The 144,179-nt window shown below is 38.6% G+C and overlaps 1 protein-coding gene across 1 annotated transcript; it reads right to left on the bottom strand.

Annotated features, from left to right (window-relative positions):
- Nucleotides 1-37,168: 37,168 nt before the first annotated feature.
- LOC128132915 (uncharacterized) lies at nucleotides 37,169-39,484 on the bottom strand. The gene is made up of 3 exons (XM_052769917.1): nucleotides 38,663-39,484; nucleotides 38,125-38,591; nucleotides 37,169-38,054 (listed from the first exon to the last, which is right to left on the bottom strand). Exons 1-3 carry the CDS (start codon nucleotides 39,482-39,484, stop codon nucleotides 37,169-37,171), a joined length of 2,175 nt encoding a protein of 724 aa, XP_052625877.1.
- Nucleotides 39,485-144,179: the final 104,695 nt, after the last annotated feature.

The raw sequence follows: 144,179 nt of genomic DNA on the forward strand, positions 1-144,179 counted from the left end.
AATATGCCGCATGCACCTTTGAAGGAAAAGCCCTGACGTGGTGGAACGGCCATGTTAAGGCACTAACTCTCGTGGTGGCGAATGACATGGGTTGGGAATCCATGAAGGACCTCATGATAGAGGACTACTGCCCGAGGGGCGAAATCTAGAAATTGGAGCATGAGCTGTGGAGCCTAACCATGAAGGGCTCTGACATAGTCTCATATACCGCCATATTCAGCGAAATGGTGGCCCTCTGCCCCAATATGGTTCCCACTGAAGGGAAGAAGATCGAGAGGTAGATATGGGGGCTAGTGCCTCCGTATCAGGGGAATGTCCTATCATCAAACCCTGCTACTTTCGACAGTGCCAAGCGACTGGCACAGCGAATCATTGATCATGGAGTCAAAACCACTGCAGCAACAACAACCCTAACCATCTCGGAACCCTCCAAACCCGCTGACATTAAGCGGAAGTTCTGGGAGGAGAAGAAGAAGAAATAGCGAGCTGCCAAAAAGCAGCAAATTGTGGCTGTGCATGCCGCAATAACCCCTGCTGCTGCTACTACTCCGATGGGGCAGTATGCTAGAAGTTTGCCTAAGTGCAAAAAATGCAACTACCACCACAACGGCCGCTGCCATGAAATGCAGTGCTCTAACTGCAACAGGAAAGGACACACATTCCGTTTCTTTAAATCTCCGGCGAGGCCAATCACCCAAGTCCCCGGCTCTGGCATGAGCCCGACCTGCTTTGGATGTGGTGAAGCAGGCCACTATAAGAGGGACTGCCCCAAAGCGAATAATGTTGGCGGAGCAGGGAGGGTACTAGCAATAGGCCATGGGGAAGCAGTTGCTAACCCGACGGTGGTGACTGGTACATTCCTCCTCGATAACTCCTACGCATGCATTCTGTTCAATAGTGGAGCGGAGCGAAGCTTCGTGAACCACAAATTTGCACACATGCTTAAACAACAACCTCACACACTTAAAGAACAATTCACAATAGAAATGGCTAATGGAAAAGTTGAAAGCACGAATAGCATATACCTATGATGTACCCTAACTGTAGATAACCATTCATTCCCAATCGACCTTATGCCGGTCTCAATTAAAAGCTTCGACGTTATCATCGACATGGATTGGTTGAGTCTTCATCGCGCCAACATCATGTGCTATGAGAGAGCAGTCTGTCTAAACCTCCAATCTAATGAAACTCTTATCGTCTACGGCGACAAACTCGGTGCGAGTCTTCGTATTATATCAAGTATTCAAGCATAGAAGTATCTACGTAAACAATACCATGCATTCCTTGCTCACGTTGTCGATACAAGCGTCGAAAGGAGGGAACTAAAGAACATTCCAGTAGTGAGCGAATTTCCCGACATCTTCCCAGAAGAGCTACCAGGATTACCTCCGCAACGACATGTCAAGTTCAGAATCGACTTACTCCTAGGAGCTACCCCAGTAGCCAAGTCGCCCTACCGATTAGCACCAGCAGAGATGCAGGAACTATCTGGTTAACTTAACAAACTGCTCACTTTATAAGACCAAGTTTCTCGCCTTGGGGAGCACCGGTCTTGTTCGTTAAGAAGAAATACGGATCATTCTGTATGTGCATCGACTACAGAGAACTCAACAAACTGACAGTCAAGAATCGTTACCCTCTGCCTCGCATAGACGATCTATTTGACCAACTACAAGGGGCGAACTACTTTTCCAAAACTGATCTAAGATCTGGATATCACCAGTTACGAGTGCTAGAGGAGGATGTTCCGAAGACAACCTTCCGAACTCGTTACGGACACTACGAGTTCGTGGTGATGCCATTCGGATTAACCAATGCGCCCACAGTTTTCATGGATTTGATGAATAGAGTATGCCGACCTTACTTGGATTAGTTTGTCATTATCTTCATCGATGACATCCTGATCTACTCCCGAAGTCAGGAAGAGCATGGCGATCACCTGCGACAAGTTCTAGGAACTTTACGAACGGAGAAGCTCTATGCGAAGTTCTCTAAATTTGAATTTTGGATCCGAAGAGTCGAATTCTTAGGACACGTGGTAAGCGAAGAAGGAATCCATGTGGACCCATTCAAAATTAAGGCCATTGAGAACTGGTCAGCACCGAAGACTCCTACTGATATTCATCAATTTCTAGGTCTCGCTGGTTACTACCGCAGGTTCATACAGAACTTCTCCCAAATTGCAAAACCTCTTACAACACTGACCCAGAAAGGCGTGGCCTTTGACTGGGAAGAGAAACAGGAGAGAGCATTCCTACCGCTCAAACGAGCTTTGTGCACCGCACCAATACTATCCCTCCCCGAAGGGATAGAAGATTTCGTAGTCTATTGCGATGCATCGATTCAAGGGCTCAGGTGTGTTTTGATGCAGTGAGGTAAGGTCATCGCCTACGCCTCGAGACAGCTGAAAACACACGAAGTTAACTACACGACCCACGATCTTGAGCTAGGAGCAGTTGTGTTTGCTCTGAAGATCTGGAGACATTACTTGTACGGAACGAAAAGCACTATCTTTACTGACCACAAGAGTTTACAACACATATTCGATCAGAAAGAGCTCAGCATGAGACAACAACGGTGGGTCGAGCTACTCAGTTACTACGAATGTGAAATTCGTTATCATCCGGGTAAAGCCAATGTACTAGCAGACGCCCTAAGTCGGAAGGAATATTCTGGTCGAAGAGTCAAGTCGTTGACAATGACTATCCATTTAGGCGGCCCAGCTTGAAGCCATGAAACCTGAAAACATGATGAGTGAATCCCTTAGAGGAATAAATAAAAATTTAGAAGCCAAGGGTGGTGGAGCCTTATTTTTCATGAACCAGATCTGGACACCGAGGCACGGTGGTTTCCGAGACTTGGTCATGACCGAGGCGCACAACACTCAGTATTCCGTCACCCAGGTTCAGATAAGATGTATCTGGATCTTAAAAAGTTATACTGGTTGCCTAATATGAAAGTAGAGATTGCTACCTTCGTAAGTAAATGCCTTACTTGCGTAAAGGTTAAGGTCGAGTACTAGAAGCCCTCCGGTTTACTACAACAACCAGAGATTCCAGAATGGAAGTGGGAGCGGATCACTATGGATTTCATAACCAAGTTGCCCAAGACAACAGGTGGACTTGATACCATATGGGTCATCGTCGATAGATTGACCAACTCTGCACACTTCCTGCCTATCAAAGAAACTGACAAGATGGAGAAGCTTACGAGAATATACATAAGGGAAGTTGTACGACTACATGGCGTACCTATATCCATCATCTCCGATAGAGATAGTAGGTTCACCTCAAGATTCTGGCAATCGCTACAACATTCCCTAGGAACAAGGCTGGACATGAGCACAGCCTACCATCCACAAACTGACAGACAAAGTGAGAGGACCAACCAAACACTGGAAGATATGTTGAGAGCCTGTGTGATTGACTTTGGAAAGGCATGGGATACTCATTTACCCCTTTTCAAATTCTCCTACAATAACAGTTATCACACGAGCATCAAGGCTGCTCCATTTGAAGCCCTCTATGGCCGAAAGTGCAGATCCCCTCTGTGTTGGGCTGAAGTGGGTGATACCTAGTTAACTAGGGGGTAAGTTTTTGACAGTACTCTCACAGGCCCGAAAATCATTCAAGAAACGAAAAAGAAGATCGTTCAGATCCGTGAACGATTGAAGGCCTTTAGAGACCGACAGAAGAGCTACGCTGATAAGCGAAGGAAACCTTTGGAATTCCAGGTGGGAGACCGAGTCCTCCTTAAAGTCTCACCCTGGAAGGGCTTGATACGCTTCAGTAAGCGTGGGAATCTTAATCCGAGATATATAGGACCCTTCGAGATTCTCGCAAGAATCGGCCCTGTAGCTTACAAACTTAATCTACCCGACGAACTTCGTAACGTACATTCTACATTCCATGTATCTAACTTGAAAAAGTGTATGTTCGACGAGACTCTTGTAATCCCACTCGACAAGATCAAGATCAACGAGAGCCTCAACTTCGTGGAAGAACCAGTAGAGATCATGGACCGAGAAGTCAAGCAGACGAAGCAAAGCCGTATCCCGATTGTGAAGGTTCGCTGGAACGCCAAGCGAGGACCGAAATTCACTTGGGAGCCTGAGGATCAGATGAAACTGAAATACCCTCATCTTTTTGCTTAGTTATTTGTAACTACTTTAATTGTTTAGACTTTAATTTTGGGACGAAATTCCCTTTAACAGGGGGATGATGTGACAACCCCAAATTTCCATTCGGTCAAACCCTAAAAGTCAACCACTTCGTATCATAAGTTAATGTCATTATTTCTTATTTTTAAGAAATATAAAGTTCTTTTGATTATTTTAATATTATTTTTAAACGAAAGGGTGAAAGAAAGTGCCGTCTTGGGTTTTGAATTTTAAAAACCGCAAACACCTCGAGTCTTAAAAATTCCCGACCAAACTTTTATGTTTGGGTAGTAAAATCACCCAAAAACTGTGAACTCATACCTATGTATGAGTTTACTCCCCAAAAGTCTAGCCATTTGTGTTTACTCCCCAAATACCCAAAAGAGTAAACTCCAAAAACTCTTTCAAGTATCATCCTAGATTTGATTCCAAATCTTCAAAGTTGTAAGTGTTCTAACCATTTTAAGTTAGTAAAACACTTAATCTAGTTTTTGTACATCTATTCATCCATTCATTTATGTATTTTGTCTAGATTTCCAAAACACCAAGAACACACACTAAGTGTTCTTGGCCTTTTAGCTCAAATCAAGCCTCCTAATAGTAAGTACTTCCATCCTTGAGTGTTATTAAGCTAGTATTACATTTAAACATCAAGAAATTATGCCAAGAACACAAGGTTAGAGGTGTTCACGGTCCAAGGAGATTCTTGGGCCGTAAACACCATAAATGGCACCAAAGTGTGCCTAAGTCCCTTGTTTAGCCCTAGCTTGATGTTTAAGACTTACCTTGACATGTTTGAACCTTCCATTGATGTTTTTAAGCCTGGAAAAACACCAAATATCAACATTTATAGGTGTTTACGGTTTGGGGATCTCCCAAAACCGTAAACACCCTAAAGTGTGTTTAAATGGGTCATTTTCCGATCTTAGTCCTAAAAACTAGCTTACACAATTACCTAGTTGTGTTAAGGGCTTGAAAACATGGCAATACCCTTCTCCATAGGGTTTACTGTAGTAAACCCAAAAGGAAATGTCCTTGAGGCCGTAAACTCCTCCACGGAGTGTTTTTGTTGCCCTAGTCCATTCCAAAGGCCAAACCACTTAGTAGAAATGCTTCAAAAGGCTTGTTAAACCACAAAACGACACATGATCATTAGGACTAGAGTTTACAATTGTAAACTCTAGAGTTTACTGCCGTAAACTCCTTTGTTCATGACCATCAAAAACGTAAACTCAAAGGGAGTTTACCCTTCAACCCCAAACACCCTAGCTTTGCCCTACCAACACTTGGATGCAATCCTTGTGATCTTTACACTTGAAACAAAGTGTTTTCATGTTCTAGAGTGTCCCAACTTATTTTATTAGTGTAATTTGGCTAATTAGTTATATATATGTTCATTATATGATAACTAGGCTCGTGCGTGTGTACAAGTCTTCATTTGTCACCTAGCACCGTACCCAACACTTCAATCCAATCCACTCACCACAAGTGAGTTCATACCCCTTAACTAACCTTTGAAATACTTTTAAATGCTTTAATGGGGGGGGGGGAATACAAGTTGAATACTTATAGTTATTACATCAATCATATGTGATTAATAACTCCAAAACCAATGATTTTATTACTATTCAAACTGTTTATCAAATTGTTTTACTTCAAACTGCTTTACAACTCTTTTACTTGTCAATTACTTTTACTTAAACTTTGTTATACTTATTATAAATTGCATGCCCGTATATGTATAGTTATATAAGCAATGTTTAAAAGGCTTAGGAAGGCCGTCCGCCCTATTTCCTTTTCGCGCTTGAGATGTGGTCTGGTGGGATATCGGGTAGCCGTCCGAGGGTCGTTTCAATATTAATTATATATCATGTGTACATATATAGTCATAAAAGTTCTTCCATATTCATGCGTACTAGTTACATCGTTAGTAAGTTACCATCGGGGTAGCACAGGATCATAGTTATACTATTGCTAGATCAATGAGTGAGTTCATTCATGAGTTAGTACTTATTAGTATGAGAACATATACATTACATTACTATTAGAACATATACAACTATACTAGAAGAAGAACGTATACAACTATACTAGGAAGAGAATATATACAACGATACTAGAACGAGTAACAATACATTACATATACATGAATACGTTGACAAAATTGTGATCCACTGTATCGAAGCATGCCTTAAATGTCATGGACCTAGTTGTAGCCAGAGTCTCTTGGAGGGAGAGCATGAGTTTGCGTATAGATCTATACTGGATTGACTATCCTACACCTTGCTGCTAGCTACAGCCGGACCTGCAGGTGTGCGGGTGCCAAACGTTATACCTTTTTACGACCTACATTTGTCGTTGTTACCTAGTCGATAGTATGGTACAATTAATCACATGATACCTTAATATAAATCTGTTTAAGGTAGTTAGTACAACAGTAGTTCCCATAATACAACACTACAATACTACAATAATTTACCCTTTATATACATTTCGTGATCATTTCACTTAAACATTAATGTACAAACTATATTTTGTTAATGATAGTTACACTTGGGAAAATTACACACTTTTACGATAAACAAACATACAAAACAGTTACGCCTTGGTAGAAGGCTACTTTTAATAGAAAATATAGGTTTTTCTGAGAGATTCAAACTTTTACAAACACTTACAAACATTCACATACTTTTATCACCAATGTTTACAAACTCATGTTTAAAACCTTGTTCAAACGTTCTGATACAAACACCGACACTAAATTACTTATGAACTCACCATCTTAATGCTGATAAACTCTTTCAAAATAACTTGTATTCTCAGGTCATCAGTAGACAGGTACCGAGGCCAGCTTTTGAGAAGATGGAGCGCATCCAAGACTCATCTTATTATTTTGATTTAATTTTTGGTGTCTATAACTGTATGGAACACTCTTGTATTAAAATTGTATATTTAATGCAATGGATGATCTTGTTTGCTTATTTACTGTTATACTGTGTTGTGATACTTTACATGACGTCCCCCGCCCCAGAACGTTTCTGCCGTTCTTGGTTTTGCGGTGTGACATGAAAGTTGGTAGAAGAGTTATACCGACAGGCGCCAGTCAGACTTAGAGTTTATGGTGGGAGATATTTCTACCGATGGTGTCACCTTGGAAAGGGGTCATCCGGTTCAGAAAGTGGGGTAAGTTGGGCCCCATGTATATTGGTCCCTTCAGGGTTTTCGCTCGGGTGGGCCAGGTTGCGTATCGTTTAGATCTTTCAGCCGAGCTCAGGCAGATTCATAGCGCATTCCACATCTCTTAACTATGGAAGTGTTTAGTGGATGATTCTGTGGTGGTACCATTGGTGGATATTCAGGTGGGTGACCGTCTGAACTATATTGTGAGGCCGATGGTGATTCTCGATCGAAAGACGAAAACCTTGAGGAACAAGGTTGTTGAGCTAGTGAAGGTGCAGTGGCAGCACCGCAAGGGATCAAAGTGGAATTTGGAGCCCGAGGACAAAGTCTAATTCAAGTGGGGGAGATTTGTAACACTCGGTTCCAGGTATGATTTAATTCCAAAATATCCTCATAATTCTATTTGAGCACAACATGGTGAAGCCTCACCACGGTGTTTCGGTAGGCCTTTGGGCCGCAAACTTTATTGGACCAACACAATGTGTTTGTGTCATTACACGGCGTGTTGGTGGCTGGTGGAGAAACCCTAATTTTTAGGGTGTTGCACCCTATTTAAAGGCCTTAAATCATCATGGTTGGCCTCATTACCGGCCTTCATTGCCACTAAAACCCTAAAATCGATGCTTAAGTCCATTGGTGGTGTTCTTGAGCTAGTAGGAAGTTCTTGGTGCTCATTTTTATCCTTTGTGAAGGAAGAAGAGAGCTTGAAGTTGAGTTGCTTGGTGTGAAGGCTTTGGATCCAGAATCATCTCCTCTTGTGCAAGCTTTCTAAGGTATCAAGTTTCAACCTTGAATTATAGATGTCTAGATCACTTCATTTTGTGTTTTGTTATGCTTTTGGCCCCTTTTTGGGTTGATAAGAGAGTGAAAACGTTTTAAGGGCTTATTATTCCAAATTTGAGTTTGTTTTGGACTCCATGAGCATAAAGGTGCAAATTTTATGAGTTAATTGGTCACATGCATGCTTTAAGTCACTTATTAAGTCCCTTTTTAGCTTAAGAGCTTCATTTAGACATGCACAACGTATATTTTGCAACTTTACGTGGTTTTCCAGCTCAAGGAAGTCAGATCAATATTTTGGGGCTATGTCTTCAAGGATTAAGTGCTTATTGGTTAAGTCATTGCTCTATCAAGTCTTGAGTTTGCGTTTTGGACCGTTTTTGGTAGTCCTTATGGGTGAAGTTGGAAACTTTACCCTTCTAAATCTTACTTTGGTTTAGATCTGAGCTTTGGAACTCTTGGAGTCGAAGAAGGCATCTTAATGTGTTGAGCTGTTGGAACTCAGGAAAGCACGGCGTGTTTACAAGTCAACACGACGTGTTGGCTGGGGTTTTCCCTGACTATTTGGGTAATGGAGAAACACAACATGTTTGCAAGACAACACGACATGTTGGGCCAACATATACTGTTGACCTTGACCTTGACTTCTGTCTTTGACCAAGTTTAACCGAACGGGGTCGCTGAGGTATTTTGAGTGATATCTAAGAATTGGTTACTTTTTAGATATCTGGTTGAGCTGATATTCATAGTCTGGATCTATTTCAACTATCTCTTAGATTTAGAGGTGAGTTTCCTCACTGGGTTTAGCGGGTAAAAGACACCAATGTCGGCCCATGTTTATGTTGTATTAGTATGCTAGCTGTCTGTGTGACTTTTACATGTGTTATATGCTTGTGTGCTTACCGTGCGGGGCCCGCTAATCATTTTGTATGCTATTTATATTTGTGATTATTTCATGTGTATGTGTTTACTTAATATATGTTAAATGTATGATGGGGGTGGGGGTGGAGATGTCGAGCGGGGTCCGGTGTTGGGCGGGGCCTATTATGTGTTATTATGTATGGTGTGTGGTATTTTGGGAAACTCGCTAAGCTCTATGCTTGAGGTTTTCAGTTTATGTTTCAGGTACTTCCGGTTCCAAGGGGAAGAGCTCGGGTTGACTGCCTCGCACACACCACATAGATTCCTCTTTTGATATATCACCCAGATTGTTATGATGTTGAGATAATTATTTTCAATTGAGTTGTATGGATAATGTTTTTGGAATATTGTTTTATTTAAATTAAAAATGAAAGTTTTGCATCATATTTTTGGGACGTTACATGGTTCTTTTTTGGTTGGTTTGTGGGCTAAGGTCGTTTTTGGAGCTTATCCTTGTAGATCTAGGCATATTAAGGGCTTCTTAAGTATAAAGGTGCAAATTTTATGGTGGTTTTGGTCTCATGCATGTGTTAAGTCATATATTAAGCCCTTTTTGAGCTACAAATCCCCATTAAGTCATGCATGCACATAAAGATGGAAACTTTACGTGATAAACCACCTTAGGGAAGTCAGATCTAGGTTTTGGGTCAAAGTCTTAACCGAATAAGTGTTGAGTAAGGAAGGTTGGCAAAGCTAAGGAGTACGTTTGAGTACAAGTTGGTATGTTGTACGTACAATCCTCCAAGCGAGTATGCTTAGCGTACGAGTTGAGTACGCCCCACATACTCAACATTTGGGCTTAGGAAGGTTTGGGCTCACGTTGTTGGGCCATGATTGGACTATAGATGATTGGGGCCTTGTTGTGCCATCATAATGCTATTTTGGGCTAAGGATGTTTTAGTGGATCTTGGTTGAATGCCCATAAAGGGGGGTTTTGGCCCAATTTGGAAAATTGGGCCATAATTAGGCGTTGGGTGATTATTGTGGTATTTGGGCTTTTTAGACATTTGTATTAGGCTTTGGCCTTAGGCCAAATTAGGGAAGGGTAAAAAGGCCTTTTACCCTAGTTTGGATTTTTAGTGTGAGTTGGGATCCAATTATTAATTGGATGTTATTTTGTGATTGTTAGCATGGGGATTTTAGTGGGCCAACAGCCAGGGATTCTTTCTGTGAGATTTGACAGTGTGAGGTTTCCTCACCATGCTAGCGGGTCTAAGGCACCAATGCCGGCCCATGATAAGTGATGCTAGGATATAGATGTCTGTGTAACTCTTGTATGTGTATGTGCTTATATGATTTGTATGTTGGGAGGACCCATTATGTAAGTTTGGGCAAGGCCAATTATACTCAGTGGGTGGGGCCTGATATGCGAGTTTGGGTGGGGCCCGTTATGCGAGTGTGGGCGGAGCCCGATACACTCATTGGGCAGGGCTCGTTATGTGTTTATTTATGTATGGTATGTGGTATGTTGGGAAATTGTCACACTCCCAAACTAGAACGGCGGAAACGTTCGGGGGCGGAGGACGTCATATTCAGTATCATAACAGTTCATAGAAAGGAAAGCACACACCACCATACATATATAAAGGTTTCAAAAATGTTTACATCATTGTATTCATTACATGCTCAAAAGATAAATGCATAAACATCTTTCAAAAGAAATAATTAACGCCAGCGCGTTAATCCCCAAAAGTTGATTTCCAAACGTGCTTAACGGTTCCCTGAGAATACAAGTTATTTCAAAGAGAAAGTGTCAACAATTAAGTTGGTGAGTTCATAAGTGATTTAGAAACATTGAATGCCATTCCAAAATGAGTGTATATTTTCCAAGAAAATCCCTTATTTTCTTATAAAAGTATGAAATACATGAGAGTATTTGTGTTGAAAAATGTAGCTAGTTGAACCAAGAAAATCCCTTATTTTCCTAATAGTTGTTTGGTTTGTATACAGGAAAAACCCTTATTTTCCTAACATAACTGGCAGCCTCTAAGACCGAAAATCACAAGCAACCGACGTGCTTAAAAGTTGTGGCATAGTTTTATATAATAAGGCTATACGAAGATCGCACTTGTTAGATGAAGAATAGTTTTGAAAGCTACTCATTCAAAAAAGCATAATACCATAATAATTGTATATCCGGTGAGTTTTATAACCATACTAAACATAATATGCCTGTAGCGAAGTTCTTCAGGCGTCATAGCGTTATGACAAAATGTCACCCCAAAGGACGGACTGTAGCTAATAGTCAGGGCGCGGGATCATGACTTCCCGTATAGATCTCTACACATTTGACACGTTCTCCGAATGGGAGACTCTGGTTATAGACAGGACTTGTAGCGATACCTTCTAACAAAAAGGCAGTATTTGAAGATGTACATGTCTCATGGATTCTCAACTAAGTCTATATTAAAGTAATAGTTTTGTATGCAAAGTTTATCCTTTTCACAATGTTTGACAAAACATAAATCATAAGTTTTCTTAGAATGTATAAAACGGTTTAGCAATGAAGGATACTTTGGAATTACTAAATACTTTGTTTAAATCTAGTGCATGCAAAGTATGACAAGAGTTTTCACATAGTAGTACTACCAAATCACAAGTGATTCATTTGATAAAAACGAGTAAGTGAAATTTTATGAAATACACGATAATAACAGTATGTTTACTTGTATTCCCCCCCTAAAAAAGTATAAAAGCATTTAAAATATATTTAAAGTGTGTTTGAAGGGGGTATGAACTCACTTGGAAGTTTGAAGATAGCGAGATGGAAAACCGGGCAGAGTTTCGTCTCGGGAAACGGATTTTTCTCGGGATTCTCAGGAATCTCGGGAGTAAAATCGACCTTCGGGATTTGAGCAAAAAGACCAGGGCTTCGGGTTTGAACGGGCACGGAAAACGAGGCAAAACGCAAGAGAAATGAGAAGAAATGAGCAAATTTTCCAGAGACCCTCGCATCCCTTTTATAGGGGCTGAGAGGCCTCGGTACGCGGGGCGTACGGGCGTACGCAGCGCGTACCCGTGCGTCATGCATGAGCGAGTCCTTGACTGCCCCGGAGCTCGGATGGGACGGATCGCATAGGGGCAATGTGGACGGACCGAGACCAAGACCCTCGCATACGCGGGGCGTACGAGGCTACGCAGCGCGTAACCCGGATGAGGATGCTGACTCCTCCTTCGGATACTACTAGAATTTTGATTTAAATTTAATTATAATTTATTTAATAAACTTCAAAAAGTCATATCTTCTTCATACGAACTCCGTTTTCGATGGTCTTTATATCCACGCGAAGGTGAGACTATGCTCTACAACTTTCGTTTAGACCCCGTTGGCAAATTATGAAATTATTTTTATTATTTATTTATTAAAATGACGTGATTAATGAATTTCTTTAAAAATTCATAACTTCTTTATCTGACGTCGGTTTTTGCCAGACTTTTACCGCTGAAGTGCCATTGTCGAGACCTTCGATTCTCGTTTAGGTCATTCCAGCCAAAAGTCGCTCGATCTCCGATTCGAGTTTTTAGCTGTATGCTGCTAAGCCGAACTTGGAAAAATCTAATCTTCAATATACGAAGCCGGATTTGGGCATTGTTTTTACGTACGATCCCGGTTTAATGATATTAAACATAATAGGAATTTAAATAGATACTTTTTGGGCATTTTATTATTAAAGTTAATTTTATTAACTCCAAGATGGTTACAATACTTGACTTTTTAGGTCATTACAAAGAGTTGAAATATCGGGTTGTTACATCATCCCCCCGTTAGAGGGAATTTTGTCCCGAAATTTTAATACAAAAGAGAAGCCTTAGGGGCTAAGGAAGAGATGCAGATACTTCTGTTGCATTTGGTCCTCCCGTTACCATGTGAACTCGGGTCCTCTCTTAGCATTCCATTGAACCTTTACTATTGGAATGCGACTCTGTTTAGTTCGTTTAACTTCCCTATCCATGATCTCGACGGGTTCTTCCACAAAGTTAAGATTTTCATTTAGTTCGATTTCATCGAGTGGAATTACAAGTGTTTCGTCGGACAAACACTTTTTCAGGTTCGATACGTGGAATACTGGATGTACTTTGTTAAGCTCGATTGGAAGTCGGAGTTTGTAGGCCACTAGACCAACTCTTGAAATGATTTCGAAGGGTCCAATGTACATAGGATTTAGCTTTCCATGCTTTCCAAAACGTATCATGCCCTTCCAGGGTGAGACCTTCAGTAGTGCACGGTCGCCAATATGGAATTCCAAGGGTTTACGTCTTTTGTCGGCATAGCTCTTTTGCCTATCCCTTGAGGACTTCAGTCGTTCTCGTATTTGTACGATCTTTTCAGTCATTTCTCTGATGACCTCCGGACCGGTGAGGGTGCTATTAGGGACTAGACCTTTTGCCAATTGCGTGCCACCCACTTCCATCCAGCACAGAGGTGATCTGCACTTACGGCCGTAAAGGGCTTCAAATGGAGCAGCCTTGATACTAGTATGATAACTATTGTTATAAGAGAATTTGACCTAAGGTAAGTGAACATCCCATGCCTTACCAAAGTCGATTACACATGCTCGCAACATGTCTTCCAAGGTTTGGATAGTCCTCTCACTCTGTCCGTCAGTTTGTGGGTGGTATGTTGTACTCATATCCAACCTTGTTCCCATGGATTTTTGCAATGATTGCCAGAATCTGGAAGCGAATCTGTTGTCTCTATCTGAGATGATGGACATCGATACTCCATGAAGTCGTACGATCTCCCGGATGTAGGTTCTTGATAGTTTTTCCATTCTATCAGTTTCCTTAATCGGTAAGAAATGAGCGGATTTGGTTAATCTGTTGACGATCAACCAAATAGTATCTTGGCCACCCTGAGTTTTGGGCAGTTTTGTTTTAAAGTCCATAGAAATCTGCTCCCATTTCCACTCAGGTATTTCAGGTTGTTGGAGTAGACCTGAGGGTTTCTGGTGTTCTATTTTTATTTTGGCGCAAGTCAAACACTTGCTCACATAGGTAGCAATCTCCGCTTTCATGTTTGGCCACCAGTAGAGTTGCTTGAGATCTAGATACATCTTGTCTGACCCTGGGTGTACGGAGTATGGGGTCCTGTGTGCCTCGCTCATAACTACCTCTCTGAATCCACCAAACTTGGGTGTCCAGATCCGGTTCATGAGGTAGCGTGCTCCATCACTCTTGATTTCTAAGTTCTTGTCCATTCCCCTAAGGGCCTCACCTGTCATGTTTTCGGGTTTCAAGGCCTCTATTTGAGCTTCCTTGACTTGCGCTGACAGGTGCGAATGGATCGACATGGCTAATGACTTCACTCATCGGACAGAGTACTCCTTTCGTTCGGAAGGCCATCTTGGGAACATCACTCTCCAGGACTCGTAGCTGGTGATATCCCGACCTCAGATCGATCTTGGAGAAGTAGTTGGCTCCTTGGAGTTGATCGAATAAGTCGTCGATTCGGGGTAGGGGGTATCGGTTCTTGATGGTAAGTTTGTTGAGTTCTCGGTAGTCGATGCACATTCTGAACGATCCATCCTTCTTTTTCACGAACAACACGGGTGCTCCCCATGGCGAGAAGCTCGGCCTGATGAATCCTTTTCTAAGTAGTTCATTCAGTTGGCTGGATAGCTCCTGCATCTCTGCCGGGGCTAATCGATAGGGTGCTTTGGCTACTGGGGTAGCTCCGGGAACCAGATCGATTCTGAACTCGACTTGTCTTGCGGGTGGTATTCCTGGAAGTTCCTCGGGAAAAACGTCGGGAAAATCGCATACGTCGGGCACATCCTTGACGTCCTGGACTTCGCGCTTCACATCTACAACATGTGCCAAAAACGTGTGACACTCCTTGCGTAGGTACTTCTGGGCTTGGATACTTGAGATGATACTAAGAGTGGTACTAGGCTTGTCGCCCAAGACAAGGAAAGTTTCGCCGGTTGGCAGATTAAGGCGAATGGCCTTATCGTAACATAAAATGTCCGCACGATGTGAACTAAGCCAATCCATGCCAATGATGACATCAAAACTCTTAATCGAGACTGGCATGAGGTTGATTGGAAAGGGATTATCATTTAGATTCAGGGTGCAGTTTAAATATATCTCCTTAGTGCCTTCGGTTTTCCCGTTGTCCATTTCTACTATGAATGGTTCACTTAATGATTGTGGTATTGGTTTTAGCATGCCTTTAAAGTCGTGACTCACAAAACTCCTTTCCGCTCCACTATCAAACAAAATGCATGCATACGAGTTATCGAGACCGCAACGGCTTCACCTTGTCCCATTGCGAAAACTCGGCCTCTTCCGCCGGTATTCCTATTGTTTGCCTTTTGGCAGTCCCTGCGGTAGTGCCCCGTGTCTCCGCACTCAAAGCAGGCGCGGCTTACTCGGTATTAGTAGTGGGGGCGGCTTGTTGGGTTGGATCTTTGCAATAGCGAGCTGTATGACCCTTCTTATTGCACCTGGTGCATTGAAGGTCACGACAGAGACCGTGGTGGTGGAAGTTGCACTGGTTACATTTTGGGAGTTTCCCATTGTATGAGCTTGTGGGGTCAGAGTTGGTAGGTACAGTAATCGTGTGGGTCGCTACTACTTGTTGTTTCTTGGGGTTCTCCTGGAGGGTTTGTCCCCTCCTCTTGTTCCAAGGCTTACTCTGGCCCTAAGCCTCCTTAGGTGGATTTGCGGTTGCTGCTAGGGTACCTTGTTTTACTCCGTGGTCGATAAGTCGTTGAGCCAGGTGTTTAGCGCTGTTGTAGGTAATAGGGTTGGAAGCTAGGACATGCCCTTGAATCTGGGGTGATAACCCCCAAATGTACCTTTCGACCTTCTTTGATTCTGGGTTGACCATGGTAGGGCACAAAGCAGCGAGGTCGTTGAACCTAGCTGTGTAGGCGACTAGATCAGACCTAGTCATTTTCAGATTCCAGAGTTCTTGCTCAAGCTTTTGCACTTCGCCTCTTGGGTAGTATTCTTCCAGTAGTAGAACCTTCAGATCTTCCCAACTCATGGCGTTAGCGACAGTGAGCGTCACTGAATTCACATGGCTTTTCCACCAAGTCAGGGCTCGATCTATGAAGGTGCAAGCAGCGAACTTAACCTTGCTTGTTTCTTGGCACGAGCAGATCTCGAAGACTATTTCGGTCTTTTCGAACCATTGCATTAGTGCAATGACTCCTCCACTGCCATTAAAAGTCTTTGGCTTTGAGTTGGAGAACTCCTTGTAAGTACATTCCCTCACATGACCCTGACCTGTGCCACGATTGTGATGATTCGTGCTGCTTCCTGTACCTCCATTTGCATTGGAGTTTATTTGTGAGAGAGCTGTAGTTACTGCTGCTGTGACAGCAGCCGGGACCATGGTCGGATCATATGTTAGTGGTGGAGGTGGTGGTGGGGTTGCGTTTGTACGTGCTGATCTACGAGGAGGCATTGCGCTGCCAAAAGAAAAATGAGAGATTATAAGTTTTGGTGGTTGCGAGTTGGATGATATTGAGTTAACTTCCTTTAATAGTTTAAGAATTTGGTTTAGCCAACATAGGGTTTTGAGCTTGATTCATAAATAACGTTTGAATAGATGTACTTATGAATTGAACGGACTACACATAATTAAAACAAGAAAGAGATATGCCCTATATATATATTAAACATATAGTTGTGTTACATCCGAGTTTAGACAAAACTTTTTGACCTTTCTAAAGGCCTCCGATTACAGAAAGTTTTAAAGAAAATTATATTCTTATCCGAAGTCCTAATTTATAACAAAATTTGAAATCCTGGCAAGCACTATTTGCGACGTAGGTTGCGCTTGGAGCTTGAGTCCGCATCTGATTGCTTCGATTCCATTAGACGCCTATCAAAAGCGGCTTGTTGCTCCCTTATCTCGTCTAGGGCTGCAATCATTTGTGCCTGAAATGCCTCAGCATGGAGTTGGGCATGGTCCTGAATCCCATCCAGCCTACGGATGTCAGAAGTGTGAACCTCTACTTCTACGTTGATCTCGCGGATCCGGTTGGCTTGAACTCCGGATTGATAGCATTGGTTGGCTAGTTTGCCAACCATGACCAGAAGTGCTCGGTCTGCCGATCCCCCGCCTTTGACATCATAAAAGTATCGGCACATGCCGTAGGGAGGGCGTAAGCTTTGTTGTCGGCTCCAATGGTGGAGGTGACTTCCCCACACAGGAGTGGGTCCTTGGAAGTTCCTCACATGGACAGGAGGTTGTGGGGCCGGTGGATTGATAACCTCTGGCTCTGAATCTGTACCAGAGTCATCTCCATCATCCAATTCTATCGGCTCTTCGTCTTCTTCGAGATCTTCTTCGATCCATCCTCCGTTACCTTGGTTGGGGTAGTAGGGGTCATTGGGGTGGTGGAATCCAGCCATTGAGTCTGTACGAGAATAAGGTTAAGAATTTACTACAAGCTAGAGTACATGAAATTTACCCTTAAGTTTAATGGTTGATGACAACACAAAAACTCCCTTAGTATTATGTAATGATGTGCTTTTGGTAAGTTTTAAAATTGTTGTCCACTGCAGACACTCCTTGGCATATGTTAGTCAGCTCTCGGACAAATATAGTTGATCAGGCTATATTCTTCCCAGTTCCGACTACATGTCCCAAGGCGTACCTGTACTGCACAACTTATTTATAATACTTCTAAAATTATCCGATATGAAACTTGATGAGTTAAAAACTAACTTGAAGATCGATTAGATCTTTGAAACAGGTAAAATAATAAATGAGTAAACAGCAAGAACACAATAATGGATCAAAGTGTGTCGAATGATTAATCAACAATCCTCAGCAGAGCTCGATAAAGAACTTCTACTGTAGAGGATTTAGGGTTTACAAGAACGATGAAGAAATAATCTGTGATCTATCGTAATCGCTATCAATCATTTTTCTAATATTCATGCAAGCATATATATTTATATTAAACCCTATCAGCTCACGGTTGGACAGGCCCAAACCGGAGTAACAAAACTTGGACTAATAACCGAGCCCAATGACGCAATACATCAAAAAGCTATGCTACCCAACAATCTCCCCCTTTGCGTCAAATTGGAGCGAGATCACTACTTCTTACTTGGGCCAGCAGCGGGAACCTTCTTCTTTACAGTTTCAAACAGACGTGAGATAAGTGCGAGGATCGTATGTCTGAACCGGATGTACCATTGAATCATATCGTCAAAATACTTGATATCATCCGCTGTATTTTCCTTGTATCTGTGGATGATCCCCAACACATGCTTTAGTTACAGTTTCAAACAGACGTGAGATAAGCGCGAGGATCGTCTGTCTGAACTGGATGTACCATTGAATCATATCGTCAAAATACTTGATATCATCCGCTGTATTTTCCTTGCATCTGTGGATGATCCCCAACACATGCTCCAGACAAGCAGTGGTATAAAGATGTTTATTAGCTAAGGCAAAGAGACATTTTTGTCCTTCACTCCTAGTGAACATGACTAAGTTTTGCCGTGGGTCAATTTTTCCCATCTTCATCTGGTTTAGATCACTGGCCGAGCCAACAGGAGATATCTTCGGTTTCTTCTTGAAGACGTTTGCAATCTCCTGATCCATCAGTGCGACCTCCATGATATAGCACACCAAAATCCTCTTGAGATGGTCAATGATCGGACCATATTCAGCTTCATTGGTCAAAAGGATGTTGTGCAGAACAATCCAATCATGGGGATTGAGGTTCGGTAGATCTGCTAAAGAGATAGCATGTTCGGTTTTTGCAGATCCCCTGAGCACCTTGAACCGAACGTTGATAAACCTCCCTTCGGTGTACGGTTTCAAGACCCGAACGTTGATGATCTTCGGAGCGCTCCAGGTTTGATATTGGGGTTGAGCAGCCTTCAGATAGAATTCAATCAATTCCCGATCAACCTCCGGATGAGGATGAGGGAACTCAGCAACGTTGGCGAAGGCGTGAAAGATGAACGCCTTTCGGGTAAGTGGCATGTCGAACTGAGAGTCGACAGAATTATAACAGTCAAATGAGATAACAGGTTCAAGCCACAAGATGCTCGGGGTGTCGATTGCCTCCTTTATTATCCTCTCGAGAGTCCAAGCAGGAAACAGAGTTTTCCTACTCTCGAGAAGGTCGTGGGCTTCCTTCTGTTTGCGTTCAGCTTCTTCATCTTCTCTTGCCACACGAACATTATCATCTTCATCATTGCATCGACTTTTGCGTTTCAGCAAGTCGGCAATGGTTTCATTGTCTTCTTCCTCTTCTTCCTCAGCAATCTACTTGCCTTTATCCTTCACTCCTGAACCAGAGGCTTGGCCTGCAGTAGGAGGTTCGGTTGTGTGAGTTGCCTTTGAGGAATGAGGTGGTTGAGGTGCAGACTCCTTTTCTCCCCCTTGTTTCGGAATGGACACGAAATCGGGTAGCCCTTCAATTTTGCTTAAGAGGTAAAGGCAGGAGCGAGCTTCTCTGCAAGGGTTCGCCTCACAGAATGGTTGAGTATCGGATCATGTGCTTCAAGGATGTTGGATATGGCTGAGTGCACATCCGAAACACACGTCTTGATGACCTCCCGTTCGGACCGAAGAGTGTCAATTTGTTGTTGATAATTGGAGAGTTGAGCACTCTTGACCTTTAGGGCAGTGGTCTTCCTCGCCAAAATATCCATTAGCGAGTTCTCGGCAGCTAGATCTTCCTGAAGCTTTGAGAGATGCTCGTCAATAGAAGCACGGAAGGCTAAGTTGTCATCTGTCAGGGATTGTCGAAGGGAAGCAAAAGACTTCAGCTCAGTAGAGACAAACGTGGCCAACTGTTGAACAATTGGTTCCAACGTAGTCTTCGTGGAGGCATCGATGGCGGCGGTTGCAGAAGCGACAAAGTCTTGCTGAGCCCTTGAGAAAGCGTCAACAATCTTCTGAATAGCAGCTTCAGAGATGGATGATTGAGACATAGATGAAGAGGCAATTAGCAATTCGACCTTGTCATGGAGCTCCTTAAGATGTTTCTTTGTAACCGGAGCATCCTCATCATCGTCACTTTGGACTTGAAACAGACTGTAGTAGACCGAATCAAACGTCATGTTTTCCCCGCCAAGGAAAGGATTATGTCCATCAGAGGCATGACCGGGAGATGGTGGTGGTGGTGAAGCTGGTGGTATAGTGGTGCGGGTAGGTTCGGGTTGGGTTGTTTTGGGTGTAGGTTCAGGTTGTTTTTGGGTAGGGGTAGGTTCGGGTGCTTTTTGGGTTTCGGTTGTGTGTATGGGTTCGGTTGCTGGTGGAGGTTCGGTTGCATCAATATGAACCCCCGTATCAGATACGTTGGTTGTAACCTTTGCAGTGGATGTTGCTATTGCATCGGTGAAGATTGGTGGTGGCATTGGGATTGAAGTGTTTGGTATGTGGGTGAAGGGGTTTATGGTGGGAATGGAAGTAGGAATAGTGTGAGTAGGAGAGGGAATTGGAGAAGTATGGATTTGCATTTCATGGGTAGGTGATCTGGGTGGTGTGTTGCCTCTTGGAGAGCCGTCAGAATCCGAACTCTCACCCTCTGACTCACTTGAAGAGGAAGCGATAATCAGCTTTCTCTTTGGTTGGGTTTTTCGCCTCTTGTGCTGCGGAGACTGAGCAGCTTTAGTGGATTTCCTCTTCCTAGGAGAAGGACCTTTAGCCCCTTTCGCCACCTGTTTTCCTTTGTCTGCCTTCTTGCCTCTAGGTGCAGGCTTGTCGGCGTCGTGAATCGATTTCAGCATCTCCTGCATGAGATCTCTCGGACCAGACCGCTTGAACTCTTTGTAGGTCCGGATGATCCTGCTGTCAGCTGGAACGTCAGCGTACATGGTTTCCGGAATGGAACCATTGAAGAGAAATGTGGATGCATCGGAGACGATGATCTTCGTGGTGTGGAATGTACCAATCGAAGACATCGGTGCGCCGGCGACAATGGGGATGTTGTACTTGTCCATGACCCACTTCGTAACCAGAGTCCAAAACCTTGCATAGGACACCTCTGAATGCCGGGAAGAGGAGGAGAGACTCTGGATGAGTTGTTGCCAAAGAACAAACCCATAATCAACATTGATGCCGTTGTAGACACCGTACAAGATGGACAGGAACAGTCGATTGGAACCATCTGAGCCAGAGCTCCTTTCAGAAAGACCCTTGAATAGCACAGTGAACATTCCGTTCCACTGTGGCGGCAAGCACGACTTCTTGAACTTAGCGATGGAAGTAAGCGCCTCCGTGTACCCCATATTGTAGAACATATTGAAGAGGTGCACCATGGGAATTGTCTCTGGATTAACCCTCGTTGGATCCGCTTCAAACCCTATCAAAGAGCAAAATCGTTGCTTGGAGATAGACACTTTATGATGAGCAACGTCAAAGAAGATCCTATCGACTACTTTGTCGTAATGAGCAGTCGTATAGATCTGCAACAGGAACTCCATGGGCACTGATTCCACCCGTGAAAGTGCAGGAGCAATCGGCGAATACTTCAAGCACTTGATGATGGGGAACATGTAAGAGTCATAGACGTGAGGGGTTAAATCGATAATGAGACACTGTTGAGGGCGAATGGGAAGAATGTGGGAAGTGGCATGCATAGAGGATGAATCTGCCATTGTTGAAGAGATGGAAGAAGATGATGAACAGTTAGGGTTTAGGGAATTCTTGCGCTCTGGGAAATTTGATTGCAGTAAAGAGGTAAATGGTAGATGATGTCGCCTTTTTATACTGGGGTTTAAGGAGAGAGAAAAATCTTCCCAAATCTTCTATCAAGATACCAAGAGTTTTCCGGAGTGTGACTGATGCGTGACAGTTGGGGAACCGATGATCACGCATGAGAGAGAGTGTGAGATTCCGAAGAACACGCCTCCCATCAAGCGCCGTTTCGGATAAACCGTTTCAAATTCACACGCGCCCTTTCTGTGCCAGAGAAGAACCGTTTCAAATTCGCACACGCGTCTGCGACGTCAGTTAGAGATTAGACGTTTCAAATTCGCACGCGTTCCCTTTTCCGCCGGTTGAAATCAAATCAATTAAACTCCCGCATGAGTTAGCAACTCTTCATCTTATCCCTTTAAAGTGTAACGGTATTTTTTGAATAATACGCCCACGTGGATTAAAATTGACCTCAGCTTTTAATCGACCACCAATCCAATTAAAAAAGTCTGTAATGATTATAAGCAGAATTTTGGAAAATCAAAGATTTTCGTGCTAAGGGTGTAAAAAATAAGAAATAAAGCAATTCTTTTTAGGAAAAAATGTGATGTCAATAAAGACACGAAACAAAGGATCCCGTGCACGAATCTCTTCCTTCAAAGTCAAGAGAGACCTTAAAGTGTTAGTGTGGTTTCCCGTTGAATAACTATCAAACACTTATTAAGAAGTGTTGAAAGGATTTTTTTAATTAAGCTATTTAGGGCGGCTTTTGCTTTTGATTCAACAGTCCTAATCTTGAAATAAGATAGAAAGTGAACAAAGTACTTGTGAGACCGGTGTAGTCTGTTGAACAAGTAGGTTTGAAATAATTTTAAAGTGGCTGGTAAATATAAAATCTCAACAAAAATTAAAAAACTGGATCCCAAGGGAAGAAATGTTATGGTTTTTTTTAACAATTTCATAGGAATCACACAAAAGAAAATTTTGAGATTTCATGAAGATACGTCCGTCAATTCATTAGTGAAAACTAGAGCAAATTAATTGTTCACCGTCAATTCAGATTGGGTGTTGAATTTTGGGTTTCACTCAGCTCGTAGTGGCACGAAACTAAGATCATAAACGCAGCTTTTGAATAACCATAAACCTCAGTGGTAATTTCTGAGAGTCTCAAGGGTTACGTTTGTGAAACGAAGTGAATGGAGAAATGGAATAGAGATGGTGTAAGAAATCAAAGTACCTCTGCTGTGAAAAATAGGACCAAGCAGAAAACTCTTATCTCGTATGAGAAGAGAGTTAGGTAGCTCACGATTAGAATAAATATGATAGCCTAATTGGGAAGACAAGGTTTGTGTATACCAAGTCATTAAGGCTATTATTCAGAATCTGTTGAGGCTTTGGGCACATACAGCAGCATGCTTCTAGGGACAATTAACTAATTCGACAATTTCCCCATACACAATCACACAATTAAAGATTAAAGTTAAAAAGAAAATAAAGAACAAAATATTTTTGGAGTTTTTGATATAAAAAAAATAAAAAGAATAATAAAAAAATAAGACTGAGAAAGAAAATAAAAAGAAAAAAACTTTGGAACCGAACCCGAGCGTTCGATTGATTTCGGTTTTGAAAAATTTTGAAAAATCGAACCCGAGCGTTCGGTTGGTTTCGGTTGAGAAAAATTTTGAAAAACCGAACCCGAGCGTTCGGTTGGTTTCGGTTTTGAAAAATTTTGAAAAATTGAACCCGAGCGTTCGGCTGGTTTCGGATTTGAAATTTTTTGGAAAACCAATGAACTTAGACTTTCAAAAAGGAAATACTTTTGACAATAAGATAAACAAGTTTGTTAAACAATTGTACATGAAATTTACAACCAAGAAAACTACCTTTAATTGATGAGCGAAAGGCAGATTATTCAACCGAACCCGAACGTTCGGTCTATTTCCTTCTTACGTTTGAGTTTGAAAGGTAGTTTGTGGTACTGACTCTGATTCCATCATACCTAGCCCTTGTAGAATTTTGTTGAACGACGCTTCAGGAAGGGCTTTGGTGAAGACATCAGCTAGTTGATCAGTGGTTCTAACAAAGTGAATTTCAACGTTTCCATCTTCCACATGATCTTTAATGAAGTGATACCTCAGTGCTATGTGATTTGTCTTGGAGTGTTGCACTGGGTTATGACAGATCCTAATTGCACTTTCAAATCACTTGAGAAGTGCAGGATGCAGCTGCAATATATTCTGCTTCAGTTGTAGACAAGGACACACAGGTTTGTTTCTTTGATTGCCAGCTAACCAACTTCCCGTCAAGGAATTGGCAGCCGGCAGTGGTGCTTTTCCTGTCGAGTCCACAACCTCCAAGGTCTGCATCTGAGTAGGATTGAACAAAGAAGCCTGAGTTGGAAGGATACCACAGACCTAAAGAGGTAGTTCGGTTGAGATATCGTAGAATGTTCTTTACTGCAAGCATGTGAGGTTCGCGTGGGTTTGCCTGAAATCTAGCACAATAACAAACAGAGAACATTATGTCAGGCCTGCTAGCAGTAAGATAGATCAGTGAACCAATCATCTGGCGATAAAGCGTAATATCAACAGCCGGTTTATCCAGGGATGGAGTGAGCTTGGTTCCGAACGCCATTGGAATTTTGACCTTGGAATCTCCCATCATGCCAAATTTTTCAAGGAGAGTCTTCGTGTAAGCTTCCTGATTAATAAAGATGCCTTCGGGTCCCTGTCTAATATTTAAACCAAGGAAAAAATTAATTGGACCCATTGAGCTCATTTCAAATTTAGTCTCCATTAGCTTTCTGAAATCAGCCGTTAAGCTGGGATTCGTAGAGCCAAAGATGATATAATCGACGTAAATTTGAACAATCATAAGGTGGTTACCTTCCTTCTTACGAAAGAAGGCTAGGTCAACCGAACCTTGTTTGAATTTATACATCTTTAAAAACTTTGTCAGTGTTTCATACCAGGCTCTCGGAGCTTGTTTCAGTCCATACACGGCTTTGTCCAAAATATAACAATGATTAGGATACCTTTCATTTATGAATCCAGGAGGTTGCTCCACGTACACTGTTTCTTCGAGTTCACCATTGAGAAATGCACACTTGACGTCCATTTGGTAGACTTCAAAGTTTTTGTGTGCAGCATAGGCGAGAAAGATTCTAACGGATTCCAGCCTAGCTACAGGAGCGAAAGTCTCTTCATAGTCAATTCCTTCCTCCTGACAGTATCCTTTAACTACCAGACGTGCTTTGTTTCGTATCACATTCCCTTCTTTGTCCATTTTGTTCCTAAAGACCCATTTGAGACCAACAACTGAGGCATCTAGAGGAGTTGGAATTAGTCGCCAAACTTTGTTCCTTTCGAATTCATTCAGTTCGTCTTGCATAGCTTGAACCCAATCGGAGTGATCAAGAGCAGTGTTAACTGTCTTTGGTTCAATTTTTGAGACGAAGGAGTTAAACATACAGAATTCTACTTGTGAAAACAAGGAAGTTTGTTTTGCCTTGAGTTGTGATTGGGTCAGAACCTTTTCTGATACATCCCCAACGACTTGAGAGACAGGATGATCTCTGGTCCATTTGACGAGAGGAGGGTAGTTTGGATCAAAGGATGGATCCAATTCAACGTTTATCATCTCTTGTGGTTCGGATGGACTTTCATCGTCATAAATCATATCGGCATGCTCCCCCTCGATAGATAAGCTTTCAGGAATGTCTTGAGTGTCTTGCGCTACAGAGGTTTCTGCTGGTGCTGAGCTTTCGGGTGTTGATGCACCTTCGGGTGGTGAGGCACTTTCGGTTGGTGTGGTACTTTCGGTTGATAAAGTGCGTTCGGGAGCAGTTTGAGAACTGTTCTCCCCCTCAACATGTGAGCTCGGATGTGATGATGATGGCGGATCCTCCCCCTCGACTGAAGCATTGTGTTGTGGAAGCATTGTGTTGTGGAAGGTCATTCATTCTCTTTGTAGCATCATCGACAAGTTGCTTCAGATGATCTACCTTGTTGTCAGCCGCGTTGGCTTCTGAGAGAGTTGCCTTCTCTGGTTCATCAAATAACTTGACGAACTTCTCAAAGAGGTTTGCGATTGAGGTTGTGACTTGGCCAGTTTGGGGAAAGATTTCTCCAGTTGTGTCTTCGTTGGCCTTTAGCTTTTTGATATAGCTATCATCAAAAGTCACGTAATAAGTTTCTTCTATTTTCCTCGAACGCTTGTTTAATACCCTGTACACTTTAGAAGTAAGAGAATAGCCCAGAAATATCCCCTCGTCGGCTTTGACATCAAACTTGTTGCGGTGTTCTTTGGAATTGAAAATGAAACACCGTGAGCCGAACACATTGAAAAACTTGACGTTAGGCTTCCTGTTGTTGATGATCTCATAAGGAGTGAGAGTGAAGCGCTTATTGAGATATGACCTGTTCTGTGTAAAACAAGCAGCAGAAATAGCATCAGCCCAAAAATATAAGGGTAAGGAAGCGAAACTTAGCATGGTTCGGGCTGCTTCACACAAAGATCGGTTTCGTCTTTCGACAATCCCGTTTTGTTGAGGTGTGTAGGGAGCTGAGAAGTTGTGACTAATTCCCTTTTCTGCCAGGAATTCTTCGAATTCTTTATTTTTGAATTCCAGTCCATTGTCGCTCCTGATGTTGCGAATGACTTTCTTCAGCTGTACTTCAATTTGCTTGATGAACACCTTTAGCTTGTGAGTCGCTTCAGATTTAAGCTTCAGAAAGAACACCCATGTAAAATGCGAAAAGTCATCAACAATAAAAAGAATATACTTGCTACCACCGATACTTTCGATAGATGATGGACCACACAAATCAATATGAAGTAATTCTAGTGGTTCAACAACTTTAGTGTTTATTATGGATGGATGACTTTGACGACTCTGCTTCCCCATTTCACATGCAGCACACAAATGTTCTCTGTCGTACTTGAGCAATGGAAGACCTCGAACATGTCCTCCAGTGACAAGTTTGTTGATATCCTTAAAGTTGAGATGAGAGAGCCTTCGGTGCCACAACCAGCTTTCGTCAGATTGTGCTTTGGATAACAGGTAGATAGCTGGGTTCCCTTTGATAGGTTTGATGTTTAGAGGAAACATTTCACCTTTTCGCTCTGATTTGAGAATAACTCTTTTCGTCTTCTTCTCAATTATTTCTGAACCCTCATCATCGAATGAATCTTTGAGACCGGTACCTCCAACAAGCTGAGATACACTGATGAGGTTATGTTGTAGTCCTTCCACATATGCAACCTTCCTAATCGTGAAATCACCGTTTGTAATCATTCCATAGCCTTTTATGGTGCCGAAGGAGTTGTTCCCGAACTTGACATTTCCACCGTTTGAAAGAGACCTGTATTCCCTTAGCTCTTCCTTCCTTCCAGTCATGTGACGTGAGCAGCCACTGTCAATGTACCATTCTTTGTCAAACTGCTCGTCACTGATAACCTGCAAAAATTAAGCAGATTTAGGAACCCAAAGTTTCTTGGGTCCTCGTGAGCCTTTCACAGGAACAGGAATAGTAAGAGAGATGTCAACAAGATATGTTCTTTTTATTAGTGTTGTTTCATCTTTCTTTTTGATGGTGAAAACTTTAATTTTATTGGGATTCATTGTTTTTGGTTTGGACTCTGGTTTAACTGATGAAACCTTCTGTTTTCCTTTTAGTTTAGTTGATAATTGAGATTTTTGAGAGTAAACAGAATGGGATTTAGAATGCGGTTGAGAGGAATTAGAAGAGTTTGAAGAATTAGAAGAGTTAGAATGAGAGAGCTTAGACGGAGATGACTTCTTGACTTGAGGATCTAGGTGACCCTTTTGCTTTTGATCATTGGTGGGACCGACCCTAGAATTTTGATCTCTTTTGTTTTCAAAACCGAACCTTTGCTTTCGGTTGATGTAGTTCTCTGAACCGAACTTCTGCTTTCGGTTGATAGTTTTCTCTGAACCGAACCTCTGCTTTCGGTTGTTATTGCTCTCTTGTAATTCAACAGGACTTTTCTCTGACTTTAAGTTCTTGTCACGATATGAGAAATAGGCATTTTGAGATTGCCAAAACTATTTTCTTTCAGAGAGATTCTTCTTGTATCTCTGATTCCTTTGCTGTTTTTGATTTCTCATCTGCTTCGGCTGATGATGGATATTAGCTTTCAGTTTCCGTTTTTCTTTAGCTGGTTCACTCTGAACTGATGAAGTTTCACTTGAAGGAGTGACTTCTTTTACAGGAATTCCTTTTTCTTGAGGAATATCTTTTGTACCACTAGTACTCGGCACATCGAAGCTATCAGGCTTATTCAAAGGTTCTGGCACATATCTGCCTTTGCTTTTCCATGAAGTCCTTTTAGATAGACCAACCGTTTCATTAGCATTGTCGATTGGAGCTGACCAGAAGAACTCGTCGCAGCCATCAACATTGTCTTCGTTTACAATTACTGTGAGTTCAGTGGTCTAATGTTCGGTTACGCCTGTGACCTTATACACCTGATTTGGAGTGGTTCTAACCTTTTGATACACAACTGCCTTTTCTGCAAGGATCGGGGACTTTTGTTGGGACATACGAGCAAACTCCACTGAATTTTCCGAAATGAGATTCTTGTGGTTTTCAGGTTCGCTCTTGACAAATTCTGAACAATCAACTGTGTCCTCTACAGAAATTTCACTCATATTGTCGTCCTCATTAAGCTTAGATGCATTTTCAACATCAATTTTATTTTCTGAGCTCAAGTTGGCGTTCAATGAGTCAAATTTTTGTATGGTTTCGGTTCTCAGTTTCAGTTTATCATTTTCATCCAAAAGGTTTTTAAGCATGTCCTTATGGTCCCTGGACTTAATAAAAGATTCAATTTTGTCCAGTCCATACATATACGTCGGATTAACTTCTTCAGATGAAATAACACTTTCACAATTATACGCTTCAGCATCAATTTCATCCTCCTTAAACTCAAGGAAGGGTAAAATCATGCGATGAATCTTTTGTCCTATTTCACAATTCAAATGAAGCTGAGTGATATTAGTGTAAAGACGTTTAGCAATCAAACAAAAAACATTTCGTTGTTTCAAAAGCTTTAAATTGTCTCTTTGCAAATAAATGTTTTCATCTTTTGTTTTGGTTAACTCCGACTCCGTCAGTTCGATCCACATCCTCCGTTCCTCACTCTTCGAAAACACCCTGCTTAATTGGTCAGTTAGGTTAGAATTGGTGACTCGAGTTTGAGTTAAACTACTGTCTAGATGAGAGATTCTTGAATTAACATTTTTTAATTCCTTTTCGTATGAGCATTATGGGACTTTGAATGAAACAAAAACGGATTGTACCTTCTTGATCAGTTCATCAAGCTCGTTGAACTACACACTGAGTGGTTTTGCAGTGAAGCACAAGTCCTCTCGCTTCTTTGCATCTTCGATCCCACCATCCGTGTTGTATCCCCTCATCTGAGACACGTTTGTCACCATCAAGCATTTTCCACCGCTGCCCTCTTCTTTCGCCACATAAGCCTTTCCATGAGAAGGCTTCCTTACTTCATCATCCTCAGAGTCGGTTGACCAGACCTCCACGCCACCGAACTCATCATCCGCTACCGAACCCTGCACAATTAAAGCATTCATAGAAGGGTTAGCAGTAGATTTCTTCTTCCTGATCTCATCCAGCTTTTTCTGCAACAACACTTCTTCATCTTTTTCCTCGTCCTTTTCTGCCATTTTCTTGAGGACACAATCTTTTGCATAGTGGTTCTTTCCTCCACAGTAATAGCAGCTCACTCCCGAATCTCCTTCAGCTTTCGGTTCCTTCTTTGATTCTTCTGCCTTCGGTTCATCTTTGACCTTTTCAGAGCTATAACTCCCCTGCCAATTTCGGTTCTTGTTTGTGGGGAATCTCTTCTTGATGAACCTCTTGGGGTTTGACACCATCATAGCATAGTCTTCAGAAGTGAGGTCATAGTCCTCCAAGTTGAGGTCTTCTTCTTCCATTACTGCTTTGCTTTTGGACAGGAGGGCCAACGAACCCAGGCTTGAAACCACATTTTTCTCTTGTAACACGATCTTTTCTTGGGATTTCAGGATGCCCACCAGTTTCGCCAAAGAATAGGATTTGAATTGCTCATGCACTTTAACTGTGGACACTACTGCTCTCCACTCAGATCTGAGGCCGTTCAAAAACGTAACCTTCTGCTCAATAAGCTTCCTTTCGATGTCATGTTTAATCATCTTGCTAAGAAGATGATTGAAACGATTGAACGTTTGAGTCACGGTTTCTTCGGCTACCTGCTTGAATTCACCAAACTCGGACAGGAGTAAGGTTTGAATGGAGTGTTCAAGATCTTCGTCTGTAGAGTATAATTCTCGTAGCCTGTCCCATATTTCTTTTGCAGTTGTGCATAAACTCACCAGCCTGAAAGTATCGGATTGAAGAGCGAATCTGATTAATCTCAATGCTTTGATATTGCACTGAAATTTATCTTTTTCGTCTTGAGCAATATCTTTAACGTCTTTCAAAAGATCATTATACTCCTTTTGAGTTTTAATAATCCTTGAAGTTGCTGAATGAGAAAAGGTTCCAAATATGATTGCTTCCCAGATGAGGTATCCATTGTCCTCAGATCCTATAACATAGTCTTCAAAGTGATGTGCCCAGACTTCATAATCATGGGTGTAAAGGATGGGAATCTTCGTGTTGATCCAATGTTGTTCGAAATATTAATGGGATTGGATTGCGACTCGTCCATGCTTGATCAAATAACCTGTTAAAAGATCAGACTTGTAATGTAATAAATTAGGGCAAAACAATAAATATCGAGTTACGTCAATTATGGGATGACGGCTCAATAAATATCAGTAAATGCGGAATAACCCTAATCGAAACCTTTTTCACAGAAAAGAAGTGTATGATTTACATAGCCTCTTGCTCTGATACCAATTGATGAGTTAAAAACTAACTTGAAGATCGATTAGATCTTTGAAACAGGTAAAATAATAAACGAGTAAACAGCAAGAACACAATAATGGATCAAAGTGTGTCGAATGATTAATCAACAATCCTTAGCAGAGCTCGATAAAGAACTTCTACTGTAGAGGATTTAGGGTTTACAAGAATGATGAAGAAATAATCTGTGATCTATCGTAATCGCTATCAATCGTTTTTCTAATATGCACGCAAGCATATATATTTATATTAAACCCTATCAGCTCATGGTTGGACAGGCCCAAACCGGAGTAACAAAACTTGGACTAATAACCGATCCCAATGACGCAATACATCAAAAAGCTATGCTACCCAACAAAACTGTTATTAGTATGAAATGAGTGCATGCCTACTTTAAAAAAACTAATTAAATTTAATTTCAAAAGTATGACTCTTCTCAGAGTGTTTTTACCCAGTTGAGTTTATAGTTGTATACCAAAAAGAAATGGTTTTGATATACTTAATTCCCTATAAACAAAGCTCTGATACCAATCTGTCACACCCCCAAACCAGAACGGCAGAAACGTTCAGGGGCGGAGGACGTCATATTCAGTATCATAACAGTTCATAGAAAGGAAAGTACACACCACCATACATATATAAAGGTTTCAAAAATGTTTACATCATTGTATTCATTACATGCTCAAAAGATAAATGCGTAAACATCTTTCAAAAGAAATAATTAACGCCAGCGCGTTAATCCCCAAAAGTTGATTTCCAAACCTGCTTAACGGTTCCCTGAGAATACAAGTTATTTCAAAGAGAAAGTGTCAACAATTAAGTTGGTGAGTTCATAAGTGATTTAGAAACATTGAATGCCATTCCAAAATGAGTGCATATTTTCCAAGAAAATCCCTTATTTTCTTATAAAAGTATGAAATGCATGAGAGTATTTGTGTTGAAAAATGTAGCTAGTTGAGCCAAGAAAACCCCTTATTTTCCTAATAGTTGTTTGGTTTGTATACAGGAAAAACCCTTATTTTCCTAACATAACTCGCAGCCTCTAAGACCGAAAATCGCAAGCAACCGACGTGCTTAAAAGTTGTGGCATAGTTTTATATAATAAGGCTATACGAAGATCGAACTTGTTAGATGAAGAATAGTTTTAATAGCTACTCATTCATAAAAGCATAATACCATAATAATTGTATATCCGGTGAGTTTTATAACCATACTAAACATAATATGCCTGTAGCAACGTTCTTCAGGCGTCGTAGCGTTATGACAAACTGTCACCCCAAAGAACGGACTATAGCTAACAGTCAGGGCACGGGATCATGACTTCCCGTATAGATCAATACACATTTGAAACATTCTCCGAACAGGTGAATCTGGTTATAGACAGGACTTGTAGCGATACCTTCTAACAAAAAGGCAGTATTTGAAGATGTACATGTCTCACGGATTCTCAACTAAGTATGTATTAAAGTAATAGTTTTGTATGCAAAGATTATCCTTTTCACAATGTTTGACAAAACATAAATCATAAGTTTTCTTAGAATGTATAAAACGGTTTAGCAAGGAAGGATACTTTGGAATTACTAAATACTTTGTTTAAATCTAGTGCATGCAAAGTATGACAAGAGTTTTCACATAGTAGTACTAAATCACAAGTGATTCATTTGATAAAAACGAGTAAGTGAAATTTTATGAAATACACGATAATAACAGTATGTTTACTTGTATTCCCCCCCTAAAAGAGTATAAAAGCATTTAAAATATATTTAAAGTGTGTTTGAAGGGGGTATGAACTCACTTGGAAGTTTGAAGATAGCGAGATGGAAAACCGGGCAGAGTTTCGTCTCGGGAAACGGATTTTTCTCGGGATTCTTGGGAATCTCGGGAGTAAAATCGACCTTCGGGATTTGAGCAAAAAGACCAGGGCTTCGGGTTTGAACGGGAACGGAAAACGAGGCAAAACGCAAGAGAAATGAGAAGAAATGAGCAAATTTTCCGGAGACCCTCGCATCCCTTTTATAGGGGCTGAGAGGCCTCGGTACGCGGGGCGTACGGGCGTACGCAGCACGTACCCGTGCGTCATGCATGAGCGAGTCCTCGACTGCCCCGGAGCTCGGATGGGACGGATCGCATAGGGGCGACATGGACGGACCGAGACCAAGACCCTCGCGTACGAGAGCGTACGAGGCTACGCAGAGCGTAACCCGGATGAGGATGCTAACTCCTCCTTCGGATATTACTAGAATTTTGATTTAAATTTAATTATAATTTATTTAATAAACTTCAAAAAATCATATCTTCTTCATACGAACTCCGTTTTCGATGGTCGCGAAGGTGAGACAATGCTCTACAACTTTCGTTTAGACCCTGTTGGCAAATTATGAAATTATTTTTATTATTTATTTATTAAAATGACGTGATTAAGGAATTTCTTTAAAAATTCATAACTTCTTTATCTGACGTCGGTTTTTGCCAGACTTTTCCCGCTGAAGTGCCATTGTCGAGACTTTCGATTCTCGTTTAGGTCATTCCGGCCAAAAGTCGCTCGATCTCCGATTCAAGTTTTTAGCTGTCTGCTGCTAAGCCGAACTTGGAAAAATCTAATCTTCAATATACGAAGCCGGATTTGGGCATTGTTTTTACTTACGATCCCGGTTTAATGATATTAAACATAATAGCAATTTAAATAGATACTTTTTGGGAATTTTATTATTAAAGTTAATTTTATTAACTCCAAGATGGTTACAATACTTGACTTTTTAGGTCATTACAAAGTGTTGAAATATCGGGTTGTTACAGAAATGCACCAATCTTTGTGTTTACAGTGTTCAATTTATGTTTTAGGTACTTCTAGTTCCAAAGGGAGGAGTCTGTGGTGATTGTAGATGCCACACACCACCTCGTTCCGTATTTTGTGATTTACTCTCATATGATATGACTATTGATACATTTGTTTTATTTGGATTTATATGATAATGTTTTTAATATATTGGTTTTATTAATTTAAAAATTAATTTTTTGGGTCTTATTTTTGGGACGTTACAGGGATGTTACAAATGGTATCAAAGCTAGGGCACGGGTCGATGTGTTCGACAAGGATGTCGAACCCTATAATGGGGGATGAAGGTAGGTTGCACCTAATCACACATCGGCTCGGAAGGAGAACTAAGCATTCCTTATAAGGGATGTTGATACCTTCCCTGTCACAACACGTTTTAAAGCATTAACGGCAGCCAATCCCATAAGAACTTTGTAGTTAAGCATGCCCAGATGAGGGCAATCCATGGATGGGTGACCCCCTGGGAAGTTTTCATGTCGGGAGAACAAAGCGGACAATATTGTGATACGTGCCATATGGAGGATGTTACAATTGGTGCCTTCGACACACAAGTACTGTGAGGAAAACTTACCTCTTAGTCCGAATAATAGTTGAATACGTCTCTACTCTGAATCCTAGTTCTAATCACCACATAATCATCAAATAGTGACCAATCTTAATTACCACTCAAAATACCCAAAATACCTTTAGGCCAACTTGGTTAAAACAAGTCAAAGTCAAAAGTCAAACTTGGTCAAAACAGTTGAGTACGCCCAACGCACTTAGCTTGTAAGCTTGGCATACACTAGTTGACTAGAAAATGGGGTGTTTGACCATGAACACCCAACGCTCCTGGAGAACGCCCAACGTTAGTGTCTAAGTCCTTTCCTTTCTATTAAACACTTAGTCATTAAGCTCTTTTGTCCATAATCCAGATCCAACCCTAAACTGACGTGCTTAACCATAAAGTTTCCAACTTTACGGTCTTGCATGGCCATTAAGTGCCCAAACACAAAAACCCTAACTTCTTAACCCATTAAGACCTTGTAACTCATGCATGGAAGGGAAATAATGATCAAGACCACATTTTTATGCTTCTAAACACAGCCAAATCGTCTGAAATGACAACTTAAATGGATTGAAGTAGCTCATACTCAAAATACCAAACTAATGGGACCAAAAGAACACAAACTTCATGGCTAAACTAGATCTAAGCATAACTTCATCAAGTTAGAATCTTTTTACATCCAAATGATGCCAAATGGTGTTGCTATTCTGGATCCAAAGAATCCCCCTCCTCCAAGATGATCTTCTCTTCTTCCTCCCGCCTTCAAGGTTACGAAAACACACACAAAATGCTCAAGAAGACTCTAAAAGTGGATTAGGGTTTGCTTGGGGACAAAGGTAGCTTGTAGGTTGACGAAAGAAGGTAGGTTTTGGGACTTAAGGATGCTTAAATAGGGTCTAAACCCTAAAAATTATGGTTTGCACTCTAGCAACCTATGCCTAACGTTCCTAGGGAACACCCAACGTACTTACCCAAATCCCATAGTTTATGAAAATGATATTGGTGCAATGTTGCAATTAATTCTCATCCAAAGTCTAAAATTAAATAAATTCTCATAGTTAGGGTTTAAAATGACAATACCTCAACGTGAAGATGTTACACACACATACATACAGATACACACACATATTAATACATCTATGCATATGTATACAAATACACACATTCACATAAAAATTCATATACATACACGTATTGACACACACATAGAGATACACAAATACATACAAATACGAAACATATAAAAATATATACATGCATAATTACATACACCAACACACATAAATACACACACATTCACATATATATATATATATATATATATATAAATACACACACAAACACACACACACACATTCATGTATACATACATACATACAAATACACATACACACAAACGCAAACGCAAACACACGCGCGCGCACACACACAAACACACACACACACACACATATATATATATATATATATATATATATATATATATATATATATATATATATATATATATATATATATATATATATATATATATATATTCACATACACAGATTCATATACAAATACACACACATGTACATATATACATACATATACACCTTTATATACACATACATACATTTATATACTCATGCACATAGATATACACACATACATACACATAGATATTCCATTGGACCTATATTATACATGAATATCTCCACTTTCACCAACTTATAGCTAATACATCAGGTCGTGTGCGTTTTCATAATCTGCTATTTATTTCATGCTTTAACATTACATGTCTATTAATACATGTAATTTTTGATACACCAACACCATATACATATACATAAACATGCATACACATACACATACACATACATTAACATGCATACACATATAGACAAACATACATACATAAAAATTCATAAACATAAACATAAAAATACCCATACATATATACACGGGATAATGACTTAAAAGGATAACATATTATTGGTTTTGTACACATTTAGTCCCTGACTTTTTTTGTCCACATTTTACCCTTGAACTTGTTGTTGTGTATAAATTAAGTCATCATTACCAGTTGCTTCCATATTTGCTGGCATTTCTGCCTATGTGGACACTCATTAAAAGAAAACACTCCTACGTGGATCATCTCTTAGTTCCGTTGATTATAATACCATACCTACCCTAATTTCAGTAAAAAAAAACTTTCGAACCCATACCCAAAATCGAAGAAGAAGATGTCGACTCCCAGTTCATCTGGTTCCATCGCAAAGAAAGAGGAGCCATGTGATTGTCAACTCCCAATTCGAATGTGCACATCGAAGACTAAAGACAACCCTAACAAAAAGTTCAATGTTTGCCCTAATTCTCTGGTATGTCGATCTTGATTTCCCTCTGTACTTTTTATTTTGCTTCTAATAAATAAAGATTTTGAGGTTCTTACAATTTTTTATATTTGATTTCAAAGAAACGAGGTAAGAAGTGTAAGTATTGGTAATGGATTGATGAACCTGTGACTGGGAATCCGGATTTAAAACAAGAACTTGAAGCAGTTAAAGTGGATGTTGCATGTTTGAAGAAAGAAGTTCAAGAGCTGAAGAATAAAGCACATAGTTATAGGGTTGAAATCAACTGTAATATTATATGAAAACAATTTGAATAAAGTTTTGTATGATGTATTGAATTATGGTATTTTGAATGTAGGGATGTAATGGTTTATATGGAATGTACTGAATAGTTTATATTAAATGTATTGAATGGAGTTTGCATACTGAATGAAGTGTTATATAATGAGCATTTGATTGTAATTTACATTGAATTTGGCAGCAATTTCAATAGCCAAAAGACAAGGACAATGATAATTGAATTTGTTTGCAACTTCAACAACCAAAAGACAAAGGACATTGATAGAAACAAATAAGGAATATGATTCCCAGTAGACAATTGACATATGATTCCCATTATGACCTTCTTAATAAACTAATGCATTAATACCAATAAAGATTGAAAAAGACAAAACACAATTGACATAGGATACCATATCCAATTCCATTACTTAAAGACCATAAAAAGTTGCTAGGATACAAGCAAGGGTATTATTGTCAATTACATCAAAAGTTGGCCCAATTAACAAAATAAAGTCACCATACACAGTGTACTATAACATACTTCCAAAGCAAAAGAAAACAAGTAACCCTAATCAGTCTAAATGTAAAGTAACCGTGTTGTCCTTAGTCATTCCTTTGCCATCCTTTCGGAAAACCTGCTTCCTGATTTGTATCTTGTGGATTCTCTCTGAAGGCTTCCTTGCTCTAACACCAAATCTCCTAGGCACTCTAACACCAAGATTCACAGGCACTTGGTTAACAGGTATTGGAATCACAGGATCTTGGTTAATAGGTACTTCATTCACAGGAAATTCATGCACATGATCTTGGTTGACAGGAACTTCATTCACATTCTCTTGATTCATAGGATCTTCATTCACAGGGACATGGTCTTGAGTCAAAGGATCTTGATTGACATGTGTTGGAGCACTTGGAGCTGGAGTGCTTGGACCTGCTTGTGAAGGACAGTTTCTTACATTACTCTTCTTTCTTGCTGTACTTGGACCTGCTTCAGAAGGACCCCTCATTGGACATGTAGCATTGTTGTCTCCAGTTTCATTACAAATTGTACATCTGTGTTGAATACCTACCCTGCTCATAGTATGTCTTGTGTTCCCACTGAGTTTATTTTCTGCTTGGTCTCTTTTTCTTTTCAAACATGGCCTACCAGGTAACCTCCTAGTAGGAGGTAGTATCTGGTGAAAATCAGGCATGTAGGGCCACAAGGTACTATCATTCAGGGGATGTATGCTGTAATCATAGGCCCTAAGAAATGCAGATTTAGTAAACCACTCTGCAACAAATTCCTCTGGATCAAGATTCAAGGAAGATATGGCACATATGGCATGTACACAAGGAATTCCTGTCAATTGGCAACCTTGACATCCACATTCTCTCTTCTCCATGTCAACACCATACCTTTCATTACATTGCATAACTTCAAACTGCTTGTATCCACTAACATATGATGCCCAAAATCTGACAATTTAAAAAGTTAGTTAGCACTAGCATGTACAAAAACTAAGTAAAAGTGTTTGTAACAACTAACCTAATCAACTTCTTTAGTTTACCAAGTTTCCTTCTGATAGTTGGACAAATTGCCAAATCCCAGCCGAATCCTTTCCCTTTCTGCATGTACAATCTCTCCATCATACATACCCTTATGTCCTTCAACGTAGTGATCAATGGCTTCTTTCTAGCTTCTTCAATAGCAGCATTGAAGCTCTCAGACACACCATTTTCCATTTCACCACATCCCATTCCAACCTTAAAAAAAGCCCTTGAGCAACACTTGGGGTCCCTTTGAATGAGATAATCATATGCCCCTACATCAAAACTCTTGATTTCTTCCATTGGAAGTTCAAATTTTGGAATTGTAGTTGCCTTTACAGCCCTCCAATAAGGTTTAATGTAGCACTCACCCTTAATCCTTTTATGGAAGTTAGCAAGGATGTGCCTAGCACACAACCTATGCTCAACTTCTGGACATCTTTCTTTCACAGCCTCCATTATACCCTGCATTGATTTGGAATGTTAGTTTATGTAAAAGGTAATTTTTGTAAAATAAAAGTAGTGTATATATGTACCTTGTGTCCATCTGACATCAATGTGATTCCATTACCATTACCCCCTTCATCTATGTCTTCCATTAGATTGTCCAAGAACCACTTCCAAGTATTCTTGTTCTCAACATTTACTACTGCCCAGGCTATTGGGTAAATGTTATTGTTTCTCTTCCTGCCTACTACTGAGAGGAGCTTTCCTTTACAGATGACCTTCAGAAAACATCCATCTATCCTAATTACCTTCCTACACACATCTAACCATCCATCAACAACTCCTTTAAAACTCACATAAAACCTTTCAAACATCACAGTAGAATTATTTCGGGGCTGCACATACACTTCTATATGAGATCGTGGGTTGGCCCTTTTAATTTCAGCTCCATAATCCCACAGCTTGGAATAATGATCCTTCAAATCACCCTCAATTTCACACAATGCATATCTTTTTGCATTCCTACATTGTCCAACACTAACATTTATGTTGAATAACTTGGATACCATAGCTTTCATCTTCCTCAGACTCATTTTAGGGGACTCCAAAATATCAGTGACAAATTGTTTCCCTATCCACCTGTAGGTAACAATTGACCCAAGTTTGAATGCCCTTGAACAACTATGGTCTTCTCTAAGGGACTTTATTTGAAATGTTTGTTCATCTTTCATCCAGGATGCCCATAGTCTAAAACGGCATTGTGGTCTTTTTCCTTTACAACACTTTATAGGCAACCTATCCTTGTCATTCTTCTCATAATACAAGTCATATCCATGTTCAACTGCATAGTTACTGGGAGATGAATTAAGTTCAGCAGGAGAAGAGAATCTCATACCTAGTTCAGGGTTCATCTTCCTCCATTCTTGAGTAGCATCTGTTGGATATAATGTCTAAGTTCATAACTATATTTGGTATGTACTTGACCCGACTCGGCATGGTCCATTTGGGTTGCACTTCACCCGAACAATTTATGGATAATATTTGAGAATAGTACAAGTTATGATTTATTAATATATTATAAGTTCTAATATATTAATATAAGATCATATTATTTAATTAGTAGTGATCTATAATTAATCTAGGATTAATTTAGTGATCAAAGATATTACTAATTAAATATGGGCTTCTATATTTATATAGTGTGGGCTTATGCTTATTTGGAATGGGCTAGGCTTGGATGGAGAAGTCCATGGATACTCCATGGAGCTTTAACCCATGGATCTCATGGAAATGAAGAGACATGGGTATTAGGGTTTACATGGATGTAACCCTAATCCACCACACTATATAAAGGAGGCTTTGGCTCTTGAAATCAAGCTAGTTGTATCTAGTGAACACTAGTTGACTTATGTTGAGGTGAGGGCCGATTTCAAGAGAAGTGTGACTATTCTCTCAAAGTTCCAAGTTTGTGGTGATTTGTGACTTTCATTTGAGGCATCCACATTATTGGTGCTAGGCTCTAAAACTCCAAGCAATCAACTACAACTACAAGGTAAGTATTTCTACTAGCTTTATTTGATTCATGTTCCCCATGCCATGCTAGTTAGGATATGAACCTTGGAAAAATAAGTATTTGCATGTATCTTAGACAAACATAGATCCAAGGTTTATTAGGGTTGCATGTACACTTAGGAAGTGTTAGAATGCTCAAAACCCATCAGTGGTATCAGAGCCTAGGCTTGTTTGTTTGATACTTGTTGCAATATGCTTGAAAAAGTCGAAATCTTGCTGTCTGACTGATGGACTCGCCGAGTCCATGGGGGGGACTCGCCGAGTCCACTTGTATCTTCAACCTACTCGCCGAGTAGGTTCATGCACTCGACGAGTAGGGTCGACAGAGTGCAGTTTTTCGACTTTAGTTGCTGGAAATGGATTAGAAACATTACCCTAAACTGTTTTGGTACTTGAAAACTTGTTTTAGAAGGTGTAATGTCTTTGCTAACTCATTTACAACAACTAGTTATCAAAATTACAAAGATTAAGTGTGCTTTTGATATATGAAAGTGTTCATGTTCATGATCTTGTTCTTATGATGTTTAGATGATCATAGGAATTATTTGTAACCTATGTGGTAGTTTAATTCTTGATCATAATGTGTTTTAATGGAGTCCATAACTTGTCCTCAAGTTATGGAAAATCAAAAGTCTCTTGAATTAAAAAACCATTAAAAGAACACAAGAGTTAGAAAAATGAAAAGTCCTCATTTTATTACTCTATTAAACTCATAAGTTACAAGATATGAAAAGTTTTGAAAGTTTACAAAACTTGCCCTCAAGTTTGGAACAAGTAAAGTCAAGTTAAAACTTTAGTTCCAATCCTTAGAATTTTAAAAATTAAAATTCAACCTTTATACTTATATTATTATGATTTAATTATATATATGTATAAGAACAAAGTCGTCTTACCGCTAGTACGCCTCATTCAGGAAGCCGGTCTATAAGGTGGGTATAAGGTTGTTGCCTATAAAATGGTGACTTAATGGGTGTCCACTCTCACCCACCGCTTGCTTGACCGGTGGAGGGTCGTTAGCCGAACGGGTAAGACAAGGACTTATAAATTCTCATTCAAAGTATGATGAATATTATAAAGTAACTAAATGTTTTATTAAATTCCCAATCTTAGTTACTTTAGGAAAAATGTGAATAAGGTGCTAATCCATGAAATTACACTTTACACTTTGTTTGAGTGGTTGGTGGAGCGTGTGTGGTTAACCGGCACACTAACTTGGACTTAACAAGGTAGGTAAAGGGTAACTTAAAGGTTTATTATAGTATCGATGGAGCGTGTGTGGTTTACCGGCACATCGATTGAGTGATAAACTTTAAAGGGAACCAAGTGATTTGCATGGTTACTTCACACCTCGTTTTGTGATCCTCGGCATCCCAGTCACAAAACCTGGAGGGCACACTCGAGATTGAAACATGCCTTTAAAAAGTTCATTGAATCTCAAAGAATCTAGGAATTTCTAAGAACCAATCAAAAACCTAATACTTAAATATTGCGGTTTTCGTGGTGGAAATTGGTGAATCGTCATTCACCTACCTTTCAAATATGGTATAGCTTAGATTACGGCATACCTCTTCTAAGTTATATTATATTGTGATTGGATCCTAGCCTTAATATTACATTTGGGTGTTTTATTAAGGACTCTCTTATATCTAAACTAATCTTGTTCTCTACTCTTCAGATGTCTTCCAACAATGCTTCTGGGTCTAATCCTAATGGCTCCTTTACCCTTATGAACTTGTGTGGGAAAGTCACCTTTGATGGATCGAACTTCAATGAATGGATAAGAAACATCAGGATGATTACCCGCTACGAGGACAAAGAATATATCCTTAACAAGGAGCTTAAGGAGATTGATGAGACCACTGCAACTCCTCAGGAGATCGCTGAATTTCGGGCACATGAAAGGGATGCTATGAAAGTGGCTTGCATCATGATGGCCACGATGACAGCGGAACTCCAAAAGTCTTATGAGGATTTCTACCCTTACGAAATGCACCAAGATTTGATGGAAAGATACCATCAAAGTGCAAGACAAGAGAGGTATGAAATCATCTGCTCCATGATAACAACCATGATGAAGGACGGGGAATCCGTCACGAACCACATGCAGAAAATGCAAAGGTATGTGGATCGTTTGCTGAAGCTTAATGTGAACTTCCCTGAGGATCTTGCAATAGATATCATTTTGCACTCCTTACCATCGTGCTATGATCAATTCCGCATGACATATCACGTGAATAAGGAAGAGGTCACACTCAACAAACTTCAGGGACTCCTCAAGACCGCAGAATCAGGTCTTAAGGGGAAGTCGGTTGCTATCACTCCTACTCCAAACTCAACTCCGGTTTTGGCAATTGGGAAAAATCGATGGAGGAAGAGAAAGAGGTCCTCGAAGGGTACCAAGGCTCGGACCCTTGATGGCTCTTCTTCAAGTGGAACCAAGAAAGGTTTCGTCACTCCTTCTTTTGACCCAAAAGAGGCTGAATGCTTCTACTGTCATGAAAAATCTCATTGGAAGCGGAGCTGCCCAAAGTACCAGCAGGATGTGAAGGATGGGAAAGTCAAACCCAACCATGCAGGTACTTACACTATCACTTCTAATAACTCACCCCATTCTAAATCTTGGGTCCTTGATACCGGTTGTGGTATTCATATTTGTTGTGACTTGCAGGGACTAAGAAGAAGTGAGAATGTGGAGCAAGGAAGAATAAACTTGATCATGGGGAATAGGAAAGCTTTACCTGTTACCAAGATTGGAGTTTATACTTTATCGCTAAGTAGTGGGTTTAATTTAGATTTGAATAAGTGTTGTTATTCGCCAGGAATGGCAAGAAATATTATTTCCTTTCATGCTTTGTACAAACAAGGGTTTACCTTTTCATTTAATAATGAAGTTGGTTCTATTGATGCTTTTTATAATAATGTCTTTTATTTTAAAGCATTACCTTGTGATGGTGTGTATGAAGTTGTATCTGTTGTAGATAACTTAGGAAATAATGTTTTGTGTATTGATTCTACTAATAATAATAACCTGGATAAAGCATCATTATGGCATTGTCGTCTTGGACATATAAGCAAGAAACGCATAGGCCAACTCCAAAAGGATGGAGTCTTGGAGTCGTTTGACCTAAAGTCAGATGATAGTTGCGAATCATGCTTACTTGGAAAAATGACAAAGTCACCCTTCACAGGCTCGTGTGAGAGGGGTGAAGGTTTGTTGGACCTTATACACACGGATGTGTGTGGACCATTCAAACATGCCACAAGGGATGCTAATCGTTATTATTTGACTTTTACTGATGATTACAGTAGATATGGATATGTCTACTTAATCAAGCATAAGTTAGAGACTTTCGAGAGATTTAAGGAATTTAAACAGGAAGTCGAGAATCAATTGGGCAGGAACATTAAGATGCTTCGATCCGATCGAGGAGATGAGTATCTTAGTTCAGAGTTCATCGACTATCTTAGGGAATGTGGGATTGTCTCACAATTGACACCTCCCAGGACACCACAGTTGAATGGTGTGGCTGATAGGCGTAATCGAACCTTGTTGGACATGGTTCGTTCCATGATGAGTCGAGCTACGCTACCAATCTCATTCTGGGGGTATGCCTTAGAGACCGCCGCCCATATTCTTAATCTTGTCCCTACAAAGAAAGTTGCCAAAACTCCTCACGAGATGTGGACTGGCAAAGTACCTAAGCTAGACCACATCAAGATTTGGGGTTGCGAGGCTTTCGTGAGACGCGAGACTCATGATAAGCTCGAACCTCGAAGCGAGAGGTGTATTTTCATCGGCTAGCCACAACAATCCTTTGGTTACCTCTTCTACAGACCTACTGACAATGTGGTCTTTGTAGCAAGAAGAGGAGTCTTTCGAGAGAGAGAATTTATAAGCCAAGGAGACAGTGGGAGGCAAATTGATCTTGAAGAAATTCAAGAGTCAAGCGGTGAAGGAACTTCGAACATTAGCCCTCAACTTGAGGAGGAAACTCCTGTTGAGCCAGTTGATGAGCCTGTACCTCTGAGGCGTTCCACGAGAGTTAGGAATGCACCTGAGCATTACTATGGTTTCCATATTACTGCGGAAGGTGAGACACTTATTAGTGATGAGACACTAGTAGGTCTGGATGAACCTAACAGCTACACGGAAGCCATGGCAGGCCCTGAGGCTGCTAAATGGAAAGAGGCCATGGATAGCGAGATACAATCCATGTATGACAATCAAGTTTGGAACTTGGTTGAGAATGTACCTGGTCGTAAGACTGTAGGGTGCAAATGGGTCTTCAAGAAGAAGACCGACATGGATGGTAATGTACACACTTATAAGGCTAGACTGGTTGCAAAGGGCTTCTCTCAAATTCCTGGAGTGGACTATGATGAGACCTTTTCTCCAGTAGCCAAGATTAAGTCTATTCGGGTTCTGTTGGCCATAGCTGCATTTCATGATTATGAAATATGTCAAATGGATGTCAAAACCGCTTTCCTTAATGGAAAGTTGGCTGAAGATGTTTACATGAGTCAGCCAGAGGGTTTTGTCAGCAATGAGTACCCGAATAGAGTGTGTAAGCTCGAGAAGTCCATTTATGGTTTGAAACAGGCACCTCGCAGGTGGAATCTTTGCTTTGATGAGAAAGTCAAGGAATTTGACTTTTCGAGGAGTGAAGATGAATCTTGCGTCTATATCAAGGCTAGTGGGAGCATAGTCAGTTTTTTGGTACTGTATGTGGATGACATACTACTCATAGGAAATGACATTCCAACCCTGCAGGAAGTAAAGTCCTGGCTTGGGAAGTGTTTCGCTATGAAGGACCTTGGTGAAGCTGCCTATATCCTAGGGATAAAGATTTTGAGAAACAGGAGTAAAAGGCTAATTGGACTTAGTCAAAGTACCTACTTGGACAAAGTGTTGAAAAGATTCAACATGCATAACTCCAAGAAAGGTGAGTTACCCATTCTGTGTAACGCCTGATTGAGTAAGACACAAAGCCCTAGTAGTGAGGCTGAGATAGCGGAAATGAGTCGATTTCCTTATGCTTCAGCTGTAGGATCGATCATGTATGCCATGACGTGTACTCGACCTGATGTAGCCTTTGCTTTGAGCATGGTTAGCAGGTATCAGGCGAACCCTGGCAAGGAACACTGGACCGCGGTAAAGAATATCCTCAAGTACCTGCGAAGGACTGAGGACTGGGTCCTTACCTTCGGTGGGAGTGATGACTTGAGAGCTGTAGGGTATAGTGATGCTAGCCTCCAGACTGATAGGGATAATTTCCGCTCTCAGTCAGGCTGGGTCTTTACCCTAAACGGAGGAGCAATTTCTTGGAAGAGTTCCAAGCAGGAGACAGTGGCTGATTCCACTTGTGAATAAGAGTATATAGCAGCGAGCGAGGCAGCAAAGGAGGCGATATGGCTAAAGAACTTCATCGGAGACCTTGGAGTTGTACCAGCTATAAAAGAGCCAATGGAGATTTTCTGTGACAGCAATAGTGTGGTTGCCTTAGCCAAGGAACCAAGGGATCACGGGAGATCCAGGCACATCGACAGAAAATACCATTTTATCAGACATCAAATTGAAGAAGGACTCCTCGTGGCGAAGAGGGTATCATCGGATGAGAACCCGGCAGATCCCCTCACGAAGGGACTGAGTAGGGTTAAGCATCTCCAGCATGCTCGGAGCATAGGGCTGAAGGATGATATAAGTTTTAGTAGTTAGATAACCCGGAAATTTGTAAAGTGTAATTGACATTTGATGATGAATAAAAGGTGTTTTATTTATGAGTAAAGTGTTACTATCTCTTGTCGATCTTTTACTATATTTCTTTTGCATGTTTTGACTTCCAGAATAATTTTGTTTGGTATAACATATTATTCAAACCTCCACAGTCGGTCATATGTCGGAAGTAGGTATGAATCAAGACTGTCATGATGGGTTGTAGAGGTCTAAGGTGTTGGACAAGGCTACAACAATCATGAGTGCTCATAAGTTCTGAGCATTGGACTCAACCCACGCTCACTTGAATCACTTCATGGAATTTTATCTCGAGTGATCGTGAGACGGTAATATCATATAAGTCTTCAAACCTAGAGATATGATTTGTTACTTACGAGTTGGTTATGCATTGATTGTACGTAAACGCATTGGTAACTCGATGTTATAAAACGTGCCCTTGTGTGTAATTCAATGAGTGGTAGAACAAACATATGAGTCGAAGTTTATCCGTTCCTTCTTGGATTACAAGGTGATATCTGGGCCCCTCGATGATTTTGTTTTGACCTATGTACCGGGCCCGGTCAGAACTAAATTGATGTGTTCAGTTAAGTTCTATGTCAAACAAATCGGAAATCGGGAAACAAATGCTGGACAATAAGCAAGACAATGTTCCATGTGTTTGTCCGGCTGATATCTAGAACAGAGGATTATATGATCACTTATCTAAATGGCGCGTTCAAGTTCTACAGAGTTTAAAGAGCTATGAGTGCTGATCGGTTCCTGAAGTTATACTTGAAAATATAGTTACTAGACTTATCCAAGTGGGAGACTGTTGGATATAGTGTCTAAGTTCATAACTATATTTGGTATGTACTTGACCCGACTCGGCATGGTCCATTTGGGTTGCACTTCACCCGAACAATTTATGGATAATATTTGAGAATAGTACAAGTTATGATTTATTAATATATTATAAGTTCTAATATATTAATATAAGATCATATTATTTAATTAGTAGTGATCTATAATTAATCTAGGATTAATTTAGTGATCAAAGATATTACTAATTAAATATGGGCTTCTATATTTATATAGTGTGGGCTTATGCTTATTTGGAATGGGCTAGGCTTGGATGGAGAAGTCCATGGATACTCCATGGAGCTTTAACCCATGGATCTCATGGAAATGAAGAGACATGGGTATTAGGGTTTACATGGATGTAACCCTAATCCACCACACTATATAAAGGAGGCTTTGGCTCTTGAAATCAAGCTAGTTGTATCTAGTGAACACTAGTTGACTTATGTTGAGGTGAGGGCCGATTTCAAGAGAAGTGTGACTATTCTCTCAAAGTTCCAAGTTTGTGGTGATTTGTGACTTTCATTTGAGGCATCCACATTATTGGTGCTAGGCTCTAAAACTCCAAGCAATCAACTACAACTACAAGGTAAGTATTTCTACTAGCTTTATTTGATTCATGTTCCCCATGCCATGCTAGTTAGGATATGAACCTTGGAAAAATAATTATTTGCATGTATCTTAGACAAACATAGATCCAAGGTTTATTAGGGTTGCATGTACACTTAGGAAGTGTTAGAATGCTCAAAACCCATCAGCATCATGCCTAGGGTAGATAGCTGAAAGTTGTTTGTCTTTTTTCATCTTCATCTTCAACAACTACTGGACATAACTTTTTCAAAAACTTATCATTATAGGTTCTTTTAAAGATTCTTTTTCTTGATGTAACAGATTCATCCTCTTCATGTTCACAATTCTCATCATCTGCCAAAACAGAGTCGACATCTTCTTCTGAATACACAAGGTCTTCATCGTCTGGTTCTTCTTTCTGAATCCACTCAAATAGAGGTTCATTATCATGGTCAATATACACATCCACATGTCTGTTATCATTTGCAACCTCAAGAAACTCAGAGTAGTCACACTCATTTTGTAGTGTTTGGAGCCCCTCACTCAATCTCACTTCAGGTATACGATAATACACATGCTTGCACTGAAAATCGATAAGCTTATCAACATATTTGATGAAATCAAAGAAACCTAACTTGTTTGCATCTTCATTCAGACGTAGTACTAGTAGAGCAAAATACACTAACGGATTAGGCACAAAAGTACTATTATAGTGTATATCGACTTTTGGAAAACCTTGATTTTCCTCCATTGAATCAGAATGGTGTTTTGAGAGAAGAGAAGTGTGAGTAATGTGGAACTGATCAAGAACGAATTATGAGAATAAAGACAATATAACCCTAATTGATCTTCGTTGGTAAATGAGGTTTCTTGATAAATGAGCGTGAAAGGGGGTAACTACCACGTAAACCAGTAAAACACAAAATGACTGGCTTAACTGGAAGCAACCGGTAATAATGACTTAATTTATACACAACAACAAGTTCAAGGGTAAAATATGAACAAAAAAAAGTCAGGAACTAAATGTGTACAAAACTAATAATATGTTACCCTTTTAAGTCATTATCCCTATATACACACATACAACTTTCCCTAAAATATAACTAGGTTTAGATGTTTTTAACCAAATCCTACCACCCTAAAAATTTAGCTTTGGTTTAGAATTTTCCCTCCCGATCTCTTAAACAATATTGGTCTCTCATGTCGTCCTTCTGTATCCTCTTCCAAATCTCAGACTTCAGCTCTTCGCCTTCTCCTTCTCCTTCTATCTCCTCTATCACCATCATCAATTCAAGATCCACCACCAATACACCTTGCCCCCACCGCTCCACCAAAGTTTATCCTCGCTGGAAACCCTTATCGATCCACCTTGCCACCTCCACAACCGATTCATACATGTTCAAACATATACTTTTGTTAATAATGAATATTGGTTTTTTAAAGCTTTCTCTTCATTATTATATATATATAGAATAAATTTAGGCCACATTAAATTATTCATTATTCAGGCCGTCACTTTTTAGAAGAATCCGACTCATCAGTTTTGAAGATATGTCTTCCTCCTCTATTCTTCCTCGTCTGGTCACCGCCTCCCCCATCTGATTACCTTATACATCTTCATATGCAAGCTTATATAGGGAAGATATCCTCAGTTCTCCTCCGATATAATCCTTCTCTCTCAAATTCATCTCCCAATTTGAAATCGGCGAGGACTCTTCATCTAATGGCCTCCCACCTCCAATTTCCGTCAGACATTTTTGCCCTGCTCTACCGGTTACCTTGACCAATCCTCGATTTTGGTTCTCCCAAATACAATGCAGTTAACCCTTACTCTGGTTTTATCGTGGTCGTTGAGTTGCGACGCGGTGGAAGTTTGTACTGACTGTCATCGCTCCACCATAGCTCCCTCAAATCGAAGGGTTACATCCTCATCTAAAGAAGAAAGAAATCGATACCTGGTGAAGGCACATTCTGTTTATGGCGCTGGTGAACCCACAAAAATCACCATCTTTTAGAGGCTTCTGCTATTACTCTGATGGCGTCTGATCCTGCGGACAAGGCGAAAAAGGCTTTCGTGGTTGAATTCTATTTTCAACCCATCCTCATCAATCCTAAAATATACTCCCAATTTTAGATGCGTAAGCTTTGAAGGTCGTCTTCTTTTTCTGTTATCTCCCCTTTTTCCCATTAGAATTGACTCGGAAATTGCAAACTTTTGTTATTTTTTGATAATTGATTTCTGAATCCTTTTTTATGCTAAATTGTTCATGAATTTGATTCAAGTTAATTTGGATAGATGTAGACAATTGTTTTTCGGTACTTCCTTAGACCTCAGTTACCATTTCCATGCATTATTCTATCGATTTATGATTATATCATAATAACAATGTTTGGGCTCGAACCAGATGTTGTAATAGTTTGAGTGTTTTATAGTAATAGTAAATTACAGAAATGGTCTCGCTTGAAAATGTTAGAAATATGGTTTAGTGGCATTTGGAAATCTGAGAATCGTGACAATCACTTTCAAATCGAAGTATTTGGGTGGTACTCTCAAATCCTCAATTGGATAAGACTCAGATAAAATCAGAGAGAAATGAAAGAGAGAATGAGATGGTGTAATTTCGTGAGTACCAGAAAAGTGACTAAAATTGGTTATAAACCTTCCTTATCTGAAAACTATCAAAACTGTCATATAACAGTTTTTCTCAATAGTAAAAACTGTTATTAATCCGGGTTTTGTATAAGGATTAATGCAAAGTCAAAACCGGGTCAAATATTCAAAATTTGGATTTTCTGATGAATTTTTAATACAACAATATAACCCCAGCCAGGGGCGCTGTCCCTTGGACCCCGCCAAGGGCTGCCGCCCCTTAGACCCCGCTCCCAGGGGCACTGCCCCCGGACCCCCGTTCATTTAGGGGCTTCGCCCCTAAATGACAGTATACTTTAATACTTGATCAATCTTAAACAAGTGTGTACTCCACACATTCCTTACTTGTTGAATATTTATCAAGATCAGTTTTAGTCAACAAAGTAATCCTATTACACTTAAATAACATTGATGATAACAAATCACCAACATAAATATAAGCATATGATTGATTTCATGGATTATATGTTAGTTGCAGGTGCTTACCATTGATGGAGGAATGGTGATGTAAGAGCACCGAAAGATTATGGAGGCATATATTTTGCATTGACTTGAGAATTGAAAAAACTATGACAAACGTTGTAGGAGGTGGTGCCCAATATCATATTTTGGTTATCATTGTTGATGGCCATTCAAGCCCGTAGAATTCTATTTACTTAATAGTTGAACAGCTATGCAAACAAATCGTCAACCCAAAAGAATTAAATTTGTCGTTCTATATAAAACAAATGAATGGAAGTGCTTTATTTATGTATAATGTGTAAATTGTGCAAGAAGCAAAGCAAATGATGAGGTTCTTCAAATAGCTTGAAAATGGTGGAAAAGTACATTGTTATTTCCATTTACAGGGGCAAAAAATAAAATATATGCCAGAGGGAAAAGCTGCAAAAAAAGGTTTGTTTTGATTTTGATTAAGTAAATGATGAATGATATGCATTATTTGTGTAATTTGATGGGATTAAATTTGTTGGAATTCAAAAACAAAGGCAAAGGAAAAAGGTTTTGGCCAAAGAGGCTGCTTACAACCAGAATTAACCAAAGTGGTAGAAAAAACCCCTACAACTTCTCCAAATCTGTTTAGCAGGTTGATTATCCATATGTATATGCAGTTTTTAAGCATGTTTACATAAGGCCAGAGATAAAAGACAATCCGAAATTAGTTTGGTGTATGTTTAATTAGTTGTTGTATCTGACTTTTTAAAATTTATACCATGCATTACTTAATGCAACATATGTGTGTTATGTAACTTGCCAATGTCAAACAACCACCACCAAAACCAAATAAAAAATATGCAAAACCTCTTACCCGTACGAAGCACGTGGAACTCCCACTAGTGAAAAAATCAGACCTTCGTTGACCTTGATCTCGTCTAATGGAATGATAAGGGTTTCGTCGGATAGGCACTTCTTGAGGTTTGACACGTGAAAGGTGGGATGTATGTTCCTAAGTTATTGTGGCAACCGGAGATTGTAGGCTACAGGACCTATCCTCGCAAGGATTTCAAAAGGTCCTATATATCTTTGAATAAGTTTACCTCGCTTGCCAAATCGTATCATCTCTTTCCATGGAGAGACTTTTAATAGTATTCGATCTCCAACCAAAAACTCCAAGGGTTTGCGTCTCCTGTCAGCGTAGCTCTTTTTCCGATCTCGAGATGTTTCAGTGTTTCCCGTATCTGAACGATCTTCTCCACTCTTTCCCATATAATTTCAGGGCCAGTGAGTGAGCTATTCGTCGCTTGAATCTTAGCCAGTTGGGTATCACCAAATTCAACCAACTTCAACCTAGCATAAGGGTGACCTGTATTTACGTTCGTAAAGAGCCTCGAAGATAGCAACTTTGATGCTGGAGTGGTAGTTGTTGTTGTAAGAGAATTCAATTAAGGGCAGGTGAGCGACACATGCCTTGTCGAAGTCTATCACACAGGCACAAAGCATGTCTTTTAGTGTTTGGATGTTTCACTCACTCTAAATGTCTATTTGGTGATGGTAATTTTGTCTCATGTTGAGTCGGGTTCCTAAGGATCGCTGCAATGATTGCCAAAAGAGCGAAGTGAATCAACTATCCCTATCTAAGATGATGGATATTGGCACACCGTGCAGTCTCACGAAAACCTTGAGATAAGTCCTTGTCAATGTTTCCATTTTGTCAGTCTCATTGATTGGTAGGAAGCGGGCGGACTTGGTTAATCTATCAACAATCACGCAAATGGTGTTGTGTCCACCTGAAGTCCTGTGTAATTTTGTTATGAAGTCCATGGTAATCCGCTCCCACTTCCACTTGGGTATTTCCAGCTGCTGCAACAATCCTGAGGGCTTTTGGTACTCTACCTTGACCTTAGCACATGTCAAACACGTGCCCATATAAGTGTCAATCTCAGCTTTCCTGTTCGGCCACAAATACATCTTTTTCAGGTCCAGGTACATTTTGTCTGGGCCAGGATGAACGAAATATTTAGTCGTGTGTGCTTCTTCCATAATCAGTTCTCTAAGGCCGCCGAACTTTGGCATCCTTATTTGATCCATGAAATACTGAATCCTGTCATCTCTAAGCTCATAGTTCTTATTCATTCCTCACAACGCTTCACTTGCAACGTTTTCTATTTTCTGGGCCTCGAGTTGAGAATTCCTCATTTACACAAAAAGATGTGAGTGTATGGTCACTGTTAATGATCTTACTTAACTCCCTGAGTGTTCCTTTCGTCTCGATGCATCTGCCACTACGTTCTCCTTTCCCGGATAGTGACAAATATCACATTCATCATCGTTTAACAACTCGACCCATCTTCAATGCCTCATGTTAAGATCTTTCTGGTTGAGGATATGCTGAAGGATCTTGTGATTAGTAAATACCATACACTTTGTACCATATAGATAATGCCTCCAAATCTTCAATGCAAATACTACGACCCTAAGCTCAAGATCGTGGGTGGTGTAGTTGACTTCATGGGTTTTGAGTTTCTTGGAAGCGTAGGTGATGACCTTTCCTCTTTGCATGAGCACGAATACCAAACCTTTTTTTCGAAGCGTCACAATACACAACAAAGTCCTTTGTGCCTTCCAGGGGGGATAAGATTGGTGCACTACACAATGCTTGCTTCATTAATTGAAAGGCATCCTCTTGTTTGTCTTCCTAGTCAAAACTCACCCATTTCTAGGTTAACGTTGCGAGGGGTTTAGCTTTTTTGGAGAAGTTCTTGTTGAATCTCCGATAGTAGCTAGAAAGATCCAAGAACTGGCGTATCTTCGTTGGTGTCCTTGATGTTTCATAGTTCTCTATTGCCCTTATTTTGGATGGGCCAACATGTATCCCATCCTTACTGACCATGTGCCCCAGAAAGTCTACCTTTCGTAGCTAGAACTCACACTTAGAAAATTTTGCATACAATTTCTCCGTAACAACTCCAGTATCGATCTCAAGTTTTAACCAAAACTCCAGTATATATTAATATATCATCGATTAATACAATCACAAATTTGTCTAGTTACAGTTTACATATGCGCTTCATGAGGTCCATGAACACCGTTGGAGCGTCGGTTAGTTTGAAAGGCATTACTATAAACTGGTAGTGACCATATTGAGTTCTGAATGATGTATTCGAAACATCTTCTTCCTGAACTCTAACTTGGTGGTACCCCTATCTCAAATCGATCTTGGAGAAGTAGATGGATCCATGTAATTGGTCGAACAGGTCATCAATCTTGGGGAGTGGGTACCGGTTTTTGATGGTTAGCTTGTTCAGTTCCCAGTAGTCAATAAACTTTCTAAAGGTTCTATCTTTCTTCTTTACAAATAGGACTGGTGCTCCCCAAGGTAAAAATCTTAGTCTGATAAACCCTTTATCTAATAATTCATGTAGTTGACTACACAATTCATGGATCTCTGTCGGGGCTTGTATGTATGTGGATTTTGCTATGGAGGCTGCTCATGGGATTATATCGATTCTAAACTTGACTTGTCGAGCAGGTGGTAAGCCCAGGAGGTCTTCTGGAAATACATCAAGAAAGTCACGGAATTCTGGTATGTCCATGATTTCCTTCATCTCTTTCTTTTTGTTTGTAATGTGGGCTAGGAATGCATAATAACTCTTGTGTGAGTACTTTTACACTTTCATGCACGAGATGATTAAGAGGCCCTTGCCTAGTTGGTCACCGTACACAACAAGATTTTTGTAGTTGGGTAGATTCAGTTGGACAACTTTCTCATGACACATGATGTTGGCGCGATGAAGGTCCAACCTATCCATACCAACTATTACATCGAAGCTCCTAGTAGTCATAGGCATGTGGTTGATTTTGAAAATGTGGTCATTTACTGTTAGGGTGCAGTTTAGGTAAATTTCTTTGGTATTCTTGGTTCTACCATTATCCATTTCCACATTATAGATTTCTTCAAGTGGTCAGGGGTTATGTTTAAGTAATTGTTTGAACTTATGAGCAACAAAGCTTCTTTCGGCGCCACTATAAAAGTATGCAGGCATAAGAGTTATTGACAAGGAAGGTATCGGTTACAACGGTAGGCTCATGCATTGCTTCTTTCGCTCCCATGGCCAAGACTCTTCCTTGGCCTCTTCCATTTGAGCTCTTAGCCATTAGACAATCCCAATTGAAATGTCTTGTTTCCCCATATCCGTAACAAGCACGGGTCACCCCTGAGTTGGATGCTTGATTGGTCCCTAGTGTCGAGGTCTTATAGAATTTGGCAGCGTGCCCCTTTTTTTGTAGTTGAAGCAATAAATATCCCTACATACACCAAGAAGATGATAAGTTCACTTGTCGCACCTCGGAAGATTTCCGACATACTGCTTTGGTTAGTGGCTACAGGGGCGGTAGCATCGAGGACTACCACCATTCATTATTTCTTCTGGGGGCCTTGTTGGGGTCTTTCTTTCTTCTTATTCAAGGATTTCCTCTTGTTGTTCCTCTCCTTAGGAGGGTCAGCTTTCTAAACCATGGTCCGTTGACGGATGCCTTGGTCAGTCAACTGATGAGCAATGCACTTCGTGCTGTCGAAGGTGGTTGGTCGGGAGGAAAGACCATTCCTTGAATTTGTGGGGTAAGGCCCCAAATGTACCTCTCTATCTTCTTGTACACAGGAGTAACCATGCTTGGGCACAAGACAGCCAGATCATTAAAGCAATTGGTATAAGATGCTATCTCAGAATCTTTCATGGTAAGATTCCAAACTTCTTGTTCTAGGCCTTGCATTTCACTCCTCGGTCAGTATTGTTCCGTCATCATAACCTTCAACTCCTCCCAACTCATGGAATTTGCAGTAGTGAGGCCCATAGTCTTCACATGGACTTTCCACCATGACAAGGTGAAATCCACTAAGGTGCTTGAAGCAAACTTTACTATGCACTCGTTTGTGCATGAGCTTATCTCGAATACTGATTCAGTCTTTTCAATCCAACGTGTTAGTTTGATTACTCCTACATCGCCATAGAAGTTATTGGGTTTGTAGTTGGAAAAGTCTTTGTAGGATCCAACTCAGGAATTTCCCCTACTATCATTATGGGAACCATTATTAACGTGTCTTGATCCCTCATGCATATCGGTGTGGTAGTTGGCGACAACCAGTGTTCTAGAAGGCACGCCATGGCGGGCGCCAAGGCACGCCATGGCGTGAGGCATGATGTCGCCGTTACGAAAAGCTTCATAACGTTGCTGTTAGGTGTGGCGCGTGGCAAGGCGTGATATCGCGTGCCATGGCGCGTTGTGGCATGTTATGGCGCTTGTTTTTTCATTTGAGACATGTTTTTCTTTTTATACCTTTTCTAATCGGACATACAAGTATTGTGTTTTTTATTAACTTTTTGTTATTAGTTGTTGATATAACACTTCTAAAAGTAGGTATATTTGATATAAATTTATATTTATGCGGTAATATAATTATAAATTAATACAAAATCGCCGCCTTACATCACACCTTGAAAAATACCATGGCTCGCCATAACTCGTTAAGCTTGAGGCTTGGCCTTGCCGCCACGCCACGGCTCACGCCTTTTAGAACCTTGGCGACAACAGTTACTACCCTTTATGAAATCATTTCTTTGATTTTGGTTGCGTCCATAGACGCCGGTATTGAGGTTGGTCCCATATGGATCCTTGAGCTTCGTCTGATTGGAATGACCCTATTCCATGGATCAAGGTGTGAAAAATGTTCGTAAGTGACTCGAGTCGTTAGTAGTCGTATTCCATGAGTATAACATGTTTTTATCGATGTTTTCCAATGTTTTGATCAGCATTATCCTAACATACTTAAGATAACAAGTAGTAACAGTAAGTATTTTATACACCATGCTCAAACGTCATAGTTTTAAATAAAAATATAAAAATCATAACATTTAGTCAATTCAAGTTACAATAGTTTTTGGAAAGAGCATACATAGATTGTCTTACTACTACTAGACATAAGAAAAGAAAACACAATAAGCCCTAAAACAAAATGTGAGTAGTTTAATCACTTACTCAATAGGCTATCCTATCTATCATATGTGAAAATAACGTACAAGGTGTACTGCCATCTCGCTCATCTCACGAGTAGCTTTTTCTGCCCTTTTCTCCAAGGTTGTTACCCTAGTCTCAGCTACTAGAACTCATTGCTCCAAGGTGGCCACCCTCTCTTCTATGGAGTGTACATGGGTCGTAGTGTCTACCTGCCCATTCTGTAGGGATAGTATGGTCTCCCTACGGTGGTCATACTTTTCATCGATGCGTCGAACTCGTATCGTCATTATCTGGGCCTCTCCTTCGACCTCCATTACTTCCTGGATGAGGGCCTGAACCCGGGTGTCCAGGCGGGACACTCGTGGTACCATGATGGGTAGCGCTCGGTCAGTGGGGGTGCTAGGTCCCGAGGCATGGTGTGATGGATGCATGCAAAATACGGATCATATATCGTCCTCTCTCTCTCCCATGAGTTTAGTTGTATCGCCCATCGTAGAGGTGCATCCTGAATCGGAGCAGATGTGACAACTGTCAAAATTCGAGCTGGTTCTAGATTTAATAAACTTAGTTGCACGTGTAGGCACGACACATACTAGACTTAGTAACTAGAAGCTAAGTTATAACCTACTAGAAACTTGGAACCAATTAGAAACAATGGATAATGTACTTAGATTTCACATTGATATGTGAATTCTACAACTACTTAACTATAGTGACTATCCATAATCGAGTCACTCTTTGACTCGAACACCTTTTCATGAATCATATACACACATCATGCATTTGACCTAGTAGTAGAAATTAGGTTCGAGTCTTGTTGGAACCTAAGTCAAAGTTGAAAGCTAGGACTAGTATACTTGATTCCTCAGTTTCACTTAAATCTCGAAACCACTACATAGAATGCCAATAAACTGATAAAATAAGTTACAAACATTATTTATAAAAGAGTTATAATGTAACACCTGCTTCTCGTTATGAATTTAATTTAAAGCAATTCTGTATTTTCTCTAGGACTCGACGAGTTGGTGGCCCAACTCGTCGAGTAGGGTCGCGATCCGCGGGCATTTTAAGTGACCTACTTGACGAGTTGGGAGACTGACTCGGCAAGTAGGTGTTGTTTGAGGGAAACCCTAAATCTCAGGGTTTGCACCCTATTTAAACAACTTAACTCAGCCACCCTCGTCCCTATCTCTCCCAAGAAGCTGTATATCGAAACCCTAACCGTTTTTTGTGATCTAAGGCCATTTTGGTGCTTTTGGGTGGTTGTGAAGCTTGTAAGGAAGGAAGAAGCTTGGGAATTCGAGTTGGGGCTTGTAGATTGCCCCCTGTTTTGGTCTTCCATTTGCTTATTCATCTTTAGGGCTTAGATTTTGGGTGCATTTAGGGTTTCCCAAGACATTTTTAGATTTTTGAAGTGATTCATGGGGTTCTACTTTAAGATCTGAGTCATTGGAGGGTTCTCATGGCATAAAGGTGCCAACAGTACGACCATGAGAGCCCCATGCACATTGTATAGCACCTTTTCTGGATTTTTGTGGATGGACCAGTTGTTTGGGAAGTTTGGAACATTATGTATAAAATGGACATTAGGAGGCCAGATCTATGGTTTTGATGTGTTAAGACCCATTTAAATCGGCTGCATAGTAAGGGTCAAGAAGGGACTCGACGAGTAGTTTTTGGAACTCAGCGAGTCGGTGCGTATTGACCACTAAATCATTTCTGTAGATGGACCAGTTGTTTGGGAAGAAAGTCCCGTAGATGCTTAGACACGTAAAGGGATGTGGGAATCATGGGACTCTACGAGTATATGAACAGACTTGGCGAGTCCAAGGCAATCTCCCAACAGTTGAAGATGGACTCGACGAGTTGTTCATACAACTCGCCGAGTCATAGAATGGACACGTTGTTATGAGGGAGATGAACTCGCCGAGTTGAAGGAAGAACTCGGCGAGTCGGATGAAGATGGTCCCGATGGTTTGAATGAAAGATAACTCGCCGAGTTCTTGATAGACTCGACGAGTGGAGTCGGGGGTTGGATCGGGTTAGTGGAGCATGGACTCGACGAGTTAGTAGACCAACTCGGCGAGTCAGGTCAACTAGGTGTTGACTTTGACTAGTCATGGTATTGACCTTGGTTAGGGTCATATGTTTTGTTTGATGACTTGAGGATTGTCGTGTAGTGATTGAGGAGCCGTGAAGAGACGATCTTCGTGCAGAGGACGATTCAAACTCTACACTACATCGAGGTGAGTTACCTTCCAGTAGGGGTGGGTCTAAGGCCACAATGTCGACCCACCAACAGGGGTATTTAGTAGATAGTTTTCTTTGTGATAATTATCTTGGTTTGGTTATGTGATTGGGTTATGATATATTCCTACATGCATGTTTGTCAAAATCATGATCTTGATCGTAGGATCGTACGATCCTACGATCCTATGTATGAAAAGCGATTCAGATCGTAAAAGGATCGTATTTTGGGTAGAATCATAGGTGGGATCGTAAGATCGTAGGTAGTATCGTAGGATCAAGATCCAATCCGATCCTACCTTTCCTTGATTTTTTTTGCAAATGAATATTTTTTTACCACTTTATGTCTTTTACCCTTTACGAATCTACCATTTATCAAGAAAAATAGTTATTTTATAAACCACTTAATTAAAAATGAAATTTTTGGCCATGATTTTTGGGATGTTACAAGTTCGTATCAGAGCCCTGGTTTGAGGGATTCGGACACACCCTCGGGGGTGTCTGGAATCAAACCGAGGGACTGAAAGATTTTTCAAGAAAAATAGTTCTAAACTTTTAAGTTAAGGAATTTGGAGAAAAGACAAGGCGTGTGATGTGTGCGACCGGCTGAGCTTAAGTAAGTTTCTATCACACCCCCAAACCAAGGATGACGGAAACGTCCGGGAATGGAGGACTTCATGTACAGTATCACAACAACGTGTATAATAGTACTCAAAGTAAATACAACCATCATAAATATAATTGAAAAAAAAGTTACACCAAAGTATATGTTTACATGTTTCAAAATCAATTACATTATGATGACAAAAATAAATTGTTGACGGTTTAACGTCTCATCCTCAAAGCGCTGAAGTTTTCCTGTTTCACTGATTTCCTGAGAATACAAGTAGTTTTGAAAAAGTGTCAACAATTAAGTTGGTGAGTTCATAAGAGTTTTGTTTGAAGTAGAAACCGTTTTCCTTATAAAATCGATATAGTTTGATTTCCAGAAAATCCAATATTTTCTTAGTTAAGTATGAACAAAATATTTCTATATGATGCGTTAATGAACCCTAGAATGACCCGTAGATTTCCCCTATAATCGTCCAGCGTATATAAGTTATATAAGATTTTGGTTAGATAAAATGTTGAATATAGTGGGTCTGCCCTAGGTCCACAACCCAACGAGGAACAGGAGATGAGGCAGGCCTCACCAATTCTAAGCCAATCAATACTAAATTCTTATATGACTCAAGCATATACGCTCAGCGATTATGGTTGAAGTCTAACAATGCGAAATTGAATGTGGACTTAAATCCAAAAACCGGAACCAAACCCTAGTGTAGTGTACGAAATAGTAATAGTGGCTGTCAACATAAACTATACATATCATAGTTCATCGGATAGTGATAGTGACTAGTGAACATGTACTATGCATATTATAGTTTACCAAAAGTGGTGGTCATGGTGAATATAACCTATACATATCATAGTTCATCAAATAGTGATAGTGGTAGTGAACATGAACTATGCATATTATAGCTTATCAAAAGTGGTGGTGATGGTGAATATAACCTATACATATCATAGTTCATCAAATAGTGAGAGTGATAGTGAACATGAACTATGCATATTATAGCTTATCAAACGTGGTGGTAATGGTGAATATAACCTTTCTTGTAATTAAGTTCGTAGTGTAGATGAAACATAAACTATACCTATTATAGTTTATCACTTTGTTTGTAATATATATATATATATATATATATATATATATATATATATATATATATATATATGCCATAACTATACGGATTATAACTAACATGTTCGTTTGTGGGGGTATAATGGGCTTAACTATACTTATTATAGTTTATCATAATTGTTCATAGTGGTAATAACTCTTTTGTATGTGTAATACCTTTAATAATGTGTTTGTCATGTAAAAGAACCCTAAACTATACCTATTATAGTTTATCAAATATTTATTTGGGTAGTGAGCATAAGCCATACTTGTCATAGTTTACCAATGTTTGTATTTTAATGGATATAGCCTTGTAATACCATTTATATATTTACCATACTTATGGAGGTAAGAATCCATTTGTTATCTGATGTATGTCTATATAATAAGACAAGATGACATATATGGTAATAACATATCATCACATGAAGCTACACACCTTGCTCAACAAATTACAAGGTGTATAAGAAATTGAAAATATTTTTCTAGTATTGCCATTTCTATTCTGTTTTTAGAAAATTCATAGAAAAATAAATAAAGGTGCAAATGAGAATCCGTAAATTCTGAGAGTTTAGAAAATGAGTCTAGTTTGTTCATAATTTTTATTATAAATTTTAATGACATCTTACTTGTGTGAAAAAGTCCATAATCATAGACTGGTCCGGATTGATGTTTGAAATGATAGGCAGTTTTGTAAAAATCACCATAAATTATAGAAAAATCGTATGGAGATGTGCAAGTAGTCATTTTAAAGCTAAGAAGTGGAACTACATGCACCTAAAACAGTTTTGAAAACTAAAATGTTTAAGTTATCCAAAACAGTCCGTGAATGGAGTTGAACTTTTCTGATGAAGGCTGTTAGAAAAGTTTAGTTATGTTCTTGGTGTTTTTAACTTGTATTCCCCCCTAAAAACTTGAGAAAACATAAAAATGTAGGGACATGAACTCACCTTGAGTGATTTTAGAAGATGGATGATGGAGAGAAGAAGTGTTCAACTCAAGAACACTTGAAGATTCGAAGATCTAACACAATTATGATGGAGTTTGTGTAAGGTATCCATGATTTGAGTAGAAAGAAGTGAAATAATCATAAGGATAAGGGATTATGCTTACCAAATGTGGAGGAAAAACCCAAGAACGGGCCTTGAATCTCGAATTCTAGAGAGGGAAAATGAGAGAGAAAAGAGTTTGATCTTTTTGGTGAAAAGAGAGAAAATGAGAGAAATGAGGAGAGAGGAGGCTTTTCTAGCCTTTGACCAATTGTGGGGTTGGAAAAAGGTGGGAAAAGTACAATGAAGTGACTAGGTAAGGGCTGATGGGGAATAGTGACATGGAGTGGGTAATGGAGGTTGCTTGTGTCATAAAATAAAGGAAAGTCAACACTCCACTTTTGTACATCACCCACTGTTTTGGATAACGTTTTATCCTTAAAAACGTGATAATTTAATAATTAAGGGTCCTTATATGTTAAAATAAAGTTTTGGGTGAAAATCCCGTGTTAAAACAATTAAAAACGGGCCTAAAACGCAAATTTAGACGAAAACCGGGAGAAAAGAGGCTTCCCAGCGAGACCTCTCGGTCCTAGGCCGAGGTTCGGTCCCTAATTGATGTCGAGCCGGAGCGAGATGGGGCGAACCAGAAGCGAGAAGTGAAGGCGAGGGGCTCGGTCCGAAGCAGTCAGAAGCGAACTAGATCGAGGGCACCATGATCCGAAATGGACCGAAGGTTCGGGTTCGGGTGTGGCATGCGAGGTTCGGGCTCGAGAGGACCTTTCGGGTTCGGTTCAGCAGCCTTCGGCTCAGAAGGGTTCGGTCGCTTAAGAGGACTTTCGGGTCCTAAGAGGGGTTTCGGTTCCTAAGAGGACTTTCGGGTCCTAAGAGGGGTTTCGGGTCCTTAAGTCCGTTTTTCGCGTAGACTTCCGTTTTTGGGCTGTTTTCGCCAAATTCGAGGTTCGGGATCCCCCGAGTGATTATAGAAAGTCGAGAGAGATTTTGAGAGAGATTTGAGAGAGATTCCACATACTTAGAGAGATTTGACATTCTTGGAGAGATTTCACATACAAAGAGATATTTGGGAGAGATTTCACATTCTTGGAGAGATTTGGGAGAGATTTCACATTCTTGGAGAGATTTCACATACAAAGAGATATTTGGGAGAGATTTCACATACAAAGAGATATTTGGGAGAGATTTCACATTCTTGGAGAGATTTGGGAGAGATTTGACATTCTTGGAGAGATTTGGGAGAGATTTGACATTCTTGGAGAGATTTGGGAGAGATTGGACATTCTTGGAGAGATTTCACATTCTTGGAGAGATTTGGGAGAGATTTGACATTCTTGGAGAGATTTCACATACAAAGAGACATTTGGGAGAGATTCTCGATAAAATGGGATAGAGTGAAAACGATTGAGAGCGGTTTCGTGTGTGACCTTTTTGAGTGTCCGGCTTCGCAATGCAAGGTCCGTAAACCTCGTTAAGCCTTGTTTAATGATCTTACACACTCCCGATGAGTATGCAACATTGTTTTATCGGTTTGGCTCATTACTTACCATAGTTTTAGGTTAAGGAGATCTAGATGTACGCACTTTTCGATTTATGATCTATCATTAGAATAGCGAGTTGTTTAGAAATTACATAACGTAAACTCTAGTACCCACGGGCAAATTGAGTTGACCGGTTTGACTTGTTGACTTTGACTTGACCGAAGATTGACGGTTGTCACATCATCCCCCCGTTAGAGGGAATTTCGTCCCGAAATTTGAATTTAGGCAAGGAGTAGGCATGAATAATCGAGCCAAAAAGTGGGGATACTTCCTAATCGATGGATTCTCACGCTCTCAAGTGAATCCAGGTCCTTGGTTGGTATTCTAGCCGTATGATAAAAAATTTCGAAGTCACATGGTAATAAAAGCACTAGATTTGATCATAAAGGCGTTACAGACAAGACACCACTATGCAACTTTTTAACAGAGTTACAGTACTATAGATTTACTACAAGACTATTGCTGCGAACTAGGTATACTACAAAAGACAAGTATACGCAGCACGAGGGTCCCTTTAGTCTCGCAAAAGATAAGACTCTAGTTGCACTAGTTTTAAGCAATTTATGAGTCTGTTACAACGAATGCTTTAGATATTCTTAACGAGGTCCGGAGTAATTTCTCCTGCGGCAGTGATCCTTAGTATCCTCCCATCTGCGCCGGAGTTCTTTATGATTCAACAGTCCTTTCTGAGGTGTCCAATCTCGCCGCATTGGTGACATATTTGGCTTGCACTAGCATTGGTGGTGGAAGTGAGGTGTTTAGTCAGAGTTACGTGGACACGGGTGCCCTCCTCGTTCATCCACTTCGAAACTTTCCTTTTATGGGGGCCGGTTTTACCACCACCTTTGTGTGCAGAGTTTGTCCCGATGCCGAGGACTTGAGAAATTGGTTGTGCCGATGCTGAAGGGGCAGGAGTTGCCACTTGTTGCTGTTGCATGGCAAGTCTTTGGGATTGTTGACGCTCCTTTCGAGCTCGGCGATTTCGTTTCCTCTTCTCGGTTTTACGACTTTGTACGTCCATGACTGTTGCCCTTTGTTGGCTTCCTGGATTGATTCAACAATTGAAATTTTCAATTCCTTTGTCAGTCGTGATTGCGTTGCCAGTGTTGAGGTTTGTAAGGACAGCTACCACAGCAGCTGTTACCGCGGCTTGAAATATAGCGGCGTCGATATGAAGGATAGGGGCTTCATTGTTCGGTTGACTATTTCCGGATGATGACATGATTCTGCAACACGAAAGACAAAGAGGTTGTGAGTGACTAAGGTTGGCTCTGTATTATTTTGATTCTGACTAAGAGATAAGTTATTATACATGAAAACTTAGCTTATACACAGTATGATATAACCAAGACTAGGCGGATAGTAAAATGTGTGATTCTACTTCAGTTTCACATCCCAATGAGGAAAAGAAACTAAGTTGGAAATCTCACATTCTATTGTCTACCAGGTCTTCGTTATATATAACTGGGGAATGTATAAGTGAGGAAATCATAACAAATAACATTCTTAGTAATCCTTCTTAATGAACTAGAGTTCCTAGTCAGGGCTATCATTGAACCTAAATGTATTTCGACTGTTCACTTATAGAGTAGAAGTATGTTCTCGAAGGTTTGACCTACATCCCTATGATGCAGTTCTATTACGGAGTAGAAGTAAGTTCGTAGAATGGTCTCATGACGTTTGTCGTTCAAAATCGGGTTCTATTGGTTGGTAAATAACATGATCCAACCTTGGAAAGAGAATTGGGAATGATCCTAGAGCTAAATTACTCTAGTCCAACAACTTGACTAAAGTGGGTTTCAGATAGACTCCTATGGAAGTATTTGAACAAAGAGTGTCACAGAATTTATCCGATTGACAACGTCATTGATGTTTAAGATGTAACAGGCTTGGGAAAATTGACTTTGTAGAGGGTCTTACATCACATCCAGAGCAGGAGACTTTTGGCCGCCTAAAGGCCTAACTAAAAGTACTTACAGTACAAGATAGTTTCATAGAGAATGCCACATAGGACATAGATAGGAAAAGCGATTTTTTTTTAACAGGGAAAGAAAGTAAGGCACCTACTACTGGCGGCGGTCATCCCTCTAGTGAACCTTCAGTTCAGCTAGTTGGCGCTCCATATCAAGCATGTGCCTTTCGTACACCCTCTGGCGTACTCAGAGTTCTATGACTTCGGTTCGTGTTTCAACCATTGCTTGCAACCGGGTTTCATGGTCCCTCTCAGATTTGTCACAAGTGTGCTCAAGGCGATTGGTACGGATTGTATGCATTCTTGAATTTGCATCAACCTCTGCGACATGATGGAGAGTTGTTCTGCCCTGAATCTCGTTTCGGGCAAATCTACTGACCTGGATTGGAAGACTTCTATCTGTTGAGCTTCCTTTGCTTATGTCGTACAAGCTTCGGTCTCAACTAAACGACATAGGTTGGGCTTGCTCTTCACTCCAGGTTTCCAAGCATTCTACCCAAGGAGGCGTCGGGCCTTGAAAAACCGGACGAGGGATAGGATTCAGAACAAGAGCCATCAGGGTAGGTTCTCCACTTCAGGGTCGGAGTCAGAACCATCAGCAAAGCCTTCAGCTTGGTGACCATCCACAGGGATTGGGTAATCATTCTCTGGCTCCTCTCCGAGCCATTCAGTATTGTTGTGGTTAGGGTAGTACGGGTCGTCGTGGGGATGGAATTCAGCCATGATATCTTCGCGAGAAATAAGGATATAAGAAATAACTAAGTAGACGTACTAATTAGATAATTATAAGATGATCTTTATCAGGTACTTCAATATATTGTTTAGTGCATACTAGTCATATGTATTTGGGACAGGATAGACCTTTGAATAAGCGATCCTAACTCTAAATCCCCAATCCAACGAGAACAGGAAGTAAAGCAAAGATCCACAGATTCTAAGTCTATGACGTCCTGTATACATATAATTTTAATGTATCCACTAGGAAATTATTGACCTACTGATAAAAATCTATTTAGTTCTCAGATAAGTAATTATAATAACACCAAATACCCCTATGGTATTTCATTGTGGTAGTGTTGGTAAGTTTTTAGACTTGTTGCAACACCTACGACCATTCCTGGGCATATGCTAATCACTTCTAGGTGAGACATAGTTGATCTAGCTATGTCATTCCCAAACCTGACTATACATCCCGAAGCCTACTCGTATTGTTCAACAATCACCACTTTTGTCCTATCCCACTATGATACTGACCCTATTGTGTGTGCACATGCTCCTACTTTTACCGAGAAATTATTTGTTTCTAAAAGTATAATTGCTTTGAAAACTTTAAATCAGAGACTTCCAGTCCCAATGTATTTATAGTTTGTATATCTTATGTGGTTCGATATACTGAGTTCACTATAAACAATGCTCTGATACCAATCTGTCACACCCCCAAACCAAGGATGGCAGAAACGTCCGGGGGTGGAGGACTTCGTGTACAGTATCACAACAACGTGTATAATAGTGCTCAAAGTAAATACAACCATCATAAATATAATTGAAAAAAAAGTCACACCAAAGTATATGTTTACATGTTTCAAAATCAATTACATTATGATGACAAAAATAAATTGTTGACGGTTTAACGTCCCATCCTCAAAGCGTTGAAGTTTTCCAGTTTCACTGATTTCTTGAGAATACAAGTAGTTTTGAAAAAGTGTCAACAATTAAGTTGGTGAGTTCATAAGAGTTTTGTTTGAAGTAGAAACCGTTTTCCTTATAAAATCGATATAGTTTGATTTCCAAAAAATCCAATATTTTCTTAGTTAAGTATGAACAAAATATTTCTATATGATGCATTAATGAACCCTAGAATGACCCGTAGATTTCCCCTATAATCGTCCAGCGTATATAAGTTATATAAGATTTAGGTTAAATAAAATGTTGAATATAGTGGGTCTGCCCTAGGTCCACAACCCAACGAGGAACAGGAGATGAGGCAGGCCCCACCAATTCTAAGCCGATCAAGACTAAATTCTTATATGACTCAAGCATATACGCTCAGTGATTATGGTTGAAGTCTAACAATGTGAAATTGAATGTGGACTTAAATCCAAAAACCGGAACCAAACCCTAGTGTAGTGTACGAAATAGTAATAGTGGCTGTGAACATAAACTATACATATCATAGTTCATCGGATAGTGATAGTGACTAGTGAACATGTATTATGCATATCATAGTTTACCAAAAGTGGTGGTCATGGTGAATATAACCTATACATATCATAGTTCATCAAATAGTGATAGTGGTAGTGAACATCAATTATGCATATTATAGCTTATCAAAAGTGGTGGTGATGGTGAATATAACCTATACATATCATAGTTCATCAAATAATGATAGTGATAGTGATCATGAACAATGCATATTATAGCTTATCAAACGTGGTGGTAATGGTGAATATAACCTTTCTTGTAATTAAGTTCGTAGTGTAGATGAAACATAAACTATACCTATTATAGTTTATCACTTTGTTTGTAATATATATATATATATATATATATATATATATATATATATATATATATATATATATGCCATAACTATACCGATTATAACTAACATGTTCATTTGTGGGGGTATAATGGGCTTAACTATACTTATTATAGTTTATCATAATTGTTCATAGTGGTAATAACTCTTTTGTATGTGTAATACCTTTAATAATGTGTTTGTCATGTAAAAGAACCCTAAACTATACCTATTATAGTTTATCAAATATTTGTTTGGGTAGTGAGCATAAGCCATACTTTTCATAGTTTACCAATGTTTGTATTTTAATGGATATAGCCTTGTAATACCATTTATATATTTACCATACTTATGGAGGTAAGAATCCATTTGTTATCTGATGTATGTCTATATAATAAGACAAGATGACATATATGGTAATAACATATCATCACATGAAGGTACTGTTGGATTAATGTCTAAGTCCATAACTATAATTGGTAAGACTTGACCCAACCCGGCATGGTCCATTTGGGTTGCATGGCATCATGCACTTGGATAGACTAAATGAGAGGAATAAGACACTTATGGTTATTAATATATTATAAGTTCTAGTATATTAATAATAAGAATAATAAGATTATTTAATTAGTATTGATCAAGAATTAATCTACGATTAATTAAGTGAACAAAAGAAGACTAATTAAATATATGGGTTGATTGTGCAAATCATCCATACTTATATAGTAGGCTAATGCTCCATGGATTATCTAGTTGGGCTAAAACCCATATGATGCTCCATGGATGCTCCATGGTGTATTTGTACCCATGGATCATGGAAATGAAAGGCCATGACAATTAGGTTTTACATGGTGTAACCCTAACTATATAAGCATCTTATTGTTGACCAAAATCGGCGACTAGTGTGTGAAGAGAAGGGCTAGCCGATTTCATGAAGTGTAGATTTCTCTCAAGTTATTCCAAGTGTATTTGGTGTTGTGTGAACCATTTGAGGTGTCACACTTGGGGCACTAGCCACTCAAGCTTCATGAAGACTTTCTACATCAAAGAGGTATGTATTATATCTTGTTACACTCATTGTTTTGTATGCTAGATTAGGATAATACCTTGGAAGTTCTTATTTGCATGTATAATAGAGAAAACATAGATCCAAGGTATTTAGGGTTGCATGTACACTTAGGAGTGTTAGAATGCTCAAAACCCAACAGTGGTATCAGAGCCTAGGCTTGTTTTCAATTATACTTGATGCAAATTGTTGAAAAATGATGAAAAACTCGATTTTCTGGATTTCTGGGCACTGGACTCGCCGAGTCCACTGATGAACTCGCCGAGTCCATGAGTAAAATCATCCTACTCGCCGAGTAGGTTCATGCACTCGACGAGTAGGATCCCCAGACAGCATATATTCGACTTTTTTTGGCTAGAAATGGACTAGGAACATTACCCTAAGTTGTTTTTGAACTTATAAACTTGTTTTCAATTATATTTGGTATGTACTTGACCCGACCTGGATTGGTCCATTTGGGTTGCACTTCACCCGAACAATTTATGGATAATATTTGAGAATAGTACAAGTTATGATTTATTAATATATTATAAGTTCTAATATATTAATATAAGATCATATTATTTAATTAGTAGTGATCTATAATTAATCTAGGACTAATTTAGTGATCAAAGATATTACTAATTAAATATGGGCTTTTATATCTATATAATGTGGGCTTATGCTTATTTCGAATGGGCTAGGCTTAGATGGAGAAGTCCATGGATACTCCATGGAGCTTTAACCCATGGATCTCATGGAAATGAAGAGACATGCGTATTAGGGTTTACATGGATGTAACCCTAATCCACCACACTATATAAAGGAGGCTTTGGCTCTTGAAATCAATCTAGTTGTATCTAGTGGATACTAGTTGACACATGTTGAGGTGAGGGCCGATTTCAAGAGAAGTGTGACTATTCTCTCAAAGTTCCAAGTTTGTGGTGATTTGTGACTTTCATTTGAGGCATCCACATTATTGGTGCTAGGCTCTAAAACTCCAAGGAATCAACTACAACTACAAGGTAAGTGTTTCTACTAGCTTTATTTGATTCAAGTTCCCCATGCCATGCTAGTTAGGATATAAGCCTTGGAAAAATAATTATTTGCATGTATCTTAGACAAACATAGATCCAAGGTTTATTAGGGTTGCATGTACACTTAGGAAGTGTTAGAATGCTCAAAACCCCTTCAGTGGTATCAGAGCCTAGGCTTGTTTGTTTGATACTTGTTGCAATATGCTTGAAAAAGTCGAAATCTTGCTGTCTGACTGATGGACTCGCCGAGTCCATGGGGGGACTCGCCGAGTCCACTTGTATCTTCAACCTACTCGCCGAGTAGGTTCATGCACTCGACGAGTAGGGTCGACAGAGTGCAGTTTTTCGACTTTAGTTGCTGGAAATGGATTAGAAACATTACCCTAAACTGTTTTGGTACTTGAAAACTTGTTTTAGAAGGTGTAATGTCTTTTCTAACTCATTTACAACAACTAGTTATCAAAATTACAAAGATTAAGTGTGATTTTGATATATGAAAGTGTTCATGTTCATGATCTTGTTCTTATGATGTTTAGATGATTATAGGAATTATTTGTAACCTATGTGGTAGTTTAATTCTTGATCATAATGTGTTTTAATGGAGTCCATAACTTGTCCTCAAGTTATGGAAAACCAAAACTCTCTTGGATTAAAAAACCATTAAAAGAACACAAGAGTTAGAAAAATGAAAAGTCCTTATTTTATTACTCTATTAAACTCATAAGTTACAAGAAATGAAAGGTTTTGAAAGTTTACAAAACTTGCCCTCAAGTTTTGGAACAAGTAAAGTTAAGTTAAAACTTTAGTTCCAACCCTTAGAATTTTAAAAGTTAAAATTCAACCCTTATACTTGTATTATTATGATTTAATAAGTATATATATATATATGTATAAGAACAAAGTCGTCTTACCGCTAGTACGTCTCATTCACGAAGCTGGTCTATAAGGTGGGTATAAGGTTGTTGCCTATAAAATGGTGACTTAATGGGTGTCCACTCTCACCCACCGCTTGCTTGACCGGTGGAGGGTCGTTAGCCGAACGGGTAAGACAAGGACTTACAAATTCTCATTCAAAGTATGATGAATATTATAAAGTAACTAAATGTTTTATTAAATTCCCAATCTTAGTTACTTTAGGAAAAATGTGAATAAGGTGCTAATCCATGAAATTACACTTTACACTTTGATTAAGTCGTTGGTGGAGCGTGTGTGGTTAACCGGCACACTAACTTGGACTTAACAAGGTAGGTAAAGGGTAACTTAAAGGTTTATTATAGTATTGATGGAGCGTGTGTGGTTTACCGGCACATCGATTGAGTGATAAACTTTAAAGGGTACCAAGTGATTTGCATGGTTACTTCACACCTCGTTTTGTGATCCTCGGCATCCCAGTCACAAAACCTGGAGGGCACACTCGAGATTGAAACATGCCTTTGAAAAGTTCATTGAATCTCAAAGAATCTAGGAATTTCTAAGAACCAATCAAAAACCTAATACTTAAATATTGCGGTTTTCGTGGTGGAAATTGGTAAATCGTCGTTCACCTACCTTTCAAATATGGTATATCTTAGATTACGGCATACCTCTTCTAAGTTATATTATATTGTGATTGGATCCTAGCCTTAATATTACATTTGGGTGTTTTATTAAGGACTCTCTTATTGTTGGGTTTTGAGCATTCTAACACTTCCTAAGTGTACATGCAACCCTAAATACCTTGGATCTATGTTTTCTCTATTATACATGCAAATAAGAACATCCAAGGTATTATCCTAATCTAGCATACAAAAACTATGAATGTAACAAGATAGAATACATACCTCTTGATGTAGCTTGATGTCTTCAAGCTTTAATAGCTTAGCCCCAATAGTGTGGAAGCCTCAAGTGGAATCACAAATCACCAAGACACCTTGGAATACTTTAGAGAATATGATTACTTGGTTCTCTCTAGTGAAATTGGCTAGCCCTTCTTTAGTGTATCCACACTAGTGCTAATTTCACCAACCAAAGACATCTTTATATAGTATGGAGGATTAGGGTTAAACCTTAATACCCATGACCTTTCATTTCCTAGGATCCATGGGTTAAACACTCCATGGACTATCCATGAAAGCTTAGCCCAACCTAAATGAACTTGGCCCATTCCATATATATAAGAGTCCATATTTAATTAGTTCCTTTTGATCACTTAATTAAATATAAATTAATTCTTGATCAATACTAATTAAATAATATGATTCCATATTAATATATTAGAACTTATAATATATTAATATTAATCATAAACATACTATTCTCAAAAGATTATCCATATAAATTGTGTCGGTGAAGTGCAACCCAAATGGACCATGCCGGGTCGGGTCAAGTACATACCAAATATAGTTATGGACTTAGACATTAATCCAACAGTCTCCCACTTGGATAAGTCTAAAACTATTATTGCGTATGACTTCAGGAACCAACCGGCAATCGTAGCTCTCAAAAGCTTCTGTCGAACTCTGACCTTGTAGATGAACTCTGACCTTTGTCAGTGACTTGTCCATTAGATAAGGGATCATATATTCCTCCATTCTAGATATCATATGGACTGAGACATGGATTATAATCATTCTCTCTGTCCATTTGTTGTTTCCCGATTTCCGATTTATGACAACTGACTAATTGAACAAATCAAATCAGTCCTGGCCCGGCCGAGCACTTCCATTTGTCATCATCAAATCATCGAGGGGCCCACAGATATCGCTTTTATCCCGAAGGTAAAAGGAACGGATAAACTTCGACTCATATGGCTTGTTCTACTACTTGTTGAATCATACACAAAGGCACGTTTTATAGCACCGAGTTACCAAATGCGTTTTCGTGCTATCAATGTACTATCAACTCATAGTAACAACTCATATCTCTAGGTTTGAAGAATATAAGATATTATCGTCTCATGATCACTCGTGATAAAATCCATGAAGTGATTCCAATGAGCGCGGGTTGAATCCAATACTCAGAACTTATGAGCACTCATGATTGTTGTAGCCTTGTCCAACACCTTAGACCTCTACAACCCATCATGACAGTCTTAATTCATATCTACTTCCAACATATGACCGACTGTGGATGGTTTGAATAACTTAGTCATTCCGGAAGAATAACCTAGTTTATTCGGGAAGTCAAAACATGCAAAGTGAAACACAATAATAATTGAATCTAATATGGTATCAACCCTTTGAACATAAATAAAACACCTTTTATTTATCACCATATGATTACACATTATTCATTGTATACTGTTTCAGCTATCAACTTTATTCTTGAATTTAAAACAATAGTTGTCCCATGCTCCAAGCATGTACACTATGTTTTCTTAAACACTAGTCATGCCACACACCAAGTATGCATACTATGTTTGTCTATGATCTTTACTTTGTGAACTAGATCAATTGAACATTACTTCAAATGATTCTCTTTTCACACTCCCAAATCCTTACTGCAAATGCAAGAATTCCAAATTCATGCCATTTACTGGAATCTGTCAGATTCTAAACTTATATGCATTGATCCTCTTGTAATGATTATGCACAAAGTCATAAAGACTTGACAACAAACATTACAGATCATTCCAAAGGAGATCAACTCCTTGGAACCATCCTTCTTGCATTAAGTTTCCTTAATCTTACACAAAGTGAAAATTCTAACTTTGAAACATTTCCAGATTCCATTTTGACTATCACTTCTGAACAAGAGTTGCCTCCTTACAGATTATGTCAATATGGTCCTTCCAGAATTATCACTATACTTCCAACTGTCCTTGAGCAACCAATCTTTGGTAAACCTTAGATTGTCCTCGACAATTGTTTAATCCTTTTAGTCATATCCAGTTCTAAACCTTTTCCCTTCTTAATGCCCCAGGCATTTGGAAAATTTTAGAACGGATGATTATAGCACATGTAATCGATCCTATATCCGAAGCATATGGGACACGATTCATGATGTCTTACATAAAGACTAAACCAGTCTTTTGCTATAATATTTCCATTTCTATTTGCCAAGTTCTCACAATTCAAATTATGAAAAGGGATGCCGTAATCATAATCGAATTTTAGAACGCAAATAATGGACCCGTATACAGAATTTCCTTATGTTGAGCCATTCCAACATGAAATTCATATATATCCTTGACTAAATGATTAAAACCTCACAATCTAAGCTTATAGATTTGAGATGAAGTATAATTTCCTCTCCCTTAATTAAAGCAAAACAACTTTTTCCCAATTGAGACTTTTGTTTTCTATAATTAACATTGCTAGCTTGCAATACTTAACATAATTATCATTGCTCCCACTAACATGATGATTATTAGCATAACACTTATGCTCCCACTAGCTTTGACATGTTCTCAGAAATCAGCTGGACTTCTAGAAATCAATACTTCATTGACTTTCTTACCAAAGTTCAGATTTCTGATACTAGATTGTTTTGATAAGTCTTTATCAAAATCATACACCTTCCCTTAGATAGCACACTTGTGTATCTAAACAATTATGAAGAGGGATGCCGTAATCATAATGTTTAGACCTTTTTGCCACTTCTCACAAGTCCAAATTAGTGTGCCGGTTAACCACACGCGCTCCACTAACGACTTTGAGAATGCAAATATCACAATTGTTATCTAGCTAAAATCTACTTAGTGAAAGTGTTTCCTCACCATCATTTTCATGAATCGGAGAGAAACCTTATGACACTTAGATTTAATGGTGTATGTGTTCTTATCCATGTGAATTTGTCAAAACCATAATCATAAGACAAAGACAATGACAAATCCAAAACCATATGGATTGAACTCAATCTTAACTTCCTGCCACCTGGCAGCTCAAGGGCCTGCCATTGCTTCCAAGTTGTTGTGCAACAAATTGAGAACTCTAAGAACTCATATGCAAAGCCAACTTTAACTGGAATGGGCACAGATATGTCAACACGATAGGTTATAAACCTCAAGTCGTGTGCTAGCGAAGAACTTCAGGTTTTATTCTTGATTATTTCTTGAGACTTTCAAGACCTTTAAGACTCCCACTGTCCTCTTGACATATAAGACTCCCTTGTCAAATATCCAAGAGATAGTGAGGATTCTAATCAAGACAAACACTTCACACAATTGGCCTAAGCTGGTCTTTGTTTTATCCAAAACATCACAACTTACCAATTTCAAATGTACAAGAGTAGAAAAACTTTTACTCTTACATTTGACAAGTGTTTTAACCTTCTTTTGAGACATGTCACTCAAATTACAATCTTGGAGTATGACTCTAAGACTTGTATTGGAACGAAGTATGACTCATCTTCTTGATTTAACCACTTCAACAATTCAAGATCCCTCTTCTTAGTCATAAGAATGCACTAAGATTTCCTTAGAGAACTAATTTTGATATGGTTTCTTAATCATTAAGATGATCACAAAACTGATACTAAAGTACTCTCCCATCTTTTCAGACTTGAGAAACTTTTATCCTTCTGCCTTATTTGATTCTTCTTATTCGCTCTGTCATACATTGGAACCTTTTTCCAATGTCTCAGAGTTACACTTAAGCTTGTAAGTATAATCATATTTACTGAACTTAAGTAAATCATGACGAATAGTCTTATCAAACTTTTTGTGGTGGACTTGACCAGTGCACAAGAATGTGTACTCGATCCCTTAGTCCTTTACTTGATTCACACATCCATGTGAACAAGTAATTAGTCTTAATTTTCCAAAACTTGAAAGTTCTCATTCATCATGCTATACAACTTGCATGATTCCAAGTTCCGGTCCAATTGAAACTTGGGTGATGAGAATCTTTCCTTATTTGGTAAATCTAGACATTACCACAAATGAAAGACTCAATTTCATATTTCCACTCTTGCTCTTAATGGAATAAGCAACAATTTTTCCTCAAATGCCATTGCAAGGATATTTTAAAATAAATAAAATCAAAAATTTTCCTTTTATTTTAAAACTTTGCGGAAAAACTTATCCTTACAATCCATATGAAAAACTTGTTGTTATCTATTCCTTAAGCAATATCTCATAACTCCTAAGAAGTAGCTCAAGAATCAGATCTTCAAACTATGCGATAGAAATCCATCTACGCCATCAGATTCAGCATATTCTTTCTTTAAGTTTCTTCACTTTTTCTTTGATTCTTAAAACATCACCATGTGACCCAGTCACATCATGTATCAAGAATCTCAGAATAGAAACTTAACAGAGTTAGATAGTGGAATTTACCTGAAGTAGAGTCAAACTTATTGACTTTAACATCCTTAGGTAAATTTGGCAGCTTCGTGACCAATGCCCCTTCCTTTGGCAATATAAACATATGGACCCTTTGATAATGGTACACGGGACTATCACAGACTTAGCTTTTTCTCTTTACCATTTGGTCAACCGAGTTGACTCTGGCCGATCCCTTTCCATTGGGAAGAGAATGCTTTACTGGATATCCAATGTCATCATTGTCAATGTCCATAAAGTTTTAGGAAGTTGATCTTAACAAATAGATAAGATCATTAAGGGTCTTGTCATAGTCTTTTTCATAGGTGTTCCAAAAGAACTCACTATGTGACTTAGAAAGTAGTTGAACCACCAACTTTCTCAAGACTTTGACACCCAACTCTCCCGGCTTGTCAATATGTGACTACATCTCCAAGATGTGACCACACCTAGACCTTGCCTTGCCTAATAGGGCCTGAGTGACCTTAAACTTTTCAAGAACTTGTGGGTTAGGGAGAATAATTTGAAGAGGTGAAGAAGTATGATATCCATGGGACATCATCTTCATTAGGAAACCTTGTTTCAAGAGATTTGGGAAGATCATAGGTGTCTAAACCAGACATCTTTTGGGAGATATTCAAGATAGTTGATTTAAAGTCCTTAATATGACACCCAATATGAAATATTAAGGCTAGGACCCAACAAACTATTTTATAACTTAGAAGAGGTATGCCGTAATCCAAGCTATAAAATATTTGAAGGTAGGTGAATGACGATTCACCAATTTCCACCAAGATAAACGAAATGTATTATTAGGTTTTAATTGGTTTTGAAACTCCTAGATCTTTGAGATTCATTGAACTTTTCAAAGGCATGTTTCAATCTCGAGTGTGCCCTTCAGGTTTTGTGACTGGGATGCCGAGGATCACAAAACAAGGTGTGAAGTAACCATGCAAATCACTTGGTACCCTTAATAAATTACCCCTCAATCGATGTGCCGGTTAACCACACACGCTCCATCGATACTATGATAAATATTAAGTCACCCTTTACCTACCTTGTTAAGTCCAAGTTAGTGTGCCGGTTAACCACACACGCTCCACTAACGACTTAGACAAAGTGTAAAGTGTAATTTCATGGATTAGCACCTTATTCACATTTTTCCTAAGTAACTAAGATTGGGTATTATTAAGAGTTTAGTTACTTAGTATTATCATTAATACTTTTAATGAAGGGAGAATTCTAGTCTTGTCAAACCCGTTCGGCTAACGACCCTCCACCAGTCAAGCAAGCGGTGGGTGAGAGTGGACACCCATTAAGTTGCCATTTTATAGGCAACAACCTTATACCCACCTTATAGACCGGCTTCGTGAATGAGGCGTACTAGCGGTAAGACTGACTTTACTCTTATACATATATATATTATTAACTTATAATATTATAAAGTATAAGGGTTGAATTTTAACTTTTAAAATTCTAAGGGCTAACTTGGAATTAAAGTATTCATAAGTGAAAACTTTACAAATTCCAAAACTTGAGGGCAAGTTTTGAAACTATTCAAAACTAATTAATTTCATAACTTATGTGTTTAAAGTAGTTTTAATCCAAAAACTCTTCAAGTTCCATAACTTGAGGACAAGTTATGGAAGACTTTAAACTAATAAAAGAATTAACTTTTCTTTATTTTATAACTTATGGAATTAATTAAGGTTACACCTTTTTTTTTATTTTATTTTATTTTATTAAATGAAGAGACTCTTGGTCCTCCATAACTTGAGGACAAGTTATGGAGTCATAAAACCATTTAATTAGAACTAGACTCTTCATTTTTGTAACCTTTGCCAATTTTTATGAGTTTTATGATTCTTAAATGTGACTTTTCATATAACTTGAGGACAAGTTACAAAAACACATTTTAGAATCAATTCTTAGATTAATTTGGATTAAAACCAACTATCACATAATTTTATTCATTAATCTAAATTCACTCATAAAACAAGGTAACACAAAAAACTTTTGGTGATCCATAACTTATTCTTAAGTTATTGAATCCTTTAAAACATTAACACCAAATTTTGTAACTCCAAAAAAACTTTGAATCAATTTTTTTTTAAAACCTTTTCATATCCATAACTTATGGAGGTTTCAAAAAATAAAACTCTTTAGATCAAACTTTTAAAACTAATAAAATAATCATATTATTTTATCTTTTATTAAATTTGACCTAATTCAACTCATAAAGCAAATTATTCAAATTTTACAAATAATTAGTTTTTCACAAGAACAAGTAATTATCTTAAAATTTGACAAACTTCATGGTTTTTTTTTTCCAACTTTGAAAATAAAATATTTGCATCAATGTAACAGAAAACAACCCGTGGCTCTGATACCACTGTTGGGTTTTGAGCATTCTAACACTTCCTAAGTGTACATGCAACCCTAAATACCTTGGATCTATGTTTTCTCTATTATACATGCAAATAAGAACATCCAAGGTATTATCCTAATCTAGCATACAAAAACTATGAATGTAACAAGATAGAATACATACCTCTTGATGTAGCTTGATGTCTTCAAGCTTTAATAGCTTAGCCCCAATAGTGTGGAAGCCTCAAGTGGAATCACAAATCACCAAGACACCTTGGAATACTTTAGAGAATATGATTACTTGGTTCTCTCTAGTGAAATTGGCTAGCCCTTCTTTAGTGTATCCACACTAGTGCTAATTTCACCAACCAAAGACATCTTTATATAGTATGGAGGATTAGGGTTAAACCCTAATACCCATGACCTTTCATTTCCTAGGATCCATGGGTTAAACACTCCATGGACTATCCATGAAAGCTTAGCCCAACCTAAATGAACTTGGCCCATTCCATATATATAAGAGTCCATATTTAATTAGTTCCTTTTGATCACTTAATTAAATATAAATTAATTCTTGATCAATACTAATTAAATAATATGATTCCATATTAATATATTAGAACTTATAATATATTAATATTAATCATAAACATACTATTCTCAAAAGATTATCCATATAAATTGTGTCGGTGAAGTGCAACCCAAATGGACCATGCCGGGTCGGGTCAAGTACATACCAAATATAGTTATGGACTTAGACATTAATCCAACACTTATATCTAAACTAATCTTGTTCTTTACTCTTCAGATGTCTTCCAACAATGCTTCTGGCTCTAATCCTAATGGCTCCTTTACCCTTATGAACTTGTGTGGGAAAGTCACCTTTGATGGATCCAACTTCAATGAGTGGATCAGAAACATTAGGATGATTACCCGCTACGAGGACAAAGAATATATCCTTGACAAGGAGCTTAAGGAGATTGATGAGACCACTGCAACTCCTCAGGAGATCGCTGAATTTCGGGCACTTGAAAGGGATGCTACGAAAGTGGCTTGCATCATGATGGCCACGATGACAGCGGAACTCCAAAAGTCTTATGAGGATTTCTACCCTTACGAAATGCACAAGGATTTGATGGAAAGATACCATCAAAGTGCAAGACAAGAGAGGTATGAAATCATTTGCTCCATGATAACAACCATGATGAAGGACGGGGAATCCGTCACGAACCACATGCAGAAAATGCAAAGGTATGTGGATCGTTTGCTGAAGCTTAATGTGAACTTCCCTGAGGATCTTGCAATAGATATCATTTTACACTCCTTACCATCGTGCTATGATCAATTCCGCATGACATATCACGTGAATAAGGAAGAGGTCACACTCAACAAACTTCAGGGACTTCTCAAGACCGCAGAATCAGGTCTTAAGGGGAAGTCGGTTGCTATCACTCCTACTCCAAACTCAACTCCGGTTTTGGCAATTGGGAAAAATCGATGGAGGAAGAGAAAGAGGTCCTCGAAGGGTACCAGGGCTCGGACCCTTCATGGCTCTTCTTCAAGTGGAACCAAGAAAGGTTCCATCACTCCTTCTTCTGACCCAAAAGAGGCTGAATGCTTCTATTGCCATGAAAAAACTCATTGGAAGCGGAACTGCCCAAAATACCAGCAGGATGTGAAGGATGGGAAAGTCAAACCCAACCATGCAGGTATTTACACTATCATTTCTAATAACTCACCCCATTCTAAATCTTGGGTCCTTGATACCGGTTGTGGTATTCATATTTGTTGTGACTTGCAGGGACTAAGAAGAAGTGAGAATGTGGAGCAAGGAAGAATAAACTTGATCATGGGGAATAGGAAAGTTTCACCTGTCACCAAGATTGGAGTTTATACTTTATCGCTAAGTAGTGGGTTTAATTTAGAATTGAATAAATGTTGTTATTCGCCAGAAATGGCAAGAAATATTATTTCCTTTCATGCTTTGTACAAACAAGGGTTTACCTTTTCATTTAATAATGAAGTTGGTTCTATTGATGCTTTCTATAATAATGTCTTTTATTTTAAAGCATTACCTTGTGATGGTGTGTATGAAGTTGTATCTGTTGTAGATAACTTAGGAAATAATGTTTTGTGTATTGATTCTACTAATAATAATAACTTGGATAAAGCATCATTATGGCATTGTCGTCTTGGACATATAAGCAAGAAACGCATAGGCCAACTCCAAAAGGATGGAGTTTTGGAGTCGTTTGACCTAAAGTCAGATGATAGTTGCGAATCATGCTTACTTGGAAAAATGACAAAGTCACCTTTCACAGGCTCGTGTGAGAGGGGTGAAGGTTTGTTGGACCTTATACACACGGATGTGTGTGGACCATTCAAACATGCCACAAGGGATGCTAATCGTTATTATTTGACTTTTACTGATGATTACAGTAGATATGGATATGTCTACTTAATCAAGCATAAGTCAGAGACTTTCGAGAGGCTTAATGAATTTAAACAGGAAGTCGAGAATCAATTGGGCAGGAACATTAAGATGTTGCGATCCGATCGAGGAGGTGAGTATCTTAGTTCAGAGTTCCTCGACTATCTTAGGGAATGTGGGATTGTCTCACAATTGACACCTCCCAGGACACCACAGTTGAATGGTGTGGCTGAGAGGCATAATCGAACCTTGTTGGACATGGTTCGTTCCATGATGAGTCAGCCAGAGGGTTTTTTCAGCAACGAGTACCCTAATAGAGTGTGTAAGCTCGAGAAGTCCATTTATGGATTGAAACAGGCACCTCGCAAGTGGAATCTTTGCTTTGATGGGAAAGTCAAGGAATTTGGCTTTTCGAGGAGTGAAGATGAATCTTGCGTCTATATCAAGGCTAGTGGGAGCATAGTCAGTTTTTTGGTACTGTATGTGGATGACATACTACTCATAGGAAATGACATTCCAACCCTGCAGGAAGTAAAGTTCGGCCTTGGGAAGTGTTTCGCTATGAAGGACCTTGGTGAAGCTGCCTATATCCTAGGGATAAAGATTTTGAGAAACAGGAGTAAAAGGATAATTGGACTTAGCCAAAGTACCTACTTGGACAAAGTGTTGAAAAGATTCAACATGCATAACTCCAAGAAAGGTGAGTTACCCATTCAGTGTAACGCCAGATTGAGTAAGACACAAAGCCCTAGTACTGAGGCTGAGATAGCACAAATGAGTCGATTTCCTTATGCTTCAGCTGTAGGATCGATCATGTATGCTATGACGTGCACTCGACCTGATGTAGCCTTTGCTTTGAGCATGGTTAGCAGGTATCAGGCAAACCCTGGAAAGGAACACTGGACAGCGGTAAAGAATATCCTCAAGTACCTGCGAAGGACTAAGGACTGGGTCCTTACCTTCGGTGGGAGTGATGACTTGAGAGTTGTAGGGTATAGTGATGCTAGCTTCCAGACTGATAGGGATAATTCCGCTCTCAGTCAGGCTGGGTCTTTACCCTAAACGGAGGAGCAATCTCTTGGAAGAGTTCCAAGCAGGAGACAGTGGCTGATTCCACTTGTGAATCAGAGTATATAGCAGCAAGCGAGGCAGCAAAGGAGGCGATATGGCTAAAGAACTTCATCGGAGACCTTGGAGTTGTACCAGCTATAAAAGAGCCAATGGAGATTTTCTGTGACAGCAATAGTGCGGTTGCCTTAGCCAAGGAACCAAGGGATCACGGGAGATCCAGGCACATCGACAGAAAATACCATTTTATCAGACATTGAATTGAAGAAGGACTCCTCGTGGCGAAGAGGGTATCATCGGATGAGAACCCGACAGATCCCCTCACGAAGGGACTGAGTAGGGTTAAGCATCTCCAGCATGCTCGGAGCATAGGGCTGAAGGATGATATAAGTTTTAGTAGTTAGATAACTCGGAAATTTGTAAAGTGTAATTGACATTTGATGATGAATAAAAGGTGTTTTACTTATGAGTAAAGTGTTACTATCTCTTGTCGACCTTTTACTATATTTCTTTTGCATGTTTTGACTTCCAGAATAATTTTGTTTGGTATAACATATTATTCAAACCTCCACAGTCGGTCATATGTCGGAAGTATGTATGAATTAAGACTGTCATGATGGGTTGTAGAGGTCTAAGGTGTTGGACAAGGCTACAACAATCATGAGTGCTCATAAGTTCTGAGCATTGGACTCAACCCACGCTCACTGGAATCACTTCATGGAATTTTATCTCGAGTGATCGTGAGACGGTAATATCATATAAGTCTTCAAACCTAGAGATATGATTTGTTACTTACGAGTTGGTTATGCATTGATTGTACGTAATCGCATTGGTAACTCGATGTTATAAAACGTGCCCTTGTGTGTAATTCAATGAGTGGTAGAACAAACATATGAGTCGAAGTTTATCCGTTCCTTCATGGATTACAAGGTGATATCTGGGCCCCTCGATGATTTTGTTTTGACCTATGTACCGGGCCCGGTCAGAACTAAATTGATGTGTTCAGTTAAGTTCTATGTCAAACAAATCGGAAATTGGGAAACAAATGCTGGACAATAAGCAAGACAATGTTCCATGTGTTTGTCCGGCTGATCTCTAGAACAGAGGATTATATGATCACTTATCTAAATGGCGCGTTCAAGTTCAATAGAGTTTAAAGAGCTACGAGTGCTGATCGGTTCCTGAAGTTATTGTTGCATATATAGTTACTAGACTTATCCAAGTGGGAGACTGTTGGATATCGTGTCTAAGTCCATAACTATATTTGGTATGTACTTGACCTGACCCGGCATGGTCCATTTGGGTTGCACTTCACCCGAACAATTTATGGATAATATTTGAGTATAGTACAAGTTATGATTTATTAATATATTATAAGTTCTAATATATTAATATAAGATCATATTATTTAATTAGTAGTGATCTATAATTAATCTAGGATTAATTTAGTGATCAAAGATATTACTAATTAAATATGGGCTTTTATATTTATATGGTGTGGGCTTATGCTTATTTGGAATGGGCTAGGCTTGGATGGAGAAGTCCATGGATACTCCATGGAGCTTTAACCCATGGATCTCATGGAAATGAAGAGACATGGGTATTAGGGTTTACATGGATGTAACCCTAATCCACCACACTATATAAAGGAGGCTTTGGCTCTTGAAATCAATCTAGTTGTATCTAGTGGATACTAGTTGACAGATGTTGAGGTGAGGGCCGATTTCAAGAGAAGTGTGACTATTCTCTCAAAGTTCCAAGTTTGTGGTGATTTGTGACTTTCATTTGAGGCATCCACATTATTGGTGCTAGGCTCTAAAACTCCAAGGAATCAACTACAACTACAAGGTAAGTGTTTCTACTAGCTTTATTTGATTCAAGTTCCCCATGCCATGCTAGTTAGGATATAAGCCTTGGAAAAATAATTATTTGCATGTATCTTAGACAAACATAGATCCAAGGTTTATTAGGGTTGCATGTACACTTAGGAAGTGTTAGAATGCTCAAAACCCCTTCATCAAGGACTTCCGAGGGAGTGGTGCACCGGATTTCCATGGGGTGAAGGACGCCATTGCTTCCAGGAGATGGATCGCAGACATTGAGTCTGCGTAGTTGATGAGGTTCTGCCCGGAAGGGTCGAAGGTACGTTTTGTTGTAGGATGTTTGAAAGATCGAGCCAGGGATTGGTGGGAGTTAGTTGGTGATTCATTGGGAGCCCCAGCCATCGAGGATATGACTTGGTCAGATTTCGTGACCCGATTTAGGGCTGAGCTTGCGCCAGTTGTGGAGCTTCAACAGTTGGCCATATAGTTTTTGGATATGAGACAGACTACGGAGACCGTGGCTGAGATCACCGCCAAGTTCCAGGAGAGGGCCTTGTTGGTACCCCAGTATGTGGGGGATGAGGAGATGCAGAAGACCCGCTATCATGATATGTTGAAAGCCGGCATTCAGGAGCATGTCAGCTATTCGGCCTGCCCGACCCTAGAGTCCATGATTGCCAGGGCGTGGGAGAGAGAGATTGATTTAGAGAACCTTAGGAAGAGGAAGTAAGAGACTGCGCAGGTTGCAGGGGTTTCGGGGAAGAATCCCAAGGGATTCGACGCAAGGCCGAAGGGCCCACAGGGGCGGGACCACTGTGGGAAGTGCGGTCAGTCACATGAGAGAGTTTGCCGCACTGGGTTGGGTTCCAGTTGCTATAAGTGCGGCCAGATTGGACATTTTGGCAGAGAATGTACTACCCCTGCTCCCACGATTCAGATATCCGACCTGATTTGCTTTCATTGCAATCAGAGGGGCCATAAAAAGGCCAACTGCCCTAGATTGACAGCAAAGCCAGCGGCGGCGCCGACCCCAACGTCGGTACGTGTGACAAATAGCTGGAAGGCCAAGGTAGAGGCTCCAGTGGTGCGGAGCCGAGCATTTCAGTTGATAGCCGAGGAGGCACATGCTGCACCCAATGTGTTGATAGGTATGATTTCTTTCTTATGCTTTTATGATTATGTCATTGAAATTTTGATATGTTATGTATGTGCTTTGCTTAGGATCTTTCCATGTGAGTGGTATCCCAGTTCAAATATTGTTTGATTCGGGTGCTACCCGATCGTTTGTCTCTCTTGTGCTTAGCAAGAAGTTTCCTGAGTCTTCGGTCATGCTAGATTTCCCTTTGAAGGTCGAGATTACGGATGACCGATCAGTGCGAGCATCAGAGGTCTACTGAGATTGTGTTAAGAGGATGTTTGAGTAGCGTTACCTAGTAGATCTGGTTCCTATACCATTGCAGGGGAACAAGGTTATTATTGGTATGAATTGGCTAAGCCCCAACCGGGAAATGATTGACTGCGCGCAACAGTTGGTGCGGATCAAGACCCCAAGTGGGGGAGAGCTAGTTGTTCAGGGCGAGAGGCCATAGCGAGGACCAACTCTATGTTCAGCAGCGAGAGCTAGGTGCTACCTTCAGCAGGGTTGTGCATGATTTGTCGCCTATGTTATTGATACTTGGGAAGCGAGTAAGGCGACGGCGGGCGATGTGCTTGTAGTACGAGAGTTTGCGGATGTATTCCCTAAGGAGTTGCCTGGGATACCTCCGGAGAGGCAGGTAGAGTTCAGGATCGACCTAGTCCCTAGTGCGGCTCCGATAGCCAAGGCACCATATCGGTTGGCTCCTCCTGAGATGCAGGAGTTGTCTACGCAGCTGCAGGAGCTGTTAAACAAGGGATTCATCAGACCGAGCAGTTCACCCTGGGGAGCCCCCGATTCTGTTTGTGAAGAAGAAGAAGGACGGGTCGCATCGAATGTGTATAGACTATCGAGAGTTGAATAAGGTAATGGTGAAGAACCGTTACCCACTCCAGAGGATTGATGACCTCTTTGACCAGCTTTAGGGAGCATCTTGGTTCCCCAAGATTGATCTATGTTCAGGATATCATCAGATGTGGGCCAGAGAGGAGGATGTGCAGAAGACTGCGTTCCGGATGCGCTATAGCCACTATGAGTTTGTGGTGATGTCTTTTAGGCTCAACAATGCTCCTACCGCGTTCATGGATCTCATGAACCACGTGTGTAGACCGATGTTGGATCGGTCTGTGATAGTTTTCATCGATGACATCTTGGTTTATTCCAAGACTCGAGAGCTGCATGAGGAGAACTTGCGATAGGTTTTGGATACTTTGAGGAGGGAGAGCTTGTATGCTAAGTTCTCCAAGTATGAGTTCTGGTTGCGCGAGGTGTAGTTTCTTGGGCACCTTGTCAACCAGGGCGGGATTTCAGTTGATCCAGACAAGGTGGACATCGTGCTGAGGTGGGAGGTTCCGAGGTCTCTATCTGAGACTCGGAGCTTCCTGGGATTGGAAGGCTACTATCAGAGGTTCATTCAGGACTTCTCCAAGATAGTCGTACCCCTGACCCGGTTGACGAGGAAAGTCGTGGTCTTTCGCTGGGGGCCTGAGCAGCAGGCCGTATTTGAGACGTTGAGGTAGAGATTGTGCAGATTTTGCAAGGCACCAATCTTAGCCCTGCCAGAGGGCATGGAGGATTTTGTGGTATACTGCGATGTGTCCATCTCAGGTTTGGGCGCGGTATTGATGTAGAGAGGGCATGTCATAGCTTTCGCTTCGAGGCAGCTGAAGCCTCACGAAGCGAATTACCCAACGCATGATTTGGAGCTGGGGGCTGTTGTTTTCACCCTCAAGATTTGGTGGCATTACCTCTATGGGGTTCGTTATACCATTTACACGGACCACAAGAGCTTCAGGTATCTCATGGACCAGCCAAATATGAATATGAGGCAGCATCGGCGCCTTGATGTGGTACAGGATTATGATTGCGAGATCCTCTACCACCCGAGAAAGGCCAATGTCGTGGCCGATGTGCTTAGCCGCAAGGTAGCACCAATCAGGGACATCTGTCTGAGGATGACAGTTATGACTCTGTTGTTGGAGAAAATTTGGGAGGCCCAGCAGGAGGCCATGAAAGAGGAACACCGAAAGAGTGAGAGAATTATGGGTCAGGTTTCCTCCTTCGACTATGATAGCCGGGGATTGTTAACTCTTCACTGTAGGGTGTCGGTCCCATATCATGCGGGTGTGCACCAGGTACTGGTAGCAGAGGCACACAAATCCAGGTTCTCCATCCATCATGGGGCGACGAAGATGTATAGGGATCGTCGTCTCGATTATTGGTGGCCCTGTATGAAGAAGGACATAGCTTGGTTTGTGGAAAGGTGCCTGACTTGCAGGAAGGTCAAGGCCGAGCACCAGAGACCTCACGACAAGGTCCAGCCGTTGGACATTCCGCTTTGGAAGTGGGAGGATATTACTATGGACTTCATTACGAAGCTTCCCATGACCGCGCGAGGGGTGGATTCGATCTGGGTCATCGTTGATCGATTGACCGAGAGCGCCCATTTTACTCCAATTCTGGAGAGTATTTCGGTCGAAAAGTTGGCCGACATCTACATCCGGGAGGTAGTGGCGCGAAACGGGGTGCCAGTTTCGGTGATTTCAGACACGATGTGCAGTTCACTTGCAGGTTTTGGAAGAAGTTTCATGACGAGTTGGGTATTCGACTGCATTTTAGCACCGCCTTTCACCTGCAGAAGGATGGTTAGAGCAAGCGGAAAATCCAGACTCTGGAGGATATGCTGCGGGCGTGTGTTTTAGACTTTAGAGGTAGTTGGGATACTTACCTTCCGTTGGCTGAGTTCTCCTATAACAATAACTATCATGCGAGTATCGACCGTCCTCCCTTCGAAATGTTGTATGGGAGGAAGTGCAGGACCCCGATATGCTGGGGATAGGTTGGGCAAAGAGTCATGGGGAGTACCGAAGTGGTACTCAAGACTACGGAGAAGATCCAGCAGGTTCGGAGCCGGCTTCAGACTGCTCAGAGTCGGCAGAAGAGCTATGCCGACAAGCGATGGTCGGACCTGGAGTTCTAGGTCGGGGATATGGTACTCCTGAAGGTGTCGCCATGGAAGGGCGTCATTCGATTCAGGAATCGGGGCAAGCTAGGCCCCAGGTATATTGGACCCTTCAGGGTTATAGCCCGGGTGGGCAAGGTGGCATATAGACTGGATATGCCAGCCGAACTCAGTCAGATTCATAGCACCTTTCACGTCTCCCGGTTACGGAAATGTTTGGTGGACGATTCAGCAGTGGTGCCTTTGGAAGATATTCATGTTGATGATAGCCTGAACTACATCGAGCGACCAGTGGCAATCCTTGACTGTAAGTCAAGGGATCTGAGGAACAAGAGGGCGGAACTGGTAAACATGTAGTGGCAGTACCGCAAGGGATCAGAACGGACCTGGGAGCCGGAGGACGAGATGAGGGAGCATTACCCCGAGCTTTTTCAAGATCAAGCAGTAGACTTCGAGGAAGAAGTCTAGAACAAGTGGGGGAGATTTGTAACACCTGCTTCCCAGTACACATTTAATTTAAAGCAATTCTGTATTTTCTATGGGACTCGACGACTTGGTGGCCCAACTCGTCGAGTAGGGTCGTGATCCGTGGGCATTTCAAGTGACCTACTCGATGATTCGGGAGACTGACTCGGCGAGTAGGTGTTGTTTGAGGGAAACCCTACATCTGAGGCTTTGCACCCTATTTAAACGACTTAACTCAGGCTCCCTCTTCCCTATATCTCCCAAGAAGGTGTATATCGAAACCCTAACCGTTTTTTTGTGATCTAAAGCCATTTTGGTGCTTTTGGGTGGTTGTTAAGCTTTTAAGGAAGGAAGAAGCTTGGGAATTCAAGTTTGGGCTTGTAGATCCAGAGATCTTATTCCATCTTCATCTCAAACAAGGTAATTGCCCCCTGTTTTGGTCTTCCATTTGCTTGTTCATCTTTACGGCTTAGATTTTGGGTGCATTTAGGGTTTCCCAAGACATTTTCGGATTTGTAAAGTGATTCATGGGGTTCTAAATTCAGATATGAGTCATTGGAGGGGTCTCATTGCATAAAGGTGCCAACCTTATGGCCATGAGAGCCCCATGCACATTGCAGAGCACCTTTTCTGGATTTTTGAGCCAAAAACCCCATGCATGTGCACCAAGTTTGGAACTTTATGTATAAAATGGACATTAGGAGGCCATATCTATGGTTTTGATGTGTTAAGACCCATTTAAATCGGTTGTATAGTAAGGGTCAAGAAGGGACTCAACGATTAGTTTTTGGAACTCAGTGAGTCGGTGCGTATTAACCACTAAATCCTTTCTGTGGATGGACCAGTTGTTTGGGAAGAAAGTCACGTAGATGCTTAGACACGTAAAGGGATCTGAGAATCATGGGACTTGGCGAGTATATGAATAGACTCAGCGAGTCCAAGGCAATCTCTCAACCGTTGAAGATGGACTCGAGGAGTTGTTCATATAAATCGGCCAATCATAGACTGGACACGTTGTTATGAGGGAGATGAACTCGCCGAGTTGAAGGAAGGACTCGGCAAGTCAGATGAAGATGGTCCCGATGGTTTGAATTAAGGAGAACTCGACAAGTTCTTGCTAGACTCGACGAGTGGAGTTGGGGGTTGGTTCGGGTTAGTGCAGCATGGACTCGACGAGTTGGTAGACCAACTATGTGAGTCAGGTCAACTAGGTGTATTGCGAATACTAGTTTTGTATTAAGGAGAACTTGAAAATTTCTATTTTTAATAATTTTTACAAAACTGTAGCTCAAACAGCACCTTTTTGTGAATACTAGTTTTGTATTCCATGTTCAAAGGTCTTCTTCCTCGCTAAAAATGTAGGGAAAATTAATTTGAGGCTTTGCACCCTATTTAAACGACTTAACTCAGGCTCCCTCTTCCCTATCTCTCCCAAGAAGGTGTATATCGAAACCCTAACCGTTTTTTGTGATCTAAAGCCATTTTGGTGCTTTTGGGTGGTTGTTAAGCTTTTAAGGAAGGAAGAAGCTTGGGAATTCGAGTTTGGGCTTGTAGATCCGGAGATCTTATTCCATCTTCAGTTCAAACAAGGTAATTGCCCCCTGTTTTGGTCTTCCATTTGCTTGTTCATCTTTACGGCTTAGATTTTGGGTGCATTTAGGGTTTCCCATGACATTTTCGGATTTGTAAAGTGATTCATGGGGTTCTAAATTCAGATATGAGTCATTGGAGGGGTCTCATTGCATAAAGGTGCCAACCTTATGGCCATGAGAGCCCCATGCACATTGCAGAGCACCTTTTCTGGATTTTTGAGCCAAAAACCCCATGCATGTGCACCAAGTTTGGAACTTTATGTATAAAATGGACATTAGGAGGCCATATCTATGGTTTTGATGTGTTAAGACCCATTTAAATCGGTTGTATAGTAAGGGTCAAGAAGGGACTCAACGATTAGTTTTTGGAACTCAGTGAGTCGGTGCGTATTAACCACTAAATCCTTTCTGTGGATGGACCAGTTGTTTGGGAAGAAAGTCCCGTAGATGCTTAGACACGTAAAGGGATCTGAGAATCATGGGACTCGGCGAGTATATGAATAGACTCAGCGAGTCCAAGGCAATCTCTCAACCGTTGAAGATGGACTCGAGGAGTTGTTCATACAACTCGGCCAATCATAGACTGGACACGTTGTTATGAGGGAGATGAACTCGCCGAGTTGAAGGAAGGACTCGGCGAGTCAGATGAAGATGGTCCGATGGTTTGAATTAAGGAGAACTCGACAAGTTCTTGCTAGACTCGACGAGTGGAGTTGGGGGTTGGATCGGGTTAGTGCAGCATGGACTCGACGAGTTGGTAGACCAACTATGCAAGTCAGGTCAACTAGGTGTATTGTGAATACTAGTTTTGTATTAAGGAGAACTTGAAAATTTCTATTTTTAATAATTTTTACAAAACTGTAGCTCAAACAGCACCTTTTTGTGAATACTAGTTTTGTATTCCATGTTCAAAGGTCTTATTCCTCGCTAAAAATGTAGGGAAAATTAATTTCAGCACTTAACATCATGTATTAAGAGGGACAAGAAGATCTTGATTCAAAAGCCTTTGGAACATGTTGCAAAAATTCTCAAAGTAACATCAATAATCTTTACCAAAATCAGAAGAACCAAGTTTTCTCTATAATTTATTGAGCCTTTAGGCATGTTTTTCGACATAAAAAAAAACGATTTTTCATTGTTATTAAATTGTATGAAGATGCATTCTGGAAATTTTCAGCTCAATATATAGTTTCTTTATTTTTGCATGAAAATAATAAGAAAATAGGGTGTTAAAGCATATAAAATAATTACACTAGTAAATAATTTATGGAAAAATTCATGAATGACCTATACTTTAAATCAACATCCCCATGAAGTTTGAGAAATTTTTATTACTATTTACTATTAGTTTTTATTTTATTGTTTTTAAGCACAAATAAATAACAAAAGTCAGGTTCCAAGTTATAAAAATCATATTTATTATTTTACAAAGCTTTGATATATTATATAAGCTTCACAGAAAAAATTTATGAATTTTCCATAACTCTTACTATTTTTCCAAGATTTAATGAATATTAAAATAATTAAATAAGTGAAAAATAGTTAAGCTTATCCATAGTTCAAAAAAACCTTACCAGGAAATTGTTTATTACATTATAACCATAAATAAAAGTTTTGGGGATTTATCTTCACTATTTACTATTTATTTTTATTTTCTTGGTGTTAAACACATTTAAATAGTAAAAATAGAGATTTTCTGTTCAAAAATGACTTTCAATAATTCTCCCAGATTATGTACAATGTATATGAAGCTTACAAGATTTTTGGTAATTTTCCTTAACTGTTTACTAATGATTCAAGAATTAATGCTTATTTAAGTGAATAAAACAAAGAAAATAGCTAAACTGTTTGGAAACCAACTTTTATATTTTTCCCAGCTTATATATATATATATATATATATATATATATATATATATATATATATATATATATATATATATATATAATAACACTAGTACAAAAAAGTTTGAGTATTTTTGAAAGTGTTTTATATTTATCTCTATTTTGATAGAATAAATACACAAAAATTAGAAAAATCGTGTTAAAATTTTTGAAAATATATTTTATTATTTTTCCAAGATTATGTAATCTTTAAAACAATTACACAAAATTATAAGAATTGTTCATGATAATTTCCTATTTTTCCATGATTTTAGGATTATTTAAGGAATCCAAATGGTGAAAAATAGTTAGACAAATCCAAAATTCAAGAAAAATTATCTTAACATCTTTGAGTTCATTTGAAATTTAAATACAAAGTTTTGGAAAGTTTAGAACTAAACTGTTTCATTTTTTGAATATTCAATCATTGGAACACCTCTTAAAATGTTAAATATTAAAATTTCAATAATGAGAATTTTCCATTTAAATTATTATATAACAATTGATTCATAGAAATCTAAATTTCACAGGAAAATGTTTGTAGCTTATCAATATTAAATTTTAACACAATATTGGCATATTAGTATTAAATTTCGATTGGTGACTCCTTAGTGTGTAACATCATGTAGGAATCGATAATGGTACAAGTGGAACTAAGTTCAAGGCATCATTTGCATCTCAAAGCATTATGAGTATTAACTCATGCCCTGATTTTCGGTTGTTATGTCTTGGGGTGGAAAAGCATGTCCGAAAAACTATTTATTGTTCATTGTATTTAAATTGATTTGTATCAAACTTGATTGCTATATTTTCCTATGTATGTTTATGAAACTTCAAACTTGAGGCTTTATCGTCTTAAGTCCCTTACCTTACACTTTACTCAAACAATTAACTCTATGAGCCAATGGTCATTATGGATAACATTATTAGGAATTGCCAACTCCTCACTCGCCCGATTGCTTGAAGTGCATGATACCATATTAATATATGGAATGATAAACATAGATCTTGATAAGGCATCAGTCATAGGCTTGGTTATGAACTCATCGCTTGCTCATATATGTACTAAACTAGGTTACTTATCATAGCAAAGAACTTTTATTATTGGAAACTTATTTACTTGTCTTAGAAACGAACTTCGTTGCTCATTATAGCAATGAAACTTGTTTACATGTTTTAGTAACGAACTTTATTTCCCATGAGAATATGAATGTTGCATCTCATTTGGGCAACATATTTTATATCTCATGATGACAACGAACTTTGTTTATGCAAACTTATTACTCATTTTTGCAATATATTTCTATTTATGGAAACTTTATTACTCGCTTTAGCAAAAAACTTCTTTTGATGAAAACTTATTTACTTATTTTTGTAATGAACATTTGTTTATGGAAACTGCTATCAATATTATGATTATCATGATTTCAAACTATATTATGTTATAAACGTGTGAGTACTTACCACTATTTTTATAGTTGATGATCATTTTACATGCTTTTTTAGGAGTCATCGAGTAAGTGGCACTTAGGGACACTTCACTTTTAGGAGCATTCGCATGTGTTGTATTTCAATTTACATTGTAATATTTAAAAATTTGTTCAAACTCATTGTAAATTTGTAATGATTTTTAATACTATGATTGGTGTTGTCTTTTTACTTTTGCTATGAAACCCTTTGTACTGCCACGCCTTGTATTTCCGCCTTAGCAGGGTGTGACATAAATGGTATCAGAGCCGAAGGTTATAGAGAATACCGGTTTTCCTTTGGAGAACCACAACTATAGCCAAAAAATTTCAAAACGCTTTTAAAATACTGAACATACTACTGGTATAACTAATTCGAGTACACATTCTTTGACTTTAATTAAGTATAGCTTGGCCAAGTATGCTTAATTAAAGAAAGTTAATGTGTGGCTGGAAATGGTTATAATAGAATTATGTTCAAAAGGAATTTCAACTTGAACTTTTGAAAAACAAAATTTATCGGTGTGCATACGGGCATTGCATATTATAGGCATTCATCTAGGTATATTTAGAAACTAACTGAAATTTTACTACAATGTCTTATTTAGACATATTCTTGTCCCTTATCAAGTGCTAGGTTAAGCACTTAGGTTATATCAGTAGCCACTCTAGGAGCAATCCACTTAGTACTAAGAGTGAGTATTCGTCGGTAGCTATTGACTTTAGATGTAAGGTTAGTAGTTAGATAGATACTAGTAATAATCTTAAGTCGAAACCTATACCAATTATTCCTCAATACCTCTACATCATCTTCGTACTAGAGCTACAACTAGGAAAGTGGTTGGATACCGAGACAGATGAGAATTGGAGCATTGCGTAAGGAGGTAGATGAGTCGCCACTAGTAATCACTTGAATACCATTGGAGAGCATTCCTGATCCGACTCACGAGGAGACATAGAGGTTTAACCCATATGTGAGACCTTATTTCTACACTACGATTTAGCTCTAGGTTGTTTCCACCTTAAGATTAAAACTTAACATAGGATATCTCTTTGACCCAAAACCTTAACTTTAGCGATTCTTACCTTACCATCTTTACTTTGTATTAAAGCACAAACCATCCCATTTACGGAAAAATTTACAAGTCTTAGTTCGAGACCCCCAGATAAACTAGTAATTATCTTGAGTGTACAAACATCTTACACTTTCCAAATTACTAACATGTTTCATGCCTAACCTTCAACCTTAGATTTTCATGCCCGATCAAACATCGCACCACTTTGTTGTACAAATCCTTCATACAAATTTCGATGCCTCCTTCGAACCTTATACTTTTCATACATTCGTTTAAGCCTTATCGACATTTCTGACGTTCCTATCATTATAATGGATTACATCCTCTTACGCCACGAGCCAGACGCCTAACCATATAACTTAACTTTTGACCTCTATAAAAGGTCGTAAACTACATTGACACCCTAAAACGTTTTTTTCAAACAATTTTTTTGTGTCCTTTATCTTTGGGAAAAGACATTGGTACTTGCCATATACTCACCTTGTACTTGCCTTAGTATTTAGGTATGATCAGCTACACTAATCTACATATTCCTTACTTCTTAATCTTCCATCGAAAAGTTATTCCGCTTCATCGGTTTTATTTATCATCGACAAAATACTTTATAACCACTTCATACAACTTACTAGAGCTTTCCTAACAATGTAATCCATATTTCTCGCTTAAAACAACCAAATTTACTTTTGACAGCTTTCTTGAACTTAACACTTTTCTTCAAAACTCAATTTAACCAATATTTGTTTTTACCTTGCTATTTCAGTTTCAGTTCAAATCCATTTCAATGGATAGATGTGCTTTTAAAGGCATATAAACCATTTTAAACCTCGATTACCATTTTGGCATGTTTTTGAAAAACTTAGAAACATTTTCTTTTAGAAAGGTGTTTAAATTCTATGCCATAAAACTTAAACATATGACATTGAAGTTCATATTACGCCTAAAAGCTTCACTGGATCTTTCAAACCACTTTTGTTTTGGCTATTTTGACCACTTTCTCATCTAGGCATTGTACTTTACTTAAATGTGTTTTCTAAAACCCAATATGATATTTCTGCAACTTTCTACTTCACACATGTTTATAAGACATCTCTAATGCTTACATTTCAAAGCATACCTCATTTGTGTACTTTGCTTCAATATAGCTTTATAAACTGTAAAGCTTCTGAAATTTAGAGCATTGCAAAACTTAGTGTTCACTTTTAAACTTCTAGTGACACACTTTAAACAATGTATAATTATTACTCTAAATATGTTGAGTCTTTACCTTATCCATTTTAACCATTCTTGGACTCAAGTCTAAAAAGTCAAAAGTTGTCATATTTTCAATTAGTAGTGGTAGTGTTTCTTCTTTTTCACAAATGAAATTTAACTTAATAGATAACTGCTGATTTTTTTTAGCAAACACTTTAAAACTTCCAAATTTCTATTTAGTTACCAACATACATCAACGATTGATGTTTGAAATATATCTCAACCTAAGATTTAAATCTACTTATGGATATTATCCTTCAAATTTTAATTGTTGTTGCTACCTTCCTTTTCTTTCCCCCGCACTTGATTTCTTGCCCTCCTTCTCATTTTGGATCTCACACACCCATAATAATAACATAATACATTGTCTAACTTTGTTTATGTGTATTTTGTTTCTCTCGGTATCATGTTCGTACACATGTAGACTAGAAGTGTACCCTTTCGTTTTGAGCGATTAATACGTGTATAGTCGTGAGGAATAATTTTGATTTAGTCAACTTTGATATACTCAATTACGCCTTTTATCGTATACATTTTGTTTTTATTTTGAAATCTACCATATACAAGTAATCCTTATTTACATTTTCTCTTTCCTTTTAAATTCGGAAACTTGATTTAAAGTGCAAGATGAATACCCTTATGCTTATCATTTTTCTATATCCGGAAAATACAATACATTTTCTTATGTTTCTTCTTTTCTTTAATATTATATAAAAAAGGGTTATAAATGTTATGATTATCTATCATTCAAATGATTGTTTTTGTAAGATCACTAAATAGAAAATGCACGATTTTCAATGATAGATATTTTTACACCTTTTCTTAAAATAGCAATCTACTTTGCAATCTCCAGTGAATTCCTAAACTCTGAAACTGGTTTCCATAAATTCCCTGACTCTTCTTAAACTGTATTAGTCTTTACTTAGACAATTTGACAATTTTTCAAAAGAGTAATCAAAATATTTATGTATAAATTCCCTTATTGATGACTTAAACCTTTAACCTTAATTGATCTTTATATTATTTTACTACTTTGTTTGATCGCCACATATGTATCTTTATTTTCTTGGAATTATTACACATTTTAATAACAGTGAAATTAATTATCATTTCTAAGCACTCAAAATGCTATCCGCACATTGTGACTTAATTTATCATAAACTTTTATCGCCTCTATCTGCAACAATGACTCTCTAATTATATATACTCTTCGAAAATGGTTTTATTATTATAAGAGTAATCGTAGTAGTAATTATATCCTCGAAGATCCTAAATCATTTCGTAATTTTAATTTGTAGACAACACTTAAATAGTCTTTATGTTTGAAATGAACCAAAACTTTGTTGCCTACCTTTAGCACATATGTTTGGGAACTTAACCTTGAGTGTTTCTCTTTCATTTGTGCTACCCCCTTCTTATTTTGGAATATATATTTTCCACATTTAGTAGCCCACACGAAAGTGAGCAAATTGTCCCTAACCTCTTCTTTATTAGGTGGCGAATTTAAACCTAGTACTGATTTAGAATGTGACTTAAGGATCAATGCGCATTTAACACTCAATGTAGTTGGTGCTTCAGCCAAAATTATAGCGCTCTCTTAATTAAGATAATATCTAATTAGATAATCTTTTCGTCTAGGTCGCCATGGTTGGATTCTGATTCCATAAACCAAGATTTCCATAATTTAGATGACAGAACTCGAATTAAGGAACACTAATTTGATTTATAGCTAAAGAATTGGGCTCTTCCTTTGAGTAAATAAACCCAAAATAATCAAAGAAGACTTCAAGTCACCACCTCTCCAACTATACAATTGTATTCGACTGAGTTCTAATAGAATACGTCACGAATTGAATTTCGGGATGAAATTCTTTCAACCAGGGGAGATTGTGACAACCGTCAAAATTCAAGTCAGTTTTAGATTTGATAACTTAGTTGCACGTGTAGGCACTACAAATACTAGACTTAGTTGTTGGAATAGTGTCTAAGGCTGCAACTATATTAGGCAAGTATTTGACCCGGTTGTGCATGATCCTTTTGGGTTGCCTTCACCATAGCAACTTGATAGGATGATTTATTAAGAGAGAGTAATTATTATTATTATATTATGAGAATAATATAAAGAATAATATATTGTTATTTGATTAATATAAGTCATAGAATTAATTGGAATTAATTTAGTGACTTAAAGAGGTTAATTAAATAAAGGGGTATAAACTGTCAATTGTTTGATAGTTAAGCGTTAGACTATAAATCCTTATAGATAGAGATGGGACGGATTCTAGACGCTAAAGGATAGCTAAAAATCGTCCATTGCTTATCTAAGGAAAGGATTTGGATAGCCTTAAGAGAAGATTATCCAATTAGGGTTTAGGTTGTAACCCTTAAGGAGTCTACAAGTATAAATAGACCCTATGGCATAAGGAAATCACCACCTCACCTAAAGTAAGAGAACCCTGGCCGATTTCCACCCCTCTCCTCTCTCCTAAATCATCTTCCTTGCTATTGGTGTTTGTAAGCCATTATAGGAGTGACATTTGTGACTCTAGAAGCTCCAAGAATACAAGATCAACAAGGAATTCAAAGGTATGGTTCTAGATCTGTTTCAATGTTGTTATTTAACCTAATTAGTCATTAGAAGTCTTGGATTCAAAGCATGTTTAATTAGAAAGCCTAGATCCAAGCATTAGGGTTTTGCATGCGCACATAGGAAAGTTCTTATGGCTAAAACCCATCAGTGGTATCAGAGCCTAGCTTGGTTTTCTTTAAATTGATGCTTGATTAACTGAAACAAGCCTGCAAAATTCGAATTTTTGGTTTATGAGTCATGGACTCGGCGAGTTCCAAAGTGGACTCGGCGAGTAGGCCTGACTCGGCGAGTCCCTTTGTACACTCGGCGAGTCCAGGCGTCAGGAATGGCCAGATTCGGGATTGTTTCATAATTATCTTATGGAAACTTACCTTAATCATATTAGATCAACCCTAATCCGATTTTTTGATATATATGACTATTATCTTGATCTAATTAAAGATATTTATCAACTAATAAAATATTTAATTTCCTTATATGATAATTAATTAATTATTTTAATTATTTTGGTAATTATCTTTCAAAGAAATCTTGAATAAAATCAAATATAGATAATTAGGATATTAATTGTTAATTGGAATTATTTGTTATTTGATCCTCCATGTTTTAAATGTTTAAAAACTTTCCCTCAAGTTTTGAAATTTATATTTGTGATTAAAAGTTTTAATTTAGACAACTTAAATTTCAAACCCTAGATTTTAAAAAGTTTAAAACACAACCCTATACTAATATGATATTACTAGAATAATATATATATATATATATATATATATATATATATATATATATATATATATATATATGTATAACTAAATGCTAGTCTTACCGTTAGTAGGCCTCATTCACGAAGCCAATCTATAAGGTGGGTATAAGGTTGCGGCCTATAAAATGGCGCTTAATGGGTGTACACTCACACCCACCGCTTGCTTGATTGGTGGAGGGTCGTTAGCCGAACGGGTAGGATAGGGCAACCTCATCCTCTCATTAAAAGTATTATAAGTAATACAAAGTAACTACACATTTTTAAAATTTCCCAATCTTAGTTACTTTAGGAAAAGTGAATTGATGCAATCCCATGAAATTACACTTTGCACCCTTGCTAAGAAGTTAGTGGAGCGTGTGTGGTTTACCGGCACACTAATTGGTTCTAAGCAGAGCCGACAAAGGGTGATTCATTTTTATCATAGTTCGATGGAGCGTGTGTGGTTTACCGCCACATCGAATAGGTGATCGTTACAATGAAGGCACCATGTGAATTTGCATGGTAATTCACACCCGCTTTGTGATCCTTGGTATCCCAGTCACAAACAAGAGGGGCATATCGAGATTTAAACATGCCATTGAATAGTTTCAATGAATCTCATCCGAACCTAGGAATTTCTCAATACATTTAGGACTAAGAGTTAAGTTTTGTGGTGGAGAATTAGTGAATCGTCATTCACTTACCTTCAATTTATTTGCATGTTAGATTACGGCATCCCTTTTCTAGTATGTAAATATTATTGTTGGATCCTAGCCCTAATTTTTCTTATTGGGTGATAATTAGGGATTCTTGTTCTAATCTATCTTTGTCCTTTTCTTTTGTAGATGTCGAACGCAAACAACGCTGCTGCTAGTTCTTTCACGTTGATGAGCCTTTGCCAAAAGGTCACCTTCGATGGAACGAACTTTAGCGAATGGATAAGATACATTCTCACCATTGCTCGCTATGAGGATAAGGAGTATGTCCTCGATGAGAAGCTCGAGAAAATCAACCCTGAAATCGCTACTCCGGCCGAAATCACCGCTAGACTCATGAGTGAGATGCAACGAAGGTACATTGCATCATGATTGCCACCATGAACTCCGAATTCCAAAAGTCCTACGAGGACATGTACCCGTACGAGATGCACCAAGACTTATTGGAGAGATATCACCAAAACGCGAGACAAGAGCGTTATGAGATTTTCACTAACATGATTTCCGCTAAGATGGGTCATGGAGAATCTCTTACCGTGCACCTGCAAAAGATGCAAAGGTATGTCGACCGCCTTCGCAAGTTAAATGTTGACTTTGGGGAAGACTTGGCGATCGACATGGTGCTTCACTCTTTGCCTCCGATGTACAACCAATTTAGGATGACCTACCACATGAACAAAGAAGAGGTCACCCTAAGCAAACTCCAAGGCCTTTTGAGGGTCGCTGAGAGCAACTTCAAAGACAAGTCTGTTGCACCAACTCCCAATCCGCCTGCTACTCCTGTCTTGGCTATTGGTCAAGGAAAGGGAAAGAAGAGGAAGGCTTCATCGAAGAACTATCGCAAGGTCAAAGCCCGAGATGGTGCCTCTTCTAGTGGGACCAAAGTTGATCCCGCTAAGCCTTGTCCTAACCCGAAGGAGGCAGAGTGCCACCACTGCCACAAGATAGGACATTGGAAGAGAAGCTGCCCAGAGTACCTGCAAGCAATCAAAGAAGGAAAGATCAAGCCATCTTTCGCAGGTATATACACAATTAAATCTAACGATTCTAATCATGTTATTTCTTGGGTTCTCGATACCGGTTGTGGTTATCACATTTGTTCTAATGTGCAGGGACTAAGAAGAAGTAGGGATGTGGAGTAAGGAAGGATCAATCTAATCATGGGAACAGAAGATCGTCGCCTGTGACCAAGATTGGAGTGTATTCTTTAGTGCTTAGTAATAATTTGTGTTCAGATTTGAACAATTGTTGCTATTCACCAGAAATGGCTAGAAACATCATTTCATTTCATGGTTTATATAGACAAGGATTTAGATTTTCTTTTAATAATGAGAATGGTTCTATTTTGGCTTATCTAAATGGTGTCTTTTACTTAGAAGCTATACCATGTAATGGAATTTATGAAACTGTTATGATTGTTGATAACTTAGGAAATGATGTTTTGAATATAGATTCTTCCACTAGTATGGATAAAGCATCATTGTGGCATTGTCGTCTTGGACATGTCAACAAGAAACGCATAGCCCAACTCCAAAAGGATGGAGTGTTGGAGTCATTCGACCTTAGGGAAGATGACACATGCGAGTCTTGTTTACTAAAAATGACCAAATCACCCTTCACAAGTACGTGTGAAAGGGGTGAGGGTCTATTGGACCTAATACATACCGATGTATGTGGACCGTTTAGATCAACCACGAAGGATGGGAACCGCTTCTATGTGACTTTTACCGATGATTATAGTAGATCTGGGTATATCTACTTAATCAAGCAAAAGTCAGAAACCTTTGAAAAGTTCAAAGAGTTTAAGAATGAAGTGGAGAATCCATTGGGTAGGAAAATCAAGATGCTTCGATCCGATCGAGAAGGAGAGTACCTAAGTCTTGAATTCCACGATTATCTCAAGGAGTGTGGAATAGTTTCGCAATTGACGCCTCCTAGGACACCGCAGTTGAATGGTGTGGCAGAAAGGCGTAATCGAACTTTATTGGATATGGTTCGCTCTATGATGAGTCGTGCTTCACTACCTATTTCTTTTTGGGGGTATGCCTTAGAGACTGCCGCCCATATCCTTAACCGAGTCCCTACTAAGAAGGTTGCCAAAACACCTCACGAGATGTGGACAGGGAAATCTCCCTCGTTGGCACATATCAAGGTTTGGGGTTGCGAGGCTTTCGTAAGACGAGATACTCACGACAAGCTTGAACCTTGAAGTGAGCGATGTATTTTCATCGGCTACCCGCATACATCCTTTGGATATCTCTTCTATAGACCGAAGGCCAATGTTGTCTTCGTTGCAAGGAGAGGAGTTTTCCGAGAGCGAGAACTCATAAGCCAAGGAGACAGTGGGAGACAAATCGAACTTGAAGAGATTCAAGAGTCGATAGATGAAGGAACCTCTACCGCTGACGCTCAACCCGAGGAGGAAACTCCAGTTGAACCGATTGACGAGTCCTTACCTCTTAGACGTTCCGATAGAGTTAGAGTTCATCCCTAGTTTTATGGTTTTCATATTACTACCGAAGGGGACACGTATATTAGTGATGGTACACTAGTAAATCTTGATGAACCTAATAGCTATAAGGAAGCCATGGCAGGCCCGGAGTCTGCGAAATGGAAAGAGGCAATGGATAGCGAGATCCAATCCATGTATGATAACCAAGTTTGGAATTTGGTTGATTATGTGCCCAGACGTAAGACCGTTGGGTGCAAATGGATCTTCAAGAAAAAGACCGACGAGGATGGAAACGTGCACACATATGAAGAGCGATTGGTTGCGAAGGGCTTTACTCAAACTCCCAGAGTTGACTATGATGAGACCTTCTCACCAGTTGCGAAGATTAAATATATTAGAGTGATGCTAGCAATTGCCGCATTTCATGATTATGAGATTTGGAAAATGGATGTCAAGACCGCTTTCCTTAACGGAAAGTTGGCTGAGGATGTTTACATGGCTCAGCCTGAGGGGTTTGTGGATCCGAAGCATCCGAATAGAGTGTGTAAGCTTGAGAAGTCCATTTATGGACTTAAGCAAGTGTCTCGCAGATGGAATCTTTGCTTCGATGAGAAAGTCAAAGAGTTTGGATTTGTACGAAGCGAAGACGAATCATGTGTATATGTCAAAGCCAGTGGGAGTATAGTAAGCTTCCTCGTTCTATATGTCGATGACATATTACTCATAGGAAACGACATCCCGACTTTGCAGGAGGTTAAGTCCTGGCTCGGGAAATGCTTCGCTATGAAGGACCTCGGAGAGGCTTCTTATATTTTGGGAATAAGGATAGTAAGAGAAAGAAGTAAGAGACTAATTGGACTTAGTCAAAATACTTACTTAGAGAAGGTACTAAAACGTTTTAGTATGGAAAACTCAAAGAAGGGAGAATTATCGACACAAAGTAATGCCAAGTTGAGTAAGACTCAGAGTCCGAGTACCGAAGCTGAGATAGCAGAAATGCGCCGAGTACCATACGCTTCCGCAGTTGGCTCAATCATGTACGCTATGACTTGTACTCGCCCTGATGTAGCCTTCGCTTTGAGCATGGTTAGCAGATATCAAGGGAATTCTGGCAGAGCACATTCGATTGCGGTGAAGAACATCCTTAAGTACCTTCGGAGGACGAAGGAGTGGTTGTTAGTCCTCGGAGGGAGTGATGACTTGAAGGTGCGAGGGTATAGTGACGCCAGTTTTCTGACCGACAGGGACAACTACCATTCGCAGTTGGGCTGGGTCTCTACCCTAAATGGAGGAGCAGTGACATGGAAGAGTTCCAAGCAGGAGACCGTAGTTGATTCAACGTGCGAATCAGAGTACATTGCAGCGAGCGAAGCGTCGAAGGAGGCAATATGGCTAAAGAACTTCATCGGTGATCTTGGAGTTGTACCTGCCATAAAGGAGCCCATGGAGATTTCTGTGATAACGAAGGCGCGGTTGCCTTGACCAAGGAACCGAGGGATCATGGTAGATCAAGACATATCGACAGAAAATATCAGATCATTAGACATCGTGTAGAAGAAGGACAACTCGTAGTGAAGAGGATATCATTAGAAGATAACCCAGCAGATCCACTTACGAAGGGACTGAGTAGGGTTAAGCACTTGCAACATGCTAGGAGTATTGGGCTGAAGGATGATATTAGCATAGATTAGATAGTATTAGAAACATGTAATAGATAAATGTAATTAACATTTGATGATTAAATAAAGGAGTTTTATTTATGAGTAATGTTACTGTCTTATGTTAATTGTTTAACTATTGTTTCACTTTGCATGTTTTGACTTCCAGAACAATTGAGTTTATTAGGAATAATCGAATTGTTCAAATTATCCACAATCGTTCATATGTTGGAAGTAGATATGAATGAAGATTGTCATGAATTGGCATGTAGATTGTCTAAATGGTGTTAGACATAGCAAAGGGTTGCTGCACCGTTCATGAGTGCTTACGAACTAGTTTTGAGCATTGGAACAAACCCGCGCTTGCTGGAATCACCTTATGGAATATGATATAAAAGGGTGATCGCAAGACGATAATATCATATAGTCTTAAAACCTAGATATATGGTTTGTTATTTGTTAATTGATTGTACATTGATAATGCGAAAACGCATCAGTAACTCGGTGTTATAAAACGCATTGTTGTGTATAGTTGGTTAATGAATAAGTAAATGCATATAAGTCGAAGTTTATCTGTAACTTTTATCTAAGAAGGTAAAAGCAATATCTTGGCCGCTCGATGATTTGATTTGACTTATGTGCCAGGCCCGGTAAGAACTAAATTGATGTGTTCGATTAAGTTCTATGTCAAATGAATCAGAGATCGAGAAACCTAAATTCTTGACTAACTATTCCATACGATTGTCAGCATGATATCTAACAGAGGACTGTACGTTCCCTTATCTAAAGGACAAGATTGATTAGATCAGAGTTTGACAGCGTCTTTGAGAGCTACGATTGCAAACCGAATTGTACTTGTGCATATAGTTACTAGACTTATCCAAGTGGGAGACTGTTGGAATAGTGTCTAAGGCTTCAACTATATTAGGCAAGTATTTGACCCGGTTGTGCATGGTCCTTTTGGGTTGCCTTCACCATAGCAACTTGATAGGATGATTTATTAAGAGAGAGTAAATATTATTATTATATTATGAGAATAATATATTGTTATTTGATTAATATAAGTCATAGAATTAATTGGAATTAATTTGGTGACTTAAAGAGGTTAATTAAATAAAGGGGTATAAACTGTCAATTGTTTGATAGTTAAGCTTTAGACTATAAATCCTTATAGATAGAGATGGGACGGATTCTAGAAGCTAAAGGATAGCTAAAAATCATCCATTGCTTATCTAAGGAAAGGATTTGGATAGCCTTAAGAGAAGATTATCCAATTAGGGTTTAGGTTGTAACCCTTAAGGAGTCTACAAGTATAAATAGACACTATGGCATAATGAAATCACCACCTCACCTAAAGTAAGAGAACCCTGGCCGATTTCCTCCCCTCTCCTCTCTCCTAAATCATCTTCCTTGCTACTGGTGTTTGTAAGCCATTAGAGGAGTGACATTTGTGACTCTAGAAGCTCCAAGAATACAAGGTCGACAAGGAATTCAAAGGTATGGTTCTAGATCTGTTTCAATGCTGTTATTTAACCTAATTAGTCATTAGAAGTCTTGGATTCAAAGCATGTTTAATTAGAAAGCCTAGATCCAAGCATTAGGGTTTTGCACGCGCACATAGGAAAGTTCTTATGGCTAAAACCCATCATTAGTAACTATAAGCTAAGTTAAACCTACTAGAAACTTAGAATCAATTAGAAACAATGGACAATGTACTTAGATTTCACATTGATATTTGAATTCTACAACTACTTAACTATAGTGACTATCCATATTAGGGTCACTCTTTGACTCGAAGACCTTTTCATGAATCATATACACACATCATGCATTTGACCTAGTAGTAGAAATTAGGTCCGAGTCTCGTTGGAACTTAAGTCAAAGTGGAAAGTTAGGACTAGTATACTTGTTTCTTTAATTTCAGTTGAATCTCGAAACCACTACATAGAATGCCAATAAATCGATAAAATAAGTTACAAACAGTATTTATAACTATAAAAGAGTTATAATACCATAAGAAAAATTGAACTCTCAAAGATTCTATTGATTTTTATATCCAAAGATTTACAAACTCTCAAAAACCCTAAATGGCCTAAAAACCTAAATTTATGAAATTTAACCTTAAAAAATCTATAAAAATAGTTATGAACCTTATAATATGATCTTATAATAATTAAAATTACTAAAATGCATTCAAGGAAAATAAAATTTAAGTCATTAACATTTACCCTTAATTGATAAATCAAAAATCAATGTTTTGTGAACAAAAACTTGATTTTAGTGCACGTTTTATATAAAAATTGAAATATTTTATAAAAGAATTTAAATTTTTTAAAAGAAAATGAGTGATAAAGGGGTATTACACCTCAAAAATCGCCCCCTCTCATCAGTTCACTCTCATTCTCCAACACACACGCACATCTCTTCTTTCTCTTTCTATAAACTTCTCTCTAAAACTAACGAACATGGATGAAGAATCTGTCGAAGAGATTTCTCCAATTGATAATTCATGAGTCAACATGTATCTCAGTATTTTGGTCGACGATTTGGGTGGAGTATAACCCTAAAGAGATGACGAGAGAGATGAGGTATCCAGAGAGATAGAATCCCTTTTTTCACTCTTTTCTTCTCTCTAAAACCCTCATTCCTTCTTTTCCTTTTAACCCATGAAAATTTCCAGCAAAAACCACCATGTTACATAAAAATATCCATCATCCATTAGGGATCATCAAGGTAAAAGCACCTAACTAAATCATACATTCAAGTTTCTACTATTTTCTTATGATTTTATGTGCATATTACTTCATAAACGAACTTCTACTTCTTCATCTTCTTCAAATTTGTTTCCTTTTGGTTAAAACGGTTTTTATAACATGATGTATGTCTTTAACACCATTTATGTAGAAAAATATGGTTGCAGGTTCATGATCTGAAAACAAAAATTGGTTTTGAAGTTAAGAACATAAAACTCAGTTTTAAGAGTTCTTGAGAAATAAGATTTTTGTATTTTAATGCATGTATGTAAATTATGATCTTTAAATATATTTGATCTCTGGAATATGACCATAACATGCATAGATCATGATTTCATAAAATATTTCAAAATATTTACTCAAAGAAATGATGAAAACTCATTTTTCTAACCAATCATCATGCATGCAATCTGCCATATTTCTTGCCTGACTTTAAACTGCCATATCTCTGTCATTTCTTAACCAAAATTCGAGATTATATTTCAGAAATATAATATTGTGAGTTATCTTTCAAAAGCATCTGACCTCACTGGAAAATTCCAATATTTCTATTTTTAACAATTTTCACAAAACTGTTGCTCAAATAGCATCTTTTTGTGAATACTAGTTTTGTATTGCATGTTCAAAGGTCTTATTCCTCACTAAAAATGTAGGGAAATTTAATTTGAGCACTTAACATCATGCATTAAGAGGGACAAGAAGATCTTGATTCAAAAGCTTTTGGAACATGTTGCAAAAATTCTCAAAGTAACATCAATAATCATTACCGAAATTAGAAGAACCAAGTTTTCTCTATAATTTATTGAACCTTTAGGCATGTTTTTCGACATCAAAAAATAAGAAAATGATTTTTCATTGTTGTTAAATTGTATGGAGATGCATTCTGGAAATTTTCAACTCCATATATAGTTTCTTTATTTTTGCCCGAAAATAATAAGAAAACAGGGTGTTAAAGCATATAAAATAATTACGCTAGTAAATAAATTCTGGAAAAATTCATGAATGACCTATACTATAAATCAACATCCCCATGAAGTTTTAAAAAATTTTATTACTATTTACTATTAGTTTTTATTTTATTGTTATTAAGCACAAATAAATAACAAAAGTCAGGTTCCAAGTTATAAAAATCATATTTATTATTTTTTAGTGCTTTGATTTATTATATAAGCTTCACATAAAAATTTTATGAATTTTTCATAACCTTTTACTATTTTCCAAGATTTAATGTATATTAAAAGATTTAAATAAGTGAAAAATAGTTAAACTTATCCATAATTCACGAAAAACTTACCAGGAAATCGTTTATTACATTATAACTATAAATAAAGCTTTTGGGGATTTATCTTCACTGTTTACTATTTATTTCTATTTCTTGGTATTAAACATATTTAAATTCTAAAAATAGAGATTTTCTATTCAAAAATTACTTTCAATAATTATCCCAAATTATGTACACTATATATGATGTTTACAAGAAGTTTGGTAATTTTATTTAACTGTTTACTAATTATTCACGAATTAATGCTTATTTAAGTGAATAAAACTATGAAAACATCTAAACTATTTGGAAACCAACTTTTATATTTTTCCCAGCTTTTATATATGTAATAACACTAGTACAAAAAGTTTAGGGAATTTTGAAACTTTTTTATATTTATCTCTATTTTGATAGAATAAATACACAAAAATCAGAAAAACCATATTATAATTTTTGAAAATACATTTTATTATTTTTCCAAGATTATGTATTCTATAAAACAGTTACAAAAAAAATATAAGAATTTTTCAAGCTAATTTACTATTTTTCCATGATTTTATGATTATTGAAGGAATTCAAATGGTGAAAAATAGTTAGACAAATCAAAATTTCAAGAAAAATTATCTTAACATCTTTGACTTCATTTGAAACTGAAATACAATGTTTGGGAAAGTTTAGAACTAAATTGAATAAGTTTTTGAATATTTAATCATTGGAACACATCTTAAAATGTTAAATATTAAAACTTCAATACTGAGAATTTTCCATTAAACTGTTATATAACAATTGATTGATAGAAATCTAAATTTCACAAGAAAATGTTTGTAACTTGTCAATATTAAGTTTTGACACGATATTGACATAATTCTATTGTAGTAGTAAGTATACTAGTATTACATTTCGATTGGAGACTCCTTAGTGTGTAACATCGTGTAGCAATCGATAGTGGTACAAGTGGAACTTAGTTTAAGGCATCATTTGCATCATCTCAAAGCGTTGTGAGTATTCACGCATCCCCTGATTTTCGGTTTTTACGTTTTGGGGTGGAAAAGCATGTATGAAAAACTATTTATTGTTTATTGTATTTAATTTGATTTGTATCAAACTTGATTGCTATATATTACTATGGATAGCGCTATTAGGTATTAACAACTCCTCACTTGTCTAATTGCTTGAAGTGCATGATACCATATTAATCTATGGAATGATAAGCATAGATCTTGATATGTCATCAGTCATAGGCTTGGTTGTGAACTCATTGTTTGCTCATATACATATGAAACTAGCTTACTTATTATAGCAAATAAATTTTATTATTGGAAACTTATTTACTTTTCTTAGCAACGAACTTGGTTGCTCATTATAGCAATGAAACTTATTTACTCGTTTTAGCAATGAACTTTATTTACCATGAGAATATGAACGTTGCATCTCATTTGAGCAACATATTTTATCTCTCATGATGACAACAAACTTTGTTTATGCAAACTTATTACTCATTTTTGCAATATATTTCTATTTATGGAAACTTTATGTAACGACCGTAGATCCGGGCTAGTCAATTTAGAGATAATAGGAGTCGAAAATGACTTTTTCACAAAAGATTATTTAGAATAAATAATCTTAACCAAATTGTAGAATATGTCTCAAGGGTTTCGTACATATAAAGAGCGCCGAAATCCGAGTTATAACGAAGAATTTATAGTATAGCGACTTTTAGCCTTAGTAATCTAAACGAAAGTCATAAAATATGTTAACCTGAGAGCATCCATAAAAACAACGCCCAAATCTGACTTCGTATGAGGAAGTTATGATTTTTCGAAGTTTCGGCTTAGAGGTGTACAACCCGAAGTTCGAGTATTAGATCGAGCGGTTTTTAGCCGACACAACCTAAATGATAATCGAAGATCCCATTATTAGTAGCGTAACGATAAAAAGACAGATGAAAATGGACATCGGATGAAGAAGTTATGAGATTTTAACAGACCAATCATGTCCCGGCCTGTTAAAAATATAACTTTAAAAATAAAGTCAAAATTAGCCGACAGAGTCTAAACGAAAGTTGTAGAGCATGTCTTCACCTACGCGTGGATATAAATAACGTCAAAAACGGAGTTCGTATGAATGAGTTACAAATTATAATAACATATTTACGTATTAAAATAAAGTATAAATCATATATATGTACACATAATATACATATGTATATATCATTAGAAAGGTATCGACGATGCGGTCATTATAAGACTAATGTTGAGTTCTTTCGACATTAGGTTAGTACAAATATCGTTAAATCTATTTAAAATTGTATTATAAAGGGGTGTTTAGTTGTTCATATAACTATAAGGTCATTAAGTAATTATGGAGGGTAGTTTTTGAAAATTCAATTAGTATAAATAAGAGCCTCTAGCTCTCATATTTCTTGTACGATTCTTTTGATTCAAGAGTCTTTCTCTTCTTATCCCCCGAGCATTTCGGTCCCTCGTGATTCGACTTCTCTTTCTATAGTTTTAGTATAGTAAGGTGAGCGCCGAAGCGCTGCACAAATCTTTCTTAGAAAGATTCAGCGACGAAGTTCTGCCCCAACAGAGCCCGACTCCTAGCTAAAACGCCCTTGTAAGTAAGTTATGCTTACCCGATTTTAATATAGCTTATATTTAAAATTAGTATTTTTATTATGAACTTATAATAAATATTCGAGCTATTATTATATAAGTGTCGTTATTCTATATTTTTAACTACTCGTGGTACGGGGAATCTGGTTTAAACGGCAGCATAGGGTTGTGTCACAACTAGCATTTTTGCTAGGAAATTCTACTCTCATGCAATCATTAACCTAGTGTAATAACTTGTACTCTAAGTGAATACTATACTACATTCTCATTCAAATATATCTCATATGTTCAAATAAGGGTTGGAAACCCTAGAAATTCGGACTCAAGTTCTGTATGGACAAGGATTCTCTTATTGAGCCTAATGGACCAATAAACTTTCAAATCGACTATTTGGGCTCTAAATGGACCAAATTCATAATACTTTAGTATTTTGGGCCATGTAGGCCTAAAATAATCCATTTTCATCTCTAAAAGGTCTTGTTGGGCCATAAATGGTTCCATTTGCCCTAGTGGGCTGTGAACCTTCTTAAGGGCCCAATAGGCTGAAATATGCTTGGAGCTTCATGAATTCGAACAAGGCCAAGGATAGGCCCAAACATCCCTCTACCTTCATTTTCTTAAGCCACATGTTTGTCCCATAAATTTGAAAAAAAAAGGAAATGTTGAATATTCTAAGCATGACAACTCATCTTTGCATGAGGGATATCCATGCAAATTATCCCACAAATAGCCATGCCATCACAAACATCCATATAACCATTCCATCACACTACACTCTCTTCCCTCCCTCTCTCTTCTTAATCTCGGCCTAAGGCCATTCTCCCTCACCAAAAATCATTCAATTTTCCTTTCACTCCCAAAAACCTCAAGAACTCTTCCATTTTCTTCCATAAACCCGTAAGTGGGTGTGTGTGTGCTCAAGAAGGTCCCTCCAACTCATATAATAGGTAAGATACTTCACTTTTAATTTGGATAAATCCATCTTATGTTAGATCTTCTTCAAAACATCACAAATCTTGTGTTACACTCCTAAAACCATCCACATCTTCGAGATCTTTTCAAGGAAGTAAGCTAGGCCGAAAACAACATCATTTTCTCATATCTCTTCATGAATATCGAACCAAACCCCAAGGTGAGTTCATACCCCTTGTTTTCTATTTTTATATGATTTTTGGGAGAGAATACAAGTTGCTTTGTGTAGATCTATGTGTATATGCATGTCTATGTGTGTTTTCCATGAATTATTTGGTGATTATGTGTTGATTTCTTCACTAATATAAAAATATGTTAAGAAACCTGAAGTTTATCCCTAGGATCATCACATGAATCTTGAGAAAAGTATGTTTTATCACAAGTAATACATGTAAATCTGGGATTTGTATACTTGATATAGCAAAAATAAGTGTTGTGTTCAAAGATCTATAAACTAAACTCACAAAACAGCCCTTGACAGAAAACTTTTGGTCCAATCTCGGATTGTTTTGACCATCGAAATGGAAGTATTTTTCAAAACTGTTTTACATGGATAAATCTCAGATTTATACCTTTAAAATTACTACTCTCACGTTTACATACGATTTTTCTACAATTTTTATCGAATTTTACAAAACTGCCTATCAGATTTGAAATAATTTCGGACCAACCTGTGAAGATGAGCAATTTAACACTTGTTAGAAGCCACTAAAAATTTTCAGAAACTTTGTGAACAAAGTAGACAAAATTTCTAAACTTTGAGAGTTTATGGATCCAAATTTTGACTTACGATGATTTTTCTACAAATTTTCAAACAACTAGGTCGGAAAAGCTCAAAAACCAGAAAATGTGTATTTTCACAAAAATCAAGCCAAGAATGTTAATTTTGACAAAAATGGGTTTAACATGTTATTTTTACTACAAAATAGTCATTAGAAGAATTTTTGAACAAAGTGGAGACTAAAGTGTTATTCTTACAAAAATTGGGCCCTAAATCCTAAATTTTTGGCTTATTGGACCAAGAACGTCATTTTTACAAAAAGTGGGTTTTAGATATCAATTATATAAATAATCAAGCTAAAATATACTAAACAATAACAAACGGGTTAAAAACGACATTCATATCCTTATTGGGCCTGGAAATAATATACATGTTGAGTGGGCCTTAGTATCCTTTTACATGTATAATGGGCTCGAGATAGGTATTCATATCCTTATTGGGCCTGGAAATAATATACTTGTTTAGTGGGCCTTAGTGTCCTTTTACATGTATATTGGGCTTAGGATAGACATTCACATTCCTTTTGAGCCTGGAAATAATAGACACGTATAGTGGGCGTTAGTGGTCCACTTACACGTTTATTGGGCCTAGGAATGGGTTTTATATGCGTTATTCTTTTTATGCTATTTTAGTGGATACTATTTGCATGCTATTTGGGTCTATAAATACCTTACATGTGAAATGGGCCTTAGTTGTCCTTTAACATATATTTTGGGCCCATATTATATAATCTCATTCCCTTTAGGTCTTGAAATGATTTACATGTGTAGCGATGCCTTATTGGTTCACTTACATGGATCATTGGACCTAGAATGAGTTTATACATTTTTCTTCGCGTAAATTTGATTAAGGATCTAGCGATTTTTTATCGGTTGGCACCTATTAAGTGTACGATCGTAGCCTGTAGTTATAACCAGAGTCTCTTGAAGGGAGAGCGGGGATTTGTGTATAGATCTATACAGGGATGACACCCCACACCTGAGCTATTCGCTACAGTTAGACTAACTCAGTCTAGGGTGACAAAAACCTTATTCTATTTTCCGTCGGTGTCCAACGATGCCAAGACAGGTGAAATTGTCATAAATTAGTATGGTTATGACGGCTCGCTTAGAGGAATTAACGTTATGAAGTTTACGGAAGACCTTTCTATTTAGGCAACATCGTGTTGTTTGGGAACATTCTCGTTACATGCTCTTACATTCTCTCTCTACAATCTATTTACCTTTTTAGTCAAATAACAATAACATACATGCATTAATACAAGATCTAACACAAACACACTAAACAGTTTGCAGAAAATATCGGATTTTCTGGTGGTTTTCAAAGTTATACAAATCATTTTCACAAACATGCTTATGAACTCACCAACATTTTTATGTTGACCGTTTTCAAAATAACTTGTATTCTCAGGAAATTGTTGAAGCAGGATGAACAAAACAAACTAATGGATATTGTGTTATATTTTGTTTCATCATACTCTTACTATTTTGGCATGTAATATTCAAATACAATGCTCGGTGTAAACAATGAATGTTGTAATATTACATGTGTGATGATGATGATGTTATGTTTCAATTATATTCACTGTAATGATATTTCAAGATGAAGTCACGCACAAGCCCCCGGATGTTTCCACCGTCTGGTTCGGTGGTGTGATAGGTTGTTGGATTTCAGAAGTGCTATATACCAAAATGGTCCTGCCCTCTGTTGTTTTATGTCTACCCCTGTCTGTACATAGTGGTTGGAAAGTATTTTTTAAACGCTTGTATAATAATAATAATATGTCTAATAATTAGTCACGGTAAATATTAGACTAAAATCTAGTGGTAATAATACTAGGTTTTGTCGAAGGAAATTATTATAAAGTAAACGAAGCGTTGTCTGAGAACCTAGTCACCACCTTCTCAGGTGAGTGTGTAGTTACTTTTATCTTACACATAGATATGAAGTATTTAATATAAATTATGTGTTGTGAGTGCATAGTTACTTTCATCTTACACATAGATATGATAGCGTATTTATGATGTTTTACTGGGAACAAATTCCGCAACATTTTTATTAGAAGAGGTACTCTGATTTTTATAAAGCATAAACAAAATTGGTCTTTTCTGACCGAGAAAATGGGGATGTCACAGTTGGTATCAGAGCATTAGTTTAAGCGAACTAGGGATTTGTAGGAAATTTCTAGACTTAAACTTAGAATGCTAAGCGATGATTGTGAGATGAGTGTCTTCAATAATTTAGACACGAGCACTAGTTTATTTTAGGAAATATGCCTAAAATGTGTTATGTGCTAAATGATTTATGTTATAGCTATAAAGATGCCTTATATGATGTTATTTGTTTGGATCTATGGTCTGTTGCCGACCGGATCTGGAAACCTTATGTGTTCAGGATTCTAAGCGTATGATTACGATATTAGAACTAGCGTGTAACGTTTCGGTGTGACAAGGAGATTTATACGTCTATCATAAGTAAAATATTTCTTATCTTAAATTCTCATTTCGGTACACCGAACGTTTGCTTGGGTGTACAAAACAAGAAGAAGATGAGAACCTGAGCCTAAGAATGTGATGGGTCATACATCGGTCGTTACGCCTACACCCAAACCTATCACAATGGCAGAAGTTTAGGAAGTGACGCGAACCATGATAGACTAGGAGAATAGAGGAAATGAGATGGCTTACGATATTGAATGATATATATATCAGAAGATATCATAAGAGAGGTATCTTTCCTTTAGAATACGTTTGATAAAATAGCAGTACGTCTATAGAAGTAGGGTACATCTGAATGTACACATTTGATTGGCGGGATGATAGAACTATTGGTGTAATTCCTAAAACTTTCCTATCATCTGGAATGTCCATTACCAACCGAGTTGAAGCAGAATTGATGATTGAAGATATGCATGGAAGAAGTCCTAGTAGAGTCTAGGGAAATTTTTATGATTATTTGGACACACTCATATGTGTTAAATTGTTTTGTGATTTTAGGACTTGGGGACTACGAGACAACACTTGGGACGAGTATGAGTCGGTGTGAAAGGTAGTAGATGCATATACTACCGGAAGCACAGGACTCACGCTTGGATCGGGGAAAGTCACTAGGTTAAGAAGCAGCTAGTAATGGATTCCGTTTTGTTCATGTATGTCGTTACCATTGTTTCGGTAATGACTAAGAAGATGATTGTTATTCCGAGCCTAGTGGTCATATCAATTTGACTCCGACTACACTGAGTATGTTATGTGGTTCAGAGAATCAAGTTCGAGGTAGCATCTAACTTAAGACGAAAGATTGAAATAAAAAGCGATCAATAGAGGTATCGTGAAAAGTTGCTTGTAGCTAGAAATGCTACCTTTCAAGATGTGGTTAGAACATGAAGGAAGGTATAGTCTGTTCTGGAATTTGACTCTAAAAGACCTAAGTCCAAGGGATGCATCAAACGATGAGAGATCATTAGAACATGACCCATAAGTCTATTATGATAATCAAAGGAAGAAACTTATCTCAAATTTGTTAAAAAAGGAGTCTCCAATAAAGATCGAGATCGCGACATGAAGATCATGATTGGAAGTCTAACATGAGATAGAGAGCGGGTCCAAGATCGGGCACCGCCTGTAGTTAGGAAGTCTTAGAGTTAGATACTCATTCGAAGAAACATCAAAGTTACGGTTATTACTTAGGATGAAGAGATAACGTACAGAGTCATCATGTGAGTCCTGTTTCGTTGATGATTCCGGGACGTAATCATCCTAAGGGGGAGATAATTGTAACGCCCGTAGATCCGGGCTAGTCAATTTAAAGATAATAGGGGTCGAAAACGACTTTTCGACAAAATAATATTTAGAGTAAATAATCTTAACCAAGTTATAGAATACGTCTCAAGGGTTCCGTACATATAAAGAGTGCCAAAATATGAGTTATAACGAAGAAGTTATGACCCGTCGAGGTTTAGCGACGGAACCGACACGGTATCTCGAAGGCGTAAATAGCGAATTGATGATAGAGCGACTTTTAGCCTTAGTAATCTAAATGAAAGTCATAGAATATGTTTACCTGAGAGCGTCCATAAAAAGAACACCCAAATCTGACTTTGTATGAGGAAGTTATGACTTTTCGAAGTTTCGGCTTAAAGGTGTACAGCCCGAAGTTCGAGTATTAGATCGAGCGGTTTTTAGCCGACACAACCTAAACAAGAATCAAAGATCTCATTATTATTAGCGTAACGATAAAAAGACAGATGAAAATGGACATCGGATGAAGAAGTTATGAGATTTTAACGGACTAATCATTTCCCGGCCTGTTAAAAATATAATTTTAAAAATAAAGTCAAAATTAGCCGACAGAGTCTTAACGAAAATTGTAGAGTATGCCTCTACCTACACGTGGATATAAATAGCGTCAAAAATGGAATTCGTATGAATGAGTTACAAATTACAATAACATATTTACGTATTTAAATAAAGTATAAATCATATATATGTACACATAATATACATATGTATATATCATTAGAAAGGTATCGACGATGCGGTCATTATAAGACTAATGTTGAGTTCTTTCGACATTAAGATAGTACAAACATCGTTAAATCTATTTAAAATAGTATTATAAAGGGGTGTTTAGTTGTTTATATAACTATAAGGTCATTAAGTAATTATGGAGGGTAGTTTTTGAAAATTCAATTAGTATAAATAAAAGCCTCTAGCTCTCATATTTCTTATACCATTCTCTTGATTCAAGAGTCTTTCTCTTCTTATCCTCCGAGCATTTCGGTCTCTCATGATTTGACTTCTCTTTCTGTAGTTTTAGTATAGTAAGGTGAGCGTCGAAGCGCTGCACGAATCTTTCTTAGAAAGATTCAGCGACGAAGTTCTGCCCCAGCAGAGCCTGACTCCTAGCTAAAACACCGTTGTAAGTAAGTTATGCTTATCCGATTTTCATATAGCTTATATTTAAAATTAGTATTATTATTATGAAGTTATAATAAGTATTCGAGCTATTATTATCTAAGTGTCGTTCTAATATATTTTTAACTACTCGTGGTACGGGGAATTTGGTTTAAACAGCAGCATGGAGTTGTTGGATTTCAAAAGTGCTATTTGCCAAAATGGTCCTGCCCTATGGTTTTTATGTCTGCCCCTGTCTGTACATAGTGGTTGGAAAGTATTGTTTAAACGCTTATATAATAATAATAAGTCTAATAACTAGTCACGGTAAATATTAAACTAAAATCTAGTGGTAATAATACAAGGTTTTGTCGAAGGAAATTATTTTAAAGTTAACGAAGCGTTGTCCGAGAACCGAGTCACCACCTTCTCAGGTGAGTGCGTAGTTACTTTCATCTTACACATAGATATGAAGTATTTAATATAAATTACGTGTTGTGAGTGCATAGTTACTTTCATCTTACACACACACACACACACACACACACACATATATATATATATATATATATATATATATATATATATATATATATGAAGTATTTTATATAAATTACGTGCTATGTGTGCATATTATCTGAATACTTGTTGTCTATGTTGGATGAATGATTTTATACATGTTTTGAATGATTTAAACTGTATATGTATTTTATATCTATGATAATGTTTGGGTAAAACATGGGTAGATGTAATAGATGGTGTATGAGTTTGATGATCAGTTGAGAGGTGAAATAGACTGTGAGCTGAGGATGAGAGGTGGACAATGCGAGAAGCCTTTTTCCCAAATGATGGCCCCGTCATTCAACAGAGTATGGATGACAACCACGGACAATTCTAGACAGTCCAATGGAACACTAGCAGGCTTGAAACATGTAGGTGTTATGAACGATGTGTTCACCCGGTGTACTCTAAACCTTGGCGACCATGCAGACTTGGTGCCTAAACCTTGGCGATCTTGCAGACTTGATTCCTAAACCCTGGCGACTATGTAGACAGAGTGCCCATTGTGTAAACCTTGGCGATCATGCAGACTTGATGCCTAACCCCTGGCGACTATGCAGACTTAGTGCCTGTTGTGTAAACCGTGGTAACGATGGACTTCATGACGATTCCTTAGGATGATCCTTAGGAATAAATGAGTGAGGAATAGCTGATTCTTAGGGTAGATCCTTAAGAGTAAAGAAGATAATGGGGATGAGTAATTTGGTTGATTGTTTAATGTTTAAACATAATAATTATATTATTATGGGCTAAAAACTCTCTGTACTCACCAGCTTTTCCAACCTGACCCACTCAGTTTATTTGTATCACAGGTGTTGATATGAAGTTACATTATACTGAGAGATTTAAAAGAGATGTAGATCACTAGTGATAATGAATGTATGTTCGGTTTATGGTTATGTTTCTGTATTGACAATGACATCCCAAATGTTTTAAAATGAATAAAAATACTTTTCTTCGGAAATGCTTTGATAGCGTATTTATCATGTTTTACTGGGAACAAATTCCGCAACATTTTTATTAGAAGAGGTACTCTGATTTTTATAAAGCATATACAAAATCGGTCTTTTCTGACCGAGAAAATGGGGATGTGACAGTTGGTATCAGAGCATTAGTTTAAGCGAACTAGGAATTTGTAGGAAATTTCAAGACTTAAACTTAGAATGCTAAGCGATGATTGTGAGATGAGTGTCTGCTATAATTTAGACACGAGCACTAGTTTATTTTAGGAAAAATGCCTAAAATGTTTTACGTGCTAAATGATTTATGTTATAGCTATAAAGATGTCTTATATGTTGTTATTTGTTTGGATCTATGGTCTGTTGCCGACCGGATCTGGAAACCTTATGTGTTGAGGATTCTAAGCGTATGATTACGATATTAGAACTAGCATGTAACGTTTCGGTGTGAGAAGGAGATTTATACGTCTATTGTAAATAAAATCTTTTTTATCTCAAATTCTCGTTTTGGTACACCGAACGTCTGCTTGGGTGTACAAAACAAGAGGAAGATGAAAACCTGAGCCTAAGAATGTGATGGGTCATACATCGGTCGTTACACCTGCACCCAAACCTATCACAATGGCAGAAGTACAGGAAGTGACGCGAACCATGATAGACAAGGAGAATAGAGGAAATGAGATGGCTCACGATATTGATGATATATATCGGAAGATATCATAAGAGAGGTATCTTGCTTTTAGAATACGTCTGATAAAATAGCAGTACGTCTATAGAAGTAGGGTACATCTGACTGTACACATTTGATTGGCAGGATGATAGAACGATTGGTGTAATTCCTAAAACTTTCCTATCATCTGGAATGTCCATCACCAACCGAGTTGAAGCAGAATTGATGATTGAAGATATGAATGGAAGAAGTCCTAGTAGAGTCTAGGGAAATTTTTATGATTATTTGGACACACTCATATGTGTTAAATTGTTTTGTGATTTTAGGACTTGGGGACTACGAGACAACACTTGGGACGAGTATGAGTCGGTGTGAAAGGTAGTAGATGCATATACTACCGGAAGCACAGGACTCACGCTTGGATCGGGGAAAGTCACTAGGTTACGAAGCAGCTAGTAATGGATTTCGTTTTGTTCAGGTATGTCGTTACCATTGTTTCGGTAATGACTAAGAAGATGATTGTTATTCCGAACCTAGTGGTCATATCAATTTGACTCCGACTACACTGAGTATGTTATGTGGTTCAGAGAATTAAGTTCGAGGTAGCATCTGACTTAAGACGAAAGATTGAAATAAAAAGCGATCAATAGAGCTATCGTGAAAAGTTGCTTGTAGCTAGAAATGCTACCTTTCAAGATGTGGTTAGAACATAAAGGAAGGTATAGTCTGTTCTGGAATTTGACTCTAAAAGACCTAAGTCCAAGCGATGCATGATACGATGAGAGATCATTAGCACATGACCCATCAGTCTATTATGATAATCAAAGGAAGAAACTTATCTCAAATTTGTTAAAAAAGGAGTCTCCAATAAAGATCGGGATCGCGACATGAAGATCATGATTGGAAGTATAACATGAGATAGAGAGCGGGTCCAAGATCGGGCACCGCCTGCAGTTAGGAAGTCTTAGAGTTAGATACTCATTCGAAGAAACATCAAAGTTACGGTTATTACTTAGGATGAAGAGATAACGTACGGAGTCATCATGTGAGTCCTGTTTCGTTGATGATTCCAGGACGTAATCATCCTAAGGGGGAGATAATTGTAACGCCCGTAGATGCGGGCTAGTCAATTTAGAGATAATAGGGGTCGAAAACGACTTTTCGACAAAATAATATTTAGAATAAATAATCTTAACCAAGTTGTAGAATACGTCTCAAGGGTTCCGTACATATAAATAGTGCCAAAATCCGAGTTATAACGAAGAATTTATGACCCGTCGAGGTTTAGCGACGGAACCGACATGGCATCTCGAAGACGTAAATAGCGAATTTATGATAGAGCGACTTTTAGCCTTAGTAATCTAAATGAAAGTCATATAATATGTTTACCTGAGAGCGTCCATAAAAAGAACGCCCAAATCTGACTTCGTATGAGGAAGTTATGATTTTACGAAGTTTCGGCTTAAAGGTGTACAACCCGATGTTCGAGTATTAGATCGAGCGGTTTTTAGCCGACACAACCTAAACAAGAATCAAGATCTCATTATTAGTAGCGTAACGATAAAAAGACAGATGAAAATGGACATCGGATGAAGAAGCTATGAGATTTTAATGGACCAATCATTTCCCGGCCTGTTAAAAATATAACCTTAAAAATAAAGTCAAAATTAGCCGATGGAGTCTAAACGAAAATTGTAGAGTAAGTCTCTACCTACACGTGGATATAAATAGCGTCAAAAATGGAATTCGTATGAATGAGTTACAAATTACAATAACATATTTACATATTTAAATAAAGTATAAATCATATATATGTACACATAATATACATATGTATATATCATTAGAAAGGTATCGACGATGCGGTCATTATAAGACTAATGCTGAGTTCTTTCGATATTAGGTTAGTACAAATGTTGTTAAATCTATTTAAAATAGTATTATAAAGGGGTATTTGGTTGTTTATATAACTATAAGGTCATTAAGTAATTATGGAGGGTAGTTTTTGAAAATTCAATTAGTATAAATAAAAGCCTCTAGCTCTCATATTTCTTATACCATTCTCTTGATTCAAGAGTCTTTCTCTTCTTATCCTCCGAGAATTTCGGTCCCTCGTGATTTGACTTCTCTTTCTGTAGTTTTAGTATAGTAAGGTGAGCATCGAAGCGCTGCACGAATCTTTCTTAGAAAGATTCAGCGACGAAGTTCTGCCCCAGCAGAGCCTGACTCCTAGCTAAAACACCGTTGTAAGTAAGTTATGCTTACCCGATTTTAATATAGCTTATATTTAAAATTAGTATTGTTATTATGAACTTATAATAAATATTCGAGCTATTATTATATAAGTGTCGTTATAATATATTTTTAACTACTCGCGGTACGGGGAATCTGATTTAAACGGCAACATAAGGTTGTCGGATTTCAAAAGTGCTATATGCCAAAATGGTCCTGCCCTCTGGTGTTTTATGTCTGCCTCTGTCTGTACATAGTGGTTGGAAAGCATTGTTTAAACGCTTATATAATAATAATAAGTCTAATAATTAGTCACGGTAAATATTAGACTAAAATCTAGTGGTAATAATACTAGGTTTTGTCGAAGGAAATTATTTTAAAGTAAACGAAGCGCTGTCCGAGAACCGAGTCACCACCTTCTCAGGTGAGTGCGTAGTTACTTTCATCTTACACATAGATATGAAGTATTTAATATAAATTATGTGTTGTGAGTGCATAGTTACTTTCATCTTACACATATATATAAAGTATTTTATATAAATTACGTGCTATGTGTGCATATTATCTGAATACTTGCTGTCTATGTTGGATGAATGATTTTATAGATGTTTTGAATGATTTAAACTGTATATGTATTTTATATCTATGATAATGTTTGGGTAAAACATGGGTAGATGTAATAGATGGAGTATGAGTTTGATGATCAGTTGAGAGGTGAAATAGACTGTGAGGTGAGGATGAGAGGTGGACGATGTGAGAAGCCTTTTTTCCAAATGATGGCCCCGTCATTCAGCAGAGTATGGATGAAAACCACGAACTATTCTAGACAGTCCAGTGGAACACTAGCAGGCTCGCAACCTATAGGTGTTGTGAACGATGTGTTCACCCGGTGTACTGTAAAGCTTGGTAACCATGCAGACTTGGTGCCTAAACCTTGGCGATCATGCAGACTTGATGCCTAAACCCTGGCGACTAAGTAGACTTAGTGCCCATTGTGTAAACCTTAGCGATCATGTAGACTTGATGCCTAACCCCTGGCGACTATGCAGACTTAGTGCATGTTGTGTAAACCGTGGAAACGATGGACTTCGTGACGATTCCATAGGATGATCCTTAGGAATAAATGAATGAGGAATAGCTGATTCTTAGGGTAGATCCTTAAGAGTAAATAAGATAATGGGGATGGGTAATTAGGTTGATTGTTGAATGTTTAAACAGAATAATTATATTATTGTGGGCTGAAAACCCTATGTACTCACCAGCTTTCCCAACCTGACCCACTCTGTTTATTTGTATCACAGGTGTCGATATTAAGTTACATTACACTGAGAGATTTAAAAGAGATGCAGATCACTAGTGATAATGAATGTAAGTTCGGTTTATGCTTATGTTTCTGTATTGACAATGACATCCGAAATAAAATGAATAAAAATACTTTTCTTCAGAAATTCTTTGATAGTGTATTTATTATGTTTTACTGGGAACAAATTCCACAACATTTTTATTAGAAGAGGTACTCTGATTTTTATAGAGCATAAACAAAATCGGTCTTTTCTGGCCAAGAAAATGGGGATGTCACACTTTATTACTCGCTTTAGCAACGAACTTCTGTTCATGAAAACTTATTTACTTATTTTAGCAATGAACATTTGTTTATGGTAAAGGTTATCAATATTCTAATTATCATGATTTCAAACTATATTATGTTATAAACTTATGAGTACTTACCAACTATTTTTATAGTTGACGATCGTTTTACATGTTTTTTCATGAATCATCGAGTATGTGGCACTTAGGGACACTTCACTTTTAGGAGAATTCGCGTGTGTTGTATTTCAATTTACATTGTAATTTAATTTAAAAATTTGTTCAAACTCACTGTAAATTTGTAATGATTTTTAATACTATGGTTGGTGTTGTCTTTTAACTTTTTCTATGAAAGCCTTTGTACTCGCTCCCCGTATTTCCTCTTTAGCGCAGCATGACAATAGATATCTGTGAAGAAGTGAGTCTCTAGATGGGTAACTGTAACAACCCGAAGTTGTTCATCGCCGAAAACCCGTTATGCCCGTATAACTCGTCGGAAATTTATTTGTCCTGATATTGTTTTTGGGCTTAGTTAACTAAAATAATATATTATTATCATTCAATGAGGGTCCAAATCAATTAGGAACTCATGAATTTAACCCAAAACATTTATTTCATAAGTTTTAGAAATATCCTCGTCGGGTGACGAAAACTCAATCGGGTGCGACCCAAAGCATCGTTTAAAGCCGGTATCGGGTAGAATTCCACCGTGTCCAAGTTTTAGGAACTATATAAACATGTTTAAGCACTCATTTGAAGCTTTTTCCTTCTCTCTCTACTCTCTCTCTAACCTCTCTCCTAAATCCAAAGATTAAGTGTCCAAAACTCAATTTTAAGGCTTCAAATCCTTAAGGTACCTTCCTAGCCTTAATCTATAGCATGTTTAGCTTCCAAATTTGATATTTAATCATGAAATTGGACAACATATGTGAGTTTACGGCCCAGGAGGCTGCCTAGGCCATAAACACCATTTTGAAGGGTTTTTAGCCCTTAAACTCCTTCCTTAACTCAATTGGACTTTAGATATGGCTAAGGGACTTCAAGATATGGACTTAGAACACTTAAAACTTTGATTTTGAGGACTTTGAAGGAGTTTCTGGCCAAGGCATAAGCTTAGGCCGTAAACTCATGTAAATGGGGTTTTTTATGCCCTTAAACCCTTCCAAATCACTTCTATGGCTTAGATATGAATTATAGGACCTTGGTTTTAGCATTTGGACACTTGAAACATGATTTTTGAGGGATTTAGATGAGTTTACAGCCAAGGTGAGTGCTTGGGCCATAAACTCCCCAAGACTTGACATAAATCCAATTCTAAGGTGTTAGAAAGCCATCTAACACCACCAAAAGCCTTGGAATAAATCAAGGGACCAACCGAAAATACTTTAAGGGCCTTAAACACATCATTCATGGGATTTCTAAGAGTTTACGGCCAAGGCTTGTTCTTGGGCCGTAAACTCCAAAATTTTTGGTGTTAGAATGCAAACTATACACCTCTAAAGCCTTTAGATGAATTTTAGAAGCCATTCCATGCAAGTTTTAGACCTTGAAACATCTTGTAGCACCATATATTAGAGTTTACGGCCATGAGGGGGGTCTTATAGGCCGTAAACTCCATAAATCCCTCATATGTCCCATACAAACTCATTTCTAGGCTTGTGGAAATTTTTAGAATCACATGTGATTGATTTTAACACCTTAAAAACATTAAATCTTGGAGAATTGAGAGTTTACGACCAAAGACCCCATGCCTACGCCGTAAACTCCCTTATGTAGTGTAAATGATGTTTTTAATTCAATCCAAGCCTTAAGAAAAATTAATCCAAGCATTTCCAAGTGTCCATATCCATTTATGACCCAAATTTGCACCATAAACCACCCTACCATGAGTTTACGGCCGTAAACTCATGGGGAATGGGTGTTTTGGACCAAAAACTCTTGTATTAGTTTACTCATGGGGAGTAAACTCAAGTCCCAAGTCCCTAGTGTCATTTCACATCCTTAAACGCCACCCGGGTCCCTCCAAACACTCGTATCGGAGTGTTTTTCATGACTTGAAGCAATTGTCCCTATCCAACAATCAATCTAGGTCCTAATTAGATACAAATGTGTATCTTTACATTATAATTAGGAACCTCGTGTATTTACAAGCCCCGGATCAACTCTTAGCATCCAAATCGTCATACTTCTCGTCCGGTGAGTTCATACCCCTACGCCTTTTTTTCACTGTTTTTAACTGTTTTCAGGGGGGAATACAAGCAAACCAAAATTGTTTTCAAATCATAACATTTATGTGTTTCAAATAGTATCTGGCAAACTTATAAATTCTTATTCTCCTTATGTATTATGTTGAGCATAAGGAATGATTTATCAATTACAACTAAATGGATTTTAGTTAAGAAAATAATCAAACTAATCAAATTATTATGGGAATAATTTGGGGTTCTATGTCTCTCTTTATATCACTTGCTGATATCTGTATTAAGTTATTAGATAATCTATGTCTGATTCAGTTTATCTCCGAATCATTCGAATGTTTTGCCAGATAGTTTCATTGTATATATCTATTTTTCACTGTATCATGTCTTGAAATCTTTGTATGTTTGGTATCGTATTGGAACCCTGTGAATAGTTAATACTAGCTTGTGAGATAGTCACTACCCTTTATGGATGATCAAGTAAATCCTCTCCGGAAGTGTAACCAGAGTCTCCTGGAGGGAGAGCGAGGAATTTGTGAATAGATCTATTCGGGACTGACAATCCCACACCTTAACTGCTAGCTACAGTTACGCGGGCACGCCTGGGGTGACAAATTCTGGATATCATTCGACGACTGACTAACGTCAAGGAGGTCTCGTTGTCATATCAGCATGGTTACCCGACTCACAATACGTATTAATATAAACTTATTCATAGTTAGGATTTTGTTTAGAATCTATATCTTGTTCGGGATGATAATCTCATGGTTTTGTATCTATATCTCGTTCGGGATGGTAATCCCAGGGTTTTATGTCTATATCTCGTTCGGGATGGTAATCCCATGGTTTTATGTCTGTATCTCGTTCGGGATGATAATTCCCATGATCTTGTGTCTACATTTCGTTCGGGATGATAATCCCATGGTTTTGAAACTAAATCTTATACGGGATGATAATCCCATGATTTTATCAAGCTATCTTATATCTAGTTTCGGGATAGTAATCCCATGGTTTATCAAGCTATCTTATATCTACTTTCGGGATAGTGATCCCATGGTCTTTATCGAATTATCTTATAACTGGTTCGGGATGTAGTCCCAAGGTTTTCAAAATACTTTCTATTTACAGTTTGTCTAAATTATAGTTTTGTATATTAAACTATACTATGTGTTATTCAATCAATCTTGCATTTAGGAAAATATGGGATTTTCCTAGGGTTAACTTATAACTTGTAACAGAACTGTAACGAAAGATAACCTAACTGCTTTACATAAGAAAATATGGGATTTTCTTGGATATCAAATCTTTTCAGAAAACTAAAGGAAACCGATACATTTTCACAAAACAAAACCGCTTATGAACTCACCAGCTTTATGCTGATTTTCAAACTGCTTGTATTCTCAGGTCCAAGTTAGACAGGTACCCGACGATATCTTTTGGTGAAGATGGAGTGCTCCGAAGACTCGTCTCTTTTGTTCATATGATATATGTAGAACTTTTGTACAATTTACTTTTGAACCAAATGTAAACTTTCAGATATATGTAATGTAATGGTTGTTTACTGTGATTACTATGTACATTGGATTTGATACACAACATGGAGTCAACCCCGGGAACGTTTCCGCCTTGGGTTTTCGGGGTGTGACAGATTGGTATCAGAGCCCTTGTTTATAGTGAACAGAGTATACCAAACCTTACATGGTATAAAACTATAAACATTAAGGGGCCTAAGTGCTCTGAACTAAAAGTATCCTACAAAATATAAGTATTTTCAAAAGTATTTAAGTATGCCGAGCCGTCGAAATCTGTAACTATAAGTAGAACAAAACATAAGTAAATGGGTGTTGTACACTGCGGTTAAACCTGGGCAGTTATGTATTCGTGTCTAGGGTCAATATAGCCTGGCCAACTATATTCATTCGAGACACGGCCAACATGTGCTTGGGAGTGACTGTGGCATGCGGCATACCTAAAACTTACCCAATATCCCGAACAACGAATCGTCGCTGCAGCAAACCATGAAATACTATGGGAGTATTTCTCGAGCCAATCCTTTGCAGAAATTCTCATATACATGTTATTCCTTGATTATTCCTCCAGCGATAAAATGTTCTATCATGATAACTCCTTTCTGCTTTATCGCTTAGTATGATGCTATATTTGCCTTGATGAGATATCTCCTGTCCCATATCTCTTGATTCAATTCAGAGGACTTATGATCCTCTCTTTCCTGATCTTTTTAGATCAAGATGCCTCAAAGAAAGAGACCCAGCTCAAAGAACAACAACAATCCTCCTCCGCCACCACCTCCTCTTCAACTTGATCTTGCATCACTTCAGAGAGTTCTGACTGCTGCAATGGTAGCAGCCATGTCGCAAATGAACTCTGGTAATTCAGGAGGTGGTCCCCAACCCCAAAACCCAGAAGAAAGTCAGGGACACCAAAAAGGGGGTTCCTATAAAGACTTCATGAACGCAAAACCGACATTCTTCGATGGCACAGGGGGTGTCATTGCCTTAACCCGATGGTTCGAGAGAATCGAATCAATCTTTGAAATATGCAGCTGTTCGGAGTCTGATAGAGTAAAGTTTGCTGCCTGCACTTTCCTAGACAAAGCCCTGACTTGGTGGAACGGCCGAGTCAAATCCTTAACTTTACCTGTAGTCAATGCTATGGGTTGGGAAGCTATGAAGGAGCTTCTTCTCGCAGAGTATTGCCCTCGGGGCGAACTTCAGAAGCTAGAACACGAACTTTGGAACCTTAAGATGAAGGGTTCTGACATAGCTACTTATACCTCAAGATTCGATGATCTGGCATTACTTTGTCCGGGAATGGTTACCCCGGAGAGTAAAAAGATAGAGAGGTTCATCTGGGGGTTGACCCAGCCAACAAAGGGGAATGTCTTGGCTGCGAAGCCAGACACATATGACAGTGCTAAGTGCCTTGCGAAAATCCTGATAGATCACGAAGACAACAATGATGAAGAAGCTACTACCCCCGAGCCAGTCACTATTGGAGGCGGAAGTAAAAAGAAATCCTGGAACAAGCGGAAGGCCCAGAGTATGCAAGGGTCTTCTAAGAAACAGCAAACGGTAGCAGTCCATGCTGCTACTGCCCCTGTTGCTGTTTCAGCTGTCGGTTCCACTGCCCAAACTCCCGCTAGTGGATACACTGGTACCCTTCCTCGGTGTAGTAATTGTAACTACCACCACTGCATTCCTGGTCCATGTCGCGAAAGGATCTGCGACAACTGTGGCAATAAGGGTCATCTTGCGCGAACCTGCAGAAAACCAGCCAAGCCAACAAACCAATCATCCGGAGCGGGAATCAGTCCGGCCTACTACAATTGTGGTGAAGCTGGGCACTTCAAAAGGAATTGTCCCAAGACAGCTACTACCACAAATCCCTCTGCTGCCGCAGGTATATCTCTCTTTGATAATTCTTATACTTGCAACCCTTTTCGATTTTGGGTGCAAAAGGGAAATCTGTTATCTATCTATTCGAACGTATTCTAAACTCAATCCTTCGCATGTATTCGAAATGTATACCGTCGAGACGACTAACTAGTAAGATAGAGAACACTAACTTCGTACCTATAAATTGAATCCTCGGTCCGGAGGACTATTTTATTCCATTCGATTTATAAAGGGGGAAACTTTCCATGAAAATACTTTGATGCCATGTTTAACCAGAAATGACCGACTCTCATTCATGTTGATATCCTTACTTTCGAAAGAGTCACTCGTCTAGATTTTTCCTCGTTCCTGTTCTCGTGATCTTCGGCATCAAACTTTCGTATCATTCTATGCCTTAGAACTCAAAAGTTTTCCCAATGTGAATTAGCACGCATCCCTCGTTTCTGTGATTATTGAGAAACGGGAAGTTAGCAACTATTCCCTCTAAATGTCTATCCCGAAGGATTCCTGGGAGTTTCTTTCGAACATCCAGTTTAGTCTCACATCAGACCTTTCAAGATCTTCGTAGAGATCGATTCAGCAACCTTCAGGTTTCGGATGCCCTTAGAGCTTGGTAATACCTATCTAAACCATCACGTCTCGAATCCTTAGAAACGTCTGCCCAACGAAACCCTAGTGATTTGTTTGAGGAAACCGAAGTCGTTCAGGGTTGGAACTTCCACGAGAAAGCAGATTGATATCATAGATTGAGAGAGAGTCAAGAAGCGAAATCAAGGCATGTCCCGATAATGAGAATTCGTTAAAACGCCCAGTAGAGACCTGATTCCACTTGAGAAAGTGAAGATCCGAAGCAACAAATCCATTCGTGTTTCATTCCAATCCATGACCTATATCTTATTCTTTGAATTTCGGGACGAAATTCCCTCTAACGGGGGGATAATGTAACAACCCGAAGTTGTTCATCGCCGAAAACCCGTTCTGCCCGTATAACTCGTCGGAAATTTAAATGTCCTGATATCGTTTTTGGGCTTAGTTAACTAAAATAATATATTATTATCATTCAATGAGGGTCCAAATCAATTAGGAACTCATGAATTTAACCCAAAACATTTATTTCATAAGTTTTAGAAATATCCTCGTCGGGTGACGAAAACTCAATCGGGTGCGACCCAAAGCATCGTTTAAAGCCGGTATCGGGTAGAATTCCACCGTGTCCAAGTTTTAGGAACTATATAAACATGTTTAAGCACTCATTTGAAGCTTTTTCCTTCTCTCTCTACTCTCTCTCTAACCTCTCTCCTAAATCCAAAGATTAAGTGTCCAAAACTCAATTTTAAGGCTTCAAATCCTTAAGGTACCTTCCTAGCCTTAATCTATAGCATGTTTAGCTTCCAAATTTGATATTTAATCATGAAATTGGACAACATATGTGAGTTTACGGCCCAGGAGGCTGCCTAGGCCGTAAACACCATTTTGAAGGGTTTTTAGCCCTTAAACTCCTTCCTTAACTCAATTGGACTTTAGATATGGCTAAGGGACTTCAATATATGGACTTAGAACACTTAAAACTTTGATTTTGAGGACTTTGAAGGAGTTTATGGCCAAGGCATAATCTTAGGCCGTAAACTCATGTAAATGGGGTTTTTTATGCCCTTAAACCCTTCCAAATCACTTCTATGGCTTAGATATGAATTATAGGACCTTGGTTTTAGCATTTGGACACCTGAAACAAGATTTTTGAGGGATTTAGATGAGTTTACAGCCAAGGTGAGTGCTTGGGCCGTAAACTCCCCAAAACTTGACATAAATCCAATTCTAAGGTGTTAGAAAGCCATCCAACACCACCAAAAGCCTTGGAATAAATCAAGGGACCAACCAAAAATACTTTAAGGGCCTTAAACACATCATTCATGGGATTTCTAAGAGTTTATGGCCAAGGCTTGTTCTTGGGCCGTAAACTCCAAAATTTTTGGTGTTAGAATGCAAACTATACACCTCTAAAGCCTTTAGATGAATTTTAGAAGCCATTCCATGCAAATTTTAGACCTTGAAACATCTTGTAGCACCATATATTAGAGTTTACGGCCATGAGGGGGGTCTCATAGGCCGTAAACTCCATAAATCCCTCATATGTCCCATACAAACTCATTTCTAGGCTTGTGGAAATTTTTAGAATCACATGTGATTGATTTTAACACCTTAAAAACATTAAATCTTGGAGAATTGTTAGTTTACGGCCAAAGACCCCATGCCTAGGCCGTAAACTCCCTTATGTAGTGTAAATGATGTTTTTAATTCAATCCAAGCCTTAAGAAAAATTAATCCAAGCATTTCCAAGTGTCCATATCCATTTATGACCCAAATTTGCACCATAAACCACCCTACCATGAGTTTACGGACGTAAACTCATGGGGAATGGGTGTTTTGGACCAAAAACTCTTGTATTAGTTTACTCATGGGGAGTAAACTCAAGTCCCAAGTCCCTAGTGTCATTTCACATCCTTAAACGCCACCCGGGTCCCTCCAAACACTCGTATCGGAGTGTTTTTCACGACTTGAAGCAATTGTCCCTATCCAACAATCAATCTAGGTCCTAATTAGATACAAATGTGTATCTTTACATTATAATTAGGAACCTCGTGTATTTACAAGCCCCGAATCAACTCTTAGCATCCAAATCGTCATACTTCTCGTCCGGTGAGTTCATACCCCTACGCCTTTTTTTCACTGTTTTTAACTGTTTTCAGGGGGGGAATACAAGCAAACCAAAACTATTTTCAAATCATAACATTTATGTGTTTCAAATAGTATCTGGCAAACTTATAAATTCTTATTCTCCTTATGTATTATGTTGAGCATAAGGAATGATTTATCAATTTCAACTAAATGGATTTTAGTTAAGAAAATAATCAAACTAATCAAATTATTATGGGAAGAATTTGGGGTTCTATGTCTCTCTTTATATCACTTGCTGATATCTGTATTAAGTTATTAGATAAACTATGTCTGATTCAGTTTATCTCCGAATCATTCGAATGTTTTGCCAGATAGTTTCATTGTATATATCTATTTTTCACTGTATCATGTCTTGAAATCTTTGTATGTTTGGTATCGTATTGGAACCCTGTGAATAGTTAATACTAGCTTGTGAGATAGTCACTACCCTTTATGGATGATCAAGTAAATCCTCTCCGGAAGTGTAACCAGAGTCTCCTGGAGGGAGAGCGAGGAATTTGTGAATAGATCTATTCGGGACTGACAATCCCACACCTTAACTGCTAGCTACAGTTACGCGGGCACGCCTGGGGTGACAAATTCTGGATATCATTCGACGACTGACTAACGTCAAGGAGGTCTCGTTGTCATATCAGCATGGTTACCCGACTCACAATACGTATTAATATAAACTTATTCATAGTTAGGATTTTGTTTAGAATCTATATCTTGTTCGGGATGATAATCTCATGGTTTTGTATCTATATCTCGTTCGGGATGGTAATCCCAGGGTTTTATGTCTATATCTCGTTCGGGATGGTAATCCCATGGTTTTATGTCTGTATCTCGTTCGGGATGATAATTCCCATGATCTTGTGTCTACATTTCGTTCGGGATGATAATCCCATGGTTTTGAAACTAAATCTTATACGGGATGATAATCCCATGATTTTATCAAGCTATCTTATATCTAGTTTCGGGATAGTAATCCCATGGTTTATCAAGCTATCTTATATCTACTTTCGGGATAGTGATCCCATGGTCTTTATCGAATTATCTTATAACTGGTTCGGGATGTAGTCCCAAGGTTTTCAAAATACTTTCTATTTACAGTTCGTCTAAATTATAGTTTTGTATATTAAACTATACTATGTGTTATTCAATCAATCTTGCATTTAGGAAAATATGGGATTTTCCTAGGGTTAACTTATAACTTGTAACAGAACTGTAACGAAAGATAACCTAACTGCTTTACATAAGAAAATATGGGATTTTCTTGGATATCAAATCTTTTCAGAAAACTAAAGGAAACCGATACATTTTCACAAAACAAAACCGCTTATGAACTCACCAGCTTTATGCTGATTTTCAAACTGCTTGTATTCTCAGGTCCAAGTTAGACAGGTACCCGACGATATCTTTTGGTGAAGATGGAGTGCTCCGAAGACTCGTCTCTTTTGTTCATATGATATATGTAGAACTTTTGTACAATTTACTTTTGAACCAAATGTAAACTTTCAGATATATGTAATGTAATGGTTGTTTACTGTGATTACTATGTACATTGGATTTGATACACAACATGGAGTCAACCCCGGGAACGTTTCCGCCTTGGGTTTTCGGGGTGTGACAGATTGGTATCAGAGCCCTTGTTTATAGTGAACAGAGTATACCAAACCTTACATGGTATAAAACTATAAACATTAAGGGGCCTAAGTGCTCTGAACTAAAAGTATCCTACAAAATATAAGTATTTTCAAAAGTATTTAAGTATGCCGAGCCGTCGAAATCTGTAACTATAAGTAGAACAAAACATAAGTAAATGGGTGTTGTACACTGCGGTTAAACCTGGGCAGTTATGTATTCGTGTCTAGGGTCAATATAGCCTGGCCAACTATATTCATTCGAGACACGGCCAACATGTGCTTGGGAGTGACTGTGGCATGCGGCATACCTAAAACTTACCCAATATCCCGAACAACGAATCGTCGCTGCAGCAAACCATGAAATACTATGGGAGTATTTCTCGAGCCAATCCTTTGCAGAAATTCTCATATACATGTTATTCCTTGATTATTCCTCCAGCGATAAAATGTTCTATCATGATAACTCCTTTCTGCTTTATCGCTTAGTATGATGCTATATTTGCCTTGATGAGATATCTCCTGTCCCATATCTCTTGATTCAATTCAGAGGACTTATGATCCTCTCTTTCCTGATCTTTTTAGATCAAGATGCCTCAAAGAAAGAGACCCAGCTCAAAGAACAACAACAATCCTCCTCCGCCACCACCTCCTCTTCAACTTGATCTTGCATCACTTCAGAGAGTTCTGACTGCTGCAATGGTAGCAGCCATGTCGCAAATGAACTCTGGTAATTCAGGAGGTGGTCCCCAACCCCAAAACCCAGAAGAAAGTCAGGGACACCAAAAAGGGGGTTCCTATAAAGACTTCATGAACGCAAAACCGACATTCTTCGATGGCACAGGGGGTGTCATTGCCTTAACCCGATGGTTCGAGAGAATCGAATCAATCTTTGAAATATGCAGCTGTTCGGAGTCTGATAGAGTAAAGTTTGCTGCCTGCACTTTCCTAGACAAAGCCCTGACTTGGTGGAACGGCCGAGTCAAATCCTTAACTTTACCTGTAGTCAATGCTATGGGTTGGGAAGCTATGAAGGAGCTTCTTCTCGCAGAGTATTGCCCTCGGGGCGAACTTCAGAAGCTAGAACACGAACTTTGGAACCTTAAGATGAAGGGTTCTGACATAGCTACTTATACCTCAAGATTCGATGATCTGGCATTACTTTGTCCGGGAATGGTTACCCCGGAGAGTAAAAAGATAGAGAGGTTCATCTGGGGGTTGACCCAGCCAACAAAGGGGAATGTCTTGGCTGCGAAGCCAGACACATATGACAGTGCTAAGTGCCTTGCGAAAATCCTGATAGATCACGAAGAAAACAATGATGAAGAAGCTACTACCCCCGAGCCAGTCACTAGTGGAGGCGGAAGTAAAAAGAAATCCTGGAACAAGCGGAAGGCCCAGAGTATGCAAGGGTCTTCTAAGAAACAGCAAACGGTAGCAGTCCATGCTGCTACTGCCCCTGTTGCTGTTTCAGCTGTCGGTTCCACAGCCCAAACTCCCGCCAGTGGATACACTGGTACCCTTCCTCGGTGTAGTAAGTGTAACTACCACCACTGCATTCCTGGTCCATGTCGCGAAAGGATCTGCGACATCTGTGGCAATAAGGGTCATCTTGCGCGAACCTGCAGAAAACCAACCAAGCCAACAAACCAATCATCCGGAGCGGGAATCAGTCCGGCCTGCTACAATTGTGGTGAAGCTGGGCACTTCAAAAGGAATTGTCCCAAGACAGCTACTACCACAAATCCCTCTGCTGCCGCAGGTATATCTCTCTTTGATAATTCTTATACTTGCAACCCTTTTCGATTTTGGGTGCAAAAGGGAAATCTGTTATCTATCTATTCGAACGTATTCTAAACTCAATCCTTCGCATGTATTCGAAATGTATACCGTCGAGACGACTAACTAGTAAGATAGAGAACACTAACTTCGTACCTATAAATTGAATCCTCGGTCCGGAGGACTATTTTATTCCATTCGATTTATAAAGGGGGAAACTTTCCATGAAAATACTTTGATGCCATGTTTAACCAGAAATGACCGAGTCTCATTCATGTTGATATCCTTACTTTCGAAAGAGTCACTCGTCTAGATTTTTCCTCAGTCCTGTTCTCGTGATCTTCGGCATCAAACTTTCATATCATTCTATGCCTTAGAACTCAAAAGTTTTCCCAATGTGAATTATCACGCATCCCTCGTTTCTGTGATTATTGAGAAACGGGAAGTTAGCAACTATTCCCTCTAAATGTCTATCCCGAAGGATTCCTGGGAGTTTCTTTCGAACATCCAGTTTAGTCTCACATCAGACCTTTCAAGATCTTCGTAGAGATCGATTCAGCAACCTTCAGGTTTCGGATGCCCTTAGAGCTTGGTAATACCTATCTAAACCATCACGTCTCGAATCCTTAGAAACGTCTGCCCAACGAAACCCTAGTGATTTGTTTGAGGAAACCGAAGTCGTTCAGGGTTGGAACTTCCACGAGAAAGCAGATTGATATCGTAGATTGAGAGAGAGTCAAGAAGCGAAATCAAGGCATGTCCCGATAATGAGAATTCGTTAAAACGCCCAGTAGAGACCTGATTCCACTTGAGAAAGTGAAGATCCGAAGCAACAAATCCATTCGTGTTTCATTCCAATCCATGACCTATATCTTATTCTTTGAATTTCGGGACGAAATTCCCTCTAACGGGGGGATAATGTAACAACCCGAAGTTGTTCATCGCCGAAAACCCGTTCTGCCCGTATAACTCGTCGGAAATTTAAATGTCCTGATATCGTTTTTGGGCTTAGTTAACTAAAATAATATATTATTATCATTCAATGAGGGTCCAAATCAATTAGGAACTCATGAATTTAACCCAAAACATTTATTTCATAAGTTTTAGAAATATCCTCGTCGGGTGACGAAAACTCAATCGGGTGCGACCCAAAGCATCGTTTAAAGCCGGTATCGGGTAGAATTCCACCATGTCCAAGTTTTAGGAACTATATAAACATGTTTAAGCACTCATTTGAAGCTTTTTCCTTCTCTCTCTACTCTCTCTCTAACCTCTCTCCTAAATCCAAAGATTAAGTGTCCAAAACTCAATTTTAAGGCTTCAAATCCTTAAGGTACCTTCCTAGCCTTAATCTATAGCATGTTTAGCTTCCAAATTTGATATTTAATCATGAAATTGGACAACATATGTGAGTTTACGGCCCAGGAGGCTGCCTAGGCCGTAAACACCATTTTGAAGGGTTTTTAGCCCTTAAACTCCTTCCTTAACTCAATTGGACTTTAGATATGGCTAAGGGACTTCAAGATATGGACTTAGAACACTTAAAACTTTGATTTTGAGGACTTTGAAGGAGTTTATGGCCAAGGCATAATCTTAGGCCGTAAACTCATGTAAATGGGGTTTTTTATGCCCTTAAACCCTTCCAAATCACTTCTATGGCTTAGATATGAATTATAGGACCTTGGTTTTAGCATTTGGACACTTGAAACAAGATTTTTGAGGGATTTAGATGAGTTTACGGCCAAGGTGAGTGCTTGGGCCGTAAACTCCCCAAAACTTGACATAAATCCAATTCTAAGGTGTTAGAAAGCCATCCAACACCACCAAAAGCCTTGGAATAAATCAAGGGACCAACCAAAAATACTTTAAGGGCCTTAAACACATCATTCATGGGATTTCTAAGAGTTTATGGCCAAGGCTTGTTCTTGGGCCGTAAACTCCAAAATTTTTGGTGTTAGAATGCAAACTATACACCTCTAAAGCCTTTAGATGAATTTTAGAAGCCATTCCATGCAAATTTTAGACCTTGAAACATCTTGTAGCACCATATATTAGAGTTTACGACCATGAGGGGGGTCTTATAGGCCGTAAACTCCATAAATCCCTCATATGTCCCATACAAACTCATTTCTAGGCTTGTGGAAATTTTTAGAATCACATGTGATTGATTTTAACACCTTAAAAACATTAAATCTTGGAGAATTGTTAGTTTACGGCCAAAGACCCCATGCCTAGGCCGTAAACTCCCTTATGTAGTGTAAATGATGTTTTTAATTCAGTCCAAGCCTTAAGAAAAATTAATCCAAGCATTTCCAAGTGTCCATATCCATTTATGACCCAAATTTGCACCATAAACCACCCTACCATGAGTTTATGGACGTAAACTCATGGGGAATGGGTGTTTTGGACCAAAAACTCTTGTATTAGTTTACTCATGGGGAGTAAACTCAAGTCCCAAGTCCCTAGTGTCATTTCACATCCTTAAACGCCACCCGGGTCCCTCCAAACACTCGTATCGGAGTGTTTTTCACGACTTGAAGCAATTGTCCCTATCCAACAATCAATCTAGGTCCTAATTAGATACAAATGTGTATCTTTACATTATAATTAGGAACCTCGTGTATTTACAAGCCCCGGATCAACTCTTAGCATCCAAATCGTCATACTTCTCGTCCGGTGAGTTCATACCCCTACGCCTTTTTTTCACTGTTTTTAACTGTTTTCAGGGGGGGAATACAAGCAAACCAAAACTATTTTCAAATCATAACATTTATGTGTTTCAAATAGTATCTGGCAAACTTATAAATTCTTATTCTCCTTATGTATTATGTTGAGCATAAGGAATGATTTATCAATTTCAACTAAATGGATTTTAGTTAAGAAAATAATCAAACTAATCAAATTATCATGGGAAGAATTTGGGGTTCTATGTCTCTCTTTATATCACTTGCTGATATCTGTATTAAGTTATTAGATAAACTATGTCTGATTCAGTTTATCTCCGAATCATTCGAATGTTTTGCCAGATAGTTTCATTGTATATATCTATTTTTCACTGTATCATGTCTTGAAATCTTTGTATGTTTGGTATCGTATTGGAACCCTGTGAATAGTTAATACTAGCTTGTGAGATAGTCACTACCCTTTATGGATGATCAAGTAAATCCTCTCCGGAAGTGTAACCAGAGTCTCCTGGAGGGAGAGCGAGGAATTTGTGAATAGATCTATTCGGGACTGACAATCCCACACCTTAACTGCTAGCTACAGTTAGGCGGGCACGCCTGGGGTGACAAATTCTGGATATCATTCGACGACTGACTAACGTCAAGGAGGTCTCGTTGTCATATCAGCATGGTTACCCGACTCACAATACGTATTAATATAAACTTATTCATAGTTAGGATTTTGTTTAGAATCTATATCTTGTTCGGGATGATAATCTCATGGTTTTGTATCTATATCTCGTTCGGGATGGTAATCCCAGGGTTTTATGTCTATATCTCGTTCGGGATGGTAATCCCATGGTTTTATGTCTGTATCTCGTTCGGGATGATAATTCCCATGATCTTGTGTCTACATTTCGTTCGGGATGATAATCCCATGGTTTTGAAACTAAATCTTATACGGGATGATAATCCCATGATTTTATCAAGCTATCTTATATCTAGTTTCGGGATAGTAATCCCATGGTTTATCAAGCTATCTTATATCTACTTTCGGGATAGTGATCCCATGGTCTTTATCGAATTATCTTATAACTGGTTCGGGATGTAGTCCCAAGGTTTTCAAAATACTTTCTATTTACAGTTCGTCTAAATTATAGTTTTGTATATTAAACTATACTATGTGTTATTCAATCAATCTTGCATTTAGGAAAATATGGGATTTTCCTAGGGTTAACTTATAACTTGTAACAGAACTGTAACGAAAGATAACCTAACTGCTTTACATAAGAAAATATGGGATTTTCTTGGATATCAAATCTTTTCAGAAAACTAAAGGAAACCGATACATTTTCACAAAACAAAACCGCTTATGAACTCACCAGCTTTATGCTGATTTTCAAACTGCTTGTATTCTCAGGTCCAAGTTAGACAGGTACCCGACGATATCTTTTGGTGAAGATGGAGTGCTCCGAAGACTCGTCTCTTTTGTTCATATGATATATGTAGAACTTTTGTACAATTTACTTTTGAACCAAATGTAAACTTTCAGATATATGTAATGTAATGGTTGTTTACTGTGATTACTATGTACATTGGATTTGATACACAACATGGAGTCAACCCCGGGAACGTTTCCGCCTTGGGTTTTCGGGGTGTGACAGATTGGTATCAGAGCCCTTGTTTATAGTGAACAGAGTATACCAAACCTTACATGGTATAAAACTATAAACATTAAGGGGCCTAAGTGCTCTGAACTAAAAGTATCCTACAAAATATAAGTATTTTCAAAAGTATTTAAGTATGCCGAGCCGTCGAAATCTGTAACTATAAGTAGAACAAAACATAAGTAAATGGGTGTTGTACACTGCGGTTAAACCTGGGCAGTTATGTATTCGTGTCTAGGGTCAATATAGCCTGGCCAACTATATTCATTCGAGACACGGCCAACATGTGCTTGGGAGTGACTGTGGCATGCGGCATACCTAAAACTTACCCAATATCCCGAACAACGAATCGTCGCTGCAGCAAACCATGAAATACTATGGGAGTATTTCTCGAGCCAATCCTTTGCAGAAATTCTCATATACATGTTATTCCTTGATTATTCCTCCAGCGATAAAATGTTCTATCATGATAACTCCTTTCTGCTTTATCGCTTAGTATGATGCTATATTTGCCTTGATGAGATATCTCCTGTCCCATATCTCTTGATTCAATTCAGAGGACTTATGATCCTCTCTTTCCTGATCTTTTTAGATCAAGATGCCTCAAAGAAAGAGACCCAGCTCAAAGAACAACAACAATCCTCCTCCGCCACCACCTCCTCTTCAACTTGATCTTGCATCACTTCAGAGAGTTCTGACTGCTGCAATGGTAGCAGCCATGTCGCAAATGAACTCTGGTAATTCAGGAGGTGGTCCCCAACCCCAAAACCCAGAAGAAAGTCAGGGACACCAAAAAGGGGGTTCCTATAAAGACTTCATGAACGCAAAACCGACATTCTTCGATGGCACAGGGGGTGTCATTGCCTTAACCCGATGGTTCGAGAGAATCGAATCAATCTTTGAAATATGCAGCTGTTCGGAGTCTGATAGAGTAAAGTTTGCTGCCTGCACTTTCCTAGACAAAGCCCTGACTTGGTGGAACGGCCGAGTCAAATCCTTAACTTTACCTGTAGTCAATGCTATGGGTTGGGAAGCTATGAAGGAGCTTCTTCTCGCAGAGTATTGCCCTCGGGGCGAACTTCAGAAGCTAGAACACGAACTTTGGAACCTTAAGATGAAGGGTTCTGACATAGCTACTTATACCTCAAGATTCGATGATCTGGCATTACTTTGTCCGGGAATGGTTACCCCGGAGAGTAAAAAGATAGAGAGGTTCATCTGGGGGTTGACCCAGCCAACAAAGGGGAATGTCTTGGCTGCAAAGCCAGACACATATGACAGTGCTAAGTGCCTTGCGAAAATCCTGATAGATCACGAAGACAACAATGATGAAGAAGCTACTACCCCCGAGCCAGTCACTAGTGGAGGCAGAAGTAAAAAGAAATCCTGGAACAAGCGGAAGGCCCAGAGTATGCAAGGATCTTCTAAGAAACAACAAACGGTAGCAGTCCATGCTGCTACTGCCCCTGTTGCTGTTTCAGCTGTCGGTTCCACAGCCCAAACTCCCGCCAGTGGATACACTGGTACCCTTCCTCGGTGTAGTAAGTGTAACTACCACCACTGCATTCCTGGTCCATGTCGCGAAAGGATCTGCGACAACTGTGGCAATAAGGGTCATCTTGCGCGAACCTGCAGAAAACCAACCAAGCCAACAAACCAATCATCCGGAGCGGGAATCAGTCCGGCCTGCTACAATTGTGGTGAAGCTGGGCACTTCAAAAGGAATTGTCCCAAGACAGCTACTACCACAAATCCCTCTGCTGCCGCAGGTATATCTCTCTTTGATAATTCTTATACTTGCAACCCTTTTCGATTTTGGGTGCAAAAGGGAAATCTGTTATCTATCTATTCGAACGTATTCTAAACTCAATCCTTCGCATGTATTCGAAATGTATACCGTCGAGACGACTTACTAGTAAGATAGAGAACACTAACTTCGTACCTATAAATTGAATCCTCGGTCCGGAGGACTATTTTATTCCATTCGATTTATAAAGGGGGAAACTTTCCATGAAAATACTTTGATGCCATGTTTAACCAGAAATGACCGAGTCTCATTCATGTTGATATCCTTACTTTCGAAAGAGTCACTCGTCTAGATTTTTCCTCGGTCCTGTTCTCGTGATCTTCGGCATCAAACTTTCATATCATTCTATGCCTTAGAACTGAAAAGTTTTCCCAATGTGAATTATCACGCATCCCTCGTTTCTGTGATTATTGAGAAACGGGAAGTTAGCAACTATTCCCTCTAAATGTCTATCCCGAAGGATTCCTGGGAGTTTCTTTCGAACATCCAGTTTAGTCTCACATCAGACCTTTCAAGATCTTCGTAGAGATCGATTCAGCAACCTTCAGGTTTCGGATGCCCTTAGAGCTTGGTAATACCTATCTAAACCATCACGTCTCGAATCCTTAGAAACGTCTGCCCAACGAAACCCTAGTGATTTGTTTGAGGAAACCGAAGTCGTTCAGGGTTGGAACTTCCACGAGAAAGCAGATTGATATCGTAGATTGAGAGAGAGTCAAGAAGCGAAATCAAGGCATGTCCCGATAATGAGAATTCGTTAAAACGCCCAGTAGAGACCTGATTCCACTTGAGAAAGTGAAGATCCGAAGCAACAAATCCATTCGTGTTTCATTCCAATCCATGACCTATATCTTATTCTTTGAATTTCGGGACGAAATTCCCTCTAACGGGGGGATAATGTAACAACCCGAAGTTGTTCATCGCCGAAAACCCGTTCTGCCCGTATAACTCGTCGGAAATTTAAATGTCCTGATATCGTTTTTGGGCTTAGTTAACTAAAATAATATATTATTATCATTCAATGAGGGTCCAAATCAATTAGGAACTCATGAATTTAACCCAAAACATTTATTTCATAAGTTTTAGAAATATCCTCGTCGGGTGACGAAAACTCAATCGGGTGCGACCCAAAGCATCGTTTAAAGCCGGTATCGGGTAGAATTCCACCATGTCCAAGTTTTAGGAACTATATAAACATGTTTAAGCACTCATTTGAAGCTTTTTCCTTCTCTCTCTACTCTCTCTCTAACCTCTCTCCTAAATCCAAAGATTAAGTGTCCAAAACTCAATTTTAAGGCTTCAAATCCTTAAGGTACCTTCCTAGCCTTAATCTATAGCATGTTTAGCTTCCAAATTTGATATTTAATCATGAAATTGGACAACATATGTGAGTTTACGGCCCAGGAGGCTGCCTAGGCCGTAAACACCATTTTGAAGGGTTTTTAGCCCTTAAACTCCTTCCTTAACTCAATTGGACTTTAGATATGGCTAAGGGACTTCAAGATATGGACTTAGAACACTTAAAACTTTGATTTTGAGGACTTTGAAGGAGTTTCTGGCCAAGGCATAAGCTTAGGCCGTAAACTCATGTAAATGGGGTTTTTTATGCCCTTAAACCCTTCCAAATCACTTCTATGGCTTAGATATGAATTATAGGACCTTGGTTTTAGCATTTGGACACTTGAAACATGATTTTTGAGGGATTTAGATGAGTTTACAGCCAAGGTGAGTGCTTGGGCCATAAACTCCCCAAGACTTGACATAAATCCAATTCTAAGGTGTTAGAAAGCCATCCAACACCACCAAAAGCCTTGGAATAAATCAAGGGACCAACCAAAAATACTTTAAGGGCCTTAAACACATCATTCATGGGATTTCTAAGAGTTTACGGCCAAGGCTTGTTCTTGGGCCGTAAACTCCAAAATTTTTGGTGTTAGAATGCAAACTATACACCTCTAAAGCCTTTAGATGAATTTTAGAAGCCATTCCATGCAAGTTTTAGACCTTGAAACATCTTGTAGCACCATATATTAGAGTTTACGGCCATGAGGGGGGTCTTATAGGCCGTAAACTCCATAAATCCCTCATATGTCCCATACAAACTCATTTCTAGGCTTGTGGAAATTTTTAGAATCACATGTGATTGATTTTAACACCTTAAAAACATTAAATCTTGGAGAATTGAGAGTTTACGACCAAAGACCCCATGCCTACGCCGTAAACTCCCTTATGTAGTGTAAATGATGTTTTTAATTCAATCCAAGCCTTAAGAAAAATTAATCCAAGCATTTCCAAGTGTCCATATCCATTTATGACCCAAATTTGCACCATAAACCACCCTACCATGAGTTTACGGACGTAAACTCATGGGGAATGGGTGTTTTGGACCAAAAACTCTTGTATTAGTTTACTCATGGCGAGTAAACTCAAGTCCCAAGTCCCTAGTGTCATTTCACATCCTTAAACGCCACCCGGGTCCCTCCAAACACTCGTATCGGAGTGTTTTTCACGACTTGAAGCAATTGTCCCTATCCAACAATCAATCTAGGTCCTAAATAGATACAAATGTGTATCTTTACATTATAATTAGGAACCTCGTGTATTTACAAGCCCCGGATCAACTCTTAGCATCCAAATCGTCATACTTCTCGTCCGGTGAGTTCATACCCCTACGCCTTTTTTTCACTGTTTTTAACTGTTTTCAGGGGGGGAATACAAGCAAACCAAAACTATTTTCAAATCATAACATTTATGTGTTTCAAATAGTATCTGGCAAACTTATAAATTCTTATTCTCCTTATGTATTATGTTGAGCATAAGGAATGATTTATCAATTTCAACTAAATGGATTTTAGTTAAGAAAATAATCAAACTAATCAAATTATCATGGGAAGAATTTGGGGTTCTATGTCTCTCTTTATATCACTTGCTGATATCTGTATTAAGTTATTAGATAAACTATGTCTGATTCAGTTTATCTCCGAATCATTCGAATGTTTTGCCAGATAGTTTCATTGTATATATCTATTTTTCACTGTATCATGTCTTGAAATCTTTGTATGTTTGGTATCGTATTGGAACCCTGTGAATAGTTAATACTAGCTTGTGAGATAGTCACTACCCTTTATGGATGATCAAGTAAATCCTCTCCAGAAGTGTAACCAGAGTCTCCTGGAGGGAGAGCGAGGAATTTGTGAATAGATCTATTCGGGACTGACAATCCCACACCTTAACTGCTAGCTACAGTTAGGCGGGCACGCCTGGGGTGACAAATTCTGGATATCATTCGACGACTGACTAACGTCAAGGAGGTCTCGTTGTCATATCAGCATGGTTACCCGACTCACAATACGTATTAATATAAACTTATTCATAGTTAGGATTTTGTTTAGAATCGATATCTTGTTCGGGATGATAATCTCATGGTTTTGTATCTATATCTCGTTCGGGATGGTAATCCCAGGGTTTTATGTCTATATCTCGTTCGGGATGGTAATCCCATGGTTTTATGTCTGTATCTCGTTCGGGATGATAATTCCCATGATCTTGTGTCTACATTTTGTTCGGGATGATAATCCCATGGTTTTGAAACTAAATCTTATACGGGATTATAATCC

This window comes from Lactuca sativa, chromosome 3, assembly GCF_002870075.4.
Source record: "Lactuca sativa cultivar Salinas chromosome 3, Lsat_Salinas_v11, whole genome shotgun sequence".
NCBI lineage: Eukaryota > Viridiplantae > Streptophyta > Magnoliopsida > Asterales > Asteraceae > Lactuca > Lactuca sativa.

What these genes read in the sequence shown, in the direction of transcription:
- LOC128132915 (XM_052769917.1), bottom strand. Translation starts at nt 39,484, where the DNA reads ATGAACCCTGAACTAGGTATGAGATTCTCTTCTCCTGCTGAACTTAAT. An exon ending in TGATGTCAGATGGACACAAG is followed by an intron (nt 38,592 to 38,662) that starts GTACATATATAC and finishes AAATCAATGCAG; the next exon opens with GGTATAATGGAGGCTGTGAA. An exon ending in AAACTAAAGAAGTTGATTAG is followed by an intron (nt 38,055 to 38,124) that starts GTTAGTTGTTAC and finishes TTAAATTGTCAG; the next exon opens with ATTTTGGGCATCATATGTTA.